Source organism: Homo sapiens, chromosome Y (assembly GCF_000001405.40).
Source record: "Homo sapiens chromosome Y, GRCh38.p14 Primary Assembly".
Taxonomy (NCBI): domain Eukaryota; kingdom Metazoa; phylum Chordata; class Mammalia; order Primates; family Hominidae; genus Homo; species Homo sapiens.
This window is the reverse complement of record NC_000024.10, coordinates 23,502,672-23,646,850: the sequence shown is the minus strand read 5'-3', so window position 1 is coordinate 23,646,850 and position 144,179 is coordinate 23,502,672. Positions and strand designations below refer to the sequence as shown.

Genomic DNA, 144,179 nt, shown 5'->3' with positions numbered 1-144,179 from the left:
CTGGCACCATTTGTTTAAAGGCTGTTTTTCCTCCACTGATTTCTGCTTGCCAGATTTGTGTCATATCACTTGGTCATATCCACACCAGTGTGGCTCTATTCCTGGGCCTTCTCTTCTGCTCCATTTTTATATGAATCTATTTCTATGCCAATACCAAACTGTTATGTTCATTTTAGCTGTGTAATAAGTCTTAGAAATGTTGATGAATTTCTCCCACTATATACTTGTATACTCATAATTGTCTTAGCTATCATGGTGAGTAAGTTTGCTTTGTCTGCAAAAATTCTTGCTGAGATACTGATAGGAATTTCACCAAATATATAGATCAAGCTGGGGAAAATTAACAGGATATATTGTCTTCATATCCATGAACACAGTGTATCTCTCATTATCTCTATTTGATTTCTTTCACCAGTGTTTTACATGTTTCAGCACATAGATCTCATACATGTTTTCTTTTGTTTAAATGCATATCAAAACATTTGATGTTCTTTGGAGCAGTTGTAGATCATACAGTTGCTAATTTGGGGTCCTGTTGACCTGCAGTGTGGGAAAATAGCAGAGTGCTAATTAGTTTGGATTTACTTCAGTTGTTCAGTTCCTAGGAGGGTGGGTGGTGGTAGATGGTTAACTCTCCACTAAAGCCCACTGACAGGATAGAATAGAGGAGGGTGGTGCGGAGGCAGTCAAACCACACAGTGCAATCAGTCCTAATCAGCTCTAGCCCTTTAAAAATTGTTGTTGTTGAGTCAACCTAGATGATCAGCTTGCTACCAGAGACTCCTGACATAAGGGAATTGGAATGCTCTCCTCTGCTTTCTCCGGGAGGGTGATAGAAGATTCCCTCTGGCCAGATGTGGTGGCTCACGCCTGTAATCTCAGCATTCTGGGAGGACGAGGCAGGTGGATCACCTGAGGTCAGGAGTTCAAAACCAGGCTAACATGGAGAAACCCCGACTCTACAAAAAATGGAAAATTAGCTCAGTGTGGAGGCACATTCCTGTTATCTCAGCTAGTCAGGGAGCTGAGGCAGGAGAATTGCTTCAACCCAGGAGGTGAAGCTTGCAGTGAACTGAGATTGCATACCATCGCACTCCAGCCTGGTCAACAAAAAAGAAACTCCAGCTCAAAAAAAAAAAAAAATTGCTGCCTACTTTGACTTTATGGAGAATCAAGCATTACTGCCCCGTGAGAAGATTGTCTTTGTATATGGCTCCACACAAATGGCAATACTAGCTTTTTTTTTTTTTTTTCTCGTAGCGTTTGTCTGGAATAGCTTGGTTATTACCCCTAGAAATGTTTTGTGTGATTGTGTATGGTTAGGCCATCCTCTCCTGGTCCTTTGGCTGAGAGAGAACAGGATTTGCTTGAAGTCCTTTTTATCTGTGCCTATTGGAGATTCTGTGTTGGAAGCTTCTACAGTCCATCATCTGTGATATATGGAAGAAAATAGGAAAACCCAGAAAAGTGACAATGTTATCAATCTTTAAGTCCTAAAGTCCCTAGACAAACTGCCTTCCTCTTTCTGCCTTTCAGAGCCTGTCCTTGTTTTTTTCTCGTTATATCCATGGTGTTTTAGTTGTTTAGAGGAAACACTGGGCTGTTGCATCGTAACTGGAAATCCTAGGAAGTGAATGGTTGAGAACGGCTTTGAAAGTTCCATGCAAACCAAATCTCATAACGCAAAACATGGGAAGATATGATTATAGAGAATGACATGATATGATTTACCTACAATAAAGTGGTTTTATAAAATAAAGTCTTCACCAAAATTAAATATTCTTAGAGAAGTCTGCTGAGATCAGCTAGGTCGTGAAGACCTTAACCCAGTGGCACTAGAGGAATTAAAGACACACACACAGAAATCTAAAGTGCAGAGTGGGATCAGTGGGCTGACAGCCTTCAGAGCTGACAGCCATGAACAGAGTTTTACCCACATATTTCTTGACAGCAAGCCAGAGATCAGCGTTGTTTCTATAGATTATAGATTCAGTAAAATGGAAGACAAAGGGAGGGGTTCTCGTTAGTTATCTGCAGCAGGAACATGTCGTTGAGGCACAGATCACCCATGATATTATTTGTGGTTCAAGAACACCTTAAGTGGTTTTCTGCCCTGGGTGGGCCAGGTGTTCCTTGCCCACATTCTGGTAAACCCACAACCTTCAGTGTAGACGTCATATCTATTTTGAGCATGTCATAGTGCTTCAGAGATTTTGCTTATGGCCAGTTTTGGGGCCTGTCGATGGCCAAATTTGGGGGCCTTTTCCCAACATGTCTTCTTTTTTTGTTTTTCTAAGACAATAAAAGCAAATGCAGCTTTACTACTCTGAGCTACTTCTCGCAGGAGTCGGGATCTGCATCTGCAGACTATACAAAGACAAACAACAGAGGCTAAAAGCACAATCATCATTAAAATCACAGAACCTCCAAGAGTTCTTATCCATTTTATTGGATTAGTAGCTGCTAATCCATCTGCAGCTCCTTCAAGTACCCCTGTTCCTGGCATTAAGGTTAAGTGTGCCTGGGATACTTCAAATAATTGTTATTTTAATTTACAATATCCAAAGACATGTTCATAGAGTGTCCTTCTAGATGCTTTTTTATTCTTTCTCAAATGTTTATACTACGAAGAGCCATTAATAGGTTCCACAAATCCTTATTTTTAGCTCCTAGAGCGAGCCATATCATTTGAGGTTGAGGTGCCATTATACCGCCATGTTTCCAGAGGAACTCTTGCGGTACTTCTTACCATTTTTACCATCTGATGGCTTTGTTCAGACCAGCTGAACATAATGTGGCTGTGGCACATAGACTGAGAGTTGCAATTTAAGGTAAACATCCCCTTAGGGGGCCAAACAATAAGGATTCCCTAGGAATTGTTACACAGCACCTCAGTCTGTTCTGCAATGCAATTTTCCCAAACAAGTACATTCATTTTCTCTGGCCACGTCCAGCTCTGTTTACAAACAGGTTTTTAAGGGTGGTATGCCTCAATTATAGGAGCAGATTTATTATGAAATATACTGAGACCAGAAAGCATGTGTGTCAGCATGGACAGGACTGTGTCAGTTCTGTTAAAGAAATACTCATGGCAATGGTGATCACCGCTTTGATAGCTATCATTAAATTACTCACTGGGACTGGTTGTCCCACCTCAGATTTTCTCTCACCATCTGTGACAGCTTCTTGATCTGTCCTCAGGTGGGTGGCTGCTTTTGATGGGTGTTGCTCATGATATTTGGGGTCCTCCTCAGGGTCAACTTAGACAAGACTGCCACCGATGTGTCTTTGGAATCCTCTCAAAACCACTTTCTTGGTATCTGGCTCATAGCAGGGCTTTAGATGTCTCAATGGCATGCACATTGGCAGTTGATTTGGTACTGGAGAAACACAAGCATAACCTCCACTCGATGTTATTATTTTACCTATTTCCCAACTTTCCATTATTGGATCTCTCAACCAAACCAGTTTTTCTGCTTCTATCTTTGCAGCTGGCTTCTGTAGATGCTGTTTGGCTGCAGATAGCATCTGGTCCTAGACAAGCTCAAAAAATTTAGAGTAAATCATGCTAGATTCAATTTCATATGTGGCATCCCACAGTCCCTGTTTCCACCTTTTGCTTTTGCAACTGTTGTTTAAGGAAGAGATTCATTCTTTCCACTATGGCTTGTCCTTGAAAATTATATGAGATACCAGTAATGTGTTTAATATTCCATATAGAGAAAAATGTAGCTAGAACTTGGCTACTATAGCCTGGGTCACTGTCCTTTTTAAAGAAGCTGGAATGCCCATCACCACAAAACACTGCAAAAGGTGACATTTAACACAGGCAGAAGACTCTCTTGATTGGCAAGTAGCTCAGACAAAGTGAGAAAATGTGTCCACACATACATGTATATAAGCTAGTCTCCCAAACAAGGGAAAATGTGTGACATTCATTTGCCAAAGAGAATTAGGTCCCAATCCTCGAGGATTAACTCCTCCTGTAAAAGATGAGGAATGCACCATTTGGCAAGTTGGGTATCGCTGGATAATAGCTTTCACTTCTTTCCAGATAATGCTGTACTGTGTTTGAGACCAAAAACATTAACATGGGTTGAATTGTGAAAGTGTCTGGCATTAGATATTGTAGTAGCAACTGGCGGATCAGCCATTTGATTCCCTGCAGTCAAATGTCCTGGAGGAGGTTTATGAGCTCTAATATGAGTAATGCAAAAAGGGTTCATTCTACTTCTAGCTGCTGTGTGTAATTGGGTAAATAAAGTCATCAGTTGCTCATCTGTGTGGAATCATAGCTGAGCATTTTCAAGTAACTGTGTAGAATGAACCACATATGAAGAATCAGAAATCACATTTATAGGCATACTAAAACAAGTCCATACCTCAATTACAGCTGCAAACTCCACCTTTTGAGATGAAATATAGGGCATTTCCTGAGCTGGAAATGCCCTGGTTTAGAAAGCGGACTGGGACGGCCCCTCCTGGCATTTCCCAAAATCAGGTTTCCATCTTTATCAAACTTAGAGTGACACTGATTATCCGAGTAATTTTCTTTTTGCATTTTGGACATATTCCAGGCTCAGCAGTTTTCCTTTTATCCCTCAACTTGTGGCCTGACTCACTGATTTTTTTCACATTCTTTTCCAGTGTGACCATGCTTCCCACAGTTAAAACAAGCTCCAGGAAATGGAGTATTTCCTTTACCCACTTTCAGTCCTGTCATGGCTTGCACCACCAAAGTAGCTTTATGCAGATTACCTCTGATACCATCACAGGCCTTGATATAGTCAATTAAATGTGCTTTCCCTCTAATAGGTCACAGAGCCACCTGGAAATATGGATTTTCATTGTCGAAAGCTCATAACTGCAACACTATATCCTCAGCAGCTAAATCTGCAGTCATTTTTTAAGAGACTCTTATAACCAAGCTATAAAATCTGCATATGGTTCTTTTGGTCCCTGTTTTATAGCACTAAAGGAAAGATATTGTTCTCCTCCTGAAGTTATTTTTCCAAACTCTAATGCATACTCCTCTAAGCTGTTCTATGGCATCACCCAGCATGACCACTTGTGCATCCAAACCAACGCAGCTGCCTACCCCCAAAAGATGGTCTGTAGTTATATTAATTTGAGGTTGGGCCTGCGCATTGTGAGAAGGCTGAAAAAAGCTTCTTCTCCTCACCAAGTTTTAAACTGTAAAAAGTGAGCGAGAGTCAGGCAAGCTCACGTAAGAGCATCCCATTCAGTAGGAATCATCTGACTGGGGACAGCAACATTCTTTAACAGTACCATTACCAAAGAAGAACCTGGTCCATATTGATTAATAGCTGGTTTAAATTCTTTGAGTAATTTAAAAGGAAAAGGCTCAAAAGTAGTGATAATATTTCCCTGTTGACCTGGGGCATGTATCCTAACAGGGAGCTGCCAAGCCTCTATATCACCCTCTCGTCTAGGTTGCTGAATTCCTGCCTGAATAGAACGAAGAGCAATTGCTCATGGCACTGCTTGAACAATCATGGGGCAACTAGTTTTTGGTCAGTGGGTTCCAGAAAAGAAAGATCTACAGGGTCAGACCACTCTTTTTCTTCAAAATAGTGAGGGAGTGAAGAAGGGCAGAGACAAACCTCTCTCTCCTTTGCCACTTTAGCTTTAGCTGGCAAACAAACCTGTTCTGTCACCTCTTCTGTTACTTTGCTATACTCTCCTTCCTCCTAATCATCAATGTGAAAATGTTCCAAGGTGGAACAAACCAGAACCTGGACTTGTCCCATTGTTAACCTGATGCTTCCAAACTCCCCTTCTAACTCACTATGGCGATTGCTTAAGAGTAGCCAGATGTCCTCCAGTGTAGTCCTACATTCTCCAACCATTGCTCCTGTGACCTTTGACCTGGATTTGAGACCCCGTATAGTCACCACTTGCCGAGGCCAGCTCGGTCATGGAAACCATAACCCAATGGCACTAGCGGCATTAAAGACACACACACACACACACACACACAAATATAGTGTGCACAGTGAGAATCAGGGGGCTAACAGCCTTCAGAGCTGAGAGCCATAAACAGAGTTTAACACACATATTTATTGACAGCAAGCCAGTGATAAGCATTGTTTCTATAGATTACAGGTTAACTAAAACAGGAGACAAAGGATGGGCTCTGGCTAGTTATCTGCAGTGGGAAAGTGTCTTTGAGGCACAGATCGTTCATGGTATTATTTGTGGTTCAGGAATACCTTCAGTGATTTTCTGCCCTGGGTGTGCCAGGTGTCCTTGGCCTTCATTCTGATAAACAACCTTCATTGTAGTCATCATAGCAATCAGAAGCATGTCACAGTGCTATAGAGATATTGCTTATGGCCAGTTTTGGGGCCAATCTATGACCAGATTTTGGGGCCTGTTCCCAACAAAGCCTTTATAATATATGTAAAATAGCCAATGATTTAGAGCATATTAATAATATAGATCAATGAAAAAATTATAAAATACATATCCTACCCTTCAAAATAAAACAAAATTGGGAAGACTTCCAGAAAATATAAGCAAAAATGTGTTCTTCCTCAAATGCTGAAGGGTTATAGTAGAAAGACCTTTGTCAGAGATTTTATTTGTTAAGTGACAAATGATTTAATAGAAATCAAGCGTTTATTTTTCAGTTCACTGGAGCAAAGTTAAAAGCTGCAAAAACAACTCCTATGAAAGCCAGAGCTTCTAAGTGTAAGATAAAATTTTAAAAAAGAATAACACACTGACTATCAAGAAAAGAAACATCCCTGAGGTTTGGACTCCAGCAATATTAGTGTGAGAATAAACCTGACAGTTCATTGATACAGTAAACTGAGGAGTAAATTTAGATATATTTTCAGGAAAGAGACCATTTCTGTGTCCAGTGGGGTTGGGCACCCTGCCTAAATAATTGGTGGAAGAAAGCATGATTCAGACATTTTGGTAAAATACTTAAGTCAGTACAGAGAGTCATGTCTCACAGATACTAGGATCTAACACAGAATGAGGTTTGTATTCAAATACATGAGAGAAAGATTTATATCTCAACCTCTATCCTGTGGTATATTCAAGACTGAGGTTAGATTGTTTCATGTTGCCTACAAAATATAAGGTCCCCAAAGGCAGAAATGGGTATACAATACTAGATTGAACAATTAAGTTCCTAAAAACCTAAAAAGGTTAACACAAAACTGCCCCACTAAGAATCACTTTACACTCAAGAACTAAAGATTGCTTTATCACTTCACAGACGACATTAACAATTCACAGATGGATGTTCCATGTCCTAAGGGGTAGCAAAGGAAGACACACTTAATGGTCATACTCAAGGATAAAAAGTTGAATCAAAAAAGTCTTCATAATGAGTAGGTTTAGGAGTTCTCTGAGATGAAGAAATGGAATCTAAAGGAAAAAAGATGTGGGTAGGAGGAAAAAAATAATCTTTTTTAAATAGACAATTATACATTATTGAAAAATCAACCATATATTAAAGGAACTCAAATAATATTTTGTTTGTTTGTTTCTTCTGCAGTAGACCCCGAACAAGTACAGTAGGAAAAGTACTTTCCTATGTTGATCTGTAGTAAGTTTGCCAGGTGCAGGGACATAACATTTCAATTTAAAATTTGATTACTTTTTGACAAACAATAAAGAATTTGTTTTCAGTATGAGCCTGTCCCATGAGATAACGAGAATTTTAGTAAGTTACTAGAATATTGAGAATTATACTAAAATGCTATTTGCTTATTTAAAATGAAAATATAACTGGTAATCCTGTATTATACCTGGTGACCGTAAATGAAACAGAAGTCAGGAAAGTGGAACTCAGTGGTGGAAGGTTTTATATACATTTACAAGAAACAAAAGAAGACAAAAATATACAGAAAGGGAAACACACAGATTTTGAAAATAATCTCTACAGAAAATATTTATCCACATAAAATATCATTTACTAGAAACATATTTTTAACTCTCAAAGATTATGCCAATATTAAAGACTTATCAAAAGACCAAGAGAAAGAAACATAAAGCTTATTTTATTTTAGCAAAGAGAAAAATAAATCTCAAAATAAAAGAGGTAGGCAGGAAGTTTTTGTTTGTTTGTTTGTTTTGTTTTCTGAACGGGGCTAGACATAGGTTTTACTTTGTTTAAAAAATGCTATTGAATTTTTTTAATTTGATTCTTTAATTTTTTTAATTTGATTTTCTGATTTTTTTAATTTGATTTTTGAATTTGATTAACTACAGAAACTGTAGAAATTTGGTGATTAATGTCAAAAGCACAAAAAGAAAAAAATACGAGTAAGAAAAGTAAATGAATACAATTAGAAAAACAGGTGACGGGTGGGGAAAGGGAGAGAAGAACAAAGGCAGATAGGAGGCAAAGGCAGAGCCAAAGAAAATCTAGGGTAAATGAAAAACTGACTGAGCAGGTGTTAGTTATTTAGATAAGAGAGTAACCATATTAGATGTAAGCTGTTTAAACTCATGTGTTAAAATATAAAATACTCTACCGTTAGATTGATAAAAATTTGCTTTCACCTAGGAATAATCACACTGAAATATTGAAAATAAGGATTTAGAAAAAATTAACAAGTATTTATCCAAAAAAATTAGGCCACTGTTATTATATAAGGAAAATGAGAATTTTAGAAAAAATGCAAGGAATAAAGATGGAGAACTATAGATGCAAGGCAACAGACAAAATATGAAACATCAAAATATTAAAAAATTTTAAAGATAATATAACAGTCACAAACATAAATTCCTCAGTAGCATTATCACAATATACATCTGAGGCAAATTTTATGAATATCTATTTATATAGACAAGCCCCAATTGTAGTGAGATGTGTTATATATGTGACTCATCTAGACTAATGAGTATACAGACATTTAGTCATCAATAGAAACACTTTGCAATGTTTGTGTACTTACTTTTCTTCAGTTTCAAAATGTGAAGCCAAGTAGTAGAGCATGTTTTCAGAATTTCACAGCTCTGCAATAGAGCAAATATTAATACAGAATAACACTTTTCCCCTTCAACGTCAACTCCATCTAACCTAACTAGCATGATGCTTTGCCTTCTCACATGCTCTCTAGACATCCTACTCACCCTTCTTTTCTAGATCCACATTCTCATGATACTGTCTTCTAACAGAGCTTACTTGGATGCCAACACAATGCAGGCTTGTGAAGATATCCAAGCAAAGAAGGAACAGGAACTGCAAGATATCAAGTCGTAGTAAAATGAATAACTCAATTCTTACACATAAATATTTGGCAGAGTGTTTCAGCTGAAGCATTTACAGCTCTGACAAATCATCACATGGCTGCTCTGCAGTAAACATATGTATTCCACCAAACTAATGTAAATGTTCAAATACCTCACTTTCTATCTCAAGCTACTGGGATGTATCTCCAAGGAAAACTTCCCAGTGGTTAAATCTTTTTATTCAGAAAAAATATGAGAGGTTTTAAGTTAGCAATTTTAAAAGGCAACCCTTTGTTAAAATGATTGTTCATACTCCGGAAATTTGTGGCATGTTCACATTTGTTGCTAGAGCAGTTCTATTAAGACACTCATTGGAATATGTGATGCTTCTTGATAGGGACCTGTAACATGCCAGCTTTCAAGGGATGAGACCACGAATTCACATATACGCCATCTATCCTCAAATAACTGCTATCTACATAGGAAATAAAATGGAATAGGGGTGAAGTTTCAATTCTTAGAGCTGGCATTTATTAAACTTTGCCTCAAAGATAATGTGATTTTTATGACTGACTTTTCAAATTAGCTTTTCTTCCCAAGTCCAGGCTCCCTTAATTTCCTCAGCCAATAAGAAAATATTTTTCAAAAATGCAAAAATTAGCAACAATTATGCTGACTCCACTACAGAAGAATTTGGATTCTGACTCATTGATTAGCTTTCCAAATGCAATTTTATAATCTACTCCTAACAGATCTGGATTAAGACTCATTCACAAGATTTCCAAAAGCAATTTTTTAATAGGTTATATTCCAACAACATACTCATCCATTTTTCATTATCCTTGGGATAAAAATGTCAGCTCCATCTTAAGGAGGATATGTTTAAATTTCTAAGAATTTGTATCACAACCACAGACCCAAATATGTTTCATGTAATTTTGCTCCATAAATATTTTTCTTAAATAGAAAATGTTACTTTATTAAAATGACCCCCCAATTTTAACCATTTCAGTGGTCTAGTTAAACAGTTTCATACCAACTCTCTAAAACCTAAATTTAAACTGACCATAGGCCACTAATCTCTTACTTTTATAGACTCGAAGACAGAATTTAAATTAGGTTTAGTATTTATTTGTTTAATCTAAATCTTAGTTTCCTGGAATAATAAAGTTTGATGTTTAGCAAGAAAAGTACTTGAGTTTAAGCCAGTTTCAATACAAGCTTGCCTTCTGCATTATTATTGAGTAGCAGACATTAAGTGACTATAGTTACTGGGTATTAGTGATGGTAAACTTTGTGTTTTTCATTATGAAATAATCTGTGTAACTGTTGGGTATATCAGTGCTTTCAAATGTGCTGCTTAGAATAGGATTAACTGTAAATTCATGTCAAGAATTAACTTGTGATTTGGCTGTTTCCTGAATTTTATAATATACATGTGCAGAAATGTATTCAAAATTGAGTAAGGAAGCACACCTCTATCAGCATGCTATTAAACTTGAACATCAAGTATCATATATCGGTAGAGTTTTGGGGGTTTTTTTATTATTTGGGATTTTTTTTTTAATTGAGAGAAGCTCTCTTCTGTGCAGAATGGCTATTTCAAAGTATCTCACTGTTTGTTTTCCTGTTCCATGACTATTTTTTCCAGCAGTGGTGATGCATTGAAGTCCAGTTTTCTAGAAGGGGAGTGTCTCAACCCTAATTTTACTTTTCTAATTCTGGTAGCTGCAGGAATTTTTGAAAGTTTTGTTTAAGTAGTCTAATATTTTTTATGTAAAGAGCATTAAATTTTGCTGTGTATAAATTGTCATAATCTAAAAGTGAATCAACATTTTCAGTCCTTGAATCCTAGAACTTTTGGGAGGCCGAGGCATGTGGATCATGAGATCAGGAGATTGGGCCCATCCTGACTAACACGGTAAAACGCAGTCTCTACTAAAAACACAAAAAATTAGCCGGGCGTTGTGGCAGGTGCCTGCAGTCCCAGCTACTCCAGACGCTGAGGCCAGAGGATGGCGTGAACCCGGGAGGCAAAGCTTGCAGTGAGCCAAGATTGCACCAATGCTCTCCAACCTGGGCAACAGGGCAGACTCCATCTCAAAAAAAACAAAAAAAAAAAAAAAAGAAAAAACTTCCGTCAGTGCCCAAGTGCCAAGCGCTTCCTATAGTTCTAATCAAGCGTTACAATAAATACTTGTAGAAAATAGTCAATATTTATGCATGCTTATTTTGCTGACATCCATAAGTGGAAATAGTTGTAGATGTACTAAGAGTAATGAAGTAATATTATAGCTTCATTTACTTGCCTTTTTACTATATATAAATCTATCTTTGTCCCCAGTATGGTGTCACATTTGAATAATGTGCATAGTAAAGATTTCATGTTGTTATAAAAATCAAGTCTGTGAGTGCTACTTGTTTTATTTTTGGCAAAAATCTCTTCAGCAATTTAAGAAAATATTATAATCCACTGGGCTGTATTGGGCATAAAAGTGCCACTAACACTTCTGTAGTTCTCTGTATAAAGTTATACGTTTTATGACCAGTTTTGCAACAAATAAAATCTATCTACCAGTAAGATTAACAAGGCTTAAACTTGGGCAAAGTACAACAATAAGTTTCCCTGTGTAGTTGGTTATTTTTTCAAATCAATAGTACAAAATTCTATGGAAAGGTTTACTCAGGAATATATAAAAAAAAAAAACCTGGTTCTAACAGTTACTCTCTAGAATAGCAGAGCTAAATATGTTACTCAGGATTTTATTTAATAATCTGTTTGAACTCCTTATCTGTCAACATGATTCTAAATTTGGGTTCTCTGCATCTGACATTTCTTAGTGCCTCATAGTCTTTATCACTATTGACACATGGCCATCTCTAATTCAGGTTCTGACTCTGGATCATCTCCTTTCATTCATGCATGGCAGGAGAAGAGTACACAGTTCAATTGGTGTACTATTTGTCACACTACATACTACCTTCTGTTTAAGTAACAATTTGTGCAATTATTTAATTCACACAAATCAACAGAGGAAAGTGTAAGTAATAGATAGGATCACCAGAAGTCTCTAAATTGTCAAAAGTGATCTTGCCACCTGGGAAGGAACCCTATATTTATAAACTAATGAAATACTTGAAGCCAATTCATGAAGTATTATGACCAAAGTTTCCACAATAAAGATGCTATCTCAGTATCTTCCTGTTCCTATAACACAATACCTTAGACTGGGTAAGTTATGAAACCAGAAATATGTTTCTTACAGTTTTAGAGGTTGGGAAGCCCAAGGTAAAGGCACTGGCAGGTTCAATGCCTGGCGTAGGCCTAGTTTCTGCTTCCAAGATGGTATCTTGTTGCTGTGTTCTCCAGAGAGGACAAATAAAGTATCCTTAAATGGTGGAAGGGCAAAAGGGCCCAGTTATTTCCATTAAGCCCTTTTATAGGGTTGCTAATTGCACTCTTAATTGCCTCCAGAAGCCCCCACCTTTTAATTCTATCACACTGGAGGGTTTAACTTCCAACATATGAACTCTGGAGGGACACACACATTCAAACCACAGGTATTAAATGTAAAGATCAGAGGCAATATTGTACTATTCATAAAGCCTAGGAATTTCTGTGTGTTTTTATGTTCCGGGAGAAAACTGAAATGTGCCGGCAAAAGATGACCTCATTTTACAGATGGCAGTCCTTCACTGGAGAGGAAAGAAAATAGCTTAATCTTTAAAGAGTAGGCCTGGAGTTAATCAATATGATAGGTTATACTCATTTAAAATTTAGGAAATATAAGCTTAGAAAAACAGCTCTTTTTAGTGTAATGAATGAGAAATTCTGTGACTGGAGAAGCTGTCGAACATCTTCATTGATTCCAGAATCATCTTCTCTAAAACAGATGGGCATGAAAGCACAAAATACACAAACACATTTATAAAACATTTTAAGTGTTTAAAAATGCAGTACTATAATTCCATCGTGTATGCCAGTGAACTAATTTTTAAAATTGGAATCATTGCTATCATCAATGGAAAACAAATAGGTCATCTCAATGAAGGAAGTGATTAATTTCCCTCAAGTGTCCTGTGCTTCAGATTTGAATTAACCAGGAATCTAAGGAACATTCATATGTTGCTGTAATTCAAGCAAGACTTAGCAGGTCTATTAATTGGACAGATAAATTTATCTGCTAGGCCAGAATCAGAATATAGAAGGGAAGCAGAGAACCAGAGGAAGGAGGGAGGCAATGTATGCCCCTGGAAGCAACCTTGGACTGGCAGCCACCTTCACTGTTTGGTTCTTCTACAGCCAACTAGCTGACATTGACAGCCTCTTATTTCAGCTCTTTTTTAAATTTATTATTATTCTTAATTTTTTGTTTGTGTTGAAACTGAGTCTTGCAAATGGACGGCAGCCCTTCTTAGAGTTTCAGCGATTACTCTGATGTGGATCCTTTCCATATCTTTTACTCCACTCCTGATCTCTATACCTAGCCTCCCATCCACATTTCTGATAGTTTCTTTCCATACACATGTAGAAACTCCACAGCACCAGCTTCATCCCAGGAGTGATCATCCCAGTCCTTCGCTCATGAGCCATCTTCCATCCACCCAGTAACTAGCCCTGGCACATTCACACTCTCTGTCCTGTGGCTGCAAGAGGGGTCTTCCTCATCATCTGCCTGGAATACTGAAACAGCCCTGTCAAGGCTCTCTGTGAATTCAGTCTCTGCCTGCGAGAAACCTGTGGTCATCTGCACCAGGCATTCCCTGAGGGGAAGATTGTATCTCATGTACAGTGTCTCTGCTCTGGTAGAGTCCAATGCCATGGTATTCTGGGCTCTGATAATCTGCCTTTTTCTTTCCAGATTGATTTCACATAACACCACCAACATTGTACTACAAATGTTTCATCTGTACCAACCCATTTTCTGGGGTCTGACTATGGCTGTAGCTTCCTTGCTTGGCATTTGCCTTCACTATCTCCTCAGCTGGTGACATTTCCATTCTGTCATAAAGGGTGATATGCTGTTGGAGACCAAACTGAAATTCCAACTCTTCCTTATTTCTGAAGTGAAAAGTAATCACTCCAGCACATTAATTGTGCAATATCTTGTACCTGCTTCTTGAAAATATACACATACTTGTTTCTTCTGTTTCTATCTCTTCCAGGGAAGGCCCATATTTCAACAAATTGTCTGTTCCCTCTGCATCATGGCACGGGTCCCTACATCTCAAATGTTTAAATAGACCTCATTCTCAGAAACAATTATGCTGACCTTTCTCTTCCAGTTCTACCCATAACCTATTTTTTTATGAGTAAGCAATGCAAATATACAGAAGAATTTATAGGTTCACCAGAGGGTCATGAACCTTTTTGCTCTGCCTTGTTCTAAAGTCATCAGCAGGGACTGAGTTAGTTTCAAAAACAGGAGAAAAGCAACACAGTTTTTTCTCTGTCTCCACCCACCATCTCTTCTCAATCCTTCTCATGAAATTAAAATACCTTAAGAGACAGTTAATCATTTCTGCAAGTAGAAAGGCAACTTTCTGTGTGCTAGAAGAACAAGAAGAAAAAAGTTACTTATAAATGAGATTGCTTTCTTATATGAAATAGTAATTTCAAGATAGTAATATTATTTAAGCACCTCTTTATTAAGGAAGAAAGGAAGCAAAACTACTTCACTGCTCTGGTTTATATTTTGTACCTACGTGGTGGAATACTGAAACCTCTTTGGACACAACGGAAAGAAATGAAGTATGTCCATTGTGCCCCTTGCATCAGAGAGAGCATATTTCAGCCTTTTCAATTTCCATTGAGGCTAGAAGAAGTGAAATGATGAATATAAAAAATTCTCAGTAACACCAATGTTACTCACTATGCTGCTTAATAATGTTTTTTTATATTATTATTATTATTATTATTATTATTATTATTATTATTATTGAATCTCACTCTTTCACCTAGGCTGGAGTGCAGTTGAGCAGTCAGCTTAATGCAACCTCCACCCCCTGGGTTCAATTGATTCTCCTTCCTCAGCCTCACAAGTAGGTGGGATTACAAGCCCATGACACCATGCCTGGCTAATTTTTGTATTTTTAGTAGAGATGGTGTTTCACCACGTTAGCCAGGATGGTCTCAATCTCCTGACCTCATGATGCACTCATCTCAGCCTCCAAAAGAGCCACTGCACCCAGTAAATAATTTCTAAATCCAGTATTATAATCTACATTCCACCTCAGAGGCAGAACACCAAGTTATTCAGTTGAATTCCTTTATCTTATTACCTTGTTTCAGTCCCTTTCCCAGGTCTGTGACAAATGGCTGCCGGTCAAAACTCCCTCTTGTAGCCATGGCCCCTACTCATCTGCTTCAGCCCAACTCTACTACAGTCTTGGGTAATGGTTTGCTGACCATCTGCCTCAGTGTCTAGAAATTCAGGATGACACGAGCTTGGTTTGATTCACTGTTGTATGATCAGCCCCAAGGAAACTGCCCAGCAGAGACAGGCTCTAGATCAGGTCTTACAGAGTGGTTTCCAAAACGCATTTATTCTGGAATAAGCAAAATCAAACTTCTCAAAATCCCTTGCCTCTTTAAGTAATTCTATATGTTACTGAATGCCATGACTATACCCAAGAAACTGCTAACCAGACATTTTGGAAATATTTTTAAGATGTATTTCCAATGTTTGGGAGGGAGTAAGAGGTGGCTTTCCTTGAGAAAATTACTTTCATATTTGAGGATGAAATACTTTGGTCCCAAAAGAAAAGAGCCTGGCTGTTTGCTCATCCCTGAAACAAAGGACAAAGCTCCCACTCTTGTGGGAATTAAGGGACAGGAGAGACCAATGGGTGGAACAGGAGGATTTTATTGGGCGTACGTTGACTTAGCGGAATAACATTTAAAGACTGAGCCCTGAACAAAGATAGGGCTTGACTTTCATACATGCAACTGAAGAGGGTTGGCAGCTAATGGCATGAAATCTGCAGGATGGGCAAGCAAGCTTATAGGAGTAGAATGAAGAGAGTTTTTAAAAAAAAGTGACAGGTGTTATAACTCAGGCATGTATCATGACTTTCAATAATATATGGATGGGAAAACAGAAACCTACAAAATTTTTGTCAACTTCCAGAAGTAGTTATAAAAGTATATGTGAGAGCACATCAAAGAATAATGGTATTGGGTGAGAGTACTAGAGAGGGGAAACAGATAAGAACGTGTTATTTTCACTCCTGCTCCTGGAACCCATTCTTTACAGGCCCCATCTCTGCTGATAGTGCTATCAGAGCCCCAACAGGGCCTGGCTTATCCCTGGGTTTTTGGAGTGAGTCAGCTCAGTACACAGAATATGTTTTTTTTTTTTAACATTCCCTGTTTCATTTCCACCTTTCATGCTTTTTGTAAATGAGGATTAATAGAGAGAATCACCTAGTAATTCTTCAAGGGGGAGCAGTTCCCTATTTGGCAGGGGTTGATGTTTAGTTAGAGCCATTAGTTGAGTAGTCGTGTGTTTGTTTACAAGAGCCTCTATGGCTGCTTGAATGTTTTTAACAAGGAGGGTAAGAGACAAATTAGAACAAGGCAGAATCCTAGTATGGCTAGAACTATTTTTACTAAGATCTTAAATTCTTCAAAGGATGAAAATAAGCCCCCAAAGAGGGAAACTGGAGACTACCCTTTAAAAGGCTGGACTGTAACATGGGCCAATTTTTGGATTTTGGAAGTTGTATTCTTAATGATCTTTCTAGGCAGCATTTAGTTAGATTGAACTTTCCACATACCCTTCCTTCCTGGACTAGGAAGTAGTTTAAAGACAGTCTATTTCGATGAATAGCATTCTTCATTTTTGTGGCTTGTTGGGCCTGCAGATTTAGGGTCTTTGCAGTGTTATTAGTAATAATTTTCAGCACTGCCTGTAACCTTATGTTGTGGTAGAATATGTAAATAGGAGTGCAGTATCCCCAAATTCCATTTTCTGTCCAGGTGGCTGAGCCATGGTGTTGGAATTTTTAGGGGGTCATTAATTGTTTTACCAATTTCTTATGGTTATGTCTTTTGTTTGTTTGTTCTGTATTTGTTTTATAATAGACCGGATACCCTAAAGGTCCTCCCTGTCCTAAGGCGATTAGAAAGGAGACAGCCTAATTTTTTCCAGTACACTGGCCCCTGACCATTTAGCCAGCAATGGGCAATATGCCCATGGCCCACAGATCCAGTAGAGCTCAGAGGGCACCTGACGGGTATTAGGAGCGTTAAGTTGGTACAAAGAATGCTTTAAAGAAGGGAATCAGGAGAATGGGCCTGGTTGGGGCAGTTTGGAATTATTTTTACCACAACATACAGTTTTTCCTACTGTTTTATTGTAATATTATTGTTCTAGGCAAGTTGACTTTCCTACTGGGCCTGTAAGGTTTTTCTCCAACAAGAAATGCATAATATTCTGATAATGGAGGTCTTTAAGAATCAGATGCTCTGGCTTGTGAACACAGGTTCAGGGGAAGAGACAGTAAGAGTGAAGTTATCTTGGGGCATTAGCTTTCTTGCCTCCCATGGCCATTGGTGTCCCATGTTGGTCCAACCACAAACATAGCATGAGGAGATATGTAGGCTGCTGGCTATGTTTTCAGCCAGTTGAATATACATCAACTGAATAGGCTTCCATATACTTCAACTGAATAGGCTTCTGGCTAAGAGAGAGGGTTCAAACAGTTCCTGGTTGAAATTTTTACAGAATGATTTTAAAACAGAGTTTTCAGGTGTAACCATCCGAGATTTCTTGATAATATGTAAATAGGCTTTTGAGTCTGTTTTCTGGCCACTAACTTGTATTCCTAGAGGAGCCTTTAAACTTGTAGCCCATACAGCCAGATACGGTTTTAAGGTACTGAGATTTTCCAGGTAGCAAGTGCTTGCCTTACAGTTTGTTTTTGCTGTAAGTATGACTCACCCCAGTGATTGCAGGTTACAGGACTGAATTATGCAGTTCCAGCAAATTGTCTCTGAGAAACTGGCAAAGAAAGCAAGGGGTGAACATATATTTTTGTGGCAACTATTATAGTGCTCTTCAGAATTAGAGATTATGGGAAAGGTTGAGCCCATGGATGTTAACTGGCATATATTAAAGGATAAGGACATAACTCCCCAATGGGAGGATGAGACCTTGGTTTGGTGTAGCAGGTTTCCTTCTATTGACCCATGAATTTTAAAAGAGGTCTCAGGTAGGAATTTGGGGTTATAACACATATAAGTCTAGCCATTTCCTGGGTCACAGACTGAGTAGTTTCGTTGTGAGTACAAGTTTCTAGGTGGGTCCCTGTACACTTTTAATAAGTGTGATATAACAGGGTTTTGGTTATGGTGCTCCCTGACCATATTGTTAGTGCAGTGTGGGCACTCTTCTCTGGTCTCCTTTTCTGAAACAAATAAGGGGAGTATTATAGTTAGGAGGAAAAGAAGTGGGCTTAGCTTTCCTATTGCCTGGAATAGGAAATAAGTAAAGAGTAACATGTTTATACCAGGGAGGAAAAGAAGAAGTTTTTACACAGGGGAGGAGGTTGAGCAAAGTGAGAGAACAATAGTAAAACAATGATTGGATTTAAGATTTTTATCACTATTTTATTATATTTTACTCCAGCTTCAAACGTACGTACAGTAGTCAGCTTCCAGGATGACTACAGCAGGGCTGTTGACTCCTCAAGTTTTAGCTGAGAACAGACTAGTCAGCTTTCGGAATGACCAGAGTAGGGCTTCATCATTTCTCAGGGCAAATAGGTCATAGGATTAGCCAGCTCAGATGGTCTGGGTCATGTTTGCTGGTCCACTTGTCTTGGGCTGCAAGTTTTAGTTGACTGTGGTGGATCCAACGCACAATTTCTGCAATGTTAACAGCAGTGGAAGTGGACAAGGTTGCAGGATGGGGCCCATCCCATATGGGTTCTAGAGTGGTTGGATTTTATTTCTGACCTACACAGAGTCCCCAGGTCTAAAGTGGTGTGCTGTGTTTGTTGGGCTTATGGACAATCTTTCCCATACCCAGCCATGGACCTCTTGCATGGCTCTCTTTAACGCCTGCCTTTGCCTTCTTAAAGTTAATTCCCTAGTTTGCAAAGTTCACCCCTAATTTGAGCTATGATTGGGGATGGCCAGTGGAAAATAGTCCCTGAACTGTCTCGGTCACAAATTTCAGTCCATTTTCTGACCCTAGAGTTAGAGGCATTCTCAATCTGGGGATATCGTCTCTTAACAGTACTTCTGTTACTTCTCATGATTTCTCTGTTAGGGTGGGGAAAGCCTCAACTCATCCTGAAAAGGTACAGAAAATCACCAGTATGTACTTACAGCCCACTGATTGGGGCATCTCAGTGAAGTTTCTAAGAAGGTTTTCACAGGGTGTGGCTCCCATTTCCTGAATTCCCAGGGGCCAAGTGGGCCCTTGTCATGGAATGTTCTGGGCACAAGTTAGACATTGTTTGCAGACAGATCAAGTGATGACAGTGAGCTGTGGCACATAGAAATGGTGTCCTAGCAGTGTTTTCAGTGACATTTTTCCCATGTGGGTTCCTTGATGGAATTGTTTTACAAATTTTGGGGCCAGCATTTCGTGGTTGGCTAGCCTCCTATTGGAGAATTTTCACCGTCCCTTTTTATATATTTTCCAGACCCTTGGGAAAAGCAGAGCTTCTCATTTGGAGGTAACTTGAAACCTCTGAGAGGTGCATATTTGGGAGGAGAGTCAGCTATGGCTGTCTGTCTGTCTATGGGTAGTCATTGCTGCCCCTTTTGCATACCTGTCTACCTTTTTGTTCCTTTTGGCCTCCAGTGATCCTGGCTTTTGGTGCCCCTTGCAGTGCATAGCAGCTGTCTTCTTTGGAGTCCATACAGCATCTAAGAGTTGCAGAATTTTTTCTTTGTACTTTTTTTTCTTTTTGGCCCACCGCAGTTAAGAATCCTTTTTCTTTATATATAGCCCCATTATCAGGCAGCGTGGCAAAAGTATACTTGGAATCAGTATAAACATTGGCCATTTTACGTTTTGTCAGCAGAACGCTCTCATTAGGGCTATTAGCTCTGCCTTTTGGGCTGATGTTCTGGTGGGCTGAGCTTCTACCACTGAATCTAATGTTATCACTGCATACCCAGTTTCACGGACCCCTTTCAGTATATAGTATTTACCATCTGGGTCCCAGAGGGGTTGCTCTATAAGGTCTTTCTGGCTTGAGAATACATCATCTACTGTTTCCACAGAGTCATGAAGGAGGACCCCTGGTTTGACTGGGACTAAGGTAGCCAGGTTAAGGGTGTTTATTATTTCCAAAGTTATGTCGGGATTTTTGCATATGAGCCCCTGGTACTGAGTCACTCTTGGATTTGATAACTAATAGTGCGCTGTCTAATCCATTAAAGTTAGAACTGACTGTGGTATACCCAGATGGTCAGCTGTTGTCTTAGAGCTAGTTTTCTATCTTGTTGTTCCAATAGGGTGGTGTCAGCTAGTGCCCTAAGGCAAGGAGGCTATGCTAGGGCCAAGGAGTTCAATTGTGTGGATAAGTACATCACCGGGCGAATTCATGATTTCACAACTTGGGTCAGGACACCTATAGCCAATCCCTTTTATTCATGGACATGTGGAAAGAAAGGCTTACTTATATTTGGCAGTCCTATGGCTTGGGCCTGTGTTAAGGCTTCTTTGGCTTGTTTAAACACCTTCTTTTCCTGGACAGCCTCTCAAAGGAGGGGTTTCCTTTCCCCTCTCTTTGTGCCTTTATATAAGGGCTTGGCAATTAGTGAGAAATTTGGGACCCAGATACAGCAGAACCCTGCATTCCCCAAGAATTTTCCCATTTGGCACTGGGTGGTTTGAGTTGAGAGTGCATAAAGACATGGCTTTTGCTCACTGCTGAGCTGGTGTTCCCATTGGCTTACTATGAAGTCCAGATATTTGACACTTTCTTGGCAAATTTGGCCTTCTTTCTGAATACGTTATAACCAGTTTTCCATAAAGGAGATGGAGGAAGTCTTGGATTCCTTGGTATCTGCCCCCTGGGGTTGGGGCTGCTAGGAGAAGGTCGTTTATGTATTGTAGCAAGGTGTAGTTGTCATTTGGTGTGGTGAAGGCCTTGATGTCTGAGGCCAGTGTGTCTCCAAAGATTGTAGGAGTGTTTTTGAATCTTTGTGGGAGTCTAGTCCATGTGAGCTGCTCCCCTGTGCCTGTGACTCAATCGTCCCATTGAAATGCAAAGATGGGCTGACTAATTGGTGCCAGGCACAGATAGAAGAAAATATTCTTTAAGTCTAGTCAAGTAAATCAGGCAGCACTTGCCAGAATGAATCTTATTAGCATGTACGGATTTGGTATCACCAGGTGGAAGGTTACAGTAGCCTGGTTCATTTCATGTAAGTTTTGCACTGGTTTAGATTTACCAGACTCTGTATTTTGTTTTGGTAGCAGTGGAGTGTTCCAGGGTGACTCACACCAGACTACCAGACTAAGATTCTGTGTTTGAAGGGTCACTTTAAATGTTTGTGAATACCCCGCGTGTCTTCTCAGAGAAATAGGTATTGGTGAACCTGAACTGGAGTTGCTCCTGGTTTTAGCTTTACTATTATCAGTGCCTGATTTACAGCCTTTACAGCCAGGCTCAGTGGGTTATTGTTAGCCCATACTCCAAAAATTTTACCCAGTAGTGTAAACACTTTCTCCAGCCCTGGCTTATGAGACAGTTCTGGTGACTGTTTTGTCTATACTCTTCATTCCTCAGCCTGCAGAATAATGAGGGTTAACACCATGACCTTTGGGTGAGTTAGGCTTAAAGTTATATCCTCGTGTGGCCCAAAAGAAATCTGTGCTGTCAGTTTCTGGAGCAGATCTCTTCCATGTAGGGGATCTGAGCAACTTGGGAGGTATAGGAATTCATGTTGGACTTCTTGTCCCTCTATGACATACCTTCTAGGCCAGCAAGATGGCCTCCTTTCTGGATCCCTTGTAGCCCCAATAATAGTTGTATCATGTTTAGATAGTGGCCCTATGGGCTGTGTCACTACTGAGTGTTTAGAGCTGGTGTTCACCATAAAGTCCATCTGTTGCTCCCCTACTTCTACTGTGATCATGGGCTCCTGGGGACTTGGGAGATGGAGCCCGGTCTTGCATAGTCTTCCTATTTTTCGGTCTCTGCCAGCCCAATTAAGTTGATGCCTGGCTCCCTCATGGTGTGGTGGTCCTTGGCTGGCTGTTTGATAGTTTTGTGTCCTCTGTTATTTCTTTTACTACCCTCTAAACACTTATTTTTCCAGGGACCCCCTTTTTTTGCAGTGCAAATATTGATCTCTATCTAGTCTCAGCTGACTTTTGGGTCTCTGCCCTGCTTGGCCCCTTCCACATCTGAGTCTGCATCTGCATCTGCTTGTGATGATAGCTTCCCTTTCCATGAGGGCTGCCACTAGTAGATCGGCCTTCTTCCTGAGTCTCCAATCAGCCTCACTTTGTGCTTTCTGGTCACAGTTAACATACACCTTCGTGGCCAATTCTGAAAGCTGGGTGGCATTCATGCCTGCAAAACCATCTAGCTTTTGCACTTTTCATCTTATGTCCCCCTGGGCTTGTCCTACAAATGCTGCATTTACTATCTGCTGGTTCTTATCCTTGGGGTCAAATGGAGTGTAAAGCCAGAATGCCTCAAACAGTTTCTAATAAAACTTGCTAGGGCTCTCGTCAGTTTCTTGAAGCACTTCTGAGATTTTTTCTATATTGATTACCTGTTTTCTGCCTTCCTTTAGCCTTTGCAAGAGTGGTTTTCAGTATGCCTGCAGATGCTGAAACTGGTCAAATCATCTGGGTCCCAGTGGGAGTGTGCTTCTGGGAACTGGACCTGAGAGTATGCCTGGAAATTAAATGTGCCTTCTGGCACATGGGCTTCTGGCCAGTTGAGGGCTGAATGAGCCATCCTTCCATGCTCTTTGGTGTTAAACAGCATCAGGAGAAGATGTTTACTATCTGGACAAATTGAATTATGTGTCTGGAAAATGGACTGTATCAGATCTATGAGGGCCAGGGGCTTCTTCATGTAGGAGAGAATATGGTGTTTCCAGTTAGGGGATCAGTGATTGAAATAGGCTGGTAGATAAGGGTCCATTTCCCCCCTTACGTATGGCCATATTCATCAAAGTAGAGGCCTCCCCAAGTCTCCTTGAAAGGCATCTGCAGAACCAGGGCATGGCCATAGCAGAGGCAGCTCACTTGATTATTCTGACACTCCTCCTTGACCTCCTGGGGCAGGGGCTCTGATTTCTCCCTTTGGGGTGAAACCCAGGGTGTGTCACCATCTGAATTTGACTCCTCATGGGCCATTGGCCTTGGTAAAAGGGGGCTAATTGGGGTATAGGGAGGAGGGATTTCTGTCTCTTCTGGTGGTTTCCACAAAGCCAGTTTTTCTTGCCCTTCTTATGGCTTTCCCTTTTTCTCCATTGCTGCTGGTGAAGCTGATTCCTCTTTCACTTTAGGCTCAGCTTGAGCAACAAGCGTTTTGCAGTAAGCCATCAGGAAAGACTGTAGCCATGCTGGTTGGGATGATATTTAGCCATAAGTCAATATAAAAAAATTGGTCTGGATACCCTGGCTATTCTCTGACCCCAGTCACCACTTGATGTGCATGGTCAATTATTCCCCATCTATTGTTCCTTCAGCTGGCCACCCAACACTAAAATAGGGCTTCTCTATTTTACAAAGACTCTTTTACCTCTGGGGAGTCGACTTGATACTACAATTCCCAGTGTAACATTTCTTAAACTTTTTAACGTGTATTCTAATATGGTGGGTTTTGACAACTTCCCTCACATCTCCTCCCAGTTATAGTGTCATACACTTACTCTTTTACTTTTGCTTCAGAATGATTAGACCACCTCTCCTGTGGGAGTATTTCAGATGATGCTTAGCTTTAATGGATGGTTTGTATAACCCCTGAACCCAGACCACCACAATCACTAAATTGTGTGGTGCCTGACTAAGCCATATGTGGTAGTTCCGGAGGACATATGCCAGTAATCCTGGTTGGTCCCACACTTCACTTGGGACATATGGTCTATGCTAAGAGACTTGCAGCCCCACATACATCGCCCTACTCTTGCACATGCATTCACACAGTTTCCACTCTCAGTTCCTCTTCAGAGGTTATGGTGTAGGTTTCATCTGAATTAGAGAGCAAATCTTGTGTCCTGATTTGGATAACTAGATACGCACTGGGAGGTGATCAGACTCCCATTCCATCTTTATGGTATGGGTCCTTCCTTGGGCCCCAAACCTTCCCATGGTTCAGCAGCATGCTGTCCCTGGAATTGTCCTGTAGCCCCTTAAGTTCCATTGTGCTTTCGGGGGGTGCACAGGGTCACAGGACATCTGGCCTCTCTTTCAGGTTGAAGTTCTTCTGATGGTGCACCTGGGGTCACAGGTCTTTCCTGGCCTGGAGCTCCAGTCTGACAGGCAAAAGAAACAGCATACCTGTTGTCTCCAATCCTGGATGAGCTCCCAGAAAATGTTGCAGGAATTAAGGAATAGTAGAGACCAGTGGGTGGAAAAGAAGAATTGTATTGTGTGCACCCTGATTTAACAGATTAACATTTAAACACTGAGCCCCAAACAAAGACAGGGCTTGACTTTTGAGTAGCTTGGATATTCTCTCTAGAAGTGTTCTTTGGATTTGTGTGTTGGTAGGTCATCCTCTTCTGGTTCATTGACTGGGAGAAAACAGTATTTCCTTGAAGCCCTTTTTATCTGTGCCTATTGGACTTTGTCAATTAGAAGCTTCTACAGTCCATCATCTGGGATACATGAAAGACCTAAAAATCCCAGTAAATTTACATACTGTCACTCTTCAAGTTGTGAAGTCCCTAGAGAAAATGTCTTTCTCTTTCTACTTTTCAGAGTCTGTGTTTCCCTTCTGACATTATGTCAGAAACATTGGTGTGTTGCAGTGTAACTGGGAATTCTAAAAAGTGAAAGTTATAGAAAGGCTTTTAAAGTATCATGCAAAGAAATCATAGAAGATAATATTACAGAGAATGGCATGATTAGATATACCTACAATGAACTGATTGTATAAAATAAAGTTTTCACCAAAATTAAATAATCTCAAAGAAGTTTTTATAATATATGTGAAATATATGTGAAATAGCCAATGATTTATAGCATATAAATAATATAGGACAGTGAAGAAAAGATAGAATACCTTCCATACACTTGGAAAAATAATACCATTGGCAATGTTTTCAGAAAATGTAAGCAAAAATATGTCTTGCTTCAACTGCAGAAGGGATATAGTAATAACACCTTTCTCAGAGGTTTTCTTTGTTAAGTAACAAGTGATTTGATAGAAATCAAGCACTTATTTCTAGCTCTCTGGAGCAAAGTGAAAATTTGCAAAAGCAACTCTCATGACACCCAGAGACTATAAGTGTAAGACAAAATTATTTTTTAAAAATTCAAACTCACTATCAAGAAAAACATCATTTCTGAGGTTTGGACTCCAATAATATTGGTTGAGATTAACCTTAGTAGTTTGTTGAAGTAGTCAATTGAAGAGTAAAGTTGGATATACTCCCAGGAAAGAAACCATTTCTTTGTTCAAGAGGGCTGGACCCCCTGCCTAAATCATTGGTGAAAGTTCATATTGCTCAGACATTTAGTGGGAACATTTGAGTCAATACTGAAAGCCATGCCCACAGATACTGGGATCTAACACAGAATGAGGTTTTTACTCAAAGCCATGACTTAAAATTTCATATCTCAACCTCTATCCAGTGTGATATTCTAGACTGAAGAGATGATTTTCATATTACCTGAAAGATACAACTACCTTAAAATAAGAAACTGGAATAAAATACTAGATTGAACAATTAAGTTCTTAAAAACCTGAAAAGATTAACATAAAACTGCCCACCCACCAATAATAACTTTACATTTAAAAGGTTAACTTTCATTTACCACTTCAAAGACAACATTGCAAAATCAATGTTGGAAGTTCCATGCCCTAAGAGATAGTCAAGATGCTTAGGGGTCACCCTCAAAAATGAAAAGTTAAATCAAAAGAGTCTTCATAATAACTAGGGTTAGGTGTTTTTGGGGATGAAGAAATGGAATCTAAGGGAAAAACAAGTGGGTAACAGGATACAAATTTTTTAAATAGACAATTATTCATCATTGTCTAAATGAAGCATATATTAAGGGAAATCAAATAATTTTTTTTTTTTTTTTGACGTGGAGTCTCGTTCAGTCACCCAGGCTGGAGTACAGTGGCACGATCTCGGCTCACTGCAAGCTCCGCCTCCCGGGTTCATGCCATTCTCTTGCCTCAGCCTCCCAAGTAGCTGGGACTACAGGCGCCCGCCACTATGCCTGGCTAATGTTTTTTGTATTTTTAGTAGAGACGGGGTTTCGCCGTGTTAGCCCGGATGGTCTTGATCTCCTGATCTTGTGATCCACCCGCCTTGGCCTCCCAAAGTGCTGGGATTACAGGCGTGAGCCACCGCGCCTGGCCTGTTTGTTTTTTATACAGAAGATTCAGCATAAATATAGCAAGAATAAGTAATTTCCTAAGTAGATGTGAAAGTAAGGTTGCCAGATGTAGGGGGAAAATACAGGAATTTAAATATCACATTTTAATTTGAAATTTGGCAATGTATTGACAAACAACAAAGAATTATATTTCAGTATAAGTCTGTCCATGCAATATTGAGAATATTACTAAATTACAAAGCTATTGAGAATTATACTAAAATGCTGTTTGTTGTTTATTTAAAATGAAAATGTAACTGGGAATCCTTCATTTTATCTGGTGGCCATACATGAAAGGGAAGTTATGAAAGTTGAGCTCAGATTAGGAAACTTTCATCTGCATTTAAAAAAAACACCATGAGACAAAAATGTTTAGAAAGGGCAACAGGCAGAATACAAAAATTATCTCTACACAGAATATTATTCCACATATGTTTTTGTTACTTAGAGATACATTTTTCAACTTATGAAGACTATGCAAATATCAAAGACCTATCAAAACACCAAGGAAAAGAAGAATAAAGGTTTCCTTGTTTCCTTTTTTTAGCAAGAAGAATAAATATCCAAATGAAAGAGGTATTACAAGAATTTTTTATGAGGCTAATAAATGTGTTACTTTGTTAGAAAAAAGTTAACTAACTGGGTTCTACTGATAAGCTAAGAAAGTTTAGAAATATCGTGACAAATGTCAAAAGCAGGAAAAGAAATAAATATGAGTAAGAAAATTAAATCAACACAATTAGGAAAATAGGTGGCAGGTGGGGAAGGGGAGAGAAGAACTAAGGCAGATATGCCAAAGCAGAGACAAAGAAAATCTAGGGTAGAACAACTCTCTAATCAGATATTAGTTAGAGAGCTATGAGAGTAACCATATTAGATGTAAACGGTTTATATTTCTGTGTTAAAATATAAAGTACTCTAATATTAGATTGAGAAAAAATTGCTTTTACCTAGAAATAATCACCCTGAAATATTGAAAATAAAGGTTTAGAGAAAATCAACAGGTATTTATCAAAAAAGTAAGGTCACTGATATTATACAAGGCAAAGGAGAGTTTTAAGGAAAATACAAACAATAAAGAGGGATAATAAAATATAATTTATAAGGTAACAGACAAAATAAGAAATATCAAAATATGAAAATATATTTTAAAGATAATATAACAGTCACAAATTTAAATGTCTCAGCAGCATTGTCTCAACCTACACCTGAGGCAAATTTTATGAATATCTATTTATGTAGACAAATCCCAATTGTAGTGAGAGGTGTTTAATATATTACTCACTTAGACTGATGAGTATACAGAAATTTAATAGTTAATAGATATACTTTGCAATGTTTATGTACTTACTTTTCTTCAGTTTTTTAAAGTGAAGCCTAGTAGTAGAGCACATTTTCAGGATTTGACAGCTCTGCTAGTAGAGAAAGAATTAATACAGAATAACCCTCATCCCCTTTAACATCAAGTCTATCTAATCTAAGTAGCACCTTGCTTTACCTTCTGACATGCTTACTAGTCATCATGCTCAACCTTCTTTTCCAGATCCACTTTCTCATGATACTGTCTTCTAACTGGCTTACATGGATGCCAGCAAAATGCAGGCTTACCAGGGTATCAAAGCAAAGAAAGAACACGAACTGCAAGATATCCAGTTTCTCTAAAAGGAGTAACTCACTTCTTACACATAAATGTTTGCCAGAGTGTTTCAGCCAACACATTGACAGCTCTGACAAATTATCAGACAACTGCTCTGCATTACAGATGTATATCCCACCAAACTAAAGTAGACGTTCAAACACCTTTCTGTCTCAAGCTGCTGAGATGTAGCTCCCGGAATACCTTCCAGTGAGTACATCTTTTTCTTTAGAGCAAATATTGCAGGTTATATGTTAGCAATTTTAAAAGGTAACACTTTGACAAAATGACCTTTCACTCTGGAAATTTGTGGCACATTCACATTTGCTGCTAGAACATTTCTCTCAAGACACTCAATGGAATATGTGATACTCTTTGATAAGGACCTGTGACATGCCAGCATCAAAAGATGAGATGATAAATTCATATATATGCTATCTATTCTCAAATAAGTGTTACCTACATAGGAAATAAAGTGAAATTGGTGTGAAGTTTCAATTCTGACAGCTGGCACTTATTAAACTTTGGCGCATAAGTAACGTGATTCATCTCATGACTTTTTAAATTAGCTTTCTCTCCGAAGTCCGTGTCCCATTAATTTCCTCAGCCAAGAAGAAAATATTTTTCAATAATCCTAAAAGTAGGTACAATTCTGCTGACTCTACTAGATACTCTAAAAAATCTAGATTCAGACTCATTGACAAGAATTCCAGAAGCACTTTTATAATAGGTTTTATTTCAACAAAATACTGATCTAGTTTTTATTATCCTTGAGAAATAAATGTCATCTCTGCCTTAAAGAGTATTTGGTATACATTTTTCAGAATTTATATCAAAACCAATGACCTAAATATCTTTCACAGAATTTCGTTCTATGTATTTTTTTAAATTAAGAATTTTTACCTCACCAAAACAACCACCAGTTTAAACTATTTTTCAGTGCTCTGGGTAAACAGTTTCACATCCACTATCTAAAACCTAATTTCAAATTGGCCAAAGATCTGTAACCTTTGACTTCTATAGACTTGAAGATGTAAGTAATTTAAATTAGGGTTGGTATTTCATTTTCTTCTTATCTAAATCTTAATTCCTTGGAATAACAAAGTTTGGTGTTGCATAAGAAAACTTCCTGAGTTTAAGACATTTTCAAAAGAAATTTGCCTTCTGCCTTATTGTATTCCAGATATTCAGTGACTATAGTTACAGTGTGTTAGTGATGGTAAATTCTGTGCAGTTCTTTATGAAATACTCTACATAACTGTTAGGTACATCAGTGTTTTTCAAATGGGCTGCTTAATACAGGATCCATTGTGTATATTCACCTTAAAATTTAACTTGTGATTTGGCTGTTTCCTGGATTTGAGAGCACCACATGTGCAGAAATGTACTCAAAATTAAGAAAGGAAGTACAATTTTATATGGATGCTATTAAATTTGAACATCAAGTATCACATGTATCAGTGGGTTTTTCTTTTTTTTTATTTTTATTTTTTTGGTTACTCTATAAAAATGCCTGTTTGGGATTTTTTAATTTTAACTGAGAGAAGTTCTCTTCTGTATAGAACAAATATTCCAAAATAGTTACGTGTTTTGTTTTCCTGTTGCATGACAAAATTAACTATTATTTCCAGCAATGGTGGTGCCTTCAGAGTCCAGTATTGCAGAAGATGTAGTGCCTCAAGTCTAATTTTAACTTTCTAATTCTGGTAGCTATTGTCAGAAACTTTTGAAAGCTTTGTTTATGTAGCCTTATTTTTTATGTAAAGAGAATTAAATTTTGCTATGTATAATTTTTTGTAATCTAACAGTTAATCCACATTGTCAATCAGTGTCAAGGGCTTCCTATTGTTCTACTCAAGTGTTACAATAAGTATTTGTAGATAATAGTTAATCCTTGTCTATGCTTATTTTAAAGATCTATATTGGTGAAAATAGTTGTGGATATATTAAGAGAAATGAAATAAAAGTATAGCTTCATTCACTTGCCTTTTTACTTTATACAAATCTTATCTTTCTTTTTCCCTAGTATGCTGTGACTTTTGAATAATGTGCGTAGTAAAGATTTCACACTGGTGTGGTAGTCAAGTCTGTGAGTGCTACTTGGTTTATTTCTGGAAAATTTTCTTCAGCCATTTAAGAAAATATTATAATCTACCGGGCTGTACTGGGTATAAAAGTGCCAAAAGCACTTCTGTAGTTTTCTGTATATAGTAAGTACTTTCCTGACTAGTTTTGAAACAAATAAAAGCCACCTACCTATGAGATTAACAAGGCTTAAACTTGTGCAAATTACAAGCAATCAGTGCCCATGTGTAGTTGTTTATTTTTCAAATCGATGGTATAAAAATTGAAAGATTTACTCAGAAATATAGAGCAACCAGTTCTAACAATTACTCTCTAGAGTTGCAGAGCTAAATATGTTACTCAGAGTATTATTATATAATGTTTTTCAACTCCTTATTTGTCAATATAATTCTGAATTTGGATTGTCCGCATCTGACCTTTTTTAGTGAGGCCTAGCCTTTGTCACTATTGACACATGCCTACTCTTCATTGAGGTGCTGACTCTGGATCATCATCCTTTATTCATACATGACAGAAAAACAGTCAACAGTTCAATTAGTGTGCTATTTGTCACCTTCCTTTCTTCCTACTTTTAAGTAGCATTTTGTGCAATTATTTAAGTCACATGAATAGACAGGAAACTAAATAATACATAGATGTGATCACAGGCAGCCTCTAAATTATCCACAGTGATTCTGCCAAAAAACCTAGGACAATCTACAGGTTTCAGTAGAGATTTTTTTTTCCAGTTCTGCATTGTAAACGTTGATTTTTAGAAAATAAAAATGAAATCAATTGTAAAGAAGGAGCCGTGTGTTTTAAAATTAATGAAACACTTGAAGCCCATTCATTAAGTATGAGGACCAATGGTTCCACAATAAAGATGCTATCTCAGTACCTTCCTGCTGCAATAACACAATACATTGGACTGGGTAACTTATAAAACCAGAAGTAAATTTCTTACAGTTTTAGAGACTGAGAAGTCCAAGATCAAGGCATTGATGGTCTCCATGTCTGGTGAAGGCCTGGTCTCTGCTTCCAAGACGGCACCTTGTTGCTGCCTTCTCTAGAGAGGACAAATACAGTGTCTTCTAATGGTGGAAGGGCTAAAAAGCTTTGTTAGTTCCATTGAGTTCTTTTATAAGGTCGCTAATTGCTCTCTTATTTGCCTCCCAAAATCTTGAATTTTTACTTCTACCATTCTGGGGTGTTTAAATTCCAACATATAAATTCTGGAGGGACACAATTACTAAAGCCACAGGCATCAAATGCAAAGACCAGAGGCAATATTGTACTATTTCTAATGCCTAGAAAAATCTGTATTTTAGTGTTCAGGTAGAAAACAGAAATGTGCTGGGAAAAATGGCCTCTTGTTTTACAGAAGGCAGCCCAGCTCTTCAGAGGAAAGAACACAGCTCACCCTTCCCAAATATAGGCCTAGATTTGACAAATAAGATAGGTTAAACACATTTAAAAATTTGAGACCAAAATAAGAATGTTTTTTAAAAAGAACAGCTCCTTTTAGTGTAATGAATGAGACATTTTATGACTGGAAAAGGGGTTTCACTTGACTCGATTATTCTTGGTTCATACACTATAGTATCAAATGCAATTAGGAAAAAACAAATACACTGGATTACACAGTGATTTCTATCGAGAGTTTTGTCTGATGACAGAGAAACATTTACAAAGGGGTAAATGTTATGTATCTTCTCATTATATTTGCAATAGAAGCTGGAGAGCAAACCTGGTTTTCAAGAGTGATCTGGTCCTTCATGAGAAAATCCTGTTCAATTACCAAAGGGGAGACAAAAATTAAAACGTAAAAATTTTGAAAATTTGTGTCAGATTTATTTGGTATCTTTGTAATGTTCTCAATTTATTTTCTGGGGAGTTTCTGGTCTTGCTTATCAATTATATTAGGATCAATTTCACAAGTTAGAAAATCCAATCCTTTCTTTTTATAGTCAGTAATTCTGACTGATTCAATAACTTCTTACAGGCAACCTCAAATTTCTAACCATTTCTTTTGGCTGAAAAAATAAGCAATTAACCGTTCACACATAAAACACAGTGTGGGGAAACCAAGTCCATTTCAACTTTGTCACTAGATTGAAGCATGTCTATAGGGAGCCTTCCTGAATCACCTTTCTTGAGCTCTGATTACCTGGGGGAAAGGGAAGAATTTTGAAATTAGGTATGCATTAATTTTATGAAATACTTGGCTAAGAACCATTTTTGAAACATACATGTAATTTGAAAGCCTAAAAAAGCAGTGATTTATAAACACAAAATTTAGCAAGCACATCAAAATAAACCATAAGGTATGCATTTAACACCATGATGCTTCTGACATATAAAATATTAATGTCAGTACTAATGTCCTTGTTATATGATAATAGTTTTTTTTCTCTTGGTCCTAAAACAGTGAACCACCCTACCTTACAAATTTTGACAAACTAAAATCTCTTAAATATTTTATCTTAAGAATGAAATATTTTATCTTAAATGTTTATCGGAAGAGTAATACCTTTAAAAGACTCGAGGTTCCATCTGAACTTTCGATTTTTTATGCTTTTCACCTTTTTGTCTTCAACGGAGAAGAAAGATTACTTGGATGTGCATTCTTGTTTCGAGAAGTAAAAATAAACCACAGAAGCCCTGTGTGTCCCCGCCCACAGTGTGTGTGCCAGTGAACTAATTTTTCATAATGGAAGTCATTCCTATCATCAATGGAAAACAAATAGATCATCTCAATGAAGGAAGCCATTAATTTCCCTCAAGTGTCCTGCGCTTTAGATTTGAATTAACCAGGAATCCAGGGAACATTCTTATGTTACAGTAATTCAAGCAAGACTTAACAAGGTTGTTAAGTGGACAGAGTAATCCATCTGATAGGACAAGAATCAGAATACAGATGTGAAGAAGAGAACCTGAGGAAAAAGGGGTGCAGCATACGCCCCTGGAAGCAAACTTGGACTGGCAGCCATCTCCACCTTTGGGTTCTTCTAGTACCAGCTAGCTGACACTGACAGCCTCTTCCTTAAACTCTGATTTCAAAGCAACATTCTGAAGCAAAGCACAGTCTACTTTTTTACAGCCTTATTTAAGGATCAGATGAGAATGCACAAAAATTACCTTCAAAAACAACCATTTACTACCAAACTCCTAAGCTGCATATTCTACACAGCATTTCTCACTGCTTGTAAGACAAGAAGAGGACAGGGATTCCTTTTCGGGCACCTGCCACTCCTCTGAATTTGGACACTAATTGACTCCCTTCACTCACCTCAATGTAGTTACTAAAGGTGAACAATGCAGCAACTTGTACAGAGAATTAAGTCATAATTATTACCCTTTCTTGATCCAGTTTTTCTAGTTCCCTCTGTTCCCTTTCTAAAATGTAGGTTACTCTGCCTTTTTTTCTTCTCTCTGCCTTCATTCTTTCACTTGCTGTTTCCACATTTTTTTCTTCTTCCTTTTGTTCTTCAATTTCTTTCTGATCTAGATCTAATAGAACAGAAAATAAAGAATTGCTGCCTGTATCACATTGTTCAAATGAATGCAGGACCATTCTGCAGGAGTCCTTGCCAAGATCCGGAGAGACTCTGCTGGGCTTTTGGTTGACATGTGACCTGCTTCAAGTTGCTCTTCCCTGTTCATTGACTTCAGGCCCCCAATCCCACTCCTTGCCACTGCATTCCACTTCACTTGGCTGAGATGAATACAAGTCACCCTCATCATGGCCGACTCCAACTGACATATCCTCCCTCCATGTCACAGGTTCTTGTCCTTTACACAGATCTCCTTTCTCTTCTTGAAAGCAAAGCCTACATTTCAACCTCTGCCTTTCATTATAATACCTCTCCTATCTGTATGACCCTGACTGAGCCACTGATCCCTATTTCTATACAGATCAGTTTTATAATTCTTACTCCCATAAAGATGCTCAACTCTGTTCTACTCTGAAAAACAGAACAGACATCAAACCCCTGCACTCCCCCAGCCATTCTAGCCATCTCACTGTTCATTTCCCACTTCCTCCAAATGGACAGCAGCCCTTCCTGGGGTTTTCACTATTATTCAGATAAGGATCCTTTCCATATCTTTTCCTCTATTCCTGCTCTCTTCACCTACCCTTGCATCCACAGTTCTGATAGTTTTCTACTATACACATGTGAAATCCCCACAATACCAGCTTCATCATGGGTGTGATCATTCTAGTTTTTTGTTTTGTTTTGTTTTTTTGTTTTTTGTTTTTTTTTTTTTTTGTCATGCTCTTTCCATCCTCCATCTGCCCAGCAACCAGCGCTGGCACATTCATATTCCCTGTATTTCAGCTGCAACAGGGGTCTTCCACACCATCTCCCTGAAATACTTAAACAGCCCAGTCAGGACTCTCCTTGAAGTCAGTCTGTACCTTCTAGTAACTTGTGATCATTTCTACCAGGCATTTCCTGAGGCATTTCCTGTGTATCTGCTGTGCAGTGTCTCTGCTCTGGTAGAATTCAACACCATGGTAGTATGGGCTCCAATAATCTGCCTTTATCTTTCCATATCGATTTCCTGTAACACCACCAGCTTTGTACTAGAAATATTTCATCTCTCTCAACCCACTCACTGGGGCCTGGCCATGGCTGTGTCTTCCTTGCTTGTCATTTGCCTTTACTGTATCCTCAGCCTGTATTAATCCCATGCTGTCATAAAGCCTGATATGACCTAACTGAAATGATAAAACCTAACTGAAATGTCATCTCCTCCTTATTTCTGAAGGGACAAGTAACCAAACCAGTCCAGCACCTTACTTGCACGATATCTTGCACCTGCTTCTTGAAAACCTACAGATACTTGTTTCGTCCACTTCTATTTTATCCAGGGAATGCCCATGTTTTAATAAATTGTCTCTTCCCTTTGCATCTTGGCACAGATCTCTGCATCTCACATGTTTAATTACATCTCATGCTCAGAAACAATTTTACTGACCTTTCTCTTCAAGTTCTGACACGTAACTTATTTTTTTATAAAGCTAGCAATGCTAATAACAAGAAAAATTCATAGGCTTACAGGAGGATTCTGCACCCTTTTGCTCTTCCTTATTTTAAAGTCATCAGCAGGGAGTTAGTTAGTTTCACGAATAAGAGAGAAGCAACACAATTTTTTCTCTCATTACCACCCATCTCGTCTCAATACTTCTGATGAAATTAAAATACAAAAAGGGACAATTTCTGCAGACAGAAATGCAACTTCCTCCTTGTTTAAAGAAGAAACAAAAGTTACTCTAAAGTGAGATTGCTTTCTTATGTGGAATAGTATTCTCAAAATAGCAATGTTGTTTAAGCACATTTATATTGAGAAATAAATAGGAAGAACAAACTACTTTTCTACTCTGGTGTGTATTTTGCACCTGTATGGTGGAATACAGAAATGTCTTTGGACACAAAGGCAAAGAAATAAAGTATGTTTATTGGGTACCTCATAGCAGAGACAACAAATTTCAGCCTTTTCCATATCATCTGTGCCCATGCAGAGGTGAAATGATGAATATAAAAATTTCTCAATAACAACTATGTTACTCGCTATGCTGCTTAAAAATTTTAAGGCAAATATTATAATGTACATTCTCTCTGAGAGGTAGAACACCTTGTTACTCAGTTGATTTCGTTTATTCTATCATGTTATTTTTATTCCCTTGCTTAGGCCTGTGAAAAATGGCTGCCTGTCAGAAACTCCCTCTTGTGGCCATGTCACCTATGCATCAGCTGCAACCGGTTTCTTCTGCAGTCCTGGGTAATGGCTTGCTGACCATCTGCCTCAATGTCTAGAAATCAGGAAGACAAAGGCTTGGTTTGGTTCACTGTTGTATGTTCAGCCCCAAGGAAAGTGCCCAGCAGACAGAGGCTCTAGATCAAGTCTCACTGAGTGCTTTCCAAAGCAGATTTACTCGGGAATCAGCAAAACACAATTTCTCAAAATCCCTTGCCTATTTAAGTAATTCTATGTGTTCCTCAGTGCCATGAATACACCCAAAAAACTGCTAACCAGACGTTTTGGTAATGTTTTGAAGAAGATGTATTTTCAATATTTGTGGGGAACAAAGAGGTGGCTTAACTTGAGAAATTATCTTTCATATTTGAGGATTAAACACTTTGATCCCAAAAGAAAGGATCCTGGATGTTTGCTCAGCCCTGGAACAAAAGTGCAAAGCTCCAACATCTCTCTTCCCATCTCCCTCCATCTCCAGCAAGGAAAGTTGGTAATCTTAAAGAAGGCTGGAATAAGAAAGTGGGACAGACAAGAGAAGTCTGATGGCCAGTTTTTGTATAGTGCTAAGTTAAACCAGTGTTACAGCTTTTCCAAAAATTGAAATACGAAATCTATTTCCCCAATTCCTTATTTTTTTTTACTTTTTTTAAATATTATACTTAAATTCTACAGTACATGTGCATAATGTGCAGGTTTGTTACATATGTATACATGTGCCATGTTGGTGTGTTGCACCCATTAACTCATCATTTACATTAGGTATGTCTACTAATGCTATCCCTCCCCGCTCCCCACACCCCAAGACAGGACCTGCTGTGTGATAGTCCCCTTCCTGTGTCAAACTGTTCTCGTTGTTCAAGTCACACCTACGAGTGAGAACATGTGGTGTTTGGTTTTTTGTCCTTGTGATAGTTTGCTGAGAATGATGGTTTCCAGTTTCATCCATATCCCCACAAAGACATGAACTCATCTTTTTCTATGGTTGCATAGTATTCCGTGGTGTATATATGCCACATTTCCTTAATCCAGTCTATCATTGATGGACATCTGGGTTGGTTCTAAGTCTTTGCTATTGTGAATAGTGCCGCAATAAACATACGTGTGCATATGTCTTCATAGCAGCATGATTTATAATCCTTTGCGTATATACCCAGTAATAGGGATGGCTGGGTCAAATGATATTTCTAGTTCTAGATCCTTGAGGAATTGCCACACAGTCTTCCACAATGGTTGAACTAATTTACTGTCCCACCAACAGTGTAAAATTGTTCCTATTTCTCCACATCCTCTCTAGCACCAGTTGTTTCCTGACTTTTTAATGATCACCATTCTAACTGGTGTGAGATGGTATCTCATTGTGGTTTTGCTTTGCATTTCTCTGATGGCCAGTGACGATGAGCATTTTTTTCATATATCTGATTGTTGCATAAATGTCTTCTTTTGAGAAGTTTCTGTTCATATCCTTCACCCACTTTTGGATGGGGTTGCTTGTTTTTTTTCTTGTAAATTTGTTTGGGTTCTTTGTAAATTCTGGATATTAGCCCTTTGTCAGATGAATAGATTTCAAACATTTTCTCCCATTCTGTAGGTTGCCTGTTCACTCTGATGGTAGTTTCTTTTGCTGTGAAGAAGCTCTTTAGTTTAATTAGACACCATTTGTCAATTTTGGCTTTTGTTGCCATTGCTTTTGGTGTTTTAGGCATGAAGTCCTTGCTCATGCCTATGTCCTGAATGGTATTGCCTAGGTTTTCTTCCAGGGTTTTTATGATTTTAGGTCTAACATTTAAGTCTTTAATCCATCTTAAATTAATTTTTGTATAAGGGGTAAGGAAGGAATCCAGTTTCAGCTTTCTACATATGGCTAGCCAGTTTTCCCAGCACCATTTATTAAATAGGGAATCTTTTCCCCACTTCTTGTTTTTGTCAGATTTGTAAAAAATCAGATGGTTGTAGATGTGTGGTATCATTTCTCAGGGCTCTGTTCTGTTCCATTCATCTATATCTCTGTTTTGGTACCAGTACCATGCTGTTTTGGTTACTGTGGCCTTGTGGTATAGTTTGAAGTCAGGTAGCGTGATGCCTCCAGCTTTGTTCTTTTGGCTTAGGATTGACTTGGCAATGCGGGCTCTTTTTTGGTTCCATATGAACTTTAAAGTTTTTTTTTCCAATTCTGTGAAGAAAGTCCTTGGTAGCTCGATGGGGATGGCACTGAATCTATAAATTACCTTGGGCAGTATGGCCATTTTCACGGTATTGATTCTTCCTACCCATGAGCATGGAATGTTCTTCCATTTGTTTGTATCCTCTTTTATTTCATTGAACAGTGGTTTGTAGTTCTCCTTGAAGAGGTCCTTCACATCCCTTGTAAGTTGGATTCCCAGGTATTTTCTTCTCTTTGAAGCAATTGTGAATGGGAGTTCACTCATGATTTGGCTCTCTGTTTGTTATTGGTGTCTAATAATGCTTGTGATTTTTCCACATTGATTTTGTATCCTGAGACTTTGCTGAACTTGGTGATCAGCTTAAGGAGTGTGAGATGGTATCTCATTGTGGTTTTGATTTGCATTTCTCTGATGGCCAGTGATGATGAGCATTTTTTCATGTGTTTTTTGGCTGCATAAATGTCTTCTTTTGAGAAGTGTCTGTTCATGTCCTTCGCCCACTTTTTGATGGGGTTGTTTGCTTTTTTCTTGTAAATTTGTTTGAGTTCATTGTAGATTTTGGATATTAGCCCTTTGTCAGATGAGTAGGTTGCGAACATTTTCTCCCATTTTGTAGGTTGCCTGTTCACTCTGATGGTCGTTTCTTTTGCTGTGCAGAATCTCTTTAGTTTAATTAGATCCCATTTGTCAATTTTGGCTTTTGTTGCCGTTGCTTTTGGTGTTTTAGACATGAAGTCCTTGCCCATGCCTATGTCCTGATTGGTAATGCCTAGGTTTTCTTCTAGGGTTTCTATGGATTTAGGTCTAAGGTTTAAGTCTTTAATCCATCTTGAATTGATTTTTGTATAAGGTGTAAGGAAGGGATCCAGTTTCAGCTTTCTACATATGGCTAGCCAGTTTTCCCAGCACCATTTATTAAATAGGGAATCCTTTCCCCATTGCTTGTTTTTCTCAGGTTTGTCAAAGATCAGATAGTTGTAGATATGCAGTGCTATTTCTGAGGGCTGTTTTCTGTTCCATTGATCTATATCTCTGTTTTGGTAACAGTACCATGCTCTTTTGGTTACTGTAGCCTTGTAGTATAGTTTGAAGTCAGGTAGTGTGATGCCTCCAGCTTTGTTCTTTTGGCTTAGGATTGACTTGGCGATGCAGGCTCTTTTTTGGTTCCATATGAACTTTAAAGTAGTTTTTTCCAATTCTGTGAAGAAAAGCATTGGTAGCTTGATAGGGATGGCATTGAATCTCTAAATTACCTTGGGCAGTATGGCCATTTTCAGGATATTGATTCTTCCTACCCATGAGCATGAAATGTTCTTCCTTTTGTTTGTATCCTCTTTTATTTCATTGAGCAGTGGTTTGTAGTTCTCCTTGAAGAGGTCCTTCACATCCCTTGTAAGTTGGATTCCTAGGTATTTTCTTCTCTTTGAAGCAATTGTGAATGGGAGTTCACTCATGATTTGGCTCTCTGTTTGTCTGTTGTTGGTGTATAAGAATGCTTGTGACTTTTGTACATTGATTTTGTATCCTGAGACTTTGCTGAAGTTGCTTATCAGCTTAAGGAGATTTTGGGCTGAGACAGTGGGGTTTTCTAGATATACAATCATGTAGTCTACAGACAGGGACAATTTGACATCCTCTTTTCCTAATTGAATACCCTTTATTTCCTTTTTTTTTTTTTTTTTTTTTTTGAGATGGAATCTTACCCTGTAGCCCAGGCTGGAGTGCAGTGGTGTGATCCTGGCTCACTGCAAGCTCCACCTCACAGGTTCATGCCATTCTCCTGACTCAGCCTCCAGAGAAGCTGGGACTACAGGTGCCTGCCACCATGCCCGGCTAATATTTTGTATTTTTAGTAGAGATGGGGTTTCACTGTGTTAGCCAGGATAATCTCAATCTCCTGACTCATGATCTGCCCACCTCAGAAGAAATACATTCTCTAAAATCACTCATTTTAAATCTGATAAGTTAATGATGTATTTATGAGCTTAGCTCAAACTCTGAAATTTGTCATGCTGAGATTTTTAAAAGTAAACAGACACAACCATAAAAAGTTTCATGATAGGAAAATGAGGTGATGCAGCTGTACTTGTAGTTTTATCACAGAATAAAAATGTTCCAATTTGTAGCTGCTTTTTTTTAATACCAATAGATATGTTTCACCAAAACTAATTTTTCTACAACTTCAACTTATAAAAACTGATACTTATGTTGAAACTTACCTTTAAAAGGTGAGTCAAATTAGTCATTGTCCTTAAAATTTAGCTTGTTGACAACTGAAAATTCACTTTTGTCTTGAAGTTCCCTCTGTCTGTGGTAAAGGCTAGATTGGAAAAATAAAATTCATGAATATGAAGTTCTAATAATGGAAAACCCAAGAGCATCAGGTGGCAAAAATCCTTCTGTTACTCAAGAAAATGCTCTGAAAAATTTCTTTTCTCTTTTTTTTGTAAAGATTACTCCACCTCACCACCATCATGAGGCACTGTTCTCAGCAATTAATACCTGCTTACTCAGTTACTCACTGTAACTATGTTATACTGTGAAGTGGGTACTACAGTTGTTAAGGAAGAATAATGTTGGACTCTGAATGCTACTCCTAGGAGTTTACTTTTTCAATAATGATAAAACATTTCCAAAACAATTTCTGCATATAATCAGCATGAGCCAGATGAGGAGGCATTAGCAAAAAATTGAGTGAACAGAGTGCCCTACTTAGCATATGTGTGTGTCTTATCCTTCCTTTTCGCTTATCACAAGTACAAAAAAAAAAATAACCTGGCCATGTGTGGTGGATCATGCCTGTAATCCTAGCACTTTAGAAGGCTGAGGCTTGCAGATTACTTGGTCAGGAGCTTGAGACCATCCTGGCCAACATGGTGAAAACCCGTCTCTACTAAAAATATAAAAATTAGGTGGAGCCAAGATGGCCAAATAGGAACAGTTCCAGTCTACAGCTCCCAGCAAGAGCGATGCAGAAGATGGCTGATTTCTGCATTTCCAACTGAGGTACCGGGTTCATCTCACTGTGGAGTGTTGGAAGGTGGGTGCAGGACAGTGGATGCAGCATAGTGAGCATGACCCAAAGCAGGGTGTGGCATCACCTCACCTGGGAAGTGCAAAGGGTCAGGGAATTCCCTCCCTAGTCAAAGAAAGGGGTGACAGATGGCACCTGGAAAATCAGGTCACTCCCACCCTAATACTGCACTTTTCCAATGGTCTTAGCAAATGGCATACCAGAAGATTATATCCTGTGCCTGGCTCAGAGGGTCTTATGCCCAAGGAGCCTCACTCATTGCTAGCACAGCAGTCTGAGATTAAACTCCAAGGGGGCAGCGAGGCTGGGGAAGGGACACCCATGATTGCTGAGGCTTGAGTAGGTAAATAAAGAGGCTGGGAACCTCGAACTGGGTGGAGCCCACCGCAACTCAAGGAGGCCTGCTTGCCTGTGTAGACTCCATCTCTGTGGGCAAGGCATAACCAAACAAAAGGCAGCAGAAATCTCTGCTGACTTAAATGTCCCTATCTGACAGCTTGAAGAGAGTAGTGGTTCTCCCAGCATGCAGCTGGAGATCTGAGAATGGAAAGACTGCATCTTCAAGTGGGTCCCTGACCCCCAAGTAGCCTAACTGGGCGACATCCCCCACTGGGGGCTGACTGACACCTCATACAGCAGGGTACTCCTCTGAAACAAAACTTCCAGAGGAACGATCAGGCAGCAATATTTGCTCTTCACCAATATCCGCTGTTCTGCAGCCTCTGCTGCTGATATTCAGGCCAACAGGGTCTGGAGTGGTCATCCAGCAAATTCCAACTGACCTGCAGCTGAGGGTCCTGACTGTTAGAAGGGAAACTAACAAACAGAAAGGACATCCACACCAAAACCCCATCTGTATGTCACCATCATCAAAGACCAAAGGTAGACAAAACCACAAAGATGGGGGAAAAAACAGAGCAGAAAAACTGGAAACTCTAAAAATCAGAGCACCTCTCCTCCTCCAAAGGAATGCAGCTCCTCACCAGCAATGGAACAAAGCTGAATGGAGAATGACTTTGGCCAATTGAGACAAGAAGTCTTCAGACAATCAAACTACTCCAAGCTAAATGAGAAAGTTCAAACCCATGGCAAAGAAGTTAAAATCCTTAACAAAAAAATTAGACGAATGGCTAACTAGAATAACCAATGCAGAGAAGTCCTTCAAGGACCTGATGGAACTGAAAACCAAGGCAAGAGAACTATGTGATGAATGCACAAGCCTCAGTAGCAGATCAGTTGGAATTTGCTGGATGACCACTGCTGTATGAGATACAGCTACTACTGGATCTGCACTGAATCTGCTACTGGATCAACTGGAAGAAAGGGTCTCAGTGATGGAAGATGAAATGAATGAAGTGGAGAAGAGAAGTTTAGAGAAAAAGGAATAAAAAGAAACAAAGAAAGCCTCCAAGAAATATGGGAATATGTGAAAAGACCAAATCTACATCTGATTTGTGTACCTGAAAGTGACGGGGAGAATGGAACCAAGTTGGAAAACACTCTGCAGGATATTATCCAGGAGAACTTCCCCAATCTAGCAAGGCAGGCCAATATTCAAATTCAGGAAATACAGAGAACACCACAAAGATACTCCTCAAGAAGAGCAACTCCAAGACACATAATTGGCAGATTCACCAAAGTTGAAAACAAGGAAAAAATGTTAAGGACAGTCAGAGAGAAAGGTTGGGTTACCCACAAAGGGAAGCCCAACACACTAACAGCTGATCTCTCAGCATAAACTCTACAAGCCAGAAGAGAGTGGGGGCCAATATTCAACATTCTTAAAGAAATGAATTTTCAACCCAGAATTTCATATCCAGCCAAACGAAGCTTCATAAGTGAAGGAGAAATAAAATCCTTTACAAAGAAGCAAATGCTGAGAGATTTTGTCACCACCAGGCCTGCCCCAAAACAGCTCTTGAAGGAAGCACTAAACATGGAAAGGAACAACCAGTACCAGCCACTGCAAAAACATACCAAATTGTAAAGACCATTGAGGCTAGAAAGAAACTGCATCAACTAACAAGAAAAATAATCAGCTAATATCATAATGAAAGGATCAAATTCACACAAAACAAAACCAAAGCCAAAATGGACAAATGGGATCTAAAGAAACTAAAGAGCTTCTGCACAGCAAAAGAAACTACCATCAGAGTGAGCAGGCAACCTACAGAATGGGAGAAAATTTTTGCAATCTACTTATCTGACAAAGGGCTAATATCCAGAAGCCACAATGAACTCCAACAAATTTACAAGGAAAAAAAAAAAAAAAACCCATCAAAAAGTGGACTAAGGATATGAAGAGACACTTCTTAAAAGAAGACATTTATGCAGCCAAAAGACACATGAAAAAATGCTCATCATCACTAGCCATCAGAGAAATGTAAATCAAAACCTCAATGAGATACCATCTCACACTAGTTAGAATGGCAATCATTAAAAATCAGGAAACAACAGATGCTGGAGAGGATGTGGAGAAATAGGAACACTTTTACACTGTTGGTGGGACTGTGAACTAGTTCAACCATTGTGAATGTCAGTGTGGCAAGTCCTCAGGGATCTAGAACTAGAAATACCATTTGACCCAGCCATCCCTATTACTGGGTATATACACAAAAGATTACAAAACATGCTGCTATAAAGACACATGCACACGTATGTTTATTGTGGCACTGTTCACAATAGCAAAGACTTGGAACCAACCCAAGTGTCCAACAGTGATAGACTAGATCAAGAAAATGTAGCACATATACAACATGGAATACTATGCAGCCATAAAAAAATGTTGAATTCATGTCCTTTGTGGGGACATGCATGAAGCTGGAAACCATCATTCTCAGCAAACTATCACAAGGAGAAATACCCAAACACCACATATTCTCACTCATAGGTGGGAACTGAACGATGAGAACACAGGGACACAGGAAGAGGAAAATGACACACATTAAGAAATACACCTCCCTAGCTACAAGTTTCATTTGAATAACTTGATTTCCATAAATAATGCCAATGCACTTACACCAGTTAAAATGTACCAATATCTGGATCTCTGACTCATTGAAAAATTACTGAGCCAAGTAAAAACTCCAACAAATATATTTCTCTACATACAATTTAGCCCGGAATAACTTGAATTCTATCAATAATGCCAGCCCACATACACCACTTAAAGTCTGCTAATGTCTAGATTTCACATTGTCTGCCTGGTCCCAAGAATGTGCCTAACTAGCATAGCTTTTCCTTCATATATTAAATAACTTTTTTTTTTTTTTGTATTGAGCAGCAATCTTTTAATCTCAGGGAGAAAGCAAAGTCTGTCTCTGTAGGGGTTTTGCTTTGTGGATTACTCTCTAGCATTAAGAAGAGAACCTGTACGTCAGGTGCTTATTTGTTTGGATTCTTTTAAAACAAGAAAGAGCATAAATATATTGAATCCTGGATGTCTACTTTAAAATCATCTATCAAATATCTTTCTTAAACAGTAGAGAGTACTTGACGGTTATTTCTGTTTAACAGCTTCTGCAAAAGAAGAATTATCTAGCCCCAACTATAATTCTTGAAAACCTGGTATTTGCTTGGCTTCTTTATTACAAGATTCTAGCAACTTTTGTATCATAAGACACATTCATTTTCTTAATCCAGTCTATCATTGTTGGACATTTGGGTTGGTTCCAAGTCTTTGCTATTGTGAATAATGCCGCAATAAACATACGTGTACATGTGTCTTTATAGCAGCATGATTTATAGTCCTTTGGGTATATACCCAGTAATGGGATGGCTGGGTCAAATGGTATTTCCAGTTCTAGATCCCTGAGGAATCGCCACACTGACTTCCACAATGGTTGAACTAGTTTACAGTCCCACCAACAGTGTAAAAGTGTTCCTATTTCTCCACATCCTTTCCAGCACCTGTTGTTTCCTGACTTTTTAATGATTGTCATTCTAACTGGTGTGAGATGGTATCTCATTGTGGTTTAGATTTGCATTTCTCTGATGGCCAGTGATGATGAGCATTTTTTCATGTGTTTTTTGGCTGCATATGGCACATATACACCATGGAATACTATGCAGCCATAAAAAATGATGAGTTCATGTCCTTTGTAGGGACATGGATGAAATTGGAAATCATCATTCTCAGTAAACTATCACAAGAACAAAAAACCAAACACTGCATATTCTCACTCATAGGTGGGAATTGAACAATGAGATCACATGGACACACGAAGGGGAATATCACACTCTGGGGGCTGTTGAGGGGTGGGGCGAGTGGGGAGGGATAGCATTGGGAGATATACCTAACGCTAGATGACGAGTTAGTGGGTGCAGCGCACCAGCATGGCACATGTATACGTATGTAACTAACCTGCACAATGTGCACATGTACCCTAAAACTTAAAGTATAATAATAAAAAAAGAAAAATGTTCACACACACACACACACACAAAAAGACACATTCAGTATCTGTCTTATAAAAACGTTATGCATAATGTGTATGCATAATGTGGTGTGCCAATATACATATGTTGATGTGTATTGTGTATGCCTTCCAGCTGTAGTGAAATTTAGCTCTTCACCAATCATCAGTGACTGAATTTTCTTTCTTGGGACCCCAGAAACTTAGACTGTCTACAGTTTCATTTGCTATATTAGCGTTGCACAGAAATTATTAAAATGTAATGAGAAAGAAAAGGGGAGAAATATAAACTCTATGGTTTAGCTTCTAATCATAAATCAACATAATTGACTTCACCCCATTTATCTCAACTTGAACAACCAAATTTTTCAAAAGCTTCTTAACATCTCTGATTTATAAAAAACACAGATTGGGTTAAGAAACCTTGAAAATATAATATCAGAAAGTTCTACATGTACGCCTTTCTTTACAATTTTCAGAAGATATAGTCCAACGCTATCAATTTTTTATAGGCACCTGAGACTCTAGATATTAAAATACTTAGATTTTAGAATATTTATCTTCATTTCTAGCATCTAACCACTAGATGCTAAAAGCAACCTTAAGAATTCCACTCCCAGTCATGAATCAGGCTTAGAGTAAAATCTATTGATCTATAGAAAACCCTAGAAAATCACAAGGAATGTGTGTCAGCTCCATGAGCTCATCAATAATTGTTCCCCTTCCACACTATGCTTCAGCCACGGTGATCTTGCCATTTTTCCTAACACGATAAGCAGGCTTATGCCAGGAGTCTTTACACTTTTTGATCCTACTGCATAATTACAGGCTTATTCTCTTGTTCTTTCATTTAGGTATTGACAGTCTCCATGTAAGCAAATTATTTTATAAGTTTTTTATATACAACCAAAACGTACTTGGTAATATAGAATCCTGCCTAATGTATTTTATATGGAATTGATAACCTCACTTAAGAACAAAGCAAAAGCAAAACAAAGCCGGCTTTATACTATTACCACCTAATATTCAGGAATCCAAATTAGTAGATTGACTTATTTTACTCAACGTTAGTAACAGGTAAAATTATAAATCTTCTAAATATAAATAAACTCATGTGAAAATACAATTATCGCTTCATAAATAACAAGTAATTAAAAAAATTGTCTAGACCTTGGAAACCAATAATTATTTATATCAACCAATCAAAGAGTTAATCAAGAAAGACAAGTTGAAACCGCTGGGAAATTTTTTGCGGTCTTTGCATTCAACCATCCAGGCACAGATGACGTTTCAAAAGTTAAATTCCACATTCGCAAAGTGAGGCTGGGATTTCTGATCTAGGAAGGTGTGAAGAATAATGTCTGTGCTAATTTATTGAGTTTGTTCTACCCTTTAGGGGTTACATAAATTATTGATGAGGCACACTTATCTCTGTTTTGTCTGATGCAGAACTGATTTATAGTTAAAAATGTTAAGCACAGGTAACTAACATTTAAGTCCTGGGAGCAAAGGATACCGTTGATGTATAAAATAGACAACGTGTAAAATAAAGTAAAAGATGAATAGATCTTTATTTCAAAAAAAATCTTGACTTTCAAAAGTATTAAAATAACCTGAGGTATTTAAAAACTTAGTTACATAAACATAACAGAAGATATTTTCAAAAATGCGCAAAACTCTAAGCATTAATTCAGAAAATTAGCTATAATTTTAATGTGAGAAGAAAGTGAAGGCTAACGCAGAATTTTAAGCTATCTCCCTACATGATAAAGGGGAGTGTTAATACAGACCCAATTTTAAAAATTGATATTTTTATATTACACTCTGTCAAAACGCTGTTGGAATTCCAGCTAAGCCTTAAACAACAAAGGGCACATCTTGAATAAATAAAGAATACCTGACTATCAGAGTTAACATGTTATAATATTTTAAATATAGCATTCTAAAAAATAAAAGCACAAAAAATCCCACAAATTTATGGCTAATGTGAAGTAAAAACACAAACTGAAACTGTCCTAAACTTTTTAGACAAAAACTTTAAACCTGCAGTTTTAAGTATGAACAAATAAAAAATGACAGATGAAAGATAAAAGATCAACATGGGAATATCAGTGAGATTGGAACAGGAATTAAAAGAAATTAAAGAATGTGTAAGCAGAAACTCAGTTGTATGTAAGAAAACCAATCACCCCTTATTCAGCCTGTGACCCAGGAAATAATCAGCTATATGTATGTTATGACCCTAAGTGCTTACCCTGTGAATTCTGGTTTGAGGTACATATTAAATCAGAGGGAGAAAAAGAAGGAGAGTTTATAGGTCAACATGAAGAAGCCCCTCCCTCCTATAAAGGGCCTATTCTCTTGTACTTTGATGCCTGCCAGGCTGGGGATGATCATAATCTTAAAACAAAACAAAACAAAACAGAAACAGAAGCAGTCCGCGGTGGTTTGACACAAGAAAGGTTTAACAGCAGCAGTCTCAAATATCTAGATGGAGACCACAAATCGGATACCCAGACTGTAACATTCAGTGATCTATACTAACACAGCTCCTTAAAGCCAGAGCTACCTTTTTGGTCTAAAGGATGCACAGCACTATTACAAGTTGATAGACAAGGAGCTGGCTCTGGAATTCTGCTACTAACTGTCAAAAAGGCTAGAAGTAAGCATTTTGATCAGTCAATGCCTGAGCTTTCCCCATCAACCAAAAATGTGTTTGTTCAACTAGCTGAAAACATAGCTGGCGGCTGAGGAATTTCCTCATGCTATGTAAGTGTAGGAACTAATACGGGGGACCAGTGGCCATGGGGGGGCAAAGGAATTAATGCCACAAGATAACTTCACTTCGCCAAACCCTACCAATAAAGCCAGCAGTCTCAGCCAGTGTTTGCTTGTTGCAAATCTCCATAATTGGAAAGTCTTGTATTGCCTGATGGGAAAAGGCAGAATGCTTAAAAGGTAACTTAACTCTTTGTTCAGGGCTCAGTCCTTCAGAGGTTAATCTGAGTGGGCCGGTGCATCTACATAATAAGTATCCTCCTCAACCCCATCGGTCCCTCTGACTCCTTAAAAAAGTCCTTCCAGAAGACAAATTAAAAAAGAAAACCTGAAAAATCTAGAGATAAGAAGCACAATTACTTGGATTAAAAAAAAACTATTAAATAACTTTAACAACAGATTGAGCTTCAGTAAATCTGAAGACATAAAAATTGAAACAGCCTAAAATGAGAGCAAATATCTTTGTGTCTTGTCAATGAAAATACTTTAAAATTTCCTATTCTGGAGTGTTCTGAAGAAGAAATAAGAAACCACTTGAAAAGAAAGGTTGGTGGAAATTTTACAGAAGTGCTGATTTTTCACCAACTGTTTCCTGTTCTACTTTCCAGCCCCTTTGTATCTCCATCTTATAAATTGGGCAAATAATATTTTTCTTTCAGAATAGTGTTAAAAACTCAGGTGAAATGGCTATTGAAGAGCTAATACTGGAAGACCAGGTTAGAGTAAGAAAAGAGTTATTGGTCCTTCAAACTTCAGAGGGATATGACACATGTACTGTAAAACAGGAGCTAATCTTATTCTAAAGAGTTCTTAGCTTTGGCACTAACACTATTGCTCATGGCCTTATAAATGTTTGTTATCAAATCTATCTAATTAAACCCTGTATGTGGTGTCTTTGAGTAATCATCTTGATTTTTTTCTTGACCTATTTTCTCTTAAAAGGTTTTTTTTAACTCAGAAAGGGCAACATCATTAATCAGTAGAGAAATACAAATCAGAATCACAATGAGATACCACCTCAGGCCTGTCAGAATGGTGACTATTAAAACGTCAAGAAATAACAGATGCTGGAAAGTCTGTGGAGAGACAGGAAGACTTCTAAACTGTTGGTGGGAAAGTAAATTAGTGTCCACACTGTGGAAGACAGCGTGGTAATTTGTTCAAGGATCTAGAAACAACATTGACCGAGCAATGTCATTACTGGCTATCTACCCCCAAAATACAAATGTTTCATATTTGAAAGATACCTGCACGTGTATGTTTATTGCAGTACAATTAACAGCAGCAAACACATAGAATCAACTCAAATGCCGACTTTACTCAGAGAACATTATCAACTAGATACATAAAATGTAGTACATATACACAATGAAATACTTTGCAGCTTCAAAAAGCAATTAGATCATGTCTCTTGCAAGGACATGGATAAAGATGGAACCATCATCCTCAGCAAAGTAACACAGGAACAGAAAACCAAACACTACATTTCCTCACTCATGAGTCAGAGCTGAACACTGAGAACACCTGACACAGAAAAAGAAACCACACTGGGGGTGGAGCCAAGATTGTGAATAGGAACAGCTCCAGCCTGCAGCTCCCAGTGTGAGTGAAGCAGAAGATGGGTGATTTCTACATTTCCAACCGAGGTACTGGGTTCATCTCACTGGGGAGTGTCGGAAAGTGGGTGAAGCAAGAGTAAACACATTCAGAAGCTAGCAGAAGGCAATAAATAACTAAGATCAGAGCAGAACTGAAGGAAATAGAGACACAAAAACCCTTCAAAAAATCAATGAATCCAGGAGCTGGTTTTTTGAAAACATCAACAAAATTGATAGACATCTTGCAAGACTAATAAAGAAGAAAAGAGAAAAGAATCAAACAGATGCAATAAAAAATGAAAAAGGGGATATCACTACGATCCAACAGAAATACAAACTACCATCAGAGAATACTGTAAACACCTCTATGCAAATCAACTAGAAAATCTAGAAGAAATGGATAAATTCCTTGACACATACCCCCTCCCAAGACTAAACCAGGAAGAAGTTGAATCTCTGAAGAGACCAATAAGAGGCTCTGAAATTCAGGCAATAATTAATAGCTTACCAAACAAAAAAAGTCCAGAACAAGATGGATTCACAGCCAAATTCTACCAGAGGTACAAGGAAGAGATGGTACCTTTCCTTCCGAAAGTATTCCAATCAATGGAAAAAGAGGGAATCCTCCCTAACTCATTTTATGAGGCCAGCATCATCCTGATACCAAAGCCTGGCAGAGACACAACAAAAAAAGAGAATTTTAGACCAATAACCCTGATGAACATCGATGCAAAAATCCTCAATAAAATATTGGCAAACCAAATCCAGCAGCACATCAAAAAGTGTATCCACCATGATCAAGTGGGCTTCATCTCTGGAATGCAAGGCTGGTTCAACATACACAAATCAATAAACATAATCCAGCATATAAAGAGAACCAATAACAAAAACCATATGATTATCTCAATAGATGCAAAAAAGGCCTTTCACAAAATTCAACAATGCTTCATGCTAAAAATTCTCAATAAATTAGGTATTGATGGGAATATCTCAAAATAATAAGAGCTATCTATGACAAACCCACAGCCAATATCATACTAAATGGGCAAAAACTGGAAGCATTCCCTTTGAAAACTGGCACAAGACAGGGATACCCCCTCTCACCACTCCTATTCAATATAGTGTTGGAAGTTCTGGCCAGGGCAATCAGGCAGAAGGAAAAAATGGTATTTAATTAGGAAAAGTGGAAGTCAAATTGTCCCTGTTTGCAAATGACATGATTGCATATCTAGAAAACCCCATTGTCTCAGCCCAAAATCTCCTTAAGCTGATAGACTTCAGCAGAGTCTCAGGATTCAAAATCAATGTGCAAAAATCACAAGCATTCTTAGACACCAATAACAGACAAATAGAGAGCCAAATCATGAGTGAACTCCCATTCACAATGGCTTCCAAGAGAATAAAATACCTAGGAATCCAACTTACAAGGGACGTGAAGGACCTCTTCAAGGAGAACCACAAACCACTGCTTAATGAATTAAAAGAGGATACAAACAAATGGAAGAACATTCCATGCTCATAGGTAGGAAGAATCAATATCGTGAAAATGGCCATACTGCCCAAGGTAATTTATAGATTCAATGCCATCCCCATCAAGCTACCAATGACTTTCTTCACAGAATTGGAAAAAACTACTTTAAAGTTCATATGGGACCCAAAAAGAGCCCGCATTTCCAAGTCAATCCTAAGCCAAAAGAACAAAGCTGGAGGCATCACGCTACCTGACTTCAAACTATACTACAAGGCTACAGTAACCAAAACAACATGGTACTGGTACCAAAACAGAGATATAGACCAATGGAACAGAACAGAGCCCTCAGAAATAATGCCACATATCTACAACCATCTGATATTTGACAAACCTGACAAAAACAAGAAATGGGGAAAGGATTCCCTATTTAATAAATGGTGCTGGGAAAACTGGCTAGCCATATGCAGAAAGCTGAAACTGGATCTCTTCCTTACACCTTATACAAAAATTAATTCTAGATGGATTAAAGACTTAAATGTTAGACCTAAAACCATAAAAACCCTAGAAGAAAATGTAGGCAATACCATTCAGGACATAGGCATGGGCAAGAACTTCATGTCTAAAACACCAAAAGCAATGGCAACAAAAGCCAAAATTGACAAATGGGATCTAATTTAACTAGAGAGCATCTGCACAGCAAAAGAAACTACCGTCAGAGAGAACAGGCAACCTACAGAATGGGAGAAAATTTTTGCAATCTACTTATCTGACAAAGGGCTAATATCCAGAAGCCACAATGAAATCCAACATATTTACAAGAAAAAAAGAAACAACCTCATCAAAACGTGGACGAAGGATACGAACAGACACTTCTTAAAAGAAGACATTTATGCAGCCAAAAGACACATGAAAAAATACTCATCATCACTGGCCATCAGAGAAATGTAAATCAAAACCACAATGAGATACCATCTCACACCTGCTAGAATGGCAATCATTAAAAGTCAGGAAACAACAGGTGCTGGAGAGGATATGGAGAAATAGGAACACTTTTACACTGTTGGTGGGACTGTGAACTAGTTCAACCATTGTGAATGTCAGTGTGGCAAGTCCTCAGGGATCTAGAACTAGAAATACCATTTGACCCAGCCATCCCTATTACTGGGTATACACACAAAAGATTACAAAACATGCTGCTATAAAGACACATGTACACGTATGTTTATTGCGGCAGTATTCACAATAGCAAAGACTTGGAACCAACCCAAATGTCCAACAATGATAGACTGGATCAAGAAAATGTGGCACATATACACCATGGAATACTATGCAGCCATACAACATGTTGAATTCATGTCCTTTGTAGGGCCATGCATGAAGCTGGAAACCATCATTCTCAGCAAACTATCGCAAGGACAAAAACCCAAACACCGCATGTTCTCACTCACAGGTGGGAATTGACCAATGAGAATACACAGACACAGGAAGAGGAACATCACACACTGGGGCCTGTTGTTGGGTGGGGAGAGAGGGGAGGGATAACATTAGGAGATATACCTAATGTTAAATGATGAGTTAATGAGTGCAGCACACCAACATGGCACATGTATACATATGTAACTAACCTGCACATTTTGCACATGTACCCTAAACCTTCAAGTATAATAAAAAAAGAAAAAATAAATAAATAAAAATACAAAAATTAGTCAAGCATGGTGGTGTGTGTGTAGTCCCAGCTATTCAGGAGGCTGAGGCAGGAGAATTCCTTCATCCCAGGAGGCACTGGCTGCGGTAAGGTGAGACTGCACCCCAGCCTGGGTGACAGAGCAAGACTCTGTCTCAAAAAAAGATAAAAACTTTGGAAATATGACTGGTGTTGATGGAAACAGAGTATGAGTGAGGCTGATATGGGGAAACAGGAGGATTTATTTAGGTGCACCAGCTCAGTGAGCTTATATCCAAAAAGGCTGAGTATTGAATAAAGACTGAGCAGGGTTTTTATGAGCAAACTTACAGAAGCAGACCTAAAGCAACTAATTATACAATGAACAGTTATGTAATTTACAGCATAATTGTTGACTTGCATAACTTCTTGCCTTGCATAGCTGGGTTTTGCAGCTAGGTTGAAAGAGAAACAGGAACATACAGATTTTACGAAATACAAGCATTGGTAAACATAGTCATAATTAATGCTTCAGAGAAGGAGAGACAGTAAAGTAATTTGCTTTCCTTTTGAACTTTGCTTCAGTGTAGGGTATTTGTGACCCATTCCCTTGGCCTCAACTTTTTAGACAGTGTTATTTTATAACTGTCTTGGAGTGAGATAGCTACACAGAGAAAAACATGTTTTCTTTTCATTTGAACCCTTGTCTTGCCAAATTTTTCTGTTTTTTTAAAAAATCATTTTATAGGATAAATTTAATCGAAGGCATTAGTATCATTTTATTCTTTATGGGAAAGCATGTTTTCTTCTTTTGGCACAGGTTGACATTTAGTTAGAGCTATTAACTGAGTAGCAGTGGGCCTGGCTATGTTGTTTTGGGGCTATGTAGTATGAGTAGAGGGTGGGCATCATTTTTTGGGTGCTTTTTTATATCAAGGTTATGTGGGGAAAGTGTTAGCTTTCCTGTTTCTTTTGGCTTTTGACTTCCCTGCCTTTTGGTGTTCCAGATAATGCACTATTGCCACTTTTTCTGGAGCATATACAGCTGCTAAGAGCTGTAGGATTTTTTCTGTCCACTTTATTTATTTGCCTCCAGTTGTTAAGAAATTTTCTTTTTATATATAGTTCTATGAACATGTAGTGTGGTAAAAGCATATTTAGAATGTGTTTAAATATTGACCTTTTTTTCTTTTGCAGCAAAAGGGCTCTTGTTCGGTCTATTAATTTTGCCTTTTGGTCTCATGTTCCAGTAGGCAAAGATTGAGCTTCTATCATTGAGTTTAATGTTACCACTGCATACTCGGCTTGTTGGATTTTTTTCTAGCTCAAAACTCTTTCAGTTATGAAGTATTCAACATCTGGGTTTTTGAGGGATTGATCTGTAAGATCTCCTGGTTCAGCAAATACGTGATCCACTGTTTAGACACAGTTATGGAGGGGAGCATCAAATTTGACTGGGAGCAGGGTGGTTGGGCTTAAGTTGTTTGCTGTATTTTAAGTAATGTAAGGGTTTTCATATAGAAGTCCTTGGTACTGCGTTATTCTCAGATTTGACAACTAATGATGGCTTATTTGTTCATCAAAGTTTTGACTGAGTGTGGCACATGGACTGTTAGCTGCTGTCTCAAAGTAAGTGTGTTATCCTCTTGCATTAGCAAGGCAGTGGTGGCTAATGCCTTAAGGCAAGGAGGCCATCCTAGTGCCACAGAGTCTAATTGTTTAGATTAGTATTTGACTGGACAATGCTATAATTTTATAATTTCAGTTAAGAACCACATAGCCATTTCTTTTCATTTATGCAGGTACAGAAAGAAAGGCTAAGTTACATTTGGCAGACCAAAGGCTGGGACTTGAGTTAAGGGTTTTTTTGATTTTTTTAAATGATATTTGCTGTTTAGTTTGCCAGAGGAGGGTTTCGTTTTTACCCCTTTTGTAATATTATATAATGGCTTAGCCATCAGTGAAAAATTTATGATTTAGATATGGTGGAATTTTTCTTCTTTTAAGAATTTTTTAATGTAATGCCTAGTGGTTTGTGTCAGGAGTGTACAAACGGCCTGTTTCTGCTTATGGCCAAGCTGGCATTCCACATGGCTTACTATGAAACCTACATATTTGACATTTTTAAGAATAATTGGTCCTTTTTTAAAAGATAATTTTAGCCTGTTTTTCATAGGAGATGGAGGAGGTCTTGAGTTTTTTGATAACAGTCCTCCTGGGTTGGGGCTGCTAGAGGAAGGTCATCCACATACTGCAACAAGGCACAGTTAACATTTGGCAGGTTGTAGGCTTCAAGGTCAGTGCTTCCCTAAAGACTGTAGGAGAGTCTTTGAACTTGCGGGAGCCTGGCCCAGGTGAGTTGAACAACTTATTTGTTTTATTGAAATGCAAATATAGGGTGACTAACTGGGGCTAAGCAGATATAAAAGAATACATTCTTTAAATTTAGGACTGCAAATCAGGTAGCACTTGCTGGAATGAGATTTATTAAAATACACATGTTCCAAAAGTGGAGTGTTTTAGAGCAATTGACATCGAACTAAGACTTCATGTTGGTAAGGCCAGTTTAAATATTTATAGATACCTGGAATAGCTTCTCAGGGGACTGGGTACTGATGAACCCAAATCGGAGTTTCTTTTGGTTTTAACATGACTACCACCTGTGCATGATGTACAGCTAATCCAAGTAGGTTGCCTTTAACCCATACTCCAGAAATGTTATTAACTAAGTGAAATAATTTTTTTTTATCCCACCTGCAATTCTAATTTGCTGCTTGCACTTTCTTTGTATAAAGTTTCCATTCCTTAGCCTGCAGGATGATAAGGGTTAGCACCATGCTTTTTTGGAGAGTCAGAAAAAAAGTTGTTTTTTTTTTTTTTGCAGCTGAAATGTAATTGGTGCTTTCAGTTTTTGGAGTAATTTTTTTTTTTCTTAACAAGGGAACTGGACAATTCAGGAGGTATAGGAATTTATGTTGAACTTCCCATCCTTTGATGACACACCTCCTTACCAGAACAGCTTTTTTCTCTGAGATTCCTGTGGCTTTTATAATAGTTTTATAGCTTCAGATAGTGGCCCTATGGGTTGAGTCAGTATTGAATGTGTAGCCCTGGTGTTTACATAAAGTCCATCAGCTGGCCTTCAACTTTTAATGTGACCATGGGCCAATGGAGTTGTAATAAGAAAAAGCCTGGTCTGTCCTAGTACCCATATCCTTTAGTGCCAGCCAGCCTGTTTAGATTCGTATTTGATTTTCCCACAGTGAGGCAGCCCTTAGCTGGACTCTTTTATACCACAGTCCTGATTATACTTTTTATTACCTTCTGGACATTTATTCTTTCAGTATTTTTCTTTTGCATCACACACATTGTTTTCTCTCTAGCCTCGGCTGGCTTTTAAATTTTTGACTAAATTGACATCTTTCACATGCACGTGCACATCCACATTCTTGTATATTGCTAGTCATTTTTTTAATGAGAGCTGCTGCTAAGAGATTGGCCTTTTTTAAACCTCTGATTTGCTTTTTTTTTTTTTCTTTGCTTCCTGGTGATGGTTAACCTACATTTTGGTGGCCATTTCTGTAAGCTGGGTTGTATTCGTGCCTGCAAAACCATGTACTTTTTGCAGCTGGTGCATTGGCTTCTAGCCCTTGATGGGATGCCTGAGTTATCCTCTGGCACTCCTCCATGTTGAACAATGTTAAGATAAGTTATCTTCAATTTAGCCAGGTTGGATTGTGTGTTAGAAAGGTGGACTGTGTTAGATTTATGAGAGCTTGGGGCTTTTCCTTGTAGGAGTTAGTGTGTTGATTTACATTTAGGAGATTAGTGGTTGAAAAGGGCTGATAGAGGAAGGTTTGCTGCCCCCCACACCAGGATGTGGCACTGGTCATTATAACAGATGAGTCCTTGCATTTCCCTGAGAGGTATTTACATAGCTTGACCATGATCAGATTTGAGGCAGCCTGGTTCACTATCCTGAATTCCATCACTGGCCTCTCAAGGCTCCAATTCTTCCCTCTGGGGTGAAACCTGGGGTGTACTGGCAATGGAACCTAGCTCCTGGGGGGCTGTTTGCCTCAGCAAAGGGAGGTAGGCTATGAAAAATGGAGGAGAATTTTTTTTTCCTTTTGTAGTTTTTTAAAACTGGGTTTCCTTTCTGTCCTTGGGACTTTCCTTTTAACTCAGTGTTTGCTGGTGAAGCTGCTTCTATTTTCACTTTTGGCTCGGCCTGCGCTACAAGTGTTTTGCAATAAGCTGTGAAGCAGGGCTGGATTCATGTTGTTCTTGTTTGTATTATATTTAATTATGAGTTAATATAAGAAAATTGGTCTGGGTACCCTGGCTATACTCAGACCCCTGTCATTACCTCAAACTCATGACCAATTCTTTCTATGTGTATAGTTTTTTGGGTCACCTATTTAATACCAAAAGGGGGCCATTTTAGTTTACAGAGAGCTTTTTACCTTTGCAGGGTTAGCTTAATTTTATAGTTTCCTGTAAACCCTTTCTTAAAGTTTTTTTTAGCATATATTTGAATGATGTATATTGTGACAACTCTCTTCCCATTTCTTTTCAGTTATGATGCAGTGTACTCGTGCTCACTTTTTACCTTTGTTTCCAGCCAGTTAGACCATCTCCTATTATGGGGGTTTTTAGATACTACTTAGCTTTGGAGAGTTTCTTAAGCCCAACACAATTGCTGAAGTTGTGGGGTAGCTTCTTTTAGCCATATGTGGATCACCACTAGTCTTGATCAGCCCCACACTTGGCTTGGAACACATTCTTCACTAAGAGACTTGTGGTTCCTCACTTTATGGCCGATTAGCCTAGTTAGGCCTCACCACTCACACATCATCCTTCTACCAGTTCTCATGTTCCTGGTTGGGGTGGCGAGTCACTTTCACCACCTCCAGTTTCCTTCTGAGCTGATTTAGTGAGCCACTGTCACATGCTGTGTTGGTTGAGGTGTAAGTTTCTTCTGAATTGGTGAACCACTCTTGCGGCCTGCAGCACCTCTGGGTTGGATTACCGGTTATAACCTAGGAGGTGATTAGGCTCCCTTTTGGTCCTTGTGGGATGTGTCCTGCCTTGGGTCCCAATACCTTACTGTGGTTTCTGAAGTGAGCTGTTCCTGGAATCGTCCTATAACCCATTAGGTACCATTGCACTGCTTGGTAGGGGCACGAGGTCACAAAATGGCTGATCTCCCCTCCAGGCTGAAGTTCTCCCAGTGGTGCTCCTTGGGTCACAGGACTCCTGAGACCCAGGGCTTAAGCCCCAGGGGCAAAGGAGACAGGAAACCTGTCATCTCCACTCCTGGCTGACTGGCCAATAATGTTGTGGGAAGCAGAGGACCACAGAGATTAATATGGGGAAATAGGAGGATGTATTTAGGTGCCCTGGCTCAGCAGACTTATATCCAAAAATGCTGAGCATTGAACAAAGACTGAGGGGGATATTTGTAAGCCAAATTACAAAAGCAGAACTACAGAAGCTAATTTGACAATGACAGGTTACATAATTTATAGCATAACTGTTGAGTTAGCATAACTTTAGCCTTGCATAGCTTGTAGCCTTGTAGCTGCATTGAAAAGACAAAAAAAAAAACAGTAAGCTTCAAATCTTACTAAATACAAGCATTGGGAAACATAGTCATAATTAATGTTTCAGAGAAGAAGAGACGTTATAGATATTTATTTTTCTTTTCTTTTCAGTGCAGACACTGAAGCTTGAGCCTGGAATTGTGGAGCCAGTTCTCTCTGCTGTGGGGCCCATGTATGGGTAGAAGTCTCCTCATGACTCAAATCACAGCCTTGGTAACCCACTAGTCCAGTTCCTAAAAACACCCACTCCTTAGTGTTTCAAGAATCATGCTCTAGAGTCCACTGCCACATTTGAATTTATTGCAATGTTATGGAAATGAGAATTTTATCTAGGCCTGGCACTGTGGCTTACACCTGTCATCTCAGCACTTTTGGAGGCAGAGCTGGGCAGTTTAACTGAGGTCAGGAGCTTGAGACTAGCCTGGCCAACATAGTGTAGTACCATTTCTACTAAATATACAAAAATTAGCCGAGTGTTGTGGCCTACTCCAGTCATCCAGGCTACCTGGGAGGCTGAGGCAGGAGAAACACTTGAACTCAGGAGGCAGAGGTTGCAATGAGTGGAGATCATGTCTCTGCACTCCAGTCTGGGTGACAGAGTAAGACTCTGCCCTCACTCACCAAAAAACAAAAACATAAACAAAAACAAAAAACAAAAATGTATCTGTTTATATTTCAATGCCAAAATATTTTAAATGACTTTTTAATGATGTGTATAATTTTTCCAAGTTTAGAAATAAACTCCATTTGTTTGCTTTCACATATTTTGTACATTTGTTTTTATCTTAATAAACTGAGTCTATTGACAGAACTATGAAGATGCTTATTTATACCATATCTCATGTTCTACATGTCCAGTTTAGCAAATATGCATTATCCACTTATTTGCTAAAAGCCATCCTTTTTTCTCTTCATAATTTAGATGATTCTCAAATATCACACATCATTTTGCAATCTGATTCTAACTTCTATACTGCCAAATGGTCTGCAAAATTAACCTAAAAAAAAAAAAAAAAACAAACAAAATAAGTGAAGGCTGACAGACTAAGTAACGTGATTCAGCTGAAGCTAGTCAATCAGAAAGTTGTACTTACCGAAACTTTTGGTCTGGAGGGTTGGAGAGGCTGTGCCTTGACTCAGTGGGTGATTGCTGGGGCATTCTGTCAGAACAAGGACTGGGGAACCCACATGTAATCTGTCCAGACCTAAGGTTCAGAAGGAACCAAGGCAAGAATATTACCAGGTGCATGAAGATACCAAGCGGTTTCTAAAGAGCTCTATTAGTTCAAAAATAAATTGTTATCCTTGCAAATAGCAAATTATGATGCATAAGATCCACAAAACTAATGATTCAAACACCTAAGTTAATTGCACTGGCAATAATAAAATGCATGAAAGTAACAGGCAGCAAAGGAAAGACAGCTCTTAGTATCTAAACACCTCTGTGTGTAAAGGAGACACTAGACCTTGCCAGTCTGTCCTGCTGACTCTCACAGCAACCCTCTATCATGGGTGGAGAGATGGAGGGTAGCTACCCAACTCCAGAGCAGCACACAACGCTTTGTCCAGGTGGCTAACCTTCCAGATACATTTCACTTTAAGGTTCTTTTTGCTTTCGGAAAAGGGGTAGAGAAGACTTGTCTGGAGGAAATGCCACTGTGTAGCCTCAACACTGCACTGCCCATGAGTGCTTCCAGGTGCCAGTCCTTTAATCTTTAAGTTTTTTTCACTTGAGGCTGCTCAGAGACAACTCTGTCCTCTGCAAATATATGGCTTTCTAGAGAACTGGAAGTAATGTTTTTGAAAGCTTTCAGCAAGTGCAGAGATGGTGAGCTCTTTGCTGGTAGTGGGCTTTTGGTATGATGTTAACGACTCTCAGATAGCAACTTCTGAAAGCCTTTTCCAAGGGTCTGTCCTCTTACTTAAGCTCTTTGCCTCTTGCTTAAGCTCTTTGACCCTTGCTTAGTATTAACTACAAACTCAAGGTCAGAATTGGAAGGACTACCCTCCACAGCTCCATTTGGAAAATTTGGGATCCTTGATGTTACCATACCTCTTTTCTGTTTAAGAGAATCGTTCAAGAAATCCTGATGTATAGCACCATTGCAAGGCACCATATTGCCACTTATTAATCCACTGACAGAATGATGGATCAGATGCTGCTTTGGATTACAGTACACTTTATTCTCTAGGGCTGCAGAGTACAAAATGCTAATTTCAAAAGTGAGTGGACACAGAAGAGAAGAAAATTCATGTAATTGAGAATATTATTGTTTTGAAAAGTTGAAGAGAGCAATAATAAGGACAAACTTCCACATTAAACAGTTTCTGATGCCATGGTAGTGATAACCACTAATATTTATTGAGGGCTTATTGTACCAGCTACAGCTTCATGTGTCTTTTGTAACACAGTACAACTTCAGAATCCATTATGCACAATTTCCACATCCCCACAGCTCTGAAAATTGAAAATTTATTCATAACTTAGGGGCATAGCCTAGCCAGACATGAACTCATTTGGTTAAATACTATGACCTGAAATGACGTGAACCCATATATTATCTTTATTTGCCCCGGCATGAATATTCATACAGTTGACTGGAAAATAACTAATGCATTTCACTACAGCAGGTACTACAGAATTCACATGCTGTGGATTTCGTGTGCTGTGAAATCCACAGCATACGGCATGAGTTTCAGACAAAAAGTAAGAACCTGCATTCACAAAAACACTGTGGTCAAGGAATTCTCACAGCTTCCGTTTTATAGATGGGAGACTAAAGCTTATTGACCCTGGGTCACACCGTTAGCAGGTTCAAGAGCTACTGCACTTTCCTAAGGCAAAGCCAGTGCCTGTGTCTCACTGTCCTGAAATGCCTTCCAATGAAGCTGTGAGAAAGAAGCTTGCCCTCCTCATTGCATGCAAGTGCAAAAGTTCTATTCCCATTCAACTATTTTTATTAACATGAGACTATGGTTTCAGCTGTGAGAAGTTTCACAAACAGAACTGAAAGGAAAATGAGACCAGAAAGGAGAAGAAATGTGTAAAGAGTTAAAAATAAGTCAAGTGCTGGTAGAAGAGAGCAAGGAACTTATGAGGAAAAAGTGCAAAGGGGAACGAGGAAGGCTCAGAACAAGTTTGAGAAACCAGTTAACTGGTAACACAAACACACTTTCTTTGAGCTTGAAAGCAACTGAAGAAGAAAGCATCTAAGCTTCAATATCCTTATTATGAAGTAGGAAGGGGCACAGATGTATCCACAGTGAACACACAATAATAAAATCATACCAATCATACCAATCACCACTTATTGAGTGTTTTCTTATGTCCCAGGCACTGCGTTGTAACCCATCTCCTTTCATCACTTTCATCATGGCTCAATAGGCATTATTTTCCCCATTAAAAATGAGGAAACTGAGGCCCAATGAAGTTAAGGTAACATGTCCAAGATTAAACAACTAACTTCAAAACAGGGATCCAAAAGAACAGTTGTCTGATTCTGAGAGCAATGTTCTCTTTGCTAAACTGCCTTGCTCCTCCTGTGTGTGCATATATCTATCAAGGAATCCATAAAATTACTGAACTGCTGTTAACATTGAGGTAACAAATAGAAAAGAAATTTCTAAGATAAACCTGGAGACTTCTATGTCACCACCACGCCTTTCCCATTTGAGACACAAGGCTCTCCCAAGCCATGAGGCACCTATGAAACAAGTGACTTTTGCTGATGATCCAGATGGTATTACCAAAGTGGATAGGGAGTTTTACTTCTAAGATGACACACGTTTCTGTGGCTTTTCCTCTAACATAACAATTACTTAATATTCAATAAATTAGGGTCATTACATTTTCACAAGCATCAGAAGCTTTACACACAGAAAAATATTCATAGATTTAAAATGTCTCTAACCTGTCTGAGTTTGCTTCAGTTGCAATACAAAATCGGTCACCTGAATACTTAACTTTTTATGGAAGTTTGTAATCTAGTATCTGGGCCTTCAGCCACCCAGAATGCTCATTCTGAAAAGATTCAGAATCAGAAAAGAAATTATTGCAAAACAAATCACGGCTTGCTTCACAAGGAGACGTTTTCTTATCCTGTTTGTACTCTTTTAATTGAGAATATTTATGCCAGTAAACAACAGGGTCCCTATTTTAAAAATGACAAACAGAACACAAACTAGGTGGGTTTAACAGATTTCACCATCTTTTTCAGTCATATCAAAACATTCTAGGGCATGTGGGCAGAAGACACGGTGAATGTTTGTAATCCTTAGGGTGAGAATCCAGAGATAACAGTGGAAAAAATCTGGCACTCTGAAAATTTTACATTTAGGTGTGTTTGCTTTCTTCTCCATGTTATTGCTATTATGAATATAAGATCATATTATCACTAGAGAATTTTCTCAGATGACAAAGAGAAACTTTACTATATTTGGGGGAGTAATGTTTGATATTAAAATAAATCTGATTTGCACAGGTGTGACTTGGGCCAAGTTTACATACTGAAGAAGTGTATTTGTATCAAAGTGGAACTGGCAAGGAGCAAGACTCACTGCATCTTGCAGTTGTACTGCAGAGCTGGCCTGTGATTTTTGAACTCCTCATGCTCAGCTATGATAGCATTTCCTGCTTTCTGCAGTTCTTTCTGAAATACCACAATTTCATGAGCCAGTGGAGCCAGATATAAGAAGGCCAAAAGAAATCCTAGTCATTATCTACCTTAAGTTTTCTTATTTCATTTAACAGAAACATTTAAACAGCTTTTACATTGTTGTTTCTTTTCTTGGTACTCATGCAATAAATATAATATTAATTCTATTTAATGATCTCAGAGTAGTCCTAACACTCAAATTTCAGAACAAAAGTATTTAGTGCATTTTATTGCAAACGTTATTACTCTTGGAGTCCTACTCCAAGTAAAAGAACTCTTTCAAATCCTCAGATTAACCTAAATAGCTGTTTCTCTCCTATACCATGAAGAGAAGGAGCTCTCTGTCTGGTCTACCTGTTGATGACATCCCCAACATCCAAAATAATCTGTGCATCTGTCAGCAGCAGTTGGGATCCAGGCAGAAAGCAGATGGCTCCTACAGACAAAGTCATCTAAGAGTCCTTTAATAAAGGGTGACTTATGCAGCATGCCCACAAATGTTGGGGAAGTTCCCTTACATAGTAACAGGGCCACTCTATGAGCACTGACTACTCTAAGGAAAGTTAAAGGCTCTAGGTATTACCTCCCTCTGCTGGCAATCTGGAAGGCCATGGAGAGGTAAAAACTACATTTATTTTGTATGTATCCTGAGAAAGAGGAAATAGCAGTAGAGGAAATTGAGGTAGGGAAGTGATAAACTCTCTGCCAAAATGTTGTTCCTTATTTTTTTTTCTGTCTCTCTTGATTAACTTACTTTTTCATTATTGCCAAAAGAAGAGTAAGGTAGGCAGAGGTTAGAATCAAACAAATCAAATCTAAAGAAGGGAGAAAACAATATTAAAGAATATGGAGGCACATTTTTTAATGAACGAAGATTCCTGGCATATCTATTTTTGTCAATTAACAAAACATTCCCAGTTGAAAATAAGGCTTATTGCACAAACTACAGACAGATGAGCTTTCAGTCAATCCCAGGTAAGATCTGAAGAATGAAATATTTGTGAGCACTTAAAAAAGGTGAATAACACAAAAGAAATAATTTCACCCAATGCAAATAAAGTCAGACTACCATACTTTCTTTGTTGAGCATAGAGCTGGTAAAAGCTGCAGGTGTAGAACTCAGTTCTGGACATATGGAACTCAGTTACTGGACATAAACAAACAAAACTATCAGAACTGAAGGATTGAAATTAACTGCAAAATGTATGATCTGTTCAAGTATTGGTGGCCTCTCAAAATTTTCTGTCTGGTCTTACTGTAAGCTGGTGATAGCATCTCAGTCTCTTTTTCATCTTAATATTTAATATGTCAAAAGCAAAACCCTAGTGTTTTTTCCTCTTAATTTGTATTTTCTAATTATAGGTGATATCACCTTTATAAAGAAGAACTCTACTTGGCAATAAACATTAGAATATTGTGATTATATATATATATATATATATATATATATCACGGTTACTGTGTATACATATATACTATATATGCATATATATAGTAATTTTTTTACTCTCATAATTCTGAGTTTCAAAAATAAACATGCATACTTAAAATTCAAAAGCTTCAACCCAGTGCTTCAGCACTACTTCTCTTCCTCTTAGCAAATCCATGGCTTTTACTTAAAGTTGCCTTTGGCCATAAATTTCTTTTATGTCAATCTACATAGAAAATTATTAATTTTTCGCAAGAAAACTGATGAAAGCCAAACTGATGTAAATGAATATACTGTTTTCTAAATTCCACAAAGCAACAATTTCACCTTCAAGAGACTCCAACTTGGCTGGTTACTGTGGCTCACAACTGTTATCTTAGCACTTTGGGAGGCCAATGTGGTAGGATCACCTGAGGTCAGGAGTTCAAGGCCAGCCTGTGTAGCATTGTAAAACCACATCTCTAACAAAATGCAAAAATTAGCCAGGCATCATGGCGGGAACCTGTAGTTTCTGCTACTCAGGAGGCTGAGGCAAGGGAATCACCTGAACCTGGGAGACAAAGGTGGTTGTGGTGACCTGATAATTACCATGGAACTCCAGCCATGGTGACAGAGTGAGACTCCATCTAAAAAAAAAAAAAAATTCCAGACTTGAGTTTGAATTTTTTCAACCTATTGGAAAGCAAAGTTTCAAACTTATACAACTAGATATTCTAGCTGCATACAAATTGACTCTCCTAATTACTATTTACCTGTATTTTCATATGTTCCTAACATCCCTTATGTAATATATGCTACTTAGTGCTTTAAAATCTCCAGTCCTTTATCTAAAAAAGATTTTTTGACAGGTTCCTGCCCTATTGCCTAGGCTGTAGTGCACTGGCGTGGTCTTGACCCACTACAACCTCTGCCTCCTGGCCTCAAGGGATCCTCCTACCTCAGCCCCCCGAGTAGCTGGGACTACAAGCACACACCACCAAGTCCGGCTAATTTTTTGTGTTTTTTATAGAGATGGGCTTTGTCAAGCTGCTCAGACTGCTCTTGAACCTCTGGGTTCAAATGACATGCCCACCTCAGCCTCTCAAAATGCTGGGACTGCAGGCATAAGCCACCACACCTGGTCCCGTTAACTAAAAATTGATGAGTTCTTCAGGAAGAACCATTGAACAAAATGTGCATTCAGCAATAAAACTGCAAAAGAATATAATCCCACAGTTTTTAGTGATGGTGCTCTCTGTATGTTTCAGTTCATGGGTCATTCTGACTCAGAGTTAGCAAGCTCTTATGAACTCCTAAATGAATGGGCCATCCTTCCATTTATGTTTTCACAGAGCAAGAATTTACTACTTAACACATATCAAGCAGCATACTGGGAACAAGTTATACAAATGTAGACAGATATAGTCACTGTCTCTAAAGACCTCACAATTTAATCAGGGAGAAATAATCACAATAAGGTATAACTTCATAACTGAGGTAAATAAAGACTGCATGCAGGAACGAGACCTAAATCATTTGCTCAGTGGGAGTCAGGGAAGATATCACCAGGGTGACAGTCCAGCTGTGTCTTGAAAGACAGTATGGTTTTATCAGGAAGAGAAAAGGATTGACATTCCAGGTGAGGAAATACAGCCATGGCGGTTTGTGTGAGGATGACAATCTTCCTCAAAGCCTTCAGAAACTCACAGTTAAATAAACAGGAATCTAGCCAGTCCCGTATCTTGCAGATGAAGTTATTAGTCTAAACACAATCCAAACATCTCAAAAAACTGTGCTTCCAACACTCATTTTTATAGCTGGAGCAAGCCCAATTCCTATCAATGCTATATAAAATTGTAAAGGGTGTGCACTTAACATTAAACAAGTAGGTCTCATTGAGAAGCCCCAAGCAAGACTTAATGCTAGGGTAAAGCCTTGCTACTTTTAACATCTGGCAGCAGCAGTTCACGATGTAGGCCAAAAATACTGCTGTAAATCCAGTGTGGTCTAAGACATACACTTAGAAACAGAATATGATTTCTTAAAAAATAGATTCAATCCCACTTGCTGAAATAGACTCCCTGCCACTCCTCATCCTCACTTTCTCTTGTCCAGTTACTTCCCAGATGACCAGATCAAATGGCCACATGGATGACCTTTGCAGCCCTGGTGACTCCTTCACCCCAGGGACCTTGAACTTTGTTCATTTCCATGACTCCATCCAATGGCAGCACAGTGCATTTGCTTTCCAGTATCCACCTGAAACCTAATCCTGCAATTCTGTACTCTTGGACAATTGTTATAATTCCACCTGCCAGTCTCTCCAGATCTAGTCCTTGATCCCTGAGACCGCTAATCCACCCTCCCTTTCCCCCTGGGTTAGCTGCCACTTGCCCCTCCTCTGCTTCCCTTCACTATGCAAGATAAGCCCAGAATCTTCAGTTAAATAGGCTGCCATTCTCACATCAAATAAGGTAGGCTCTGCAAACCTCCAATCCTTAAACATCTTCATCTTTCCACCCTCACTGAAAGGTGAAGAAGAGATGGATGCTTAGAATTCCTCCACGGACCTACCAAAAGTAAAAATAAAAATAAAAAATAAACTCCCCTCCAAGCACATGGTTTGGGCTTACTTAATTTCAGGCTCCCCCAACTACAGCTGGGCCCTCAATACAGGTGATCAGTCCTCTGTGCCTTAAAGAGCTGTTCTTCCGTTACACACTTGAGCTGCTCTGTACCTCTGAGCTGCTCCTAAAACCCATGATCTAACCCTCTAATCTGCCTGAGAAGATGGAGCTTATTTAGAGTGTGCTTCTCATTATCCCAACTTGACTGTTTACCTCTGACATTCTTCCTTTTCTACTTGTCCCAGAGGAAGCAAATGTGTTTACGTTTCAAGGCCCATTCTCCTTTTTCTTTGCAATGTTGACCCCAGTTCCTATTGCTCTTCTGGGGCCTTGTTACCTCAATTGTATCATCTCATTCCTGGATCTTGAGCCAACCTACTAATAGCTGCAGGAAATAGGTACACAGTAAAATATTTGTAAATACCACCTGTTGGGAACAGTCCCCCAAAATCTGGCCATAAACTGGCCCCAAACTGGCCATAAATAAAATCTCTGCAGCACTGTGACATGTTCATGATGGCCATAACACCCACACTGGAAGGTTGTGGGTTTACCAGAATGAGGGCAAAAAACACCTGGCCCGCCCTTGGTGGAAAACTGCTTAATGGCATTCTTAAACCACAAACAATAGCATGAGCAATCTGTGCCTTAAGGACATGCCCCTGCTGCAGATAAATAGCCAAACCCATCCCTTTATTTTGGCTCATCCCTTCATTTCCCATAAGGGATACTTTCAATTAATCGAATATCTATAGAAACAATTCTAATGACTGGCTTGCTGTTAGTAAATAAGTGGGCAAATCTCTGTTCAGGGCCGTCAGCTCTGAAGGCTGTGAGACCCCTGATTTCCCACTTTACACTTCTATATTTGTGTGTGTGTGTGTGTGTGTGTGTGTGTGTGTGTGTGGTTTAATTCCTCTAGCACTGCTGGGTTAGGGTTTCCCCAGCTGAGCTGGTCTCGGCAAGGGGCACCCATACGCAAGGGGTTGAATCCAGGTCAAAGGATCACTGGAGTGATGGTTGGAGAATGTGGAACCAGCTGGAGGACACCCAAGTACTCTTAAAGCAATCCCCTTGGTGAGTAAGAAGGGGAGTTCAGAAGCATCAGGGTAACAATGGGACAAGTGCGGGCTGTGGTTAGTTCCACCTTGGAACTTTTTCACACTGATGATGGGGAGGAAGGAGAGTATAACGAAGTAACACAGGAGGTTTCAGAGCAGGTTTATTTGCCAACTAAAGCTAAAGCGGCAAAGGAGGGAGAGGTTCATCCCTACCCTTCTGCACCCCCTCATTATTATACTGAAGAAAAAGGCCCTCCAGATCTTTCTTTTCCAGAGGACCCTGGGTGAAAACTTTTTGCCCCAGTGAGTGTTCAAGCAGCGCCTTGAGTGCTCTCAGTTCTATACAGGCAGTAATTCAGCAAGCTAGAAGAGAGGGTGATTTAGAGGCTTGGCAGTACTCTGTTAGAATACAACCCCCAGATCAGCAGGGAAATATTTGAGGCTTTTCCTTTTAAATTACTCAAGAATTTAAACAAGCTATTCATACTAAAAAAGAATGTAGAAAAAATCAGTGAGTCAGGCTGCCAGATAGCAGGAAAAAGTAACTGCTGAGTCTGAAATGTGTCCAAAATGTAAAAAAGGAAAACATTGAGCTAGTCAGTGTCACTCTAAGTTTGATAAAGATGGGAACCCAATTTCAGGAAATGCCATGAGGTGCCAGCCCATCCCGGCCCCCACTCCAGACTGGGGCATTTCCAGCTCAGGCCATTCCTTCACCTCTGTACAATATCTGTCCCCTGCCACAGCCAGTAGTGTGGCAGTAGATTTATGCTGCACAAAAGCTGTGAGCCTTCCGCCTGGGGAACACCCACATAAGGTCCCAACAGGAGTCTGTGGACCCTTGCCAGTGGGAACAATAGGATCACTTTTAGGAAGGTCTAGTTTAAGTTTAAAAGAGGTACAAATACATACAGGAGTCATTGATTCAGACTACAATGGGGAAATTCAAATTGTTATGTCTACTTCTGTTCGCTGGAAAGTAGAGCCAGGAGAGTGTATAGCACAGCTCCTGATTGTGCTGTATTTGGGAATGGGAAAAAGTGAAATTAAATGAAGAGGAGGATTTGGAAGCACAAATAAACAAGGCAAAGCAGCTTATTGGGTAAATCAAATTACTGATAATTGTTCTACCTGTGAAATAAGTATTCAGGAAAATAAATTTAAAGGTTTGGTAGTTACAGGAGCAGATATTTCAAACATTTCTCTTCAGCACTGGCCGTCTGCATGGCCAATTCATTGTACATGAAACTGACTAATGAATGGACTCTTTTTAAAAGAACACAATAAGCATGTATTTTCTATTTCTCAGTTACTTTTTTTAAAATTGGAAATTAATGTGGGATTTTATTCATATCCTTCTATTTTTCTTTTCCTTTAGCTAATATTAATTTTTTGACTCCTAGATGACAGGCAGTCATATATTGTAGGTATCACAATGAACAAAAGACAGTGAGACAATTTGTAAGCTTTAATGAAGCTTATAGTCTTTATCAGTCAGGGTCTTAGCAAATAACAGATGGCATACTGAAAAGTTACTACTACTCCTAGGCCTAAAGTGTCAAGGGGAGGAAATCCTTTCTGGAACCCACAGTGAAAGTTCTATCTGTATGAAAGTTTTGACCACAGGAGCTATTAACAGATAGACAAATCAGCCCAGACAACTTGCAGCCTATAAGGGAAGGAAACAAAGGAATTAGTACTTCATTCTCTCCTTCCACCCTCAGATATCTTGCCAGTAGTTTCCTTTGGCCAAATCTAGTTGGAATCCAGAGGGTAAAGAAACCCAAGCAGGCCAGCTTCATGGAAAACACTACAATATGGAACGAGATAGAGAATCAATCTATAGCAGATATCTAGCCAGTATTTTCCTTTGGCCAAATCTAGTTGGAAGCCAGAGGGTAAAGAAGCCCAAGCAAGCCAGATTTATGGAAAATAGTACAACATGGAAACAGATAGAGAATCAATCTGTAGCAAAAACTAAAGAATAAGCAGCACACAATATATGGAAACTGGCATTTAAGTAGGTAAGTATTATACAGAGTGATAAGTGCTATGTTAGAGGAAGTTCTGCATAGCATTACAACTTTTAGAAGGGGCATCCCTGATTTGCTACTCTGCAGTACCTCTTGGACAGGTGTTGTCCACCAATTCTGCTCTAGTCAGATCAATTCATATTCAGTAATTTTAAAAAGCATTTTATTATGCAAATTTTTGAATTCCATATGAAAGTAAAGAGAACAGTAATTAGTTGCGATGTATCCATCATGTACAGTCAACAACCATCATTACTTTGGAATATTGAGGCTTCTATCGCCCAACTACTCTTTTTAATTTTGTTTGAGAGGGGTTTATAAAATATTACAGCATTATGTTATTTTACCAGAAAATACTTAAATACACATCTCTGACAATAATATTTTAAATAGATTTTACATATCACCATGTCACTGGCATACTTAATAACATTAACCTATTATGCTAAGAAAATTAATTAAATTCTTTAACACCATCTAATATCATCTATACTCAAAAATCCCTCAGATCATGCAATTGATTGAGAGAGAAACCGGACTGTTTGTCCTATAGACCATCCCACATTCTGAATATCACAGATTGGTTCCTTATGACTTCATTTAATATACTCCTCTTTTTCTGGTATTTCCCTTAAAATTGTGTGTAGCCCCAGAGCCTTAATTGTATTTTGTTCCAATTTTAGGCAATAATATTTAGTGAGTGGTGGTGTATACTTTCCATTACACTGCCTTGGAGGCATATAATGTCTGATTGTCCTACTTCCAGTAATGGAAACTGTCACTGTGGGTTCAGATGATGTCAACCTGACCCTTCCATCATCAAATTTCTCACCAACACTTCAACTAAGGTTTTTAGAATTAATTGATTATTGTTGTCAAGGTACATTATGCTTTTAGGGGATGCAAAATGGAGATTTTCTTCTTCTATCATTCCTTTTGAATCTATCAATTCAACAAAGAATAACTTTCTCTCCATAATTATTAGCTTATCTTAAAATGCCCTTCATCTGGAAAGTGACGATGAATGCTTTAAAATTTCCCCTTCATCTGTTTTCAGAAAAATGGGTTGATGTCTTAGCAACTTCCAATGATATCTAATAAGTTTTTATCATTCTGAATTTATTTACTTTTATACTTGTGATGTGTTTTTGACGATTGAAGTTATTATTGCTCAAATTATGTCTTTTTCTGTCCAGTGGGAGTTCACTAAGTTAACATGTATGTTAATATTTTGCTTAACTTGAAATTGAGATGCCTCTTTGAATTATACTCACTCCCAACATCTCTCCCTTTTAAAATACTATATGTTGCTACAAGACTTTGTTGGAATATCACATGAATACACTTGAATCCTCTAATCACTAGCCACATATTGGATAGTGTTCAATATTCATTCTAACTTTTCAAGATATCACCAATTAACTCCAATTCAATTCTATGTCAGACATGTCACTTAACTGAAATTTGAGGTTCTATCACTCTTCATACCTACGAATTCTGTTTATACTCATTGTTATGGAATTTGGAGTTCTCCACGATTTGTCCTTAAACTTATTTCTCATTACTACTTTACCCTACCTCATTGCTGCCCTATTTGTCTTTTTCAGCTTCTGAAAGGCAGATCCTTATTGAATACTTCCTGCAAGTCTAGGTTCGTGGAAGTTTCTGAGTGAATTTGGGAAAGGGTAAAGGGAGTTGAAATCAAAACAGTAAGAGATGTATTCAAATTTTTTTGCTAATTCCCCTAACTCCCTTTGCTATGGCTCTAGGCTCACCAAAAGAATACTGTCGGTTATGGGTCTTTCTAGGTAGATCTTACTTTCAAAAAGAGACTGCTCTCACCAAAGTAATATATTGCCTATTTCTCTTTCAGTTATGTTTTTTTTTCATAAATAAGTTCCTGGCCTTTTCATTACAGGTAGCTTTCCATGCTGTATCTTTTACATAAAGTCCATAGATATTCATGGATTATAAAAGTCTAGTGATGCCTGAGACCTTAGAGACCGTATAACCTATTGTATCTCAACAGGGATCAATGGACTAGATATATTAGAACGATCCCTGGAAATTTTCATTCTATAGGACTGGGATGAGGATAAAAAACTGTGCTTTTTATACAAATAAAAACTTCCCAGGTGATTCTGCACAGTAAGACTTGGAAAACCCTCCTATTTTATAATTCCTTACTTTTGCTGATGAATTAACAGGCCTAGGAAAGAGAAGAAATCTTTTCTTTACACATAATTTCTTGCTTAGGGTCTCGATCATACCACAGTTGACTTTTGAGCAGTTATTTACAACTCCAGCACTATGTACTAAAAAAGATTGAAGCGGTTCAGTTTGGAAGATCTACATTAGGGAAACAACACCTAGAGTAAATCCTGGAGCAGATTGTGAAGTCAGTCCCAAATGTCATTTGGGCACAAGTGTTTTTTGCTTCTATTGCTGAAATGCACATAACTTATGCCATGGGACATATTCAAAGAGGCAGAAAGCTACAATTAGAAGGTGGCAATAACACACATTGCCATCAATGAATTTAGAGAAAAAATAATTGAACTTGTCATTAAAGTCAAAGCTGGATGCATTTTGGAAGGGTAATCAATTTCTGAAGGGCCCCAGTGCAAACTATTCACATCGTTGGAGGTTGTTCTCAGCTACATGCTACAATTAGGCAAGTAGGTTGTACTTTAATACTAATGGGTAGTTCTTGTTCTGTGATATAAACCCATTTTCGAGACTTCTATGCCTATATCAATTGTATATGCCAATACCTCCTCAGATGTGTATCTGTACATTATTTTTCTTAATGATATTGAACACTTTCATATGTGAGGCAAAACCATAAAGCATTTTATTGTCAGATAAGGGAGTAAGACAACTTGTATAGGTTTGAATTAAAAGATAAGTTTACTTAGTAGTATTGGTTCAGAGGCAAGAATTATCACATTCAATTTGTGGAAGATAATGAGAAAGATTGATGGCATACGAGGTGGGCCTTGGAGAATGGGGTGGGTGGAGACAGATGAGAGAGATGAGGGGAGAGGGAAGGAGGGAGGGAGAGAGAGAGAGAGGGAGAGAGAAAAGCAAGAAAGGAGAGAGAAAGAATGAACAAAAGCATTCATTCCAGGCTTCCAGGCTCAGAGAATTGTATGAATAACGCTACAGGTGAATGAGAGTACAAAATAGATCAGGCTAACCCAGAGACTTATCCTTAGCAGACATTATTTGAAAGGACAGTTCACCCTCTAAGTTTCCTTAAGAAGTTTTCACTGGAAAGCTCCTGTCTTCCGCTTTCATAGTTTGGTGGTAAACAGAGAGGTGTAGTTGAACATCACCTGTAGACCAAATAGGGTGTTAACAGAAAACTAGAACTCTGACAATGATGCTATAATTATGCGGAAGGAGGGTCAGTAGTGTTAAGGAAAAGGGAGTAAAGGATTTAGAAACCGAAGGGTAAATTTTCAGCCTCTTCCTTGCTACAAATTAAGCATATCACCTTGGGTTTTTACTCAATGTCTTTTGCACCTTGCTTTCTTTCTTTATAAAAATAGGATGAAAACGCCTCTTCTTTCTAGGTCTGTGGATTGCTGTGAGGATCAAATAAGATAAATGCAAATTTTGGTGTTATTATTAGAAGTAATAATGGTAAAATGGAGTATTTCATATCATTTAAAGATTTTTTATATATGCTAAGATATTTTTTCATACTTTTTCAAAATATCAATTCTGTAGTGCCATAAATAATTGTATTAAATGAATCGCTGGTACAAAGATCACATTCTGGTTCATAAGTCCTGTCTGGATGACTTAGAAATATTTAACTGTTAATATGAATATGGAAATCCAGCAGACTGAATCATTAAGGAGGAAAAAGGACCCGTTTTATGCATCAGACAGATTTCAGTAGCTTATATTGTCTACCTACAGGAGCTGGACACAATGATTCTTGCATATTTTGGATTCAAATGCATTTTTATTATTATTTTACCCCTGAAGCTAGGTTTGGAAAGACAACATTTGTTACTTAAGACAACTTAGAAAAAAAAAAAAACTATTTCTAAGTTATCACATTGAAAGGGTTGTTATGAGACCATCACATTATTTTATTTGCCAAATATGAATATGTTTCCTCAGTAATGTACTTTTGATTGTTATTGTTTTTAGAGAAATAAGATACTGTTCTCAATAAAATAAAGAACATGCTCAAATAACGAACTAATAAAGGGATAAAAATAGTCAATTAACATTGAGACGCTTGTTCACTGTCACTAGTAATCAAATAAATACAATGCAAATAAATCATTGAGTTATTATTTCAAACTATCGAATTTGCAAACATTTAAAAGAAAAAGAGCTGGCAAATTCATAACCTCCTTTAAAAAGGGAATACTTAAATGAATTATAGTAGAGTGATTCAAGTACATTATAAAGAATAGATGGCAGTGAGGAAATAATCATAATAAATACATAAAAATCTGATGTATAATTGGTGATCTGCAAGAAAATGTGGGGAAAAGGTAGTAGCATTTACTTCTGAATGGTTGTACAATTTTTAGAGTTTTAAAAACTCCATTTCTGAATTTTCTGCAATAATTATTACTGTTATTATCAGTAAAAATGAGAAAACAAAAATATGTGTGTGTGCACTCATACATGAATGCACACCTACTTCTTCTAGAGTTGTTTGGTTCTTAGTTACAGTAAAACTATAATCTACCACAAAATGACAGCAGCATGCTTTACTGAGCTGCAGTTGTGCATATGGCCTGTTTATTCTTTTTTTTTTTTTTTTTGGTCAACCTGTACTTCTTGTTTGGCTTTCTGTATTATAGATATTTGATATTATAAATATAAATATTATAGATGTTTGCAAGTTACATGTTTCTAATTGCCCAGCTACAAATATCAGTGGTGGTATATGCACTATCTACTACACTCATTCGGGACATAAATTTATATAACAGAAAGGCTACTGTTTTTGTAATTTAAATACACAGGGCTATTTTATTCTATGGGAGCAAGCAGAATTTAATTTAAACTGGCGTTTTTTCTGTAGACCTGGGAGTAGAATTTTTTTTTTTTTTTGAGATGGAGTCTTGCTCTTAATTTTACCCAGGGATGCACTATTTTATTATTTTATAGTGAATAATATCTGACAAGCATGCATTATATTGCTACCTGCTGAGTCATGAATACATGAATACTACCAAGTAAATAGCTCAAATTTATAAATTTTAAAGCAATTTTTATTTTTGAATTGATCTTGTGTTTTTGATAGAATATACCTAAAAGGCTTAAAGTGCATGTAACTGAGCAATTTTCTTTTATGTAATGATGCAAAGTATATGAATAGTAAGTAATCTGACTCAGCAAAGAGACAAGAGTTCATACCCAAGAGATTCGTGCTTTGAGGTTTGGAAATAGCTCTTGTTATGTATTTTTGATCTTGGGTGGGCTATTAGCTATAAGTCTTGGTGTCTTCATCCATAAAATGGTATTAATAGCACCTGCCTTTTCTGCTTTTCAGGTGTAGAGACTTGAAAAGTAAATAATAATACGTGGAAGTTCTCTACCGCCTTCTGTGCCCAGCTTGACCACATATTCAGGTTTTTGATAATTAGCACAATTAAAGTGAACCAAGGGGGAACAAGTTGCTGATTTAATTTGGGGTTACATTGCCTTCACCCTGTGTCATAGGCTTACTTAGTCCAAGCATTCCTTAAGTATGCGTGTCTATTTAAGAGATTAGCTGAGGGTGGCTGATATTCAATCTCAATTTATCTCAGCTTTGGGAAAACCATCCCTGCGTGTACCCTATCTGTGCTTGTGAGTCCACAGTGGGATTTTGTATAAAGAACAGCATGTTTATATTTACAAGATTGAAACTGTAGGTGAAGTTCATAAACATCTGAAATAATTCTTTTTTCCTGAAATATTTCCTGCTCTTCTGGCATTCTTCTTTGTAATATTCAGTTTCACATATACTTTCCTAGTTACATTGCAAACTCCATGGGGTCAAAGTGTGTGCTAGTTTTGCATACTACTGAGTCTGTTGTGTCCATTACAGTGCTTGACACATAGCAGATGCTCAATAATTAAAACAGCAATTATACACACACACATATATAAATATATATATATTTATATAAAATATATAAAAACAATGGACTGACAGACTCATTAAGTCCCACCACCCACCTCCTATTTCCTAGCATAGTGTCAGGTACTTATTAGGTGAACAACAGATAGTGACTGTATCTTATTTATATTATTTAGGATGGGCCTCTAGGAGTTCAGTAACTTATTGTTTTAGAGTAAATCAAAATATTAATCCTTACATGACACTTAAATGCATGAATACAGTATTGTGCTTAAGTAGGATACTGTCCTCAATAATTTAAAAATACATGCACCCATTTTTTTTCCATGCATTGAAAATGACTAGTCCAGAGATGAATATGAAGGCAGTGATAAAAGTCTGGGAGCAATATCGTCTAACTTAGGGCTTGAGGCTCATTTGGATTCCCACTTAGGGCTTGAGGCTCATTTGGATTCCCTAATTATGCTGATCTAGATCTTCAGGCTTGTAGTTCTCCCTGAGGGTCTTGGTTATTTTTCCTAATAGACTCACCAGTCTCGTTAATCAAACAAGTCCTCAACACTAAATATAAATCTCATCATAAAATCAAAGTTGCATTTATCCTAGTAAAAGTCTAAAGCTACTTCTACTAATTAGTAAGTTTGGGGAATAATTTGCCTAGACACCAGCAATGTGCTGGGCCTACATTTGGGCTACAGTGTATTTACTTACCATAATTAGTGATTTTTTAAAAAAGGTAATTTTACCACTTGGAGTAAAAGAACATCAAAAATAAATGCTATAATTCAGTGAAGTTTGTAAAAAAAAAAGGGTCTATGTCTATATAACCATCCATACATATGTATGGTATTCATGACACCTTCTAAATTAGTGCAGCAATACATTATATTTTATCTCTGATTTAACTGTTCTTATAAAACAGCAAGATTATAAAAATTCCCACTTAACCAACATTAAAAGCAGCATTAAAATCTACAGTACTTAAAGAACATATTATCAATAACTTCCATGATATGTGCTTACAAATTTTTTCCAAATATTAGATGATTGATACTTCATTTTCTAATAGCTTTCAGACCTGACAATCTGGATGGTAAACTGTAATTCAATATCTCCAAACTTACATTTGGCCAGATTATCATCTTGTGTATGTGTGTGTATGAAGGGGTGTGTGTATGAAGGGGTGTGTGTGTGTGTGTTTGTAGCAGAGAGAAAGATAGAGAAATAAAAAATAAATAAATAAAACAAACCTGGTAAAAGAAAAATTATGCTTTGGAAGATACGGCTTATTTCCCTCTTGGTATAGTCTCTTCATAATATTATTTTTTTTAATTTTTTTTTGTGGGGACATAGTAAGTGTGTATATTTATGGGGTACATGCGATGTTTTGATGCAGGCATACAATCTGGAATAAGCCAATCATGAAGAATGGGGTATCCATTCCTTCAACACCCATCACTTGAACTACAAACAATACAATTACACTCTGTAATTATTTTAAAATGTATAATTAAGTTATTATTGATTACAGTCATCTTGGTGTGCTATCAAATTGTAGGTCACAATCATTGTTTCTATGTTTTTTTAAAACCATTAACTATCCCCATCTCCCTACCAGGCCCCCATTACCCTTCCCAGCTTCTGGTAACCATCCTTCTACTTTTTATGTCCATGAGTTCAATTATTTTTATTTCTTGTCCCACAAATAAGTGAGAACGTGCAATGTTTGTCTTTCTGTGCCTGGCTTATTTCACTTAACATAATGATCTCCGTTCCACCATGCTGTTGGAAATCACTGGATCTCATTCTTTTTGTACGGCTGAATAATACTCCATTGTGTATGTGTACCACATTTTCTTTTGTTTTTATTTTATTATACTTTAAGTTTTAGGGTACATGTGCACATTGTGCACATTAGTTACATATGTATACATGTGCCATGCTGGTGCGCTGCACCCACTAACTCGTCATCTAGCATTAGGTATATCTCCCAATGCTATCCCTCCCCCATTTTCTTTATCGCTTTATCTGCTGATGGACATTTAGGTTGCTTCCAAATCTTTTATTTTTTCCAAAAATCTGAAATTTGAGCTACCATATGATCCAGCAATCTCACTGCTGGCTATATACCAATATCAGAGTAAGCCACAAAAGTCATGTCCTCTACATCATTAATATAATTTAGAGGTGGACAATAAAAAAGAAAATTAATGGAGAAATAAAAGCAGAAATTTATAAAACATGTATAAACAAATGAGTCCATATTACTCAACTTTATATGGGTAAAAATGGAAGTAAAGTCACAATATCAGGCATTGAAATTATTCTGTATTCTGTTACTTGGTGTAAGGTGATTTGCCACAATCCAAGAGTCTATGAAGTAAGTTTGTATGAGATAGGATGGAAGGAAAGGAGAATTTGAACTATCTCAGGGATATTTTTTAATGATTGAAAGCTATGCTATAAAATCTCTTAGGAAAAACATGCTATCAATTGCCTGATGGAGTAATGCATATCTCATATCCTTCTCATCTCTATTCCTTCAGATCACAGTAGCTTTGGCAGCAATATCGAGATGTTGTCAGTTAAGCTTCTAGATCCCTCCATCTGCCACCATCAACATAGTCACATGACTAGAAATAATAATTTATGTATCTAGAATCAGCCACAAGTAGACTGCTGAGTACTTACTACATAAAGGCAAAGCTAGCATTTTTGGGTTGGGGGGGCAGGTGTAGAAACACGTTAACAGTTCTGTAAATACACATAAAGATATGCATTTTCCTTAATCACAAATAAATAAACCAGAAGAATTTTCAGTGATTTAAAAAAATTAAGAAATAGGGAACTTATTTAAAAAGCCTTTGAAGCCACAGTGGCTCTTGCCTGTTATCTCAGTATTTTGGGAAACTGAGACAGGGCCTCACTTGAGGCCAGGAATTCCAGAGGAGGCTGGCAAATAGAGTGAGATGCTGTCTCTAGAAAAAATAAATAAAATTTAAAAATTAGCTGCTTGTTTTGCAGTGTGCCTACAGCCCTAGCTACTTGGGAGGCTGAGGTGAAAGAATTGTTTGAACCAGGGAGTTTGATGTTGCTGTAACTTATGATCTTGTCACTTCACCCCAGCCTGTCCAGAGGATTATCTAATCATACTGTGGACTATTGCCAAATCTGCAGCAGTGAAACTCTGGACACATTCTGTGTCTGGTAAAGTCACACTTTGGAACCAAGAAGAATTTCCAGCCTTACTTCCCTTGACAGAGCCTATCGCTAAGACAGTCACAACATAGATCCAGGATAGAATTCCAACAATAAATCCCTGAGCAAAAACTATAGCTGAAACTGCCATACCATGGATCCTCGATGAAATGCCACCAACAAATCCCTGGAAAAAATACAGCCTGAATATTTAGCAGTAAATACCTGGCACTATCTGAATTTAACCCAGTCTCATTGTGGATCTTGGCTTATTTGTCAGTAGGAAACTACTCTACACAGTTCCATACTGAAACAATAACACTGTGAACCCACGTTGAGTCTCCAGCAATACTTTCCTGGAAACAGTTGGGAACTGATATAATCACATTAGGGACCCATGCTGAATCACTAGTGATGAATTCATGGATATATTCTTCTATATGTGATACGGTCACAACACCTATCCAGGCTGAATCAGTTATTAAATCACTGGACATACTCTGAAACTGATATACTCACAACATGGATTCTGGCTGAAACTCTAGGATTAAGTCCCTGGGCACGTGATATGTTCCTACCATGGACCCAGGCTGAAAGTCCAGCAGTATCTTGGATTCAACCATGGATTCTGGGTAGAATGCCAGCAATGAATCCCTGGAGAGAGGCTACAGCTGACATTGTCCTACCCTGGAACCAGGCTGAATTTATGTAGAAGGAAATGCCTGGACACCGTCTGAAACTTATACAATCACAAAGAGGATCCTGAGTGATTCTCCAGCACTAAATTCATGGACATGGGCAATAGCTGATGCAGACCAGCTGTGGACCAAACCTGAATTTCCAGCAGTAAATCCCTGGACAAAGTCTGTAGTTGATAGTACTATACCATGGATACAGGATGAGTCTCCAGCAATAAATCCATGGACACAGTACGTATCTTATATGATCAAACCATGAGCCCAAAATGACTCTTCAGCAGTAAATCTCTGTACACTACCTGAATCTGATACCATTATCCTGTGGACACAAGCTGAGTCTCCAACAGTAAATCCGTTCACAGAGGCTGGAACTTCCACAGTCACACCATGGGCCCAGGCTGTATCTCCAGCAGTAATTCCACGGACACAGCCTATACTTTCCACAGTCGTACCTTGGACCCAGGTTGAATGTCCATCAGTAAATACCTGGAGAACGTCCATAGCTGATGCCATCACACTGTGGATAGGGGCTGAATTAACCGCAGGATATCAATGGATACTGCCTTGGGCTGCTACTGTCACACTGTGGTCACAGTCTGAATCTCCAGCAGGAAATCTTTGGACACAGTCTGTGTATGACACAGACACACCATGGCCTCAGGCTGAATCTCCAGCAGTAGTTTGCTGGACAGAACATGTAGCTGATACACACCGTGGACTCAGTTTGAATTTTTAACAGTAAAGCCTTGGATCCAATCTGTATCTGATACGCTCATACCATGGACCCAGGCTGAGTCTTCAGCACTAAAGCATTTGACACAGGCAATAGCTTATACAATCAAGCTGTGGAACCAAGTCAAATCACCTGCCATAAATCTCTGGAAACAATATGAAACGAATATGTTCACATGGTGTACTGAGGTTGAATCTCCAAAAGTAAAGGAGGGGACACATCCTATACCTGCTACAGTTATACCACTGAACCAAGCTGAATCTGTAGGAGTAAATCCCTCCACAAAGCTTGAAACAGAAATACTCATACTGTGGACCCAGGCTCATTCTAAAATCAACAATCTCTGTACATATACTCTACTTGATAGAGTGAAACCATTGGCTAAGGATGTTTGTGTAGCAGTAAACCCATGGAGACAGTCTAAAACTGAAATAGTCACATCATGGGCCCAGGATCTGTTGCCAGCAATAAATCCCTTAACAGTGGCTGTACCTGGTATAGTCACACTGCAGTACATGGCTGTATCTCTAGTAATAATTCCCAGGAGAGAGGCTCTAGCTGATACAGTCATAATATGGACACAGACAAAATCACCAGCAATCAGTTTCTGGTTGTAACCTCTGCCTGGCACAGTCAAACTATGGACCCAAGCAAAATATACACCCGTTATCACTTGGAACCAGGCTGAATTTCCAGCTAGAAATCCCATGATACAATCTTAGCCTCCAATTGTAAAGATCTGAACAGAGTCTGAATCTCTAGCCCCAAGTCCTCTGTTATAGGTGGAGACTGATACAGTCATACCATGGACCCAGACTGAATCTTTGGCAGTAAATCCCTGGACAAAGCCTGTTGCTGATACACTCACACTGTGTACACAGCCTGTAACTCCATCATTAATCGTTTTTTCACAAACTTTTCATGATACACTGAAAGCATGGGCTCAAACTGAATGCTTACCAGTAAATACCTGGACAGAGGCTGTAGCTTCCAAAATTATACCCTGGACCCAGGCTGAATTTCCAGCAGTAAATCCTTAGACAGAGCCTTTTGCTCATACGGTAACAATTTTGGCACAGGCTGTATCTTCAACAGTAAAGATCTGGCCACAGCCTTCATTTAATACAACCAACTTATGTATTTAATACAACCAATCTGAATCTGCAGCATTAATTACATGGATACAGCCTGCATCTGATACATACATAGGATTGATCCAATCTGAATCTTCACCAGTGAATTCCTGGAGACTGCCTATATCTAATATATTATCATTGTGGACCAAGCCTGTATCTCTAGCAGTCAATCTGTGAATAGAGGCAATAGCTTCCATAGTCATACCTTGGACCAAAGCTTTACTTTTAGAAACAAAACCCTGGACACATCCTGTATCTGATATACTTATGCTGTGGACCCAGGTTGAATCTTCTGCAGCGATTACCTCCACACAGGCAGTATCTGACACAATTATACTGTGGCTGCATGCTGCAGGCCTCCAGTAGGAATTACCTGGATACAGACTGATCTGATCTTCTTATATCTTCTTATATCATGAAACAATGATGAATCTCAACAGAAAATTCAGGGGCATGGGCTGTAGTTTCCACCGTGTTACCATGCAACCAGTTATCCCTTCAGCAGGAAAAACCTGGACATCTACCTGTGTCAGAATCAATCACCCCGCAGACCCAGTCTGAGTCTCCAGTAATGAACACATGGACAGAGGCTGCAGCTTCCACACTCTCAAAGTGGACTCATGATGATTTTCCAGATGCAAATGCTTATACACAGAGCGAAATGGGCACATACTGGACAATGGGTAAAACTGAAGCTAAGAGGCTGGGCGCAGTGGCTCACACCTGTAATCCCAGCACTTTGGGAGGCAGAGGCGGGCGGATCACGAGGTCAGGAGATCGAGACCATCCTGGCTAACCCAGTGAAACCCCATCTCTACTAAAAATACAAAAAATTAGCTGGGCGTGGTGGCAGGCACCTGTAGTCCCAGCTACTCGGGAGGCTGAGGCAGGAGTATGGCCTGAACCCAGAAGGCGGAGCTTGCAGTGAACCGAGATTGTGCCACTGCACTCCAGCCTGGGTGACAGAGCGAGACTCAATCTCAAAAAAAAAAAAAAAAAAAAAAAAAAAAAAACAATGAAGCTAAGAAACTCTGAACAATGCCTGAAGCTAAAATATTTAGAGTTTCATTACCACCTCAACCTGATACTCATGACCTGTGATTCATGAAGAAAATCAAGCATCTATTTTATGGACACATCATGAAATTGAAAATATCAATGAATGGACGTTGTCTGAATTTGGAACACTTATATCTTGGACAGTGCTTGTACCACAAGCAGCAGAACCATGGCCCCAGCCTGAAGCTCTGCTTAGCACACCTTTGTTTAAAACTGGATCAGAAGAAAATGAAACCTTGGGCTCAACCAGAATTTCAAACACTGAGCACATTTACTCCATTTGGACCTGGTAAACTAGAATCCTGGGCCAAACATAATACTACTACATTGAAAACAAGGATCTAATCCGAAACTGATGTCTTCTACCCGTGCACCCAATCTGAAGTAGGTACAATGAGATCCCAGACCATTTCTGAAGAAGATACAGTAAAACTATGGAACTGGACTGAAGCAGGCACAATCCACCCCTGGACTCAACCTAAAACTAATACAATCAGACTTTTGACTCATGTGAATTTCAAGCAGTCAGACCCTGGACCCTGTCCTTGTCTGATACACTGTTGTATCAGGCTGAAATGCAAGCTGCAAAATGCTTGACCATGCCTGACATTAATACTGTGAGTTCTTGGTTTCAGACTCAAAACAATGTAAGAATAAATGTTACTCAACCTCATTCTCGAGCAGGTACTACCTGGATGCAGCCAGAATGGCAAATAATCCACCCATGGAACCAATCTGAAAAGAATGCAGTCAGACCCTGGACCCAGTCTGAAGGTGATGTTCTGCAACCTTGGATCTATGCTGAAAGCAATACAGTCAGACTCTGGGCCCATTCTGAAACTGATAAAATAAAACAATATACTGAGCCTGAATCTCAAGCAATTAGGATGTGGCCTGAAGAGGATATGTTCGCACTTTGGTCCCCAACACAAAACGATGCAGTTTGGCCATGGACCCAAGTGGAATCACAAATGACCCACTCCTGGACCCAGAATCAACTTAGTATAAATTACCCTTGGACTCAGCATGTACCTGCTGCAATCAGACCATGGACTTACTCTGAAATTCAACCCTGCACCCACCCTGAAGCCAATACAGTGATAAGATACTGGTTCCAGACTCAAATGAGTTCATTAAATCCTGGGACCAACCTGAAACTGAAGTATTCCAAATTTGGACTGTAAGCCAAGTAATAAAACCCCAAAACTTCATTGAAATTGATACAGTCACATCTTGCTTACAGACTCAGTGTGATACAATTAGACCCTAGGTTCATCCTGAAAGTCAGCCACTCTCTCCTTGGCCCCACACTGAAGCTGGTGTCAGGCCTCTGAGCCCAAGCTAAGCCATCATATCCCTTGTGACCTGCACGTGTACATCCAGATGGCCTGTAGCAACTGAAGATCTACAAAAGAAGTGAAAATAGCCTTAACTGATGACATTCCACCATTGTGAGTTGTTTCTGCCCCACTCTAACTGATCAATGTAATTTGTAATCTCCCCCACCCTTAAGAAGGTTCTTTATAATCTCCCTCACCCTTAAGAAGGTTCTTTGTTATTCTCCCCACCCTTGAGAATGTACTTTGTGAGATCCACCCCCTGTCCCCAAAACATTGCTCTTAACTCCACTGCCTATCCCAAAACATATAAGAACCAATGATAATCCCACCACCCTTTGCTGACTCTCTTTTTGGACTCAGCCTGCCTGCCACCAGCTGAAATAAACAGCCATGTTGCTCACACAAAGCCTGTTTGGGGGTCTCTTCACACGGACACGTGAGACAGTTTGTATATTTCAGCCCTGGACTCAGCAAAGAGTTACTACAAATCGTTCGTGGACCCACCCTGAAACCCAAGCAGAGAGACTCTGGATCAAGCAGGAAACTGAAGATAGAGACAGATCTTCGTTTTACATTCAAATGAATAAAGGCAGACCATGGGTTTATTTGAAATATCAAATAGTCGGCGCCTGGATCCAGCCTGAACTTGATGTAATTCACTCTTTTATCCAGTCTGAAACCTTCCTATTAAGATTCTGGCCCAAGGTTCTATCTCCAGTAGTCAAACCATGGATCTTGCTTAAAGGAAGAACACTCATATCTTGGATACTGCCTGTAACCCGAGCAGACACTGGATCCAGTCTGAAGTTCATCTTATTGAATCCTTCGGTGTTTTTAAAGCCGGCAAAGTGAGAACCTGGATCCAGCCTGAAACAGAAATACTAAGACCCAGAACCCTATAAAGCTGTTATAATTGATCATTTTCTCCTCCTGAAATTGAGCCGAACAGAGAAACACTATTAACGAGTCATTTTGGCTGCTTGTCCAAACGTGTACCCTTTTTGCCAGTAAAAACTGTTTATTCCCCAGATCGGTATTTTATAGCTTTGTCAACTGAGATAACTGCCACACAAAGCCAATATAAAATCAATTCTATCCAACCAAGCCAGTTTACAAGCATTTGGCTTCCTGGAAGAGTTGTTTACCAGCTCTATGGCAGGAAATTAAAAATTATCAAGACAAAAGAAAGCCCTCATGTCCCAAGTACCTCTCTTATCTCTCTTTATGCTTTTTCTTTATTCATTCTTGTTCTCTTCCATCTGTATGTACACTGACCCCTTCTTGTTCAGTCTTTTCTTCTTGTACTTTCCTTTCATTCTGTATTTTCCCATCTTGCTCAGGTATTTCTCCTCTGGTCTCCTCTCCTATTCTGCTATCCATAGGCTCTTTTGCTAATCCTCCTCAGAATATATTTCCCTCAGCATTTACTAAAGAGTCAATTCTTTCTCATTCTTTTTCATCCTTGCATACTGCTCCAGCCGCATTTTTAACAAAACAACCTCTCCTGATGCCTGGATCTCAGTCTGGACCCAAGCCTGAACAACAACCTCTTAGGTATTCAGAACTCAGTGTTTCCCTGGGTGAGTGTCAACTAGCTGTGATTTGGAAAGAAAGTTTCCAGGCTTTCTGGCTCTTCAGGACAGCTGTTATTTCCCATGAAACCACAGGCAGCTTTAGTCGAGTCAGATATTTGAGTTAATGTACTTGGTATGAAGACTCCTGTTGAACCCTAAAACCAGAGTTTGTAGCAACAGAGGTTATGTTCTCAGACCGTTGCAAAACCAAAATTTAGGTTATTGTGTGAATCAGCAGAGATGTGTAAATATTGAGAGAATATTTTTTTTTTTTTTTTGCCAAACAGGATGTTTGAGCTATGTGTTATGAACACAATTCTATTCAGACAGCAGTATTTTAAAGATAGCCTTACTCCTTAGAAAGGTTTTATTATTTTCACTTGAGGTATATACATATATACACACACTATTGGATAATAGTATAACATCTTGGATACTAGTATCAGATATAAATAATAATATACTACATATATAAACTATATATACATATATTTATATATAGCATCTATATAGTATATATGTGTATATATATAGTATATATGTAATAGTGTGTGTGTATATATATATACGCTTTATTGTTAGAAGGGGAAGTATGAAGATAACCTCTGTACTATATCTAAAATTGTGGGATGAATAATGTATATTTCTATGTATTTTCTCAGAATTGAAGATAATGAATTTCCAAGCATTTTTCTAAAAGTCTAAATTTAGATGTTAGAAAAGGAAGGGTAGTAACACTAATCACTCTATACCATGTGTGGGTTCCTCTGCAGAGTGTGGATTATGCCCTGGCATTATCCCTGTCTGTCCCAACTGCTGGGAGGCAGAAATTGGTGAATTCTGTTGGGTGATTTCTGCACAAATGTTTTTCTCCCATTTTTGTGCTGGCTCCATACTACATGAACAGTGGATCATTAGCACAGCTAGATGTGTCAATTTTATGTAAGTCTGAGCAATTCATTTCAAGATTATGATATCATTATAAAGCAAGTAAAACATTGAGACTGTTACTGAATATGTTTCTTTTCTATTTATTTATTTATTTTTGTTTGTGTGTGTGAGACAGAGATAGGGAAAGAGAGAGAGATAGAGACAGAGACAGAGAGAGAGAGAGAGAGAGAGAGAGAGAGAGAGAGTGAGAGAGAGAGAGACTCTCCCTCTATTGTCCAGGCTAAAATGCAGTGGTGTGACTCACATTAGCCTCAAACTCCCAATATTAAGGGATGCTCCCACCTCAGCCATCTGAGTACCTGGGACCGCAGGCACACGCTACTGCATCTGGATAATTTTGTTGTTGTTGTTCTTGCTGTTGGTAAGGAAAAATTCTCATCATGTTGACCAATTGGTCTCAAATGATCCTTGAAAATAGTTTCTAAAGTACTATTTGCAACTGAGTGCTTACCTGGACTTCATGTGATTCACGTGAACTCCAGGGTTTTTTCACACTGAAATGTGGAAATAATAAGATTTTTTCCTTGATTTTTTTTTCCCCCAAAAAAATGCAGAAGCCCTGGCTGTGGTCCGAGTGGGGCTTATTGACCTCCAGGATCCTGCCCAAGCTGAGATTGTAACCTTTGAGCATGCCATGCCCTATTTAGGTCCCAAGGGACCTCTAGGACCTGGGTTGATCTTCCTGAAGCAACCACTACATTTTCAACCCAGGTTCCTTCCTATACGCCTGGAGCAATGTCTGGAACAAGAGAAAATATACAACTATATGACTGTTGGCTATGTAGTTGGTCCCTTATGAGGGGGTGACTAAAGAAGAAGACACTGGAATGAAAGAGAAGCATGTTTAGGAAGAGAATAGTATCCTCTCATGAATAATAAAAGATTTGTCTTTCCCTTCACCATACTTCTCCCTCTAATGTGGGCTAAAATTTGAAGACAAACACAAACACCTCTTCTCTGTTTTCTATCAGAAAGTCCTGGAATTGTGCAAAAACGGCACCTGAGCATCCTACAAGTCAGCACTTGTGCCCAATTTTGGCTCAAGCTGAATGAACTCACTTTCTGGGTGGAGGCCAAGAAAGCCATGTGGATGGCTGACTATCAGGTGACAAATTCATGGGGTATAAATATCAGGGAGAAAGAGGAATATCTTGAAAACCAAAAGTTACTTCTGGCCCTCCTTTAAAATATTGTTTGATATCTTGCCTCTTGTTTCTTGCAAGGTGACTTGGGAGCACCTTTCGTATGCCATCTACAGCAAGAGGACACTTGGGTGCAAGTGGGAATCTTGAGTCACTTTGAGGACCATTGCACAAAGCCCTAGGTCTTCAGCCAAGTGCACCCTTTCCTTTTCTGACTCCAGGGAGTGACACAGTCTAGCTATGCTCCCTGGTACAAGCAAGGGCCCATGACTACCTCTGCTTCTATGTCCCATTCAGTCTCTACCTCTACAAATGCTTCAGCTTTTACCTCCACCCCTGCTTCTCTTTGGCCACACTTCTCTCTGCCACAGCCTCAGAGTAAGGCTCAAAAACTTGGTAGAGGTAATAAAGGAAGAAGAGAATGGAATTAGAAAAGAAGAGAGGGAAGCAGAGAGGAAAGAAAGCTCTTCCTGTAAAATATATGAGTTTTTTATCTACCAAATCACAGAAATTATTTTTATCGTGGTTTACAAAGGTATTTCACACTTGATCTATGATTCAATTTCCATTGTATCCCTGTATGATATAGATTACTGTATAATATAGGTCATGAAACATGATTACTATAGTTATGTTAATTGCTTACTCTTATACTAGATAAGTAGAATGGATTGTTCAAGTTCTTATGGCAAAAGATGAATAGGACTAACATTAAGACACACTCTCCTAACACAAAGTCATTTCTACCACACAGTATCTTACATGTGTAATAGAATTATTTTGAATTGAATATATTTTAAGTTAAAGACATTATGATGTTTGGAAACAGCATAGCAGTTGGTAAGTAATGTGTTTTAGGTGCTGGTGTACTAGACTGTATTACATTGTGATTATCAGTTTCCTCCTTCCCTTGGCTATCAGAAAACCTATCACAATATTAGCAATGGCTATTTCACATTACTGTACTTCCACTTATTTCCTTAGAAACTGAGGGATCTCTTTTGGTGTCATGTACTAAATGTGCACTTAACCACAGCTATATTATAGCTAACACCTATTGTCATAGCTACAGTGAATAACACATTAAAACACAAAGGAGGCCACAATTATTTGCTCACATTCTGCAAAGTCTGATTCAAAGACAACTACACTTAAGATCATAGTTATGCTTCTAATTTCATCTATATTTCCTCACCTCTTCTAGAGAGAGCCTATCTTCATCGTTTTTATATCTGTAATATGTGCATTAACTGGCATTGCTTCAACTCAGTTTTCTGAGAAACTCTCAAATGTTTTTTAAAATATGAGCTATTTCCTTAACCCCAAACTTGAATGTTCTATTTAAACTGTCATTCTGATATCACACTAAGATTGTAAGTTCAGGAAGATAAGCTCCCTCCAATTTAGAGACAGGAGCCTTATCTCCAAATTTTTCCTTGTTTATCTAATATCTCCAAATCAAATAATTTTTTGTTGCCCATCTACTTTGATAACTTTTAAGTAGCTAAAATCATAGCTATGTAAAGGTTGCAATGGGGAGAAAGCTGGAATGACTCCCAGTACTTTGACTGAAGAAATTTAAGTTAGGACATAAAGAAACTGTGAACTTAGAAAAATAGTAAAAGGAAAACTTTTTTTTTTTTTCAGAAAAATGTAAAAACAAAAACAAAGGAAAAACAGAAAAGAGGTAGAAGTTTGTGTTTGCTAGTCATATTTAACAATGCTGACCTGGTTAGCAGAAATAGGAGGGATCTAAATTTTTTTTTAAATGGTCTACATGTGGCAATTCTATTCAAATTAATTGTGTGAATTTTCCCCTTGGCTTTGGCAGATCAGATTTATCTGCGATATGCCATGCCTTGGAAGGCTGTCATCATCATCTGTGGGAGTCAGATCTGCAGTGGTTCCATAGTTGGCAGCTCTTGGATTCTCACAGCTGCCCACTGTGTCAGGAACATGTAAGTTTGTGCCTGCCTCTTCCCATGTCCTATAATTCATTATCCCATAATTACATTGCTGGAAGTTTATCTGTCCAAATTCACTTCTATAATGCATGACCATCTCACTTATACAATAACTTTTTTGTTTTAGGCTAAAAAGAAATTGCCTCACTGTGTTTGGCTTATTAGTACCTCTGTTAGTTATCTCCTCTGCAACCCCATTGTCTGTGGACTCTTTATTCATAGATTTCTGATTTCAATGAAGATGAGCTAGGAACCTTGTGTATCATGACAAAAGCGATATTCCGGAAAGCCTGATGTAGGTTTAAGGTTCAGGTTTTCTAATGATTGTACTGTAATAAATCTTTGCCTATGCACTCAGGGATCCTGAAGACACTGCTGTGATACTGGGCCTGAGGCACCCTGAGGCACCACTGAGAGTTGTGAAGGTGTCTACCATTCTACTGCATGACAGATTCTGGTTGGTGACTGAGGCAGCAAGAAATATTCTGGAATTGCTACTCCTCCACGATGTCCAGACTCCCATTTGGCTCTTATCACTCTTGGGCTATCTGAGGAACCTGAATAGTTCAGAATGCTGGCTCTCTAGGCCACATATTGTTACACCAGGTCAGTGGTTATTTTTCTTATTAGCGTAGTTGTTCTAAAAAAATGAGGTTCATATTTTTAATATTATGATTCAAGGCATAAGTGTAATCACATTTGTATACATTATTAATTATAAGATATTTAATCCACATCAGAGACCCACTAGGAGATTTGTTTTTGTTTTATAAGATGATGGTTCTGATGATGACTTCACAGGATTTTAGATCTAACAAAAATTATATGAGGAACTTTCTCTGTACAGTCCAGATTTGTAAAGCAAGGTAGAGATGACTTCCTTCCCAACTCTTTTCTCACTTCGGTACAAAGGAAAAAGAAGGGTTTTGTATTGTTTTGTTTCATTTTTACTTCTTTATGAAAATGTAGCTTAACTTGACTTGGAATTTTGAATTTCAAAGGTAAAAATTGACTTGTTAATTTTGCAGAGTAGAATTTAAAATGTTATTAAAAAGTGACAAGTCTGTCTTCATTGACTCACCCCGGTAATTCCAGCAATGTGGGAGCTTAAACTAAGAGGACACTTTGAGTCCAGGAATTTGATACCAGCTTCAGCAATATAGCAGGACTTCATCACTAAACACGTAAACAAAAACAAAGCCTGGTTGATGTTGCACACAGGTAGTCCCAGCTATGTGGGAGGCTGAGGCAGGACGATGGCTTGAGCCCAGAGGTCGAGGCTGCAGTAAGTGAAGATTGTGCCAATGCACTCCAGCCTGGGTGACCAAAGAAGAACTTGTCTCAAACAAACAAACAAACAAAAAAAGGCCAGACATGGTGGCTCACGCATGTAATCCCAGCACTTTGAGAGGCTGAGGTGGTGGATCACCTGAGGTCAGGTGTTCAAGACCAATCTGACCATCATGGGGAAACACCATCTCTATTAAAAATACAAAATTAGCCAGGAGTTGTGGTGTGTGCCTGTAATCCCAGCTACTCAAGAGACTGATGCAGGAGAACTGCTTGAATCCTGGAGGCAGAGGTTGCAGTGAGCTGAGATCAGGCCGCTGTACTCCAGCCTGGGTGACAGAGTGAAACTCTACCTTAAAAAAGAAAAGAAAAGTGACCAAAAAGATAATGAAATAGAAAAATTGTGTGATGTAAAATGTTAATGGTGATGAAATGAACTGAATTTCTGTGTAAAAGTTATAGATACAAGTTTAAAGTAATGACGAGACAGAAGTGATGAGACAAATCGTAGTCTTATCTTAATACTTAGGGTTTAAATTTAACATATATTCTTAAGGATATAGTCCATTTGTCTTTCTAGGAGGGACCAATGACAATCCAGAAATGTTAGGCACAAGTGATGAAAGCTTCCAGCTGTGCCCACCTGTACCCTGACATAGGCAGTTCCATTGTTTGCTTCATTACTCAGGACAAAAACTCTGATGAAATTGTGGTACATCATCAATTTTTTTCTTACTACATGATAGAAACTATAACTTTGTTCCTATACAAAGGGGTGTATACTGCATATGCCTAAATGATAAATATAAGTGAATTATTGATCAGTAGGAAACCATTTTAAAATTCTTTAATTACAGAACAAAGTCTCTAAAAAAAATCTGTTTTTAATCTCTGAGTTTTCTTACATACGATTTCAATCTCTAGCCATACTGTATAGCTATTATGCTGCTGTACACACAAATCAGACATTCTATATTATTCTCTTATTCTAATAATAGTATCTTTACACCTCAGAGTTTAAAACGAGTCTCACCTTTTTCTATTTCCCCAATTAAAATAACTTTTTAACATTTAATCTTCAGTGATTTTTTGTAGTAATATTTTTGAAGGTATTTCATCAGGATGATTTATTATGCACTTATCTGATGTCTCCTTTTCTTCTGAATACATGTTTTAATATCTACTTATTAAATCTATGATTAATAATTTGGAATAGGGATTTAAATCCAAATTCTATGTTGGAATTTACAGGAGTCAGTGAGCCTACGAAAAGCATTTATGTGCAGACCAGTATCTGACAATGGCAGTTGGAGACAAATAGGCTTCACCAGTCTCAAAGCCCTAGCTACTACAGTGAGTCCACATTTGTCCTGGATATTATCTACTTCAGCAAAAGAAGGTCACTCAATAAACCAGGCCCTTGTGCCTTGGGTAGAAACTCCGAACTCCTCTAGTCTCCTTAAACAACCAACCACACTGCCACTTTCCTCAATAATAATTACGGCAGCCCAGGGACTTTGGTAGCCTAGTGACTATAACTACTGATGCCACAGTCTGGTCACAGTATGATAAAACGCCAGAGCATCAACAAGGAAAATTTTGACTTAGCCTTCCAAAATCTATCTAAATATACCTTCAATAAATATGGCTTTTCTTCGTAATAACTGCTTTCTACTACTTCCTGAACTAATGCATGGCCTTGGATTGTTTTCATTCTTGAAAATGATTCAAAAGTTCATATTTAACATGAACGTGAATGCAGGATTTTATTTATCAGCAAAAAAAATTTTCAAAATGATGCGAAATACAAATGTGGAATTGTATTTGTGAATATTAGTCTTTCAAATTATATTTTTATCCCAACTAACTCACACAATGTTTTGTAACTATCTGCATATTCTCCTCAGGTGGGGGAAAAACAGTATCAGAGTTCTTGAAGAATTTATGAAAAAGAAAATGACAATACTATACAAGGTTTAACCTATTCACAATACTGTATTTAGTGAATGAAAACATTACTTTTAAAATCCTACTTAAGTATTGAGTAAATAAATAAAGCATATTATTTCAATAACTCTAAAATACGTGTTCACGAAGACAATACAACAAGGGTTAAAATACATAAACAAACAAATGAGGCCGGGCATCATGGCTTGCACCTGTAAGCCCAGCATTTTAAGAGGCCAAGGCGGGCAGATCACTTGAGGTCAGGAGTTTGAGACCAGCATGGCAAATATGGTGAAACCTCATGTCAACTAAAAATACAAAAATCAGCTGGACATGGTGGCATGCGCCTGTAATCACACCTCCTTGGGAAGGCTGAGGCAGCGGAATCGCTTGAAGCTGGGAGACTAAAGTTGAGGTGAGCTGAGATCATGACACTTCCCTCCTGCCTGGGTTACAGAGCCAGACTCTGTCTCAACACACACACACACACATACACACACACACAAATCTAAAAAAATGGAAAAAAAAATCTGTACTAGAAAAAGAGCTCACAGGCAAACTCACATATCTAACAGGAAAAAAATGTCCTTTAAACAAAGGTGGCACAAGAGGCAAATTTAAAAAAAACAAATGTATCAGCTTGCATATAAAGTACAAATAATATACTGAAGAGAACCACAAGGGGAAAAAAATCAAAATTTATAAGTATGTACTCTAAAAGAAGCTGAAAGTCACTTAAAAATTTTCTGGATTCTATGTCTCTATATTGCAAAAATGATCATAATATTTGCAGGAGCAGAACAATCAAAATCTATCTTAAAACTCAGTAAGCACTTCAAGTCTCACATAAGAATTGTAACAGAAAATGGATGTGTCTGCAGTATTTCCACACAAATCTGAACAAACACTATTTCTTCATACTCTTTGTTTCACTATTCTAAGAAAATAACCTCCATATTAATATTAGGTGATGCGACAAAGCAGGTCTTCATCATGATAAGCAACACTGGGTGTCCACACCAGTACCCAAGTGGGTCTTAATTCCCGGCCAGTTTCCCTCCCTGGGCACATACCAGAGGAGTCAGCCATTTTGCAGTCTCTTCACATTTCCTCCTCTGAGCCCAATGTGGTCCTCCAGATTCTCTGTGTAGTGGCCTCTTTTGTCTGGGTAGCAGGGAAGTGTGAGTGAAGACGGCAGAAAGGAGAAATCACGTCAGGGGAGCCTGGGTTCATCGTAACCGAAAATGATGGGCCTGGGAGAGCCATTCTGGGAGGACGCAGACCTAGACAGGCCTTGGGGGGACATCTGCATGGAGGGTGAGAGGGCCCTGGTTGAGCCCAAACTGAGCCCCAAGTGTTAGTCAGCCTCAGGGTGGGGAAGGGAGCCAACTAGAGATGTTGAGCAAGTTATCCCTTAAGACTTGCTTCTCACCCACTGACCTTAGACACTTATGCCTCTCAGGTGACTTAAGGTGCCCTAATCCTGAAATGTGAGTGTTACAGTTCCCTGAAGTCCGTTTCTCCTTCAGCCCATGGATGGCCTGGGATTGCTCACTGCAGTCTCTTCCCTGAAGCTTGGGTTCTCCTAACCTGACCTCCTCTCTGTTCCCTCTCTAATGGCCTCCCTCCCTCGGGAAGTACTGAAGGGGATTGAGCCACAGGCCCTGGCTGATGATCTGGGGGACTGAAGAAGGGGGTACAGGACAGGTCAGGTCATGGCTCAAAGCCAGTTCCCCAGAGGCCAAGGAATGACCAGCAAGGTTTTTCCCATGATGCCCCACCGTGGCACCCATCTCAGCAATCCTGCCGGGACCTGGGTAGCCAGGGGCAACCAACCAGCTGAAGAAGGTCAGATGTAGGTGTACTGCCTGCAGCTGGAGGCTTGACCTTCATGATCCCACAACCACTGGACTGCAGTGGAATGAGACACCCTGTTTCTTGGAGGGATAGGAATCAGGAAGGTTCATGCCAGACATACCCTCCCACACACAACCTCCCCTACCTTGCTGGGAGGCACTCCTTACCAAGGATGCCAACGCAGTACTCCTGAATGATCACTTCATTGTGGAAGTAAAGGCTGTTACAAAAGGAAACCTTCATCCTGATGCCAGTACCTGGGGTGGCTGAGTTCCTCCATCTACCTGGTCAAGAAGGAGAAACAGGATGGACTCAAAGGACCATTTCATGTAGCTGGACTGAAGTGGCCTGCTAGCTGGAGTGAAGCATGTGTTTCCCCTTCTCAGCTGTCCTGCTTAGACACCCCTGGGCCCCAGGGGGACCGCAACCTCACCCAGGCACTGGACCACTCCCACAGATTCAGGCTCAGCAGCCTAACCTGCAAATCCATCATGTAGCTCAGCAGGACTTCATCATTTGTGACCCTGGTCCATATCTGGGCCCAAGTCTTGAGCACCATGTGTTTCTGGGGTAAGCCTGCTGGACACAGGCACAGGGAATAGGGGTAGTTCCATGGCTGGCATGGGCATAGAGACTCCCCTTCCTCCAGGGACTTTCCCAGGGAAATGTGCCCTTCGACTTTCTGCAGTGCATAAAGGGTCCTTTGCGCTCCTATTCTCTCTTGTGAGTGCTGTGCTTTGCTTCCTGTCCCTACTCTACGTGCTCTCAGGGCAACTGCAAGCAAGCTGCCCTCCTATCTGCAGAAGTCTGGCCTCTGCTCCCTTCATTGTTCCTCATCCCCTGACTCCTGGATGACCTCCAGTGCCTACCAGCTGGCTCCCCGCAACCCTGCTCCTGGGACCTAGGCGCCCACCCCCTGCTGCCAGCCATCCCGAATTAGCAGCTGCGAAGACATGGCTCTGGCCCGGAAACCGGGGATGCCCTGTGGCTTGAGGCATTTACAAAGCCCAGCTGCAAATGATGGACCTCCAGCGAGTCCGTTGCGGGCCGGGGCATACTGGGGCCAGGGCCCGGCTCTGCCCAGTGGTCCTCCTGCTGCTGCTCCACGTCGGCCTCTTCCTTGGCCACCACTTCCACTTCTGTCGTGATGTCATTTACCAGGAGCACGCCTCTTCCCCCCAGGCCGCCCTCTCCCGCAGAGCCTCCAGACTTAACACGGTGCCCTCCTAGGGCTCCCACAGACCAAGGTCTGAGCCGCCCACCCCACGCCCCTGGCACCCCTAGACTCTGGGGGCCGCTCCTCGAGAGGCCCGGGGGCCTCGCCTAGCTGAGAATCACGGTCTCACACCTACGTGGACCCAGGATTCCTGGGGAGTCCCGCAGGGCCCACAGTCCGCCGCAGTCACCATGAGGTCCAGATTCCCTGCATGGTTAGCTGCATACAGGAGCCATAGGCAGAGGCCCTGGACTTCCAGAGCCCCGCTAGCAGGCACCGCGGCCGGTGGGTGCTGCACTCACAGCAGCCTCTGCGCCACCAAGGCAGTGAACACAGGTCATTGGATGGGCGACCACGGCAGCTTGTCTCTGGTGTGCCCAGGGCATAGGACAAGAGATCCTTTGGAATACCCCTGGGAGTGCAACATCCTAGGGAGGATGCATGGAACTTGGAGTCTGTATTTCCCTAGATCTGAAAGAGTCCTTGCGGGGTTTTGAATTCCGGTGCTGACGAATTCCACCCCAGGAAGGTGCCAGATGACTTTCCTCCCAGATGCCCCCTCGGCCCCACTCCCCGAAAACCACCGCCGCTGCCCTTGCCCCAGCAGGCAGGACTAGACCCTCTCTCTTGCCTCTGGATCTCCAATATTCAGTACCATCAGCCTAGCCTGCCTAATGAAGTGAGATGTTTCATGTGTTCCCTGTGAGTCAATGGCTTGCGGCACTCAGGATGCCAGTTAGGGTATAGGTCTTCCATGTCACAATTCCAAAGGGCTCACAGTCTGCGTGTGCCTGAACCCACCACCACCTTGCACAAGCATCTTCTCAGAGGAGGACTACCGCGGGAGGATGGAGCTGCAGGCCACCCAGGGGAGGGGCTCCTCAGGAGACGCCTACCGCTCTTGCAATAATTGGCAGATGCCCACTGCCTTCCCAATGATTGGCTGGAGGTAGGCGTGATTTCCGGGCATGGCTTCCCACTCAGGCCAGCTGCAGCGGTCTTTCCTGCAGTTGGCCCTGTGGTGTCCCGAAGCCGGATGCATACGACCTGAGTGACGGGAGACCCTGAGGCTGTTTGTCCTCCTGAAAAGCACCTGTATTTTCTGTTTCTCTGGACAGGTTGGTCTCTCGGCAAGACTAGAAAGCAAAGGTTTGGGATTTTGTCTATAAAAGCGAATGGGCTTTCTATATGTGGGCTTGAATTAAGGGAGGAGACAGTGGGGAGAGAACTCCTTAGTGCTCTAAAGAAACTCATTTTTGTTAAACTCTTTGATTTTTCTTGAAGATTCTACCTTTAACTGTCGGACATATCTGACATGTGGGCAAGTTCTGGGAGATGGTGCTAAGGCGCCATTGTTTTCATGGGCACTTTTTATTAAAGCAGTTTTTCTCTGTGAATGTCGTCATAATTCAAAATACAGGCAACATACTTAACCACTGCGATTAAAAACCCGTACTTTAGTCAGCACATGTCACATATGTGATTTGCTTGGCGGGAATTATCAAATTTTGACGTATTTTAGTGTATGTAGAAGTCTGGGGCCATAAATAACCTCGGTTTAAATTTGCCTCTGTAAAGCCTGTAATTGTCTCCTTCCTTGTATGACAGTATTTGAAACATGTTTCATGTATCTGTGGCACCTAAGTAATTTAAACCGAATAAGTGGGTGTAATGGAGTTAAATGGAGTTGGATAGACTTAAACGAAAACAAAATAAATCTGCTTGTTATTCTACTATCTTCACACACTGACTTACTTTTGTAATCCTAGCATTTTGGGAAGTGCAGGTAGGAGGATGGCTTGAGGTCAGGAGTTGGAGACCAGCCTGAATAACATAATGGGCTCCTTTACTCTATTGCCATTTTCGCACCAGGGACCGGTTGGTGGAAGACAATGTTTCCTCAGACAAGTGTTGCCCAGCGGAAGAAGGCAGTGAGATGGACACGTTTAGGGGTACGGGCTGGCGGCAGGGCCCCGAGGGGCACGTGGTGGGGCGGGGCTTCTGGTGGAAGAGGTGTGAGAGGGGGCAGGTGGGGCAGTGGGGCTGTCACCGGGACAGGGTGGGGCAGGAGGGGTGGGAGGCGGCTAGGGAGGTTTCCGGATGAAACTGTGCCACCTCAGGTCATCCTCAGGCGTTACATTCTCCACAGACAGGTATTACAGGTTATCCTCAGGCATTACATTCAGGCCACAGACAGGTATGGCGTGAAGGCCAGTGTTTGGGGATCCTTGATCTATTATATATTTCAAATCACTAAAAGATGCTAAAATACTTAAAATGATCTCCCCCTAGAACATTTTAATTAGCTTGATTTAATCTTTCATACAAATATCACGCTGGGTGTGGCGGTTCACACTTGAAATCCCATCACTTTGGTAGTCCCAGGCCAGTGGACTGCTTGAGCCCAGGAGTTGGAGACCAGTTTGGGCAATATAAGGAAAACCATGTCTATTTAAAAACAAACAAACAAACAAAAAAAACACACACACACAAAAATTGCCCAGCCAGCTACTTGGGAAGCTGAAGCGTGGGAGGATCAGTTGAGTCTGGGTGGAGGAGGCTGTAGTGAGCAGTGCACTTTAGCAACAGGAGATATACATCTCAAGAAAAAAAAATACACAAAACATCACACCATACCTCATAAATATATAGTTTTCAAATAAAATTATTTAACTGGGAGCATCCTTCATATTGCAACTTAGGAAAATTACAGTAGCTTTTCTTATCTAATTTTTATAAATTAGATTTTGTCACCTACATAATAAAATGCAGCATTTGTCCATGAAGTCAGTGCCCCTTTTGCTCTGTATGTTATGAATTTTACATATTTAAACTAAGAAATACTAAAAAGATGTTAGCCTCTGGAAGGGACTTTTACTTGAATTTCCAACACAGTATGTAATAAAATTTTATCTTTTTAGTTTGTCTATTTTTATCTAATATAGATTTTTTTTAACCATTTACAGCACAATGGTAGAAGCAGATTGTCATGGCAAGCTTTTCATTGGTGGCCTCAATAGAGAAGCCAATGAAAAGGTGCTTAAAGAAGTATTTGCAAAACATGGTCCCCTTTTGGAAGGTAACTCTTAAAGCCATGTGTTTTGTGTGTGTGCGTGTCTCTGTTTGTGTGTATTTTCGTATGTATATTTCAATATGTTATTTAAAATATGTAGGTTATGTATGTATTTTAAAGTATGTATTTTTCAAAGTTCATTGTATACATACATTAAAACGCCTTGTGATTTGTAAACTCTTATTTTGAAGTATCTATCTGATATTTGGAAAATTCTCATAGCAGCAGGTGAAGGGTAAGAATCACTTACTGCTTAGAAAGGAAAATGAGGAAAAGTAAATGTGTTATGGAGTTAGGGAACAAACTGGAATAAAATAGGCTGACTATAGGGGTGACTTAGTATTAAGAATCATAGTAGTGATGTGAAATGCAGTTATTTTTTGGTTTGATGTAACTTTCAGATGGTTAGTAACTTGGTGAGTCCATTCTATAAATATAAAATGTTTTTATGTATCTTAGTTCTTTTGATAAAAGGTCGAACCAGTAAGTCCAGAGATTTTGTGGTCATTATTTTTGAGAATGCTGCAGATGCTAAGAATGCTGCCAGAGATATGAATGGAAAGGTAAGAGTCCCTTATTAATAATACTCTAATTCTGGTTTTCAGTTAACAGTATTTCTAGGTCTTTTTAGTATAACTAAAGTGTTGAAGATAGTAGAATGCCATATGGACTGAAATGCTTTAGCCATCGTCTTCTTTGTGCCATACACATGCAAGTGTATTTGGAAGGGTACTGCAATTAACATTACATAAATTAATATATGGTAACTTTTTTTCTATTTTTGTATTTCAATATGGGTGTAAATAGATTTTCAAAGGTTTCCAAGAGCATTAAAACCTAGAAGGAACCCTCCTCTAAATGAAAGGACTAAGTTAACATTTTTTAAATGCTATCAGTGGAATTACTTCCAATTCATGGAAATACTTCTATAGCATATACAAACTGTGGATAGACATCTAGACAGACTCACAGGAAGGAAAGATTCTCTCCCATTTTCTGCAAATATATTCTTGAGAAAGTACATTTAAATAAGACCTTCACATTTAAGGATGTGTTAAGTACTTGAAAATAGAAAACAATATCAGAACATTGAAGTTGGACAACAGAAGAAGTAACTGGCATTTTTTGCCCCATCCTTGCTCTTTTCTCCTAAGGATGTTTTTTTTCCTGTCACCAGAGTGATTTATGTAACATGAATACCTAATTGCTCATTTTCCCAATGTGTTTGAGAACGTGTTTTGATCAAACCAATGGTCTCTTGTCCAATTGAGTCTTAAATCTAGGGATTGTGTGTTTACTAAAGCTTTAAAATTTTATGTAATTCTATTAACTATTGAATTCCTTTACATTCTAGTCAAGATCATTCCATTCTGGGCCCTTTAGAGCTTTTCTGCTTTCTAACATTATCCAAATCTGTTTTTCTGCTTTATAACATTATCCAAATCTGTTTTTAGCTCCTGTCACTCTTTATGGTACCCCTAAAATGATTTTTTGGACTTTTTGACAATTATTCTTTCCTATGTATGTCTCAGAAATAACAATTCATCCTTCAAAAACAACTTCAATTTTCTATTTTCTTCCTCGTTGCAAATCGTAGATATTTTATACTCACTGTACCATGTATTAATCTATTGATGGTTAAATTGTCTACAGTGCATATTTAAGGCTTCCTAGTTGCTTTTATTTTTGTTGCATCTAGTAGAGTTGCTGACACATAGCAGAAAGTACATTTTTATTCACTCTTATAAATTAGTATTTTAAGCTGTGGTAGAAACCCAGAGTAAATTTGTGGTAGTTGTGGAGATAATTTTTACTTACGTATAGTAATCTATGATAATTTCCTTTTCCCCCCTAGTTTTCAAGCACAAGAGCAGGCAATTTGCATAGATTTTTTGCTTGTTTGGTTTTTTTGTTTTTTAAGACGGAGTCTCACAGTGTTGCCAGGCTGGATTGCAGTGGGACGATCTCGGCTCACTGCTACCTCCCCCTCCCGGGTTCAAGCAATTCTCTGCCTCAGCCTCCCAAGTAGCAGGGACTACAGGCACATGCCACCACGCCCAGCTAATTTTTGCAGTTTTAGTAGAGACTGGGTTTCACCCAGTTGGCCAGGATGATCCCTATCTCTTCACCTCATGATCCACCCGCCTTGGCCTCCCAAAGTGTTAGGATTACAGGCATGAGCCTCTGCGCCCAGCCAATGTTATTTCTGAATTACTTCATCTCACATATTTTATTGTGTAAACATAAATATGAAGTTATATGCACATAAATGTTAAGACGGCCAACAAAGGAGGTTCTTAGAGTTATCAGGGGCAATTAACAGTTTAAGGAATTTTGACTGACTTTGAAACACTGGGAAGGAAGCAGCCATGCGCAAATCTGGGGAAAATATTTTGGGCCCAGAAATAACAGCAGAAGTTTCAAGGTAGGAACAACTGGCAATTTGGCTGCAAGAGGTCTTGTAAGGGATTTAAGATCTTCCCCCAAATAACAAAAAACATGTAATTTTAAAATAGAGTTATTTATTATCTGAACTGTTTTCAAAAATTACTTTGGCCTATAGAAAAGATCATACTGAAAAATGTTACTGTGAAATTAATTAGCACATTTAAGCATTTCTGAGAAACAACATGAAGTACTATATTAAGAGTCATTTTTTAGGGGCACGTCTAAGGCAAAATAAGAAATGAATAAGGCAAGAAACCTTAATGAGATCAAACAAGGATCACATTTACAGAAACGTTTCTAGAGTAAATATAAAATTATAAATCATATGGGGATATTTTACGTAAGTGTTAGCAGATCAAACAAGAAACAACTCATATGACTAATGTGACTAATCATTTTGAATAAGTAACCTCATTTTTTTAAATGACACAAGTTTCCTTGGGACACTGAAACTTTTAAATCAGTGATGCGAATACAAAGATGAAGTGGATGATATATTGTAAAAAAAAGACATGCCACATTCTTCCATAGAATGTGTGATGGGTTAATCTTTTTTGTTTGAGGTGTTTTTTTTTTTTTAATAATTGAGGAGTTTTCAAGGAATTTGAATAATAGAATTTGTGTTTGATCCCTTAATGGAAGGCGTGTGTTCAGTAAATGTCTCAAATTTGGTATTGTGAAAGACGTGTTCATTTTAGGAGGAAAAAAATTTGCTTTGGGAGAAAATATCTAGAATTGAACTATAGTTGATGTAGAAATGTTTGTAAAATGTGCTTAGGTTTAATCTTGCCAACGTTATTGATAGTACTCTTAATACTTTTAGTCTTTGGATGGAAAAGAAATAAAAGTAGAACAAGCAAAGAAACCATCTTTTCCAAGTGGTGGTAGGCGGAGACCACCACCTTCTTCAAGAAACAGAAGCCCTTCAGGAAGTCTGAGATCTGCAAGAGGAAGTAGTGGAGGAACAAGACCGTGGCTGCCCTCACATGAAGGACACTTGGGTAATGTTCTAAAATATAAAGATGGAACCATAGGACTGAAAGAAAATAAGTTTGAAGATATCAAAATTTCCCAATTTTATTTATTTTGGGAAATTTACTTATTGGTAAGAAGTAATTTTCTTATTGATAAGAAAATTAACTTATTGATAAGAAGCAAAATTATTTCTAAGTACTAAAGGTGTATTATAAGAATGATTGCACTAATATCTAAAATTTGTTTTAAAATTGTAATAAGTTTGCATTGAAATAACACAAATTTCAAACTGAATTGAGTTTATGAATGCTGATTGCCTGTACTCAACAGGTTTTCTGAAGAACTCATTTATATTAATTATACTTCATAGAGTTTTCTACTTTGGGGCCCAGAACTTCATATCGGTTGTATTATCAAAATACAATGGAATATTTAAAACTTTCCAACAGGAAAAAAAGTAATTCAGTACTTAGGATTGATTTTCCAATATTTGTTTTTTTTTGTGTATACATGTGCAAACATGTATGCAAATCTATTGCTTTGTAATTTTCATATGGAGAGTTTGTACATTGGCCTGCCATAAAGCATTTTCAATTTAAGAAACGTAGAACTTTAATTTCTAAAAAAAGTCTATGACTCTGGAAAGGACAAAACACCACTGCTTCACAGATATGTATGTATCTTTCTTGCTGGAAGGTGAGTCACTGAAAATGGTATTTATGAGTGATTTACACAGTAGAAATGAGGGGTCAATTTCTACATAAAAAAGAAAAACAAACTATGTATTTAAAAATATATATATATATTGGATGGGGGTGGGCGAGGTGGGTCACGCCTGTCATCTCAGCACTTGGGGAGTATGGGGTGGGTGGACCACGAGGTCAGGAGTTCCAGACCAGCCTGGCAACCATGGTGCAAACTGTCTGTCCTAAAAATACAAAAAATTAGCTTGGCATGGTGGCACATACTTCTAATCTTAGCTACTCGGGAGGCTGAGGCAGGAGAATCACTGGAACCTGGGAGGCAGAAGCTGCAGTGAGCTGACATAATGCCATTGTACTCCCACCTGGGCAATAGGGCAAGAGTCCATCTCAATCAATCAATCAATCAATCAACCTATTGGTTAACATATTATCTATTAACCAACCTTCAAAAATCGATCTTTAATTTTGTGTTTTAATGACCAGATGTGTAATTAATTGGAGATGTGTTTTTAAAGTTGAAATTGCAGTGTTTGCTGCATTTTACGATGCATAGCTTCATGGTAATTTTGTCTCCACTGATCTTGAGGGTGAGATTCAATAATACTCTGCCATGTATGAGAATGTGCGTACTCTAACCTGTAACACCACCTAGTAATTGGCATATATCTACAGATTTGTAGATATATAAATATTTTTATATTATTTAATAAGCAATTCTTAAAGATTATTAAAATTTAGCATAGTCTAATCTGAAAATTAGTGTTTCACAAGGAAATTGTAAGAATTCTATACTATGTTAACAAATTTTAGAGATAATATATTTTCCTGATGTGTCACCTTTTGATATTGCAAATATTTGAGTTTCTTTGAATGGAATTTAGTTTATCTTTTTGATATGCTTTGAAAATTTTTCCTCATAATAGAATGATATAAACAGTCATTTATCATTTTTTAATATTTTTTCTTTATGTATATTATACTTAGATATTTTACTGATAGATTTCTGCTCCCTGTTCACTCCCCATTTTTCCCACATCTCTCTCTCACACCAATATATTATAATTCTTGAGTTTCCTTCTAGATTTTCTAAACAGACTTTTATTGCTTGAATTGTACTAATTTCATATAGAAATGTTAATTTTATTAGTTTAGACAAATGTGAATTTGTAACATTATAATATGTAGAAAAACAACAAAACTTAGCCATTCAAGAAACAGTGATGCTAGTTAACTAAAATGATTTTGTTTGAAATACAGATGATGGTGGATACGCTCTTGATCTCAACACGAGTTCTTCTAGGGGAGCCATTCCAATTAAAAGAGGTCCATCTTCACGAAGTGGAGGTCCTCCTCCTAAAACATCTGCTCCTTCTGCTATGGCAAGAAGCAATAGTTGGATGGGAGGCCAAGGTAAATGCTACCTGATAAAAGACCATATTTTTTGTATGACTAAAAATGAGCTATTTTAACTGGATTCTTAAATTTAAGTTCATTGAACAAAACAGAAGTGACACATCATTGGGCATAATTACTGATCAATAGCTTTTATTATACTTTCTATCTCACTAGGTACACTCAGATTTATGTTGAAGAAATACTCGAGCTTCTCACTGCAGTTGAAAGAAGTGATTAGAGTGAGGCCAACATTCCTCTTAATCCTGTGTTTGCTAGATAATTCCCCTTAATTTTTCTAAAAGTCCCTAGCAGTATTCTTTGATGATAGGCTTCTTCTTCTAATGAATTCTTCCATTTCCTAGGTCCCCTGGTAGTGGTCCCCTGGCAAGCCAATTGAAAAATTGCTTGTTCAGTTTCTTTATTGGGTTGGAGTCTTGCTCTTACCAGGTCAGAGTGCATTGGTGAAATGATGGCTTACTACAGCCTCAAAATCCTGGGCTCAAACAATTATCCTGTTTCAGCCTCCTGAGTTGCTGCAACTACAGGCATGCACCACCACACCTAGCTAATTTTTTTTTCCTGTATTTTTGTAGACAGAGGATGTCACTACATTGTCAAAACTGACATAAAAGCCAGCGGCTCAAGCAGTCCAGCTGTCTCTGCCTTCCACACTGACTCGCACTGTGAGCTGCTGAGCCTGACCATCCAGCTTCTGAGACCTCAATAATGTTTATGTGCAAGGCATTCTTACTGCTTCTATGAAGATTCAAAAGAACTACAAGAGCATTTAGCAGAAAAGGAGTCACTGGGCTTACCTATTATTTAAAAATAAAATCAAGTCTTGAAAGGTAGACATGAAGGAGTCCAATATTCTTAAATTAAGTGGATATCATAGAAGTGCAGAGATGTGAAATATAAGGTCATGTAAATCAATAATTAAGATTTTACCGGGATGTTTAAACATTAACACAAGATCCTTAGCGTAAGACTGGAAATTATTTGAGGAGAGAATTTAGAACTAAGCAACCTGAGGTGAGCGGTAGGATTGAATAGAAGTAATATTTTTGAGAAGGAGAATTGTTAAGATTGCAGACAGAACAGAAGAAAGCAAGACAGTAAATAAAAGTTCTTAGCAAAGAAGTTTAGGCAGAACAAATTAAAATTCTTACTTAGTCCTCCACCCCAATATGGAGGAAATTGAAAACTGCTGTTTTCAATTTTACATTTCATATGTAGAGTATCGGTGAAATTAGATATTTATTGACTTCAGCATACATAAGCCAACACATTTCCATTGGAAAATTAGCCAGTGAACATATCATAGGTGAAAGACTGACCTCTAAGGAATAGCACATAAAGAGTATATTAAAGGAGAACATTTTCTATTTTGAAATAGCAACAATGTCGTAATGACCCCTTTAACAGGATTGCTTATTGCAGTAAAAGTAAATCTTGGCCATCATTAGAAAGTTTTCACTAGTATATTTCAATTTGTCAACATTTAAGGTAGAGCCAACCACTTAGAGATAAAGAAGACCTTTTATGTAAAAATTTAGCATCCAATCATTCAAAGGTAGCATCATTTGTGTGTGTGAGGTGGATTGAACAACATAGGAAAATTTACCTTCTTCAGCTGAGAAGGGACAATGGATGTAAACTTAAAAATCTGTGAAGAGTTTGGTGCTTTTACATGTCTTCCCTGTATCATTGGTAGTCATCAGTAATTCATATGAAAGGAAAAACAATAACTAACTAGTTATTTACCATTACAGATGAACTTTTACCTAAGAATTAATGTCTGTCTTCAGCTCTGTTAGAAGAACTGGCCTTGCAGTAGCCATGGGATTATCCAAAGCCATAAGAAATATTCACAGTGTCATGACTTTCTAGTAATTTAGGGAATGAAAAATGGAGTCATAGTGGAGTCATAGAAGAAATAATTTTAAAAAGTTGTTTGAGAGAAGAGAAAATAGTATTTCGGATTTGCTGTTCTTTCCCTGTTTCATCATTTTAATATTAAAGGTCCCATATCACGTGGAAGAGAGAATTATGGAGGTCCTCCATGCAGAGAGCCAATCTCTTCCTGGAGAAATGACCGTATGTCACCAAGAGATGATGGTTATGCAATTAAGGAAAGGTAAAGAAAATATTTTTTAGAAGTTGATTTTTTTTGTTATGGTGATGAAATTCACATAATAAAATTAAATATTATAAGGTAAACAGGTGGCATTAAATACATCCTGTGTTGTGCAGCAGCTAACTCCATCAAGTTCCAAAACATTTTCATGACTACAAACTAAAACTCCAGCTACCAGTTAAGCAGTCCCTTTCATTTTCTTCCTTCCCTCAGCTACTGGCAAACATCAGTCTTTGCTCTGCCTCTGAACTTACATGTTGTGGGCATTTAATGTTAATGGGCTTATACACTACATGACTTTTTGTATCTGTCTCCTTTCCTTTTGTATCATGTCCCGAAGTTTCATTTACATCATAGCACTTAAATCCTTCCACAAGCGGTTAACCCATTATTTTATTTGGGTTGTTTCTACCACAGTATTTCTATGCTCCAGTATTTGTTTGAGTACACTTATTCAATTCTGGGTGTATATATAAATGGAATTGCTTGGTTCTGTAATAATTATGTTTGTTTTCTTGAGGAAACACCACATGTCTCCATAGCAGCTGCATCATTTTCCCTTCCAACTAGCATTGTATCAAGGTTCCAATTTATCTTCACCCTCTCAAACACTTGCTATTTCCTGCTTTTTATTGCCATTCTAGTGTGTGTGGGAAGTATGGTATCTCACTTTGGATTTGAAATGCTTTTTCTGAATCACCGATTATGAGTATCTGTTCCATGTGCTTTTTGGGCATTTGCCTATTTTATTTGGAGAAATATCTGTTTAGATGTTTGGCCTTTTAATTTTGTTTAAGTTGTAAGTTAGTTATGTTTTGGATACTAGAAGTTGAAAATTTAATATTTGTTGTTTAAACTTATGCCCACAGAAATCATCCACTTTCCCGAGAATCTAGGGATTATGCTCCACTGTCTAGAGACTATGCATACCATGATTATGGTCATTCTAGTTGGGATGAACATTTCTCTAGAGGATATAGGTATTACAACATTTCCTGGACTTGTCAAATAGAATTCTTAAATGGTTCATTCTGACATTAAGAATTTTTTTTTTCAATTTAGTGATTGTGATGGCTGTGGTGAGGTGATGTTAGAGATCATTCTGAACGTCCAAGTGGAAGTTCTTATAGAGATGCATTTCAGAGATAGGGTAAGGGTCCGGGATGGATTTGTAAATTATAGAATTGTGTTTAATAGACCAGATCGTTATTTTAATGAAATTCTAAGGAAAATTACGAGGGACAAATATAACATGTCTAAATATTGAGTATTCTTAACAGAAGAAAGCATAGGGAATGATATGAAGGTGAGAACTTCAGTTCACGTTCAGAAAATGTGACTCAACTTTTACTTTAGAATTAAATTTGTTAAGCTTCAAAATAACTTCTCTTACACTTCTTATTAATAAAACCTTCTGATTATTGCAGGCATAATTAATATCCTGTCGACAAAGACAGAGGAAAGTAGATATTTCCAAATAGTACTTTAACTTAATCATGCTTTAGTGATAGCAGTAATAATGTTTAAATATAGTCCAACATATTATTTTATCAACCCTGCAGGGTCCCCTGCAGGGACCTCTCATGGTGCACCATCTGCAGGAGTGCCTCTGTTGTCTTATGGTGGAAGCAGCCACCATGATTATAGCAATAAATGAGATAGATATGGCATAAGTCGGGAGAGTTACTCAAGGAGCTGTGGTGATTTTTATTCCCGTGATTGTGGGCACGTTGACAGAAAAGACCAAAGCAATCTACCTTCTCTGGATAGGGTACACCCTGCTCCTTGTGAAACATGTGGTAGCTCAAGATATTTGTCATCTACAGGAGATGGTGGGGAAGGTGGATCTGACAAAAGAGGCTGAAGCAGATATGAAAGCAAGTATTCAAATAATAGTTATTGCATACTAAACCTTGTTTGCAAATCGAAAATTGACCTGTTATTTCTGCATTGTTACCTGCGTCTTACTAAAAGAAACATGTATGTTTTGTGGAGAGAGGTAGATACTAACTTCCTCCATGAATTTTTTGAGGTATTCAAAGGAATTTTATTTCCAATAAATAAAGGGAATTTTATTTCCAAGTAATTTCATACTAGCTAATGCTATTTGAAAACTATCTGTTTAGATGTAATATCTACATTAAAATTTTCAGAATAAAATTTTACATGTAATGCAAAATGCCTAATGTTTTTGCTCAGCTGCACATGCTTAAAAGCAAATTCAATAAGAGAGTAAATTGCATTGTTTGTTGAACATTTTCCTTTATTTCTTTGAACATAAATAGATACAAAATTAGGCATATGTTATGTCTCCCTTGCAAGCTGCACAAGTTTTCTAAATAGGCTGTTTCTCTTTAAAAACTTACAAGCTTACAATGTTTGAGTAGTCTTCAGAAAGACTACAAGACTCTCTGCCTCACCATATGTTTATCCTTTAGAGGAATAGTACAGGTCAAAGGAAATAATTAGATGTGGTTGATATTAAAATTTAAGACATCCAGAACATTCTACTTGAAGCATTCTGTGACTGAAGAGGGATAATGCTAATGAAAACTTTTTTTTACCTAAATGAAAAGTGAACCAGCTAAGTTTCTCAAGTGCATAGCATAATGAAATTAAATTTTCCTAGTTTAAATGGTGGAAAGTAAGTGTTTGGTCTTGGGAGGTAGTCATGTTATTTTTTTCTTAAAAGTTTTGACAATGGTTGTTGTAAGTCATGGTGTAGTAATAAGTTGTTACAAATAGGAATAATCTAGAGTGGTTGGAATTTTATCAGTTTTTTGTTTGTTTGTTTGTTTGTTTGTTTTGAGATGGGATGTAGCTTTGTCACCCAAGCAGGGGTGCAGTGGCTCCATCTTGGCTTACTACAACCTCCACCTTCTGGGTCCAATCTATTGTCCTGCCTCAGCATCTTGAGTAACTGGTATTAGATAAGTGTGCACTACAGCTGGCTAATTTTTTGTATTTTTAGTATAGACAGCGTTCCACCACACTTGCCAGCCTGTTCTTAAAATCCTGATCCACCCTCCTCAGACTGCCAAAGTTCTAGGATTACAGGCATGAGCCACCACTCTCAGCCTATCAGACTTAATTGGTTATATGAATGGAAGCACTTTCAACCTCATACTTTTGGGAAGTGAAGTGTATAAAACAAAACAGCAGCATAACATTTCAGACAGGGGATTGCTTAAAGGTTTAATAAATCATCAAATGGTAAAAATAAAAAGATTTGGACTTAAATAACTAAACCAATTAATTTTTCTGATTATACATTGTACAACCTAAAGAAATGAAATACATGAAGTTCCAGAAGTTTTACAATCCATAATTCTTACAATTAACAGACTAATCTGCAATGAGGAAATATTTTCTTGATAAAATTTTGACAACATCTTCAATTTCTATAGGTAAGGGTGCAAATAATTTTAAAGGGAGAAGTTACCAACTTGGATTTTCAAGTGAGTTATTTGTGTTATGAAGTTGTGTTTTCATTCACCTACAATGTAGGATTGTGAGGATGAAGTGAAAAAATAAAACTCCCTAGTCTTATGTATCTTACTGCCCATGTGTGACGGCTCAGGTTTTGAATTCCAGCACTTTGAGGCAAAGGCTTGCTGATCACTTTAGGTCAGGAGTTCCAGACCAGCCTGGCCAATACCATGAAACCCCATCTCTAGCAAAAATATGAAAATTTGCTGGGCATGGTGGTGCACACCTGTAGTATGTTACAGTTAATTGGGGGGCTCAGGCAGGAGAATTATTTGAACCTGGGAGCCTGAGGCTGCAGTGAGCCAATATTGCACCATGTACTCTAGCCTGGGTGACAGAGCGAGACTCCAAATCAAAAATAATTATATAAATCTACAAATATGTAAATAATAAATAAGGTATCCTTCATTTCAAGCATTTATTCTTTGTTTTTTCTTTTTTAGACACAGGGTCTCCCTCTGTTGTCCAGCCTGGACTGCAGTGGCACCGTCAAGGCTCACTGCAGCCTCGAACTCCTTGGGTTCAAATGCACAAGACTTCCATTTCAGCCTCCCAAGTAGCTGGAATTACAGACACACACCAACCACCGTGCCCAGCTTTTGTGTTTGTGTGTGTGTGGTAGGGACAATGCTTTGGATATATTGTTCAGGCTGGTCTCAAACTCCCAGACCGAAATAATCCTCCTTCCCTGGCTTCCCAAAGTGTTGTGATTATAGCCGTGAGCCACTGAGTCTGGCATATCTTTTCTCATTATGAGCGACATTCCACCTCACTGAGTCTGGCGTATCTTTTCTTGGTATCAGCGACATTCCACCTTCGCTCTATTAATTATTTTGAGATGTACAATAAATCATTATTAAGTGTAGTCATCCTGTGCCACTGAACACTAGATATTATTCCTTCTAAGCAAGTATAATTTAACCCACCCCCATCCCCTCTTTGATCCCTCGCTTACCAGTTCACATTACTTGTATCAAAATATCACATGTATGCCAAAAATACCTACAACTTTTACGTACAAATTTTTTAAATAAGTAAAAATTAATAAAAAAGGGTATCTCCAACAAAGTGATAAAATAGGAGGCTCTAATTTGTTCCTCCATCCACAAATGCAACAAATAAAGAGCCACACCCACATCAATTCCCTATGAGATAAACTTACAAACAAGTTGGGATACTCTTGCATGTAGGGTTATGAAAATACTTACTTAAAAAAAGGTAAGAAAAACTGAATCATGATCTTTTTCTAGCGTTTATCTCTGACACATTGCCCTAGAATCAATAGGGAACTGTTATTTCACAGCTTCTCTCAGAGAACTGAAGTATTAATCCACATATGTAAAGCCCCAGCTGTTAACAGCTGCTTCTCAATGAAATGATTCCTCACTTGCCTATCTCTGGATTCTAACACAGACTGGCATTCATAACTCTCCTAGGACCTCCAAGATAAAAGAGGGATTTAAATAGACATTCAAGCACTTCTGAAACTGTTTCCTCCTGGCTTACTGGATGTCAAGCAGTCAAGAAAGCTCAGCTCCCACTTTGTACCTCAAAGAACTTCTATTGTACATCTAACGTCTTGACTTTTTTTTTTCTTTTGAGATGGAGTCTTGCTCTATTGCCCAGGCTGGAGTGCAATGGCACGATCTCGCCTCACTGCAACCTCTGCCTCCCAAGTAGCTGGGATTACAGGTGGCTGCCACCATGCCAGGCTAACTTTTGTATTTCTTAGTAGAGACAAGTTTTTGCCATGTTGGTCAGGCTGGTCTCAAACTCCTGACCTCAGGTGATCCACCCACCTTGGCCTCCCAAAATGCTGGGATTACAGGCGTGACCCACCACATCCAGCCATGTCTTGACTTTTATAGCTTCTGCCCAGGTATCTTGCTTCTAACCCTCCTGACTTTTGTATCTGTCAGGGTCCTCTGAGAGCAGGCACGTAGGCATTTCTCATCAGTCTTCATCATCACTCACTCTAGCAATATACTGAGCTTCTAAATTTTCCTTCCAAGAAGTCAAACTACCCAACTATTGCCCTGACTTCTCAGGGTGATGACTAAGATTTTGAATACCATCTTGCCAATCTCGGGAAGCTAATGAATCCCAGCTTTTTGTAATCTCGAGATTCTAAAGAGGAAAAAGGATTGTTTTGTGAAAACTCAGCATGATTTTTAAACTTCCCTATTCATATAGTTTGAACATTTGTCCCTCCAAGCCTCAGGTTGAAATGTGGTCCTCCACACTGTAAATGGCACCTAGTGTGAGCTGTTTGTTTGTGTCATGGGGATGGATGCCTCATAAATGGCTTGGTGCCCTCGCCATGGTTAATAAGTGAGTTTTCCGCTCTATTAGTTCCCACAATGCAGCTTACATCCAAATAGGTTGTTGAGAAGTGCCTGATTACCTTCTCCCCTTCTCTCTCTTGCTCTCTCCACATGTGACATGGCTTATTTCCTTTTACCTTCTGTCATGAGTGGAAGCCTCCTGAGGTTCTCGTCAGATGCAGATGCTGGCACCACAGATCTTTTACAGCCTGCAGAACCAGGAGCCAATGAAAGATCTTTTCTTTATAAATTTTCCAGTCTCATATTCTTTTATAGGAACACAAAGAGACTAAGACGTGTATCTCTGGCTGGTAACTTGCCTATATCAGTAAGCAGTGGAGATCAGCATTCACTATTTCTTGTGTTCCATACGGGACAAAGAGGTGGTTTTCAGAGGTCCCATGAGCTCTTCCTTATACCCAACCCTTGGATTGCTCTACCTTTCAGCTTCTCCATGGAAGCACCCAACCTTTTAAACTCCTCCCTTAGGAACAGTATTTTGTTGTTGTTTTCATTTTTATTTATTTGTTTGTTTATTGAGATTGAGTCTCACTGTGTCACCTAGGTCGGAGTGTAGTGACATGATCTCAGCTCACTTCAACCTCCACCTCCTGGGTTCAAGAGATACTCCTGCCTCAACCTTCTGAGTAGTAGCTGGGACAACAGGCACATGGCACCAGGCCTGGCTAATTTTTGTTTTGTTTTGTATGTTTAGTAGAGAGGGGATTTCACCTTGTTAGCCAGGATGGTCTTGACCTCCTGACCTCATGATATGCCTGCTTCGGCCTCCCAAAATGCTGGGGTTACAGGTCTGCGCTACTGTGCTCAGCCTGGACCAGACTTTTAACTTGCCTGTTTCTAGGGTCTGATGCGACAGAACAGGCATTCTGTGACTCTACTAATTCCCACCCTCTCTGCAAAAAACCTCAACTCACAACTATCCTTAGATACGGACACCTGAGTGAATGATTCTATAGCTTGGGATTGGATCTCTGACACATTTTTTTGACTGTAGAACTGAGAATAGCCACACAGATAGGATAAAAGAACAGTTTTAATTTGATGCTTTTTCTCCTCCCCAAGCCAGCACAATGTTGCATACAAAAAATTCCCCTGAACTCAAGTTTCTTCACAGAGGAGAGCGTTGAAGATGTACATTCTGTCCTTTCTTTTCCATTTTGCAATTCGTCACATGAAGTTCTCTCTAGTCTTACCCTGTGGGAAACAGTGGGGGTATCGGACAATGGCGGTCAATTAGAAACAAAGTACATGGATGGGGCTCACAGTGACCATAACAGTAATCTTACTCATGGCTTTGCATTCCAGCCAGCAGAGTTGCACCATCAGAAAAACTAGGCAACAGCATCATTCTGCAGCAACCAAACATGGTTAATGGGTCTGCCAGGCTCAAATCACTGGCCAACTGCCAAATCCCACCCTGGTTTTCTCTGCAAAACTTCCAAGGCTGTGACAAAGAGGCAGCTTGGTGATTATCCACGGAAGGGTCATGTGACCCCACCCATTCCCAGCTGCCATACTTTTGACCATCCTAGCCCTGTGTGCTCCACCCATCCCCAGGCTGAAAAGCAGAGGCAATTTAGTGGTTAAGGATGAAGTTTCTGGCCCTACCTGGACCCAGTGGGCAAGTAGCTTATATGATAAGTCTTGGTACCCCTGGAAGGAAGTTCACTTCTGATGTATCTAGTGGAAATCACCAGGGTGTTAGAATCCCTAGAGCACATGACTTTATTGAGAAACAGAATTCCAGTCTCGGCTCCAGCCCCTCCCACTGCTGTTGGGAAGCAACTACCCTGCTGGGGAAAGGGCCTGTCTGAGCTAATGAATGTAGGCTGTCCAGGCTCTGTCCAGCAGAAAATGGATCTAGACTCTCCAGCCTCTGTCCCCTATAGGGATGACCCACTCTCAGCTCTGGCCTTTCCACTTTAGTCAGGGAACTCTATAATCCTTGAGAAACTTTCTGGGCAATATGCAACTTTCTTAGGAGAGACCAGGCTCTAAATGATCTGTTCAACAGCGGGTGTCAAGGGACCTGATTGTCAGCCCCAGGCCCTTCTGCGGCAGGCAGAAAATTAGCTCAACCGTGCAGAGACCTTCCAGTAACCATCACAGCCAAAATTACAGGCATTCCATTCTGTGTTCTGCAACAGAATCTAAGTGGACACAGTCTCAGCTTCAGCTTGTCCAATTTCAATTTCTGAAATGGAATCATTAGTAATAAATAACCTACAAGCCAAAAAAAAAAAAAAAAAAGCCCAGGAACCGATAGATTCCGGATGAATTCTACCAGATCTACAAAGAACTGCATCATATTCCATTGTGTGGGTGATCCCAGTTTGTTCAACTGGTTGTGTATGTATGCTTACACACACACACACAGGCACACACCTGTGTTTCATGTTCCCTCAAAAAGCTGCAGTGGAAATGCCAGGCCAGCCTCTGGTATCATCCGAAGGATCAGTGGGGAAGGACCCACGCCTTTGCTTGCATTACATTGTTGCCAGCAACCCTGTCCACAATGGCATCTTTTCAGTGGTTTCTTACAGCTCTTTAGAGAATCTGCAATTATGTTTATTTGTATGGTTTACAATATATTCGTTAACCTTTATCTCTAAACTTGAGGCTGGGTACAATGGCTCAAGTCTGTAATATCAGTACTTTGAGAAGCTGATGTTGGAGGATGCTTTGAGCCCAAAAGTCTGAGACTACAGTGATGTATGATTCAGCCCGGTGACAGAGCAAGACCCTGCCTCTAAGTAAATAAATAAGAAAAATACAACTGATAGTAATATTTTTGTTTTACAGTTTGGAAACACAAATTTCCTTGATCAAATAAATGAATATTTGATAGTCACTAACACAGGACATTTGCTTGTGTATGGGAACCAACGCAGGAAAGCAGTAGGATTAGATGCTCTTTCCCCGTAATCCCTGAACATGTATATACTGTGATGATGATAAGGGGTGAATTTGGATCAGGAAGTCTTTCTGCCAGAGCCATCAAAACTGTGGAAATAAAACCCTCCACAAATCAGGAAACAAAACAGTTTTTACTGATAATAGTAACTATAAAATCTTTTGCAGATTTGGTTTCATTTTTAATTTAGTGTAGATTAGGCAGCGTAACACAGACTACCCTGCCCCTAATAGTATGCGATTTGATGACAAATGTCAATTAGACTTGGTTGTTGAAAACTACAAGAATCTTAGTTAACAGCGTAGTTACATGAATAATTTTGACAATATAAACCAGCTTATTTTAAACTTTCAGTTAGTCCACTAGACACCAAAATATTATTTTAAACATAGTTCAGAATTGATGTGGATAATGGGCAAAATGGCAAGCTTCTATTTTTATTCATTTCCTTTGGTTTTATGCCTTTCATTCTCTCCTTTCTCCCCTTCCTTCCTTCCTTCCTTCCTTTTTTCCTTCCTCCCTCTCTCCCTTCCTTCCTCCATCCCTCTGTCTCTGTTTCTTCCTCCCTCCCTCCCTCCCTCCCTTCCTTCCTTCCTTCTTATTTTTCTGTATCTCTGTTTCTCTCTTTGATTTTTTTTTTAGGTGAAACCATACTCTGTTGCCTAGGCTGGAGTGCAGTAGCATGATCTCATCTCACCGCAACCTCCCCATCCTGGGTTCAAGCAATTCTCCAGTCACACCCTCCTGAGTACTTGTGACTGCAGGTATATGACACCAATCCTGGCTTTTTTTTTTTTAATTGTATTTTTAGTAGAGGCCAGGTTTTACAATGTTTGCTCAGGCTGGCCTCAAACTACCATCCTCAAGTGATCCACCCACCTCAGCCCCTCAAAATGCTGGGATTCCCAGCATGAGCCACAATGCCCACCAAGTTTTATGCATTTCTTTCCTCAGTCATTTCTCCTATCTCTTTTATTATTTTTTATTTTATTTTATTTTTATTCCTGAGACAGAGTCTCGCTCTGGTGCCCAGGGTGGAGTGCAGTGGTGTGATCTCACTTCACTGCAAACTCCTTCCCCGGGGTTCAGTGGATTCTCCTGCATCAGCCTCCCAAGTAGCTGGGATTATATCCATGGGCCACCACACCCGGTTAGCTTTGGTATGATATTAGACATGGGATTTTACCGTGTTGGCCAAGCTTGTCTCAAACTCCTGACGTCAAGAAATCACCCACCTTGGCCTGCCAAACTATTGGGAGTGCAGGTGTGAACCTCCGTGCCCTGCCTCATATCTGTTTTAAAGCTCAGTTGATTAGCAATATTATCTTCCTGGAATGCTTTATGTTTACAAAACAACTATAGCATTATTATTTAGCCCCTTCGGATAAAATATGGTAGTACTCAAAACATACATACAGTCAGTGATCAAAAGATCAGTGTAGGCCAGGACCTAAAATGAAAGACGAGTTGCTGCAGTTGACTAGCATTAAAGCAGACCAGAGTTGACCCATACCCAGCCAGGAGATGTGAACAGAGGCTTTCAAAAAACTCCATCAGATACATGTTAGATTATTCTCCAGCCATAGCAAGGGGACATTAAAGATCTGTTTGTGTTTAGAAGAGTCTCGATGGTTTGGCTTTTCCAGGGTATTAGCATTCGTGGCATTGGCCTTTAAAGCTCTCCGTAATTACTCAAATCAGTAGACAACTCAGTTTTTCTAGGAGTCTAAAGTGCTTTTCAAAATTATGTAAAACTTAATGGCTTAAAACAATAATTATAATTTACTAACTTCAGTCTCTGCAGTCTTCCACAGTCTCTCAGCCAAATGATTGTGGTTCAGGGGCACTCAGGAGGATGCAATCTAATGATGGCTCAGGACGGTGACATTGTCAGGTGTCTTCTCATCTCCCTGGTGCCACGGCTAGCATAACTCAAATAGTGGGGCTGGACTGCTGAGATTCTCGGGCATCTCATTCTATTTCTATGAGTCTCTCCATGGGATGTCCCTTCTGCATAGTGTTATCAGGGTGTTAGACTTCGTGATATACTCGTCAGGGGCTCCTGAGGAGTTTGGCCCCATGAGAGCAGGAGACTTAGGCAGAGCTGTGATACCTTTTCTAACCTAGGCCAGAAGTGGCCCAGTATCCAGAAAATGCTTGCACTGTTTTCTATTCATTAGAAGCAAGTGCTGTGTTCAGTCCCATCAGGAATATTTTCAAATGGGTTTGCAGAGAATTTCAGTGTTTTCGACCAGTACAATGGCGATGCCTAATAATTACTTATTTTTATAAGTGCTGGATGGGTTTTACCAAGCATAATAGCAGATACAGACTTTTAAGCTTAAAACCTAGATGTCATAGCTCTGAACATTTGGTTGTATGTTGAAATAATTCTTACGGAAAAATTGACTTTGAAATGAGAGCTATAAATAAATAAAATAAATGAGATAAACTCATAAATATCTGCATGAAATGCTTATAAAGAGGTCAGCCTTAAAAATGTCATGAGGTCTAATGTGCCACTATTTTACTATTTCTATGGATATGACTTGGACAGGAGGACAAGGACTCAGGGGTCTGCTGGTCAGTCTCTGCAACTTGAAACAGCGGCTGGGGCACCAGGAGTAACACTTCCAGCCAACACCATGTAGTGAGGACAAGGAGTCCATCTGGGTTAAGGAGGGTGTCAGCATAATGTGACCTGAAGGAGAGGTACACCTTCTACAACCAGGATCAAGTTCTCTGGCATTGAAATCCGCCATGCCCAGCTGTGGCAGAGTGAATTGCTCAGCTGGTGCTGGGTTTCTAGGTGTGTTCGGGAAGCAGCTCCCTGGGCTGGGAAGGATCCCCTCATTCCCTTGCCATGTGGGAGGGTGAGGTTTGTGGCCTCTGCTCTGTCTGTTCCAGCTCTTTCCCTTCCCATTATCCTGCTGCTGGGAAAGATGGCAGGACCCTGGAATGGAGAAGGGCCCTGGGTTGTTGACAGTGCCTGTGGGTGGTCATGTACTAGGAGGAGAGTCCTCACTGAGCCTCCTGTGAGCTTGGAGGCTGGGAAGGAACACTTATGGGGCACTGGCTGTTCCAGAGTCCAGGGGCCTGTCCCGGAGAAGCCTGGGGGGAAGTCGTTAAGCCTGTGGTTCTGCAATCTAGGTGGAAGAGCTGTATCTGCCATGGCTGACATCATCAGGGCAAGACACCCACTGGGTGGAGAGCTGGACTTATGCATTTTTATCCCTGTCCTGAAGGGACCCTGCATGCCTGCCTCTCCGGGGACCAGTCATCCTGGGGACCCCCTCTCTGGGACCACTCATGACCATAAGCTTAGGCTCTTGTGTGCCTTGCTTCCTGTCTGCCCAGGTGAGGCAACCTGGAGAGGATATGCGGGGCGAAGCTCATGTGCACACGTGCAGCACTGGAACGGGGTGTCACCAGCCAGTTAGGCCGCTGCTCACCAGGCCCTCTCCTGAGCTCCCACCTGGCTAAGTGGTAAGTGTCCCATCTACATGACCCTGCAGCCCAGGGTTTCTCCTCCACCTACCAACCCTCTTGGGGAGAATGCCATCTTCCCTGGAGACTCAGGACCTGCTGGACCCACATGCTGTCCTCCTCTCTCATGGGCTGGACACTGTCTAGTGCACAGGGATTCCTGGATAGCGAATCCCAAAACCCCACGGGTTCCATTGCTTCTTCCCTGAATGCCTGCCTTCCCCAACCGAACACACAGGAAGACCCAGCTGCTAGGTTTTATTTCCCGCCAGGTGTCATTTCAGGTCCATGACATCTCCTATAGGTAGCTCGCACCAGGCACCCATTTCCTCCTACTACCTCTGCCATTTGTGAAAACCATGAGGACTCTTCCTGTCTCCCAAAAGGGCAGGCTTCACAGGTCCTGAAGTTGGACTGCCAAACCCCGCAGTGCCCTGCTTGCCAGCTCAAGAGCTGAGTTTGAGGCACACATGTGGGCAGGAGTGTGGCCCCCCCCAAATCAAGGTACACAAAGGTACACAGGCACAAGTGTGCACATGCGTGCACAGCTCAGACACGGAGGCTAGAACATACCCACCCTCATACTGGTATGATTGAAACTGGGTGACTACACCAATACTAATGTGGACCTTAATGCTCAGCCACATTCCTTCGCTACACACACAGAGAAGGTTCCCTGCCATTTAACTGATCATCTACAATGGTATTTACTTTTACTTTCATACTTTTTTTTAACTTACCAAAGTATGTTGCATTCTTTCCCCCGTCATGAAAGACTTTGATACAAGTAAGGAGGAAGGGCACTTTTTATAATAAAATCCTGTATCTGCATCTGTATTATTAAGGCATTTAAAAAACTTTATGTCTATTTTTTAATGTCATAGGAAATGTCTCAGGGGCCGGGGAAACATGAGTGAGGATGGCAGAGGGGAGAAAGCATGTCAGGGGAGACTGGGGTCATTGAACCAAAACATGACACGACTGGGATAGCCATTCTAGAAGGACACAGACCTAGACACGCCTCAAGTGCACCTCTCTGTGGCAGGTAAGAGGGCCCTAGTGGAGGCCAAACTGAGCCCCAGGTGGTAGCAGGCCTCAAGGCGTGGAAGGGAGCCAGAGAAGGATGATGCGGCAGCTATCCATTGAGATTGCTTCTCACCCATTGACCTTTGCCACTTCTGTGTCTTAGGTGACTTTGGGTGCCCCAGTTCTGAAATATGAGTGTTACAGTTCCCTGATGGGCTTTTCTCCCTCAGCCCAGGGATGGCCTGGGATTTCTCAGTGCAGGCTCCTCCCCGAGCCTTGAGTTCTCCATGTGTGTCCCAGCTCCAGGACCCACAGGCCTCTGAGCCCCCAGCCCTGGGTTGCTTACCTGGTTTCCTCTCTGTTTCCTCTCTGAGGGCCTAACTCCTTCCGGTAGTGCTGCAGGGGGATTGAGACAGAGGCCCTGAATGATGATCTGGGGGACTGAGAAAAGGGATCCGTGACTGGTCAGGTCATGGTTCAAAGCCAGTTCCCCAGATGCCAAGGAAAGACCAGCAAGGTCCTTTCCCATGACACCCCTCAGCGGTGCCCACCTCAGCAATCCTGGCTGACCTTTAGTGGTCACGGTCAGCCAACCAGCGGAAGAAGCTCAGTTAGGCTGTGTCCTGCCTGAAGCTGGGGTCTTCTGCTGCATGACTCTAGAAACACTGGACTACAGTAGAGACAGATGCCATGTATCCTGGAGCAAGAAGATTTGGGTAGGCTCATGCCAGGCCTAGCCTCCCACACTCCACCCGCTCTATCATTCCGGGAGGCACTCCTTACCGAGGATGCCAACACGATATTCCTTAAAGATCACTTCATTGTGGAAATAAAGACTGTGACAAAAGGAACACTTCATCCTGCCACCAGTACCCTGGATGGCTGAGTTCCTCCACCTGCTACACCAAGAAGAAGAGGACAGACTCAAAGGATCCATTTCATCTAGTTGGGCTGAGGGCCTGCTGGCTAGGGTGAAGCATGCGTTTTCCCTTCCCAGCTCTCCCACTGAGACACCCCCAGACCCCAAGAGGACCTCAACCTGACCAGGACCCTCGATCCCTCCCCCAGACCCAGGCACCCTAGCCTGATTTGCAAATCCATCCTGTAGCTTACTTAGCAGGACTTCCTCATGGTTTCTGAAACCTGCCGACATCTGGGTGTGCGGCACAATCTGCCTCTGGTCAAGGAGCCTCCAGATGACTGGGTGGGTGTGCCAGGAAACACCCTGCAACTTTGCAAGAGCTGGGAGACTGTTGGGCAGGGCTATCCCCCAGACCTTTGGCCTGGCACTTTGCATTGGTGATCCTGTCTCTGTCCAGCATGAGGGGCACGGTAACGGATATGGTGGTCTTGTGGGCAAGTGGAGGGAGGCCCAGAAAGACTCTGCCAACAAGGAGTGGGGAGCACAAGTTGGCAGGGTTTGGGTGTGGGGTGCTGTGGTGTGAGGCAGTTGTTTCCTCAGAGTTCCTGAGCTGCACATGGCCCTTGTGCACTGGGTGCTAGATAGGCTCTGCTGAGGGTGTCAAGGTGTGTGGTACCCTCTTCTGTTCTCCCTGAGGGGTGGGTGTGTCCACTTGAGGGAACCGGTGTGGGTAGAAAGGACTGCAGGGCTGTACCTGGTGCTCCCCATGGGGCTCATGTGTGTGCAACGGAGGCATGTGTGCAAAGGAGGATATATATGCTCAGGGCCCGCAGCTCTTTGGGTGCAACACAGGCAGAGGGAAGAAAGACTGTCTGGGTACCTGGTGCCTGCCTTGCAGAGGACAGCAGCCCCGTGCACCATGAACCCGAGTCTTGAGTACCTTGTGTTTCTGGTGTGAGGCCTCTGGACACACACACATGGGGAGTGGGTGTGGTTCGATGGCTGGTATGAGCATGCAGACTCCCTTTCCTCCAAGGACTTTCCCAGGGAAACGTGCCCTTCAACTTTCTGCTGTGAGTGAAGGGTCCTTGACACCCCTATTTTCTCTTGTGAGTGCTGAGCTTGGCTCCCAGTCCCTATCACATGCTCTCAGGTCACCCTCAAGCAAGCTGCCCTACTATCTGCAGTATCCTTGCCTCAGCTCCCCTCGCTGTCTCCCATCCCCTGCCTCCTGGCTGACCCTGTGTGCCCCTGGCCTGGCTCCGTTGCTCCCCGCCCCCGGAAGCCCGACTCCCACCTCCTGCTGCCAGTCATCCCGAATGGGCAGTTACAAAGATATGGCTCTGGCCTAGAAGCCGGAGATGCCCTGGATGATGGCCCCTGTGCCCTCCAGGCCAGGCAGACACTTCTGACAAAGCTTCTGCCTCAGCCATGGGCAGGGCATGTGGCCTGGGGCATTCACGGAGCCCAGCTCCCTGTGAAGGACCTCCAGCGACTCTGTGGCCGGCTGGGGCATGCTGGGGCCAGGGCCAGGCTGTGTTCACTGGTCCTCCACCTGCCGCTCCATGTCGGCTTTCTCCTCAACCACCACCTAGACCACCGCCGTGACGTCGTCCACCACCAGCACCTTCTCCTCCTACAGGGGCACCTCCACACTCCGTGCCCTGGCTGCCCTCTCCTGCAGAGCCTCCAATTTCAACAGGGTGCCTCCTTTGGAGGTCCCATTGCCTACAGCCTGCACTGTCACCTTCACGTCTGGATAGGTATATCCTTAAAATATACGTAAAGAAAAATAACTTAAAAGTGTTCCTGTTTCTCCACATCCTCTCCAACATCTGTTGTTTCCTGACTTTTTAATGGTCGCCATTCTAACTGGCATGAGATGGTATCTCATTGCGGTTGCAGGGCCATGGATGAAGCTGGAAACCATCATACTAAGCAAACTATCACAAGGACAGAAAAACAAACACCACATCTTCTTACTCATAAGTGGGAGTTGAACAATGAGAACACATGGACACAGGTGGGGGAATATCACACATCTGCCCAGTTGGGGGGTGGGGGACTAGGGGAAGGATAGCATTAGGATAAATACCTAATGTCAATGACGAGTTGATCAGTGCAGCAAACCAACATGGCGCATGTATCCCTATGTAACAAACCTGCACGTTCTGCACATGTACCCTAGAACTTAAAGTATAATTTTAAAAAATGAAAAAAAACTGAAAAGGAAAAATGGCTCTCCAAACCCAAATACTAAACAGAAAATTAGTATCAAGTGGCCTAGAATGTAATTTACATGAAAATGTCACAAACATTCAGCAGATAGTTTCTAAATGCTACAATAAGCCTGACAGTCTGCAAGAAGCTCAGAAAAACATGGTCCTTGCTCTTCTCAGAGTGCAGTTGTTACAGGCACAGATAAATGAGGAATAATAAGTATGATAACTGCTGTAATAGGCAAATACAGGAACTATAACTGGAAATAAAGACAATGATTTTGATAAACAAAACTTTAATAAACAATGAAATATTTAAAAAAAAAGACTCATGATTTTAATAAACGTTGCCTCCTTCTTCCCTCCAGAAGAAAACTCATGCCTCTGCTTTATTGGCTGACATGTTCCTAAGGAGATGTAACAGGTCTGATTTGTATTAGTAAATCACATTTGCCTCATTTATGAAACATGTGTTTAAAAATCCTCTTAAAGGTCAAATGAGACTATTTGCTGTTGCTGGATAAATTGTCAAGTGCTACCCAAATATTATTTTCTCATGGTGATTTATACCGTGTGTATATTACATAGTTAGCGTAGCATTCTCATAAAGGAAACCTTGAAACACATCTGCTGCTCGGTTTTTATTTTTCAACTGTTTCAGTCATTATTATTTATCACATGCTTTCTAGGGGCTTTTGAATTTTAAAGAGATATGTATACACCAAAAAGAGAAGGACAATGAAATTGTGAGACTACAGTCATAATGATTTCATTGATTAATTCAATTGTTTACAGGGCTAGATTAGATTATATTTCTCCCAAAAGATTCTCGGAGAAATTCTAAGATGACGCACCCACTGTTTGAAATGGCCAAAAAGTTGTTGCTTAAGTTAGAGTTAACTCTTTTTAAAGCCTGAAGATAAAGTAATAGTTTCGTGAATTACAACAGGGAAAATAGGATTTTTAGTGCTACTTGCTCTCATCAGAAATAATCGTTAACTTTTAAATTGTTCTTTATGTCACATTAAATTTTTCATTTCCATCTCATGTTTTGGATGTGGTATGTATTTTTAAATGCATTTTCACCCTTATTGTGCTTCTGTGAGAAACTGCAGATTTAAGTTCATATCATAATTATCTTTTAGTTTTATTTGTTTGTTCCTAAAGGTTCACAGAAATAAAGAATTCCATTTATGCTTGTATCTTTCAGCAACCTCATTTCAGATAACGGTGCACATTATTGCAGGTATCACATGTACAGGTCCAAAGGGAGAAAAAGAAGAAAGTAAGCTTTTAAGTCTAAATATTTGTAACACTAGATCAGAAACTCAGTATTCATAGTGAAATCAAAAAATGATCACAGTCAATTCCATCTCATACCTAGACTGAAATAAGAACCTTCAAAAGCAAAGAAAGTTAAGAGCTTTGGGCTTGTCAAAATTTTCCTATACAGATAAAATTATTGGTGACTTTCTCTCACTAGAAAACATAAACAAAAATTCATCCTTCATATATGTGTAAATAAAATATTTTTATTTCTATCAGTTATAACATGCAAGCAAGTAATACAGTGAAAGTACAATAATAAAACGATATAAGGAAATTTCTCTGTGTCAACAAATTCCATCGAGGCCATTAATTTTACAAAACCCATAGAGAATACTTCATGAAACTACATTATACTCTACTCTTTAGTATTTTACTTACATTTTAAATAATCAACAAATTAAATAAAATTCTTAATCATTATTTATTACCAATAACATTATTCTACTCAAGTAATCCTTTTGAGATTAAATATTTTAAATAAAACATTAAAAACAAATTGTATTGACTGATATCAGCTTTTGATGAAATAATACTTCTGTATTTGTAGTCATGTGAAGTATAACTTTCTCCTCACAATGGATCTTTTATAACACCAGTGGTATTGCTTTCTCTGATACAAAGCCTTTTTGATCTCACAGCTTTACTGTATCTACATATTACATTCCTCCAGATAGTAGGCTTCAAACAGATGGAAAAAATTATATTTGTGACAAAATTCTAGGAAAGGGAATGGTAAAACGGGACAATAATTTCTAAATTTCTAACTGTTCATCCATGGATTTGGATATATTAAGATATAGACAAATATTTGCACACTGCAAGTTTGCACATGTGTTTATAAATTTAAATGAGGTATCCATAATGTATGGGTTGTGTAATCTTTTAATTAATCCTCAATTTTACATGTGGGAAATTTGAAAAGGGTTTATCCTTATCAAATACTCAATTCGAAGTACTATACTGAATGTATAGTACTTTGATGTAAAGCCAACAAAATCTCTGTCAACGTTCATTTCAATTAATCCATTGATGTTAACTGCTGATAGCTTCATTCTCCTTGATCCCTGTTGGCAGCCTGAAAGCTAATTCTCACTCTAATTCAGCACTCAGGGTGCCACCCACAAGTGACTAACACCTTGCTGTGGATTGTGACCTCTGACTCTACCACTTTTGTCCTATAACAGTCCTACCTTTGCATATTTAATGAACTTTGTACATGGTTAAAAAATAAAACTGTAGTGAAATGTCAGGCCATGCTGTGAGATGTTCCATTGCTTCTGTATCTCTAATTAGATGTTCCATTGCTTCTGTATCTCTAATTGACCTTTCATGTTATAGAGGACAAGAAAAACAATTCAATACATTACTTAGTAACCAATCCAATGCACCCTTTCTTATTAATATGCCAAACCCATCCCTTCAAGGCACTGACATCTAAACACAGCTAGATGTATCAAAATCTCTTCTCATTAATAACCATTATGTTAATCACTGTTGCCCAGATCTGGACTCTGACTGTGAAATCCTAGGGTGGAAATTGCTATAATGGCTCAAACTGCGGGAATGACTATGTTTCGGCATAATTACTGCTGTCATCTTACTGAAAAATATCACATTAGATGGCAGCTTCTAGTTACATAAATCCTGTTGATTAATGTCCAGCATTTATGATATTGCACAAGTAAAGATCTTTGATAACTTAAATGATTAGCTGAGCAATAATTAAAATAACTCACAGCAATTTAAATATTCATTTACTTACTAGAAGTGCCATACATCATTAACTCCTGATGAAAACAAAGTGGGGAAATTGCAAGTGCTGAACTGGTTACTGAAGTATGTATTTCGGGGTATTTTATAAAACTATCCATGCCATGTATGATGCCTCACCTGCAAGGATAAAGCTTTAACATATATGAAAAATAAGTGTCTTTGGTTCTTAATATCTTCCTACATTTGTCTTCATAACTTCAACACAAAAACACTCATATACTCGACTTTTGGCTGGGCTGACTACCAGTTATTAGGATTTAAGTAAATAGAATAAAGATTTCAAAATTCGATGACCAAATATGAGAAATCACACTCTCCCCGTAACATACAATTATTCTCAAGTGCCACTGCTAATGCAAAATTGAAAGAAGAAATTAAGTCTAATATATTGCAATATTCTAAAATCTAAAATTTTTTCTTTGAGGTCTGGTGGTTCATGCCTGGAATTGCAGCTCTTTGGGATGCTGAGAAGGGAGGATTGCTTCAAGCGCAGGGTTCAAGACCAGCCCAGGCAACATAGCAAGTCCTATCTCTACAAATGTAACTAATTAAATACTTAATTAAATTGGGCATGCTGGCACACATCTATCTTCTATTTACTCAGCAGTTCAAGGTCGTAGTGAGCTGTGATTGCACACTGCACTTCAGCCTGGGCCATGAGGTAAGACTTTGTCTCTACAAAATAATTCAATATAACAAAACAAAATAAAATAAAAACACTTTATTTGTTTTTTGGAAGTTTGCTTAATTGCTCCAAAGCATAGACATTGTTTAAAAAGTTAAGCAGTTCATGGGGAATCGGCAGTGAACATTGTTTATATTGTTTTCCAAAAATTAGGATAAATGTTAGAATATTATATATAAATATCTCATAACCTTTTGTACAATAAATATTGACAAATGTCAAGCCATCGTGTTTATAGACTTTTCCTTCAAAATATTCATAGTTTAATTGGAGGATGAAGAGAAGAGCAATAATTGCAATGTACTCTGACAAGTGTTACAATAGATACAATTTAGTAACTTAGCTGGAGAGGAAGGAAGTGCTTAACTGGGTTTACAGGGGTTGGGGGAACTTTCTCAGGTCAGGAACAACTGATGCATCTGTAAGGATACAAATTTGCAAGACGAATGTTTGGGAGAAAAACACTGTAGAAAAAAAGAAACATTATTTCTATCAATGATAGACATACTAACAGTGCATATGATGCCATCTGCCCAATTCTTAGACTATACTAGCTCAATAAATATTTCTTGAATGAATCCATGAATGGAAGATACTGGGAAAAGAATGCTGGAAGGGATTTTCAAAATCCAGTGAAACAAAGGTGAATACTCTGGACTTTACAATTTTGCCTGCCGTTCTTTAAGTTCTTGTTATGTTTACTACCTCATAAGCTCTGTTTTACTTTTTGTTGTTTTCACAAATATCACGCATGATATCGTTCCTGAGACTAATTCTCTCTTGATCCCTTGATACTATATTTGTCTCTGATACTCCTTTGTGTGAGGTCCTGGGTTTTTATGCCCACAGCTACGTCACTCACCTCTCCCTGGCACTATTCTGTAATAGAGAGGCCTGGCCCCTGGGAGGCAGGGTTCCTAGGCTCTCATAAAAATTACTTCCTGTTTCAGCTCAGTCAAGGGATGACACTGCAGAGATTAGAGAACAAAAAGATGAGAGAAGCCAGTTTGTGTCGCCTTCCTTCTCAGCAGGGTATGTTTCCACAGTGATTCCATGCCTGCAGGACATGCTCTCTGTGTTTCCATTTTCCATGTAGTGACCCGAATCCTAGACTGGCTCTTCTAATGCCGTTTTCTCCAATTGTCTTTTTGAAGGATTTGGGTACTATTGTACTATTTTGGAGTTTAAAATTTAAAAAAATATTGATATGGACAGGGGGGCAGGGAAGTGCCTGATAGAGGAGGGTGTGGTTCTTGGCTAGGGATTCACCCTCAGGCTTGTGCTCATTGACCTAGGTGAGGCCATGCACTTCTGTTTTCTTGCCCAAATTGGTGAGGACATGCGCTTCTGTTTTTTTGCCCAAGTGTTGCATTTTCCAAGAGCACCCTGGCCTGCCATACCCCCATCCTGTGCTATCAGAAACCCCGAGACCCTAGCGGGCAGAGACACAGTAGCTGACGTCGAGAAGAACCATCAGCAGAAGAAGACACAAGCAATTGGACCTGGAGAAGACACCGGAGGAAGGAGAGCGCAAGGACAGAGGCGGCAGGCCATCCACCGCAGAAGAACACAGAGTTGCGTGGGGCTGTGGAAGGAGAGCGCTCACCTGCCCCATTTCAAGGGAAAACCACCTTCCCGCTCCGTCTCCCTTCTGGCTCCCCATCCATCTGCTGACAGCTTCCACTCAATGAAACCTGCACTTACTCTCCAAGCCCACGTGTGAGCCAATTCTTCAGCTACACCAAGGCAGGAAACCCCAGGATCCAGAAAGCCTTCTGTCTTTGCAGAAAGGCAGAGTGTCTAATTGAGCTGACACAAGCCGTCTACAGATTGATAAACTAAAGTAACACCGTGTAACACATGCCCGCTGGGGATTTAGGAGCTGTAAACATTCACCCCTAGATGCTGCCTGGGGTCAGAGCCCCACAGCCTGTCCTCATTGCTAGCTCTGCAGCGGGGGATAAGGGACGTTTTCCCGTTGCACTATGAGTCTGTTTCCAATGCAGTGTGCTTTCTGCAATACTGCAGTGTTACCTCATTGCATATATTTGACAAAATAAGTTACAAACTATAATGTGAGAAGAAAATAAATGGTGGAGAATAAGGAAGAAAAATGAAACATTGTGTCAGTAAGGAATGTTTTTTACTTCATGTAACAGAAAAAGTAAACATGAATTAAATAAACAGGAATTTCCGGTTTTCACATGTTAACCAGCCACAGTTAGGCATTTGGCGCCTTTGATCAGTTGCATTGCTGCATGGAAGTAGCGTAGCTGCATGGTAGTAGCACTGACTTTTTTTTTTTTTTTGCTATTTTCTCCAAGGTGAAACCTAGCTCAAATCCAACACCATGTTGGGTCCAGTTGTTGCTAGCCAGCTTTGCCCACACTCTGGTTTTTCAGTCTTATCAGCTTCTAGTGTATGCAGCTACTTTAACAGTGTGTTTTTGCTAGTCATGTGAAACTGCTGCCTGAGATTTTCTATTCTCCTGCAATCATCTAGTATTTTTCCTGGCTCAAATTATGTGACTTGCTCATTTTTCTCCTCAGGACACTGCAGGATGTTCTTTACCTGGTTTTTTAAAAGAGCATTGGTAAACCAGTTTCATTTCCCTCAAATACTTCTGAGAATTCCTGAGAAACTTATACATGTCTCACTGGACTGCACCACTGCCCACTCAGCTGCCTGTTATTGACTTCTTTCTTTAGATAAGATCCCCCAGACAGCAACTGCATGGGCCCTCCCACCCCCACTCCCACTAAAGACCAACATCCAATGTTTAAAACATTTTAAGTCTTAGATATAGCATAAAGGGATTATGGAATACAAAACAACACATCAGACACATATATTAAGAAAACTTCAGCCAGTATCAGTCTTTGACAACAAAGGTAACCATTTTAACTACACGGTATAAATATATTTACACATAAAGTGTATGCATAGGGAAATGTTTCTCACATTGTATATACTTTCTCCAGTGATGTCTTAGGCACTCATTTAAAATAGGTCACTGATTGAATTACAACTGTAACCTATAATGAAAATAGCAGAGTAGAAAGGTGTAGAAAGGCTTTTTTTTTTTTTTAAACAGCTCATATGTACACATTGTTTGGTCTTCCAGTTGTGCTGTTTCTTTTGTATGAGTGTGTATATGTTTATGTAATTTTAGATAGTTACAGAGAATAGATTTAGTCGAAGTAATTAGAAATTAAGCAGACTTCTTTGTAATAAAAAAGGAAATGATTAACTTTAATTGAATTTTAGTGCAACAGTAAAACTGGATAAGAATTTATTCTTACTCAGGGAAAAGATGTACTGTGTTTTGCAGACTGAAAGAGTTCTTTCCTGAGTAAGCCAGTGTTGGCCTTTATTGCAGAAATAGATTGTTTTTGGTAGACCCCTACAGCCAGCTACCTGCAGAGAAAGAAATTCTACTAGAGAGGATTCTAAATTGAGTATTAAATACTCTTTCTTTAGGTGAAGCATTCACATACAATATTCTTTTACATTCAGCATAATTATAAAAGTTAATTTTAGAACACTTTCCAAAAAAATAAAGCAATTATAAAAATTAGGGAGATAATTGTATATTCCTCCTTTAAAAAGTTTTAGCCTATTCAAATCTAACAAGTCCACTCTGAAATACCTGTAAATAAGATACGAAATGAATAAGAAAATACAGCAGAATGTACCAGATGTTTTCTATGTGTTGGATATACATACATCTGTTAGTTTTTAATGGCAGACAGAGTGCAGTCTACATAATTTTATTCATAGGAGATGCCTATGCATCATATATTCACAGATAACTATTATTTCTCTGAAGATTGAAATAGAAAGCTAGGAAAACACAACACAGCACATACACTGGATTATATTTAAGCAAATGTGAATTGTATAGTTACATGATCTCTTCCAGGGGCTTCTTATCACTCTCTCACTGGGTAGTCTAAGGATTGATTAAAGTTCCTAGGCTCTTTCAAGCTAAGAAACACTATGTAAGTGCTATGCATTATCATGGTAACACGAGAGTGAGGCATAAGTGATTTGCAACATCATAGGCTCTTTGAAATGTGCGTCTAGTCTGATTGAAAGTTTTCTCTAACAGTGTTTTATGTATTGGAAAGTGCTTATCATATTTGAAGATGAAATGTGCTCTACTGAAATCATGCAAATCTGCAAAATCAATCTTTGTTCTATATATTAGTATAATGATGTTTCTCAAAATAGAAGAAAACTTGGGATATGATTTCAAAGGTAATTTATAATAAGGTAGAATTTTGACATCAATTATAACTTGTCTATTATCATTTGATTGACTCAGCTGTTGCTCTCTTAATTAGTGCAACTGAAGTCTAGTTAATTTGCATAAAGGTAGCTATCCCATCTTACAGACTTTTAAAGACAGTCAGGAGACTATTCACTGTTTCTATAAAGCTTACATAGATTTTATCAACATGTTTCAGTCATGTATGACTGACTGCAATAAGCATCAGTTCTAAAATGTAATTTATACATTAATAATTCCTTTAATATTTTTATTTTTATTTTTATTATGGATTCAGAGAGTACATGCACAGGCTTATTACAGAGGTATATTACATGATGCTGACATTTAGTCTTCTATCGATCCCGTCACCCAGATAGTGAACATAGTACCCAACAGGAAGGTTTTCAGCCCCTGCCCCTCTCCCTCTGTCCCTCCTTTGGAATCTCCAGTGTCTATAGTTCTCATCTTTATTTCTGTGCACCCAACCAAGTTTTAGCTCCTATTTATGAGAATATTCAATATTTGATTTTCTGTTTCTTCATTAATTTGCTTAGGTTAAGGCCTCCAGCTGCATCCACGCTGCTGCAAAGGACATGATTTTGTTCTTTTAATGGCTGTGTACTATTCCAGGGCTCATATGTACCACATTGTCATTGTCCCATCCTCCACGGATGTGCTCCTAGGTTTATTCTATGTCTTCGCTATGGTGGTGAATATGAGAATTCTTGTGTCTTTTTTGGTAGCTTTAATAATTTATTTTCATTTGAGCATATACATAGTAATAAGATTGCTGGGTGAAAGAGTAGTTCTATTGTGAGTTCTTTTAGAAATCCACAAACTGCTTTCCACAGTGGCTGAACATTCTCTCCACCAGTGTATAAGTATTCCTTTTCCTCTACAGCCTTGCCCACATATGTTTTTTTTTGGGGGGGGCTTTTTAATAATAATACTCATTCTGACTGGTATGAGATGGTATCTTGTTGTGATTTTGATTTCCCTTCTCTGATGATCAGTGATGTTGAGCACTTTTCTTATGTTTCTTATCCACTTGTATATCTTAAGAAGATATTTTAAATAAACATACAATTATTTCCTCTACTCATAGGTCAAATTCTGCCTATGTCCTTCTCTCTTTTTCTACTACATGATTTTACATGGATAATGAGTCAAAAAATGTGATGTGCTAGTAATACATTTTATTTCATACTTATAAATGTAAAATGTTTTTCTTTGAAAGATACCACATTCTCCAATTTTTAATTTTTTTAATTCCTTTAAAGCGGCAATGGGGACAGGGAAATTTTAAAGCAATTACTTCACAAGGTGATTCCAATTTATACAGAATATTGTTCATTGTAAAATTATTTTGTTTTTGAGTAAAATTAAAATATGTATACAAATACAAAATAACATAATAAATACTAATTTTACCCCACTTAAAAATAAAAGCTATTAATATTTTCCTTGTTCTATGTATATTACCTCTGGTTGTAATTGGAATACACCCCATCAGGTTCATTTGCTTTTCTCCATTTCCAGAGGTGCCATTATCATCAACCTGTTATTACCTTCATATTTTTATAAATTTATTAAAATATTTATTTCTAAATAATACTATTTTGTGAATTTTTAATGTTTCTGTGAATATATAAGGTGTGTATTATTTCACATTTTTTGTTAACATTCTTACTGAGAGCTGCCATTATTGATGGCATAGTTCTCAGTCTACAGAATTTCATCATGTTCCATGATGTGTTTGTCCAAATGCTACAAAGAGAAACCTTCCCTATGCATCTAGGTACACATGTGTGAGAGTGTCTAATGAATATACTAGAAGAATGGCTGGACTGCAGTGTGCATACAGTTTTAATTTTGAGGGGATGAAATATATTCTCATTAGGTCCCAGGGCTACCACTTTATTACTATTGTTTATCCAAGCTAATTGGCTTAGCATATGTCTTAGATTTTTCATTTTTAATGAAGTATTATTATAAGTTACATTGATTAGATCCAGCATGTGTTTGTTAAATGTTCATTTTGTTTAACAATTATAGCTATTGTCAGGGCTCCATCATTAGGTGAGGAAAATAAAATATTAACAGAATGATGACTTCGGTAGGGGGATAAGTCTGAAAATCAACTTTATTTTCCTAACACGGTTTATACAATACATAGATAATGCTTCTTTTTCAGGGACAGCATGCAGCAGAGTGCTTGATAATAAATCAATATGCACTGAGTCAGTATTGGCTAGGAATGGCTAGTTCCTTCCAATCTTCCCGGGTGATGGAAGAAGTATTTGACATAGTTTTTTGTTTGTTTGTTTGTTTTTTCTATATGGTTCATTTACATGACACTGCCAGATCATCATATGGTGGGTTTGGGGAAAATGAAGGAAATAATAGGCTAGATATATGTAAATTATGTGCTAGAAATAGAAGCTTAGCACAGAGAGAGTAGTTAATTGGTCTGGCCACAGTGGTTTTGTCATCTCTCATATGCCTACAACTATTTATTTATGGGCTATTTGCTTATGACGATTTAAAAAAAAATCTGTTTCAGCAGCAATGACTAAAAAATGCAAGTAGATATTTAATTAAAAACAACTCTGGCCGGGCGCGGTGGCTCATGCCTGTAATTCCAGCATTTTGGGAGGCCAAGGTGGGAGGATCACAAGGTCCTGAGATTGAGACCATCCTGGCCAACATGGTGAAACCCCGTCTCTACTAAAAATACAAAAACTAGCTGCGCATGGTGGTGCATGCCTGTAGTCCCAGCTATTCGGGAGGCTGAGGCAGGAGAATAGCTTGAACCTGGGAGGTGGAGGTTGCAGTGAGCCAAGATCATGCTATTGCAGTCTAGCCTGGGCAATAGAGTAAGACTCCATCTCAAAAAAAAAAAAAAAAAAAAAAAACAACAACAACAAAAAGAAAAAACTCAATTTCCTTTTCAATCAGATTATGGGTTGAAAAGTGTCTATAAACGCATGGTGTAATCATAAAGCCTTGTATTCTGTGATTGGGACCACAGTCTAAAAGTGATATCCAGAAATCCAGAATATAGAAGGCTGAGGAAAAAAACCAGCTGCTACTTCAAAAGGTAATACTTAGTTACATTAAGAAAACTATGCCTGAAGATGACATTTTCACAGATTTAATATGTGAATTTGGAAAAATTGAACATATAATTCTGAGATGATTGGCTTTTTATTGACATCAAATTACTGTTTTTTAAAAACAATCGTGTACATTTTTAATTCTAATTTTTCTGCACTTAAGAAATATGCATCAGTAATTGTTAGTATATTAGCTCCATTAGCTACAGAAGAAATTCCAAAATAATTGAATAATGCCATCTAGATGTTTCAAACAGAAAATTGGATTAAAAAATGGTTTGATTTTTAATCAATCATTGGAACCAAAATAAAGCTGTTGAAATATTATTGTGTCAGGAAAAAAAACATTGAACAATATGATACTTTTTTTAAAAAAGTTCACTTGAAAAGCTAAACATTGTGGATAACTTTTATTGGTGACAAGAAAAAGCAACTTTGGAAAAGTTTTTGCAAGTAACTTTATTTAAAAATCAATATAAAATTAAAACAAATGCATTTTCCTAAAAAAACTACAGGTAATTATTAAGAAACAGATTAATACATATAAATATGTTCTAGAATAATTATTCTTCCTCTTATTTGTAATACTTCAATAATAAATACAAAGAAGTTATTTTTCTATTTTGCCTCAAGATATGTAATTGTGAATTTAAATTTCTGAAGGGATTTCATTTTCAGAAGTAATTGGAAGGTAACGATTTCATAGCTCCATTGATACAGTAAAAAAAAAAAATGCCTGTAAGGAAATAACATAATAAATATTAAATAATTTTGCATATGTTGGTAACCTTTTATTCTAAAAAAAGTTTCCATTGGAACAATAAATATTTTAGTCACCCTAATTTTACTAAATATCATTAGATAATCCTGTGATTGATGGAACCAAATTATCATTCCATACATCCTTGACTACACTTGATATTATTATTTTAATAGTTGCCAAACAAATGAACAAAAGTTGGAACGTAATGTGGTTTTGATTTATATCCCCAGATTACTAATGAGCTCAAACATCTAGCCATTTTTCATTGGTCATATGACTTTCTTCTTTTCTAAAATGTATCTATTTACCTGTCCTGCTTTCTTCTACTGGGCTAGATTGTTTATAGATTTTCTTGTGTAGTTATTTTGATTTTTTGGGGCGCTGGTAATTTTATGTATATTTTTCTTAGTGATTTTCTGGAGTTTTATAAACCCCCAAGATAATTTTTAGAATTTATGATCTGAAGATTTTCAAAAAGCTAACTCAGAAGTCATTTGTGGCCATAATGCTAACTTCTAATGGAAAAAAATAATTTTGCCACTTTAGCAAAACATACTTTAAAGATACTAATTAGAAAGCACTGAAGTGCTCAATTCTATCTTTTTAATAAAATTTGCATTTAAATAGTCATTTCAACAAAATCTTTTCCCCTACAATAAGAACCAATTATTAAATGTTGATTACGTATCTCCTGCATGGTTTTCTAAATATTTCACAATTGTCATTTTGGTAACAATCACTTAGCATACTTGTTAGAATTGCTGGCTCTCCAGGTCTCATTTCAAATGATTGAACAAGGATTTTGAACCAAATAATGAGAAATATTTGAATATATATTTTATGACCCATGTAATTATTTGGGGATATTTGTGAAACTCTGGTCTGACACTTAAGATAAAGTAAAACATCAACAACAACAACAACAACAGCAACAGAAAGAAAACACACAAAGAACATCAAGTCAGGAGTCAGGAATAAATACCTTATCTTTTCCTCACTCCTGCCTTCTCAAGTCATATGCCCCTGTCTTCTTTCTCATTCTTGATAAATACTACTCCATCTATCTAGCACTTCACAGGAGTAATTAACCTGTTAATTTGCAATTTAGCAAAAAGCAAGAAACCTACTTCTGAACATTTTCTTTAGGAACATGGTTCTAGCTATACACTGTGTGTCAGGTAATGCTATGGATAGCCATAAAATAGCAGTATTTAACAAAAATATTTGACCACGGTGGCAAAATTATCTTTTCTAAACGATCCACTGCTACTAAGATTACCTTGATATTTTGGAGACTGTACTGACATTTTGAATTTCACATATTCATGGGAGATTGGAAAGTGTCTTCAGATATCAGCGTCTATAATGTTAATACTTGTATTAACTTCCACATTTTTCTGTGTTAAAGCAGGTGTGCAGTATTGGATGAACAGGTATGCCACTGAAGCATAGCTGTGATTAAAATTTTATACGTTTTCATGAAATTGCACATGACAACATCTCCACAGAAAATTTAGATTTTTGGCTCACCTGGGAGATGTTCAAGAAAAGGACATTTTATATTCTTAATGATTTCCCAGCTGGTTCTTAAAGCGAGGTAGCACAATACTGTGGAAAGAGGCAGTTCTGTCATCTGACATTAGACTTTAATATATGCTAAATATTTTGAGGCCCAAATTTCAGATGTATGAAGTGGGGTCTAAAATATCTAGCAACTGTGTGTGTAGTTATAAAGATCATATAATAATAATTGACTCTGTTGGCCTGGTACTTTTCTGTAAAACAAAGACATCATTTAACTATTTAACTTTGTTACTTAGTATAGCTTCATTTGGGCATTTTTAAGGAATATTTATATTGTGATAAAGAAAACAGTTAATACTGGCAGAGAATGGTACTTACTCCAACATTGACTTTGCAGAGCTCCAGCTGTTCTGTAAAGAAACTGACGTGAATTGCAAAGAAAAAAAATAGTGGATGATTGAAGGTTGTTTAGGGGCCAGTCTTTATTTACTAAGACTATGTAATTTTCGGAGAGGACACACAACCTGTGAAGTGTTGGGCGTGAAGGATGAAGACTCATCAAGAAGAGGCTGCCTCAAGGATCATCCTCTACATTTCTAGCTTGAAATACAAGGTATATAGTGCTGTGAATTTCTGAAATAGTGGAATACTGTAGGGGGAAACATGTTTGGAGGATGAAATATAATATAATTAAAATAATCCCTACTAACCAGTAGAGATGGGTTTCACCATGTTGGCCAGGATTGTCTCAATCTCTTGACCTAGTGATCTGCCCAACTCGGCCTCCCAAAGTCCTGGGATTACAGGCGTGAGCCTCCACACTCAGCTAAAATTTTCATTTTTTATTAAAGCCTTTTGAACATTATTAACAGTATTTTTCTGATATTATAAACTATTCTCTAATATTTTCTTCTAGCAATTTGGCAGCTTTGGTTTTTACATGTATTCTTAAAATCATAGTCCATTTACTCTTGTGCATACTGTGATGAAAAGATTTACTTTTATATGTCTTTAACAAATGTGTTTAGTCCATTTTGCCTTCAATTTTTTTCTTAGGATATTATTGAATAGTGCATCACTTCAGCATTGCTTAGACTGCAACTTCTGTCATAATAGTGTATTTACTTCTGGGTTACTTCTATTTGCAATAGATTTCCATACTACAATATTTAGAAACAGCTGTATGAAAGTGTTCCCTATTAAACAGAGTCCTCGGCTGGACACATTGGCTCACACCTGTAAACCCACCGCTTTGCGAGGCCAAGGGGGATGGATCACGAGGTCAGGAGTTCGAGAACAACCTGGCCAACATGGTGAAACCATGTCTCTACTAAAATTACAGAAACTAGCCAGGTGTGGTGCAGGCGTCACCCAGCTACTCAGGAGGCCGAGGCAGGAGAGTCACTTGAAACTGGAAGGTGGAGGTTGCAGTGAGCCGAGATTGCATCACAACACTCCAGCCTGGGCAACAAGAGCAAAACTCCTTTTCAAAAATCAATTTAAAAAAAGAGTCCTCTTTTCCATCTTCCTCTTCAACATCATTGTTCTCCCACACTTACTACAAATTTGCCCAGATGAGTCCCATCCCTTTTCAATTCTGTATTTAGAATCAGCTTGTCAATGTACATGAAGCATCTTGCTGTAACTTTTATTATGATTGCCTGAATTTTTGTATTAATATAGAAAGGCACGTCTTATCATGTGAAGATTTTTTAACAATTGCCTGGCCACCTTTTTATGTATATTTTGGCTTTCATTTATTATGCCCTTCAATAAAATTTAGTACCTCTCTTTGAAAATTGTTGTGTTTTTTTAAATGTTTATTTTTATATGGCTCATAATTTTGTTCTCATAAACTCTATCAATTGTAATTAAATTCTAATCATATTGTTTAGAATTTTAGGCACAACTTACCTATATGCTTAATTACTCGTTGTTAGTGTTATTGTTTATATTGTTATTGCTAGCTTAGGGATATGCTCTTCTTTATTAATTTGTCTACTCACCTTCTTGAATTTTCCCTTTTGTGTGAATTTCCTTTTTACTGAAACTTAACCTTAAGAAATTATTTCAGCAAACAAATTGTTTGTACTACATCCTTTCAAGTTTTATATATCATGAAGTATCTTTATTTCACAATCACATTTTAATGATAGTTTTTTAAAAATATATATATTATTTTAGATCATGGCTTGAAAAACCCCTGCTGCTTTATTTTTAATTGTTGCTTTTTAGAAACTTCTTGCTAGTGTAAATGCCATTCACATATAGGAAATTTGTCATTATTTCTAGTACCCCTTAAGATAATTTCATTGCGTTTGGTATCTGTTTAGGGTGTTTTCTCTTTGTTTGTTTTGGGGGAGAACAATAAATTTCTACTCTCTGAGCAAGTTTTTTAAGTATACAGTACAGTATTGGTAATCGTAGTCACCATAGGGGAATGTTTGCATCAGCTATCAGTGAAGTTCCAGCTGTCAAGACTTGTTGCGGATAATGAGTTTCCCTCTCCAGATGTCTCAGATCTATAATGGTATAGCTTACTTCTCCCAGCATTTAAAAACTTTTATTCAAAAAACAATAGTTGCTGCAAATGTGGAACCTTTGCACTCTGCCTGATGTCTACAAATATTTATTATCTTGCACTCAATCTGAATGTTCTATATCAGACCTATTATCTAATTTTCACTACCACTGTCATAGCTTGTGACTGAGGATCAGTGCAGGGACAAGCAGTGGCCCTCCTCGCACTCCCGGCCCAATGTATTACATATAAAGTAAGTGAAAACAGTGTGCTTACTTTGCAGATACTGCTTTAAGACATATCTCTAAGCATCTTGTCTATATTCACTTAAGTTTAGCCCTCATGGATATCCCAATGACATTGTGCTGACTTATTCTCTACTTCTGTTTAAAAAAAAAAAGTTTACTTCATTTTTGTTAGTTTTTATTCTGCCTGTATTTATTCTTCATTTTTAAAGAGAAGAACATGACACAAGACTGAAATATTTTATGCAATCTACATAGAATTAACCCTGTATGTCACTTAGAAAGCCTGTGTGTGTGTAGAACAATTTGAGTTGTGTGTTCCTTTTAATTATTTTGCCACTGTGTCAATAGGTAGAACTTGTGTTCTTCTCCATTAGTTAACAAAAATAATGTGTGGGTATGGTTGTGTGACTTTAAAACTCAAAACAAGTTTATTTGATTATAAAACATTCAATTTTGTGAAATCAGACATAGATTTAAAAAATATCTTTAAATCAATTTAAAGTCATCTAACTTCTTTTAAATTCAATTAAGTACCTCTTTTTGTTTGTTTTTTGATGGTCTCATATCTTGCTCCATGTCATTTTCTCAGAGAAAATTAGTAACACAACATCAGCTTTACCAATTCAAAATTTTCAGTGCCTTACCTCCGCTTGATCTTAAAGTCTTAGCTGATTTTATTGGTAGACTACACCATCTTTATTTCAACTAAGTTCTCGAAGATTTCAAAACTGAGGGGTTAAATAAATTACTTATCACCTATTTCTGTGAACTACTCCTACTCAGGGTGCTGGAGATGATACCATTTCATGGTCTTAAGTTTCAAATCAAAGACAAACTAAATCAGATTGAATTATTCACTGCTTTTCCTGGGCCACCTGATATTATGGTCCAATCAGGAACATTTTAAAGCCTGTATGTTAGGTCAAAAAAAGCACAAGGCATGGTTCAATTGGACTCCTAATTTAAAATGAGGAAAGGAGAAGGGAAGGAAAGAAGGAAGGAAAGAAAGAAGGAGGGAAGGAAGGAAGGAAGGAAGGAAGGAAGGAAGGAAGGAAGGAAGGAAGGAAGGAGGAAGAAGAAAGGAAGGAGGAAGGAAGACAGAAGGAAGGAAGGGAGAGAGGAAGGAAGAAGGAAGAAAGGGAGGGAGGAAGGAAGGAAGAAAGGAAAAAGGAAGGAAGGAAAGGGGCCAGCAAAAAGCTAAAGATAACTTAGAGCTTGTAATCATCATGAACTCTGTTACTATATTATTTCATTAAATAAGAAAGCCAAAATTTGTGCTACGCAGGAAGTGTAAATGGAAGTGGATCTCTGTTATCTGTATATTATTTGTAGGTTCTGGCTTCAACTGAACCAGTCAAACCCAACTTGCACCGTTTGGCATGACCTGGTCATGCTCCTACAGCTTTTTAAACATGGTTCATTTTTTCTGTTTATGGCTTTATTTCTTCAGTGACTTCCAGATAGTCTTATTAACTTTCAGTCCCTTATTCACTCTCAGCCTCTCAGTTTATTATTTCTATGTGTTTTTTTTTTTTTTTTTAACTTTGTATTTTAGGAAAGACCCCAGTGGCACACATCTCCTTTAGTTTTACTCTGGCACTAAAGTTGATGTAGGGCCATCAATCCTCTGTCTTTAGAATTATACATAAACTATGATTTACACCCAGTTTGTCATAAAAAATTGTATACATTTTCATTCAACATCTCTTTCCACTTCGCTAATTCACCTTCTTGTCTTCTGAATGCTTTTCCAATTGGACCTTGCCAGCCACCTCCCCTTTCTAGGAAGAACTTCCTTTTTTCAACAATGTAAATGAGACTGCTTTTCTAACAGCAGTGATGGCTCTAATTGAACTTCATAAATCTTTACAAAATTACAACTCATAAATCTTTACAAAATTACAATTGCCATCAGTGAGGTACCACTGAAACTATTTTTGTCAAAATAAATCTTGGCATTGGATGGGCAGAGATGTGGGGATGGACTTTTCCAAAGGAATACCATCACTTTGTTTCAGTGTTTAGAATACACTTTTTTGGCGGGGGGAGGTGGGTAGAAGGGAATAACTGTGCCTTCAATGAGTTGGAATAAAACAAACCATCATCATTTCAATCTATAATTATAAGAACTTCAGAACAACCGGTAACCTGAGTTTAAACTATAGTATCAGTTCACAAAATTCCGCCTTTTGATAATATAGCGTATTTCCCAAGAGGAACACTCTTTAGTCAGATGGGTCGTGTATTTACAAGTGGCTTTGGAGACTTGTGATTTTACACCAGCACCTACTGTAACTAGAGTAGAGTTACTGGTTTCCTAGCTTTGTGTCTCTCTATATGTCAACAGGGGGAAAAAGACTTAAATAATCAAAACTGATGACTCTAGAGGGAATCCCTCTAATGCCTCGGCTGTTATTAAGGCACCCTGAGGGGAACACTTTAATGGCTCTTGACCATGGCCCTTCTTTCCTGGCCAATCTGCCCCCTGGATCTTCTGTAAGACCAGTATAGCCTCTGTTAACTTTAACTCAGCAGCAAGGCACCTTTTTCTGGCTCCATAGTGCCTACTTAAAACAAAACAAAACAAAACAAAAACAGAAAATGCATATCTTGAATATTGTCAAATAAGGCCTCAGTTAAAACAGAAGACAGAAATTTCAGACCAATTGATACATCATGTTTTAATTCAGCAGAACTGTCTTCTATTTCTTTACAAGAAGTGATCACTTGGTAATGAGAAACCTGGAAAAGTTGTGAAAATTAATTTGCTTCTCCAAGAACATTCAATAAATCATCCTTTATAATTTTACTGAAAAGGCAGGAGAGTGATGGTCTGCATATCATCCACTATTCTCTTCACTGCAATGAGGTTAAAAGATAGCATGAACAATGACGGTTAATACTATACTTACATTTTAACGAAAAAGTTAAGGTTTACAATGCATTTTATTTTACCCAGAAGTGGGTAGCCATTATTCCAACTGTATTCATTTGGGTGAGTTTGAGGATTAAATTCTTAATGTCTGGAACACAGTGTACAGTCGTATCTTATTCTCCCTGTCTTGTGGGTAGCTGATCCACAACATTTTGAAGAGTTGTGTCACAGATTCATGGGTATAAATGTGAAATAAGTGAAAACTAGTATGTATCTTGAGTATCCCTTATTCTTGCTAGACACAATGTCACGGACGCAGTACCTCTCACAAAGTTTTATGGATCACTTCATCACTAATAATCTATGGCAGAGTTTCAAATTACTATAACTCCTAGGAGGATTTCTACTTTGGGATTCCTGGAGCCTAGGTTTCCGTTCTTCCTACAAATTACAGGTTTCATTATTTGATGACAAATCAACTATTTAGTAGCAATATGTGCTGAATGGTTGTGTAAAGTAAAGCTAATAAGCTTTGTAGGATGGAAAGTATTTAAAAATGATTGTCAAAGGAGTCTATTTTTAACAATGGAAACAGAAACTAGCAAGTGCATATGTTGAAGGCAGTAACATGCAGAACCTCTTTGTGGTTTCAGAGGAAAAGACGGCAACCCAACCTCAGCATGATAGCATGTTTAACTTCAGTAGGATACTGTTTGTATTTTTAGGTACAGTGTGATTTTACGTTGCTGAGTTGGTAATTACAGTTAAGGTAGGTGCAAGAATAATTCCTGATAAATGAAAATAAATATATATACAAATGATACTACTAGTCAGGTATTTAGGAATTACAAAATTTGTTCTCTATTGTCAGATATTCATTTCCTCCAATGAAAACTGTAAAAGAGCACGTTTTTCAAAGCAACTGTAAGTCTGTCTCTGGTAATAGTTGTGTGATTGAAACTCAATGATTCCTTCTCTCCTAGAGGCTTCTAATGGAGAGAGATCATTATTGAAGCACATATTAAAATATACTCCTGATAGAACATTATTTATGTCAACAT

The 144,179-nt window shown here is 38.8% G+C and overlaps 1 long non-coding RNA gene and 2 pseudogenes across 1 annotated transcript; 1 reads left to right on the top strand and 2 right to left on the bottom strand.

The window, feature by feature from the left end:
* Positions 1 to 6,075: 6,075 nt before the first annotated feature.
* LOC107987349 (uncharacterized) lies at positions 6,076 to 9,200 on the bottom strand. Its single transcript, XR_001756082.3, has 3 exons — positions 9,118 to 9,200; positions 8,940 to 9,000; positions 6,076 to 7,404 (listed from the first exon to the last, which is right to left on the bottom strand). It is a non-coding gene; the product is annotated as an uncharacterized LOC107987349 (long non-coding RNA).
* Positions 40,602 to 65,258, bottom strand: OFD1P10Y (OFD1 pseudogene 10 Y-linked; annotated as a pseudogene).
* Positions 97,820 to 109,949, top strand: RBMY2CP (RNA binding motif protein Y-linked family 2 member C, pseudogene; annotated as a pseudogene).